Source organism: Microtus oregoni, unplaced genomic scaffold, assembly GCF_018167655.1.
Source record: "Microtus oregoni isolate MIOR12 unplaced genomic scaffold, Mior012 000000F_ref0000247, whole genome shotgun sequence".
NCBI lineage: Eukaryota > Metazoa > Chordata > Mammalia > Rodentia > Cricetidae > Microtus > Microtus oregoni.
Genome location: NW_024543059.1, coordinates 30,197,284 through 30,319,179, shown reverse-complemented (window position 1 = coordinate 30,319,179; position 121,896 = coordinate 30,197,284). Strand labels below are relative to the sequence as shown.

Sequence of the window (121,896 nt, the reverse complement as noted above, 5' to 3'; positions counted from 1 at the left end):
AGGCATAATTCTGCCAACCATTTCGCCAAGTGAGCCACTTAGGAAGGGCAACTCCAGCACAGGTGTTGCTTGTGGAAAAGATGATCTCTTTTGTAGCAATATAACCAAGATGTACACAAGAAAACTTGTATCAGCCACACTTAGGGTCCAGTCATGGCGGTCCAGCACTCTGGAGGCAGCGGCAGGCACATCTCTGAGTTCGAGGCCAGCCTAATTTTTTTGTCTTTTTTTTTTTTCTTTTGGAGACTAGGGCTTATACAGTAGCTCAGGCTGCCTTGAAACTGTGGAGATAGCCCAGGCTAGTCTTAAACTTGTAGCAATCCTGCTGTCTCTGTCTTATAAGGGCCTAGAATAACAAGATGTTAAAACTTTAAAAACATCCCATGATTACTGCCTGAACACTCACAAAATATAAGAATATGGAACATTATGAATTGGAAAAATGACTTGGGCATTTAAGGAGCCTGCAACATACTAAGTAGGCAAACCCACACAAGTACACACGCACGCATGTACACATACACACACGTACACATACACATGTACAGACACATGCGTGTAGACACCCAGACCACATTCATACACACGCGCATGCAAGCACACACATACACATGCATACGCGCGCGCACAGACACAGACACATACGGGGAGCATGCACACATACACACTCGCACACACGCACGCACGCTCACGTGCACACAGGAGTCCACTGTGTGATGCAGGCCAGATAATGAACATGAAAGTAGTTTAAAGATAATCATGATGATAGCTGACAGCTGAGGCAGAGCTGTGTCTGGGATGGTTAGGACAGTGGCAGAAAAAGCGCCACAAGCCAATTCTTTATTTTGGTTAAATTATAGTGCTGATCCCACACACTCTCGTTCAAATGAACCAACCAGTATTTTCATGATAAAAACTGCCCTTTGGAGGTATCTGCTGGCATCTTTATCAGTCAGTCATTGCTGCCAAATGAGACGTCATTTATTCTTTCTTATAGGTCTCAAGGTCAGTGGGGCAGTTTAGCGGCTGCGGGCCACCCTGCCCCGCCTGCAATTGTGAGTTAGCCAGGAGTCAGGGGCGTAGCTCTGTTCCTGATCTTGTCCTACATTGTTCCCTTCTGCCAACCAGTCCGGGCTTCTTATCAAGGTTCATTCTAAGATCTGCCATTTTTCTTCAGGCAACACCAGTCCTGTGCCGAGGCAAAATGAGGGAGAGAGGGATGCAGTCACTGTCAAATGTGTGCACACTCGGAGAGGTGAAGGTTAGAGCAGTTCTTCGTTAATCGACCGGATCAAAGTCCAACTAGCCTATCAGGACTCTCTGCCACATACTTCATCTCGAAATTACCTGAACAAGGAATTAAGCAAACTAAGTCCTCCTAGCGAGCTCTAAGACAGTCGGGTGAAGGTTGTCAAGTTCACAGCAGAGCAAAAGCTTTTAGGTTAGCTGTTCGGGCTCCCAAAGCATTAAAATAGCAAACAGGAAAACTACGTTTGCTGTTTCTCTGTTTCAATGAACATATAGTTAATTTTACAAGGATTCTTTCCCCACAACACCCCGGATTCTTGAGGTCAGTCACAACCGGGAGTAACAGATTCAAGAGACCTTCACACCTCTAGGCCTCAAAACTGAATTTCTTCCATCTGGAAGCAGCCGAGGAAAGCTTAGGAGTGCGTTTCCTGCGCATCCCGTGGAAAAGAACTCTGGTCTAAGTGTAGCAAAACGGGCTCTTACCAAATCACAAGCTTTACCAAACCACAAACCTTACCCAATCAACCACTCGCTCTTTCCCTGGAAATCTGCCTTCCTGGTCCCGCCCACTTGCGCCCTTTGCGGCCAAACCGACGCACTCAGGCCCAAAGGCCCCACGTGAACGCTCCTAGGAGATAGTATTTTAAATACGGTCACACAGGGCTCCGATTTTGATCAAAAGCCGTCTCGGAAGACAGAAGTCTCGGGCTCCACCTCGTTGCCCGAGCAGAGCGTAGCACCGGGGCCCGCCAGTCGGTTCCCGCCTCCGCGCGCGTCTGACGTCACTAAGCTGCGTCCCAGGGCTCGGCGGCGGCTGTGGTGCTGGCGGCGGTGCCGCCGAAGGCTGTCCGAGGTAGGCTGCTCTTGGTTCTCCCATGGAGGAGGCGGCGCTCGCTGCGGTTCCGGATGCACGGACTTCCTGCGGTACGACAGCGGAGGCGGTTGCCGTGTGCGCGCAGGAGCGAGCTGCCTGCTTGGGTGTGTGAGCGGGCACCCGGGTCGCCCGCCGGCCTGCGACAGCGCTGAGGTAGCTACTTCCTGTGAGCCAGCTCCGGGGCCGTCTGCGGGCGGAGAGAGGCCCCAGGGCCGACTTTGCTTTTGGCGTGTTGTGAGGTGGATGCAGCTTCCCCAGCGATCCGCAGTGAGGAAGTCCGTGGTGAGTCGGATTGCAGTTCAGTCCGGCGGAAGTCTGGCTGGAGCATGCTCGATAAGTTCTGTTAGGTTAGTTTGATTTGCCTTCAGGAGTTTTTAGAAGGTGGCTTCAGCTTGGTGACATATTGATTATGCTTGTTTTTAATTCCGTAGCACTTAATAGGGTCGATGGACCCTTTTCATGTTACAGAGATGCAATGTTGCGGGTTCATGCCGCTTTCGTTTCGTTTCGTTTCGTTTCTTTTTTTTTTTTTTGGTTTTTCGAGACAGGGTTTCTCGTTGGCTTTGGAGTTTCTTTACTATAATGTCAACAAGACATTTAGGACTATATCTTCAGTTCTGTTTCTTGAGATTCTGTATCGTATGCTCATTTCATACTTTAAAGTTAAAAGAGGAAGTCCGAGAGCAGAGGTCTTTACCTTCCAGTCAGCTGTGGTTTTTATAGTACGAGCTAAATGCAAAGCACATGGAGGCCAATAACCGTATTTTTAAAAGTATTTAGTAATTTTCAGTCCCTTTCATCTACCTTCATATTTTCTTCTTTCCAGGGTGGAACTACTTGGCCATGGTTAAGAACTTTAAATGGGAATAAAGAATAGCATTTCCAGGAAAATGAGAATGAACAGATCATCTCTGCTTTTAAAAAGAAAGACCGTATTAAGCTCACATGTAAGTCAAAACTTTAGTTTCTAACAGCGTTGCTAAGTCAGGTCGGAGATAAGGTTCTGTCGCATTCGTTTGGGTTTAAAATTATTAGCCGAGGAACTGGGGAGTTCGCTCCATTGGCAGAGTGTTTATCCATGATCGCCTTCCTAAAAAGCCCGGCGTCTAGCAGCACACACCTGTCCAGCGAGTCTTGTTGAATCAGTAAGCTCTGGGTCCATTGAGAGGTCCTGTCTGGGAAAATAAGGTGGGGATTGACCAAGGATACTATGTCTTCCACAGATGTGAACCCCTCCCCCCTTACACACACACACACACACACACACACACACGCTAGCATGCCCGCAAGAAAAACTAGAGCTAGATGTGACGTTAGAACTACTAAAAGTTTTAGAGGCATTGGATAATTGGGTATGGTGGCACAAGTCTAGTTCGAGCACTCAGGAGGCTGGTACAGGGGGATTTATTTCAAGATGAAAGCCGGCCTGGACTGGGTGGGGAGACTCTTCTGTCTTATTTAAAATGAAACAAAAATTCTTTCAAGTTTTAAGATGATATGTAGCAGTCCGGAGTAGTAGACCGCCTCTCCTGAGAGCCCACATTGTGAGATATGCTTTCACTATGGCTGTATGCCATTGCAAGTAGATGCTGTCTTGTAATATTGTGTCACGTAAGTGTTATTAGGGATAAGAAAAAGAGTTCCACTTGTTTTTGAAGATAAAAAATAATTTCCACATTGACTGAAAAGTACCCTTTCTTTTTCCCATAGAAACTATAGAAACCTTCACCTAAACGCTGAACTATTTTACCGATGTGTGTTGTGGTAGAAGAATTTCTCTGCAGAGTGACATAGTGATGATGTGGGGTAAATAAGAGAACTAGGTGAAAGGGTGCAAAGTGACAGGTGTGTGGAATAAGATGCTAATGCATGGCATGAAAGTTAGAGGTGATAAAGATTGTACTAGGTTTTAAAAGTCCCTGCTTGACAAATCAAAGAGTATTACACACGTCTGTATTGTAGAACTAAGCATATATTTGAGATTGCAATATGCCCAGCTATATATAACATTTTGTATATACTTAATTGTATTGATCTTGTGTAAATAAATTTGAAGTTAACCCTTGTATAAAGTTCTGTGATTGACTGTAGGTAAGAGTAACTTGTGGTCTGGCAAAATAAATGGATTGCAGGTGTGTTTGATGTCTGGCTTATAGGGGCTCTTACATGGTCTGACACCTAAGTTATTCTGTGGTATCCCACCTAACTCTGCTCACGTAGGCTCAACCCTAGTCTCTCTCTTTCCCCAGAGGACAGTGTATCTTCTTTTATGTCAGAGCTTTATTGTATTGCTGGTTTGTTCTTTTCCATCCCTTTCAAGTCTGCTCCTCAAGACCTCCTCCTCAGCCCTTTGGCCCCTTCAGTGTGCTTTATCTTTTCCTCAGTGCAGTGTCCTTCGTTGTTTCACCCTGCCCCCGCCTGGGAGGGACCGTTCCTGAAGACAAGAGCTCTGGTCTGTTTTTGTCATGACTGTACTCCCTGTTCGTAAATTCATTATGGACTCAGAACAGCTTTGCTTAAGTAAATGTTTTAGGGAAGCCAGTTCTTTTTTGAGAGCCACAGTGAAGGAGGTTACGATCTACAGAAGTCATATTGATAAAGGTTAGAAATCCAGAGTGGTACAGTCTGAAGACTAGGGAGTTCTTAAAACCTGGTAATTACTTTGGCTTCTGGAATTCAAGCAGTGCTTGCTTATAGGCATGCCTTTTGACTGAGCCCTTTGCAATGGAGGCAGGGTAAGTAAACAGAGAAGTAGGAGTAGGTTAGATTGACAGTACCCAGCCTTGGAGAGAACACAAGGCACGTGAAATACAGTATTAGGAAGTAAGGTATAAGAGTTGATGTGGGACACATGAAGGGTTACAGAACTAAGACTGATCAGTAGTGGGTGATCATCTGAAGATTTTTATTTATGTACTACATCCTAACTCCTAAGTTTTTTTCCTAAGCCAGAGAATAAGATTGGCAAGGATGTTTTCCACCCCAGTTGACAGCACTGTATGGTGTAAATTGGACTAGGGCCAGGAGAAATGGAAGTGCAGAGCAGATGGCAGACCTGTCTGTCCTCCAGGTAGGATACCTGTTTTGTCCACTTTGGATGGATGATGAGGACAGTGAGAGCATTGTCAGAGCAGCGGGAGGATAGCATGGGATAGAGAAGGTCACTGACACTTGGTTTCAGCTGTCAGTTCCCTGCTGTGACTAGGAGAGGTCTCCTGGGAACTAAGGATGGAATCTGAATGGAGGCCTGGTTCTCCTACCTGCTGCTGCATGACAAGCATTGTCATGTCTTGGCCTCACTCCTGGCCTCATCCACATATCTCCTCAAGCCCTTGTGGGAATGAAACAGGAAAGATTGCCAAGTTGAAAGCTGCGTATATAGTTGAGTTGGTGTAATTTTTAAGTTTGCTCATTTTGGTGATGGAGTTTCTCGTTTGTCATTTTGTAAAGGAAGTATCGGTATAGGCTTTTCTTATATATTACAATACATGAGAAATATACCATGCTTCCCACCCCCACTCCTTAAGATACGTATTCTCTGTGGTGTAGGTGAATGCAGATTGAATTTGTCAGCTTTCTCAAGGTGTATTTCACTTCAGACATACTTGTATTTAATGGAAGTTTGCATTTTAAGTTTGTAGAATCAGTTGTGAAAATCTTAAGTTTGTTAAAATCTACAGCAAGATGGAAATTACAAGTTTAAAATGTGCTTAAGAATCGAATCTAGCCTGGCGTGATGGTGCATGCCTTTAATCTTAGCCTTTGGGAGGCGGAGGTAGTGTGTGAGGTCAGTACTACTTTCAGTACAGCCACAGCTACATAGACTTTTTCTCAAATCAAAACAAGATTGGAGCTCACGGGCTAGGTGTGGTGGTGTACTACTTTAATCCCAGCTTTGGGAGGTAGAGGCAGGTGGAGTCCAAGGCCAGCCTGGTTTACAAATCTAGTTCCAGGCCAGCCGGGGCCATACATTGAGGCTTGTTTTCTGGAGAGTGATCCTTGAACATGGGAACCTTTGATCGACGGTTCCTGGGGCTTTTGAACTCGAGTGCCTGGTATATAATAACTGCTCAGTGTATTTGCTGAACAATCTTCCATGTAAATTTTAATTTCTCTATATGAATTTTTCAATAAGGATGTTTGAAAAGTTGATAAGCATATTGATAACCTAGATTTATGTATTGTTACATTTGATTTTCTTGTTCTTTTCCTAACAGCAGAGTTATATTATGGAATATCAGCTAAGGTTGGAAATCGTTAAAACAATTCAAAGCTAGAGTTTATAAAATTAACCCAAACTTGTTTGTATTACAGTCCAGTCTTTGCCGTAAGAAGAAGAACCATGATTAGGTTAGCCCTGAGTTTGTAATAGTATATGTGTTTCTGGTCATTGGCAGTAAATAAAGATTTTGGTGAGGACAGAAATGAAGCAAACATGTGAATTGTTCGAGGTGCTATGATCATTTTGTGAAAAGTCTCACTTCATCTCGTATCTTTTAGATCTGAAGACTGCACCATTCTGCCTCCAGCACAAGCAGCTTCTCTGTCTCGTGATCAATGTCACTCACAGGAACTTAAGGAGCAAACGAAATGAGCCTGGGGCGTGGAAAATATGACTTTTATATTGGTCTGGGATTGGCTATGACCTCCAGCATTTTCATTGGAGGGAGTTTCATTTTGAAAAAAAAAGGCCTTCTGCGACTTGCCAGAAAGGGCTCCATGAGAGCAGGTAAGTTATGTCCCGAGGCTATCAGAAGTGCATAAACGTTTACACATCCTGGTTCTTTGCATATAGAAGCATGCTTTGTGAGGATATCGGAACATTTGGACTGCTTGATATCAGAATATTTATTAGATAACCAGATGCCAGTTTTGTAATGAGAAATAAGTTGTCAAAAGTAATTGACTGTTAACTTGTATAGGTGCTGTCGATAGGAGAGAACCAGTGCCCAGTTAGTTTCCAGAGTTTAGATTTCATCATGTCTGCACGGCAGGGATAGGGTCTAGGGTAGAACCAGGCTTTTGTTGAGGACTGGGGTATTTTATACATGATAGTACAATTTCTGACTTCTGCCTCAGATGTTTTTCTTGGTGATTTCAAATTGCACGGAGGAGAAAATGGCCTTGTCCGCCTGGAGTCCTCTGCTTACTGACCTGAGTGGTGTGTAGGTGTTCCCCTTGAACTGCTGATGTGTTATGAGACTCTGGAGGATACTTGGTGTGAGCGAACCGTAGTTCAATCCATCGGTATCCACTGCCGTTCCCAGAATCGTGAGATAGTAATGCTTACCATACATCTGGGCTGTGCTGTATTTTAGAGCATATCAGGCCTCATGAGTAGACTACACCACTGTCAGCCACAGGGACCACTTTTCTTCCCATGCCAGATCTAATTCAGCAATGTTGAAACAACACAGAAGTCTCTTAGGACTTAATGGTCAAGGGAGAAAATAACAGTATCAGCATTTTTCTGTAGTCCTTCAGTCTTGGTTTTAAGGCATCTCCTGTTACTATTCCTAAAGTATGGCTTGTAAAATTGATTCGCTTTGTTTTTTTTTATGGACAGTGGCCAAAGTGCCAATTATTTCCTGACTTAGTTTGGTCAAGAGGAAAACCAAGGAAAAAGCAGATTGGCAGCCTACCTTACGAGGAGTTCTCAGTCTTCGTGTGACCCTAGTGCTCTCTCAAGTGGGTCTGCATACATCTAACTAGCGTTCCCCTTTGTAGACGAACTGCTTTGAAGTCGATCCACTTCTGTAAGCCCTTCCCTCCAGAGAGGTTCTTTTTCTAGTTCAGGTTCTCCTGGATTCACTCTGTAGCCCTTGAGACTTAAGTGCTGGGATTGCTGTGTGCACCACATTGCCCAGCTTTTTTACTTTTTGCTTGTTCATTTTTCTTATTTATCAAAGCTGCTTAGGTTTGTCCTTTAACTCAAGAGGTAACATTGTGAAGATGTCTTTTCTAAGATGATCATAATTACAAAGAAATCTCATAGTGAGACAATTTAAAATCTGTGATGACTTACTAGTTGCGGAGGTTTTGCAAGAGAATGATAATCTGCTAAAGAAATGAACTATCTCTTCATTCACAGGTCAAGGTGGCCATGCATATCTTAAAGAATGGTTGTGGTGGGCTGGACTGCTGTCAAGTATGTATAGAGAACATTTCAAGTAAACATTATAAATATATGCTAAAGTGTTTCATATTAGTACATTTTAGAGCTTAGAGCTTGCTTTTATGAGTTAAATTCAAAATAGACTTAAGCCTGTAAAAATAACTCAATACTTATTTATTTTGAATAAGAACTTAAGAAATACTAATTTGATTAAAATATTTTTTTTTTTTTTTTTTTTTTTTTTAGTTTTTCGAGACAGGGTTTCTCTGTGGCTTTGGAGCCTGTCCTGGAACTAGCTCTTGTAGACCAGGCTGGTCTCGAACTCACAGAGATCCGCCTGCCTCTGCCTCCCGAGTGCTGGGATTAAAGGCGTGCGCCACCATCGCCCGGCTTAAAATATTTTTGTATATGGCTTTGTCTTTAAAAACACAGGATAAGTAGGTTAAAGGTTTGTGTGTGCTGGGGGCGGGGGGGGGGGGGGGATAGAGCACTTCCCTAATATGTGAAACACCCGAGATTTGATTCCCCAGTGTTGCAAAAAAAGAAGAAAATAACTGGTAAATGGAAGCCAGAGGATCTTTTCCTTCTCCTTTATTAGCTCTCATTCTAAATTGGAAAGGGGGTGTCTATTTAATAAGACCGTTCGTGTTTATTTTGGTGAAGAGGATGGAAAGATGGCTCAGTGGTTGTTGCTCTAGTAGGGGACCTGAGCTCTATTCCCAGTACCCATATGGTGGTTCACAACCATCTGTAACTCCAGTCCCAGGGTATCCTGGACACTTTTCTGAGCTCCGTGGGCACCAAGCACGCCCATGGAAACACGCATACATATGTTCAGGTGAAACACTCAGACACAAAATTAGTCTTTGGAAGATGTGAACGAAATTGTCTGTAAGACACTGGAGACTAGAATATTCAGCAGGTGCTTTTCTGTTGATCATCTCTTGTATGCCAGACATTGTTCTTGATGCTAAAGAGTTAGTAAGAGTGGACAAAAGCACCCCCCCCACACACACACAGAAAATCATACAAGGAACTTACATTTAAAGTGGGCAGACAATAAGCAGGAATAATAGGTTAAACAGTGTGTGGGGGGATATGAACTGGAGAGCAAATAGACCGACTTTTAGGTGGGAAACCACGGAGGACAAACCTTACTGAAAAGATAGTATTTGGGTAGTAGACAAGTGAGAATGTGAGGGATCTGGCCATGTGAAAACAGGGCCTTTGAAACAAAGGGAATAAATAGTAACTGCAGACTTCACTGCGGCCTGCGACTGCCTGTGAATGCTGCAGCCCTCTCTGGGATGCCTCCAGTTAGTTGTTCTTACCTCCTGGGATTCACACTTTCGGGTAATCGTCTCTTAGATGGAATTAGTGCTGGCCCAGTACGATCACAGAATCCAGAAAGTCATGATGTATGACTTCTAAGGCCACATCATAAATGGAGTTGCAGCTCTCCCCTTCCTTCTTGGATTGTTTGTTTTGGGGAAGCCAGTTGCTGTGTTGTGAAGACATTCAATAGCTATCTTTAGAAAGATCCCTGAACAACAGCCAGTCATATCAGTGTGCCGCCTTGGAATATGGCTCTAGCCTTCAGAAACTGCAAGCCTTGGTTTACATCTGATACAAGTTCTTAAAAGATCCTGAAATTTCCCAAAGTCTGGGCCAACAAGCCATGTCAGTAAACTTCTTTTTCCAGCAGCATAATTAGAGTGATTTTTCTCTCTAACACTAGAGCATTAAAACCCCGGGAAGCTTTGAAGAAAGGTCAGCAGTAAGGAGTGTGAGCCAGGGGGCAGCAGGAGATAAGTTTAGAGAAACGAGGGCCTTCCTTAGCTCACAGAGAGGACTTTTACTCTATGTTGGATGGGAAGCCATTGGAGATCCTGAGCAGAAGGTGGGCTGTCATTCTCTGGCTGCTGTGTTGACGCTCAGGCCTACTGTGTAGACTGCGTTAGGATACTGGGGTTAAAGGAGGTAACAACTCGGACGGGGTCGTGCCAGGAAGTATAGTGAGAAGGGTTCTGTGTATGTTTTCAGTGTAGAACTGACAAGATGTATACATGTTCTCATCGATCAAAATGTATGGTGTAAATGAAGGACATTGAAGACAGTTGGCCACAGCGGTAGAAAGGACTGTTCTGATGCTAAAGAGATAGGAAGGACTTGAACAGACCAGGTAGGAGGAGATCAGGAGTTTGTCTGAGTGTATTAATGTTAAAAGTTTATATAAAACATTTAAACAGATATGTGAAATTGGCAATTACTTAGACAGGTCTGGACTTGTACCAGGTCATTCAGGCTGGTGACCCAAAAATTTGGAGTTGCTGTCTATGTAAAACCAAATACTACAGGAGGTCATTAGGAAATGAGACTATGTAGAAGTCCAAATATCAGATACTCAAAATATAGACTTAGATACATTTAGACCTCAGGAATAGAGGAGGAAAGAGACTGCCTCCCAGCACTCAGGAGGCAGGGGCAGGCAAATCTCTGAATTCGAGGCCAGCCTGGTCTACATACAAAGTGAGTTCCAGGACAGCCAGAGCTGTCTTGGAAAAAAAAAAAAATTAAAAAAACACCAACATTTTTGTTTTTAAACACAGGATCACAATATAGGAGGACTTAAATTACAAACACCACACCCCTGCCTCCTCCTTTTACACTGGTGTGTAACCAGAGAATAGACTCTGTTCAGGGAGAAAAGGGGTTGTCATCTTAGTTTCTGTCAGTGTGACACAAGCCAGAGTTGCTTGGGAAGAGGGAACCTCAGTTGAGGAACCACCTCCATCACACTGGCCTGTGGGCGTGCCTGTGGAGCCTTGTCGTAGTGATTTCTATGAGAGGACCTGCCCTGGGCAGCTAATCCGGGCTGTGTAAGAAAGCAAGCCCGTGAGGCTGGACAGAGATGGCTTTGGTTAAGAGGCGCTGTTACTCTTGCGGAAGACCACACAGTGGCTCACAGCTGTCTGTAACTAGTTCCAGGATATCTGATACCCTCTCTGGCCTCTGCAGGAACCATGCTTGCACAGGGCACACAGGCACACCTGCAGACAAGCACTCATGCACATAAAATAAAAAGAAAATTAAAGTATGAGGCCAGCCCCAGTTACATACTGAGAACTGGTCTCAAAAAAGCAATTAAAATAAGACAACTCAAAAAAGAAAAGAAAAAGCCGGGCGGTGGTGGCGCACGCCTTTAATCCCAGCACTCGGGAGGCAGAGGCAGGCGGATCTCTGTGAGTTCGAGGCCAGCCTGGTCTACAAGAGCTAGTTCCAGGACAGGAACCAAAAGCTACGGAGAAACCCTGTCTCGAAAAATAAAAAAAAAAAAAAAAAAAAAAAAAAAAAAAAAAAGAAAAGAAAAAAAAAAGGTATCTCCTCACCTCTACAGCAAAAGACAGCCAAGCAGAAAGCAGTATGGAAACATGTAGTAATCGTGCACTGGACAGATGGGTCAGCATTTTCACTGAAAACAAGTTACAAAGCTGAGAGAAAAGCCTCCTTGAAATGAATTGAAGAGCTGACGTGATAGTGGAGACCAGCCTTTGGTCCAGGATGTGATAGAAGCTCTCGAGGTGCCGCCTGGAGCAGCGGACTCAGCCTTCCCAATGCCCTGACCCTGTATATACACTTCCTCGTGCTGTGGCCCCCCAACCACAAAATTATTCTCGTTGCTACTTCAGAACTGTGATTTTGCTACCGTTATGAACTTATGTAAATAACTGACATGTGACCCCAAAGGGGTCATGACCCACGGACTAATAACTGCTGCCCTAGAGGAAGTAGGTAAGGAGATGGTGGTCTCTGAATCGTGCTAACAAGGGTCAGCCTTTGGTTGCCCGGAGTGTTCTGGCTGAACTCTGAAGGCTGTCTCCCTGTCTCCAATGTACTGAGTCACCACTTGACAACTTCTTGCTAGTCCCTGTGCACCTGGCAGGAAGCAGAAATTCTCTAGTGAAAACATGGCCTCAGGCCCTTCATGTCTCTGAGGTTGGTTTTTAGAAAGAAGGATCCAGTAAAACTTGAGATTTGCCTTTATATCTATCTGGGTTTTTTTTTAATTGTTTTTATTGAGGTATACATTTTTCTCCATTCCTCTCCTTTCCTCCCTTCTCTCCTTCTCCCCTCACTTGTGACCTCTATTTACCCAGGAGATCTTGTCTTTTTCTCCTTCCTTGTAGATCCATGTATATCTCTCTTAGGGTCCTCATTGTTATTTTTTTTTAAATATTTATTTATTTATTATGGACACACTAACACACTATTCTGTTTGCATATATGTCTGTAGGCCAGAAGAGGACACCAACCCTCATTACAGATGGTTGTGAGCCACCATGTGGTTGCTGGGAATCGAACTCGGGTCCTTTGGAAGAGCACACAATGCTCTTAACCACTGAGCCATCTCTCCAGCCCCCTAGGGTCCTCATTGTTGTCTAGGTTTTCTGGGGTTGTGAATTGTAGGCTGGTTTTTCTTTGCTTTTATGTCTTAAAGACACTTATGAGTGAGTACATATGATATTTGTCTTTCAGGGTCTGGGTTACCTCACTCAATATGATGTTTTCTAGATCCATCCATTTGCCTGCAAATCTCAAGATGTCATTATTTTTATTGCTATGTAGTACTCTGTTGTGTAAAAGTAGCTGCTTCTCTTAAATATATTTGGTATTCTAGTCTACAGATATCTTTATTACCTTTAAGCATAAATTACAATTTTTAGAATTAAAACTATAGATTTGTTTCTTGAGTCAGATACCAGATATTGGCAATTTACAGCACTAATACATACATGGGAAAAAATCAGGAAGTTATTGAACAATAGTTAATAATATGTAGGTAGCATGAAATGCAGTCACATGCAGTCTGACTGTATGCCTGTCTGAGCGGTGTTCTTGTCCATCTCTTCAGTGGGAGCTGGGGAAGTGGCCAACTTTGCTGCATATGCGTTCGCTCCAGCCACACTGGTGACTCCACTGGGCGCTCTCAGTGTCCTTGTAAGGTAAGCATCTCCATTTGACACGCAGACATGGTACGTCAGTCAGCAAAATAGTAGAGTGCTCTCTGATTATATGTCAGTGCACTGGAACAAACTGAGGACGTCTTAATACTTGGGAGCACTTTCATAGTTAGTGGGGCAAAATCACTTTATGTTTTGGCTTTTGTTCAGGACTAGCATGTTCGTGATTTCAGCTCTAGGAAATTCCAGGTGGCACTTGCCTCACCTTTACCATCCAGTGCACACACACTGGCAGGCAGGCTCCATCAGCGCCTGTGTAACGTCAGGTCTCAGGAGAGGTGGTGTTTCTACAGACTGGCCTGAGGTACTTTCTTTGAAGACCAACTTAAAACTTGTCCTGTTTTGTTATTGTAATGATTAGTCCAGATAGCTAAGCCTGTCTGAAATCTGAATTTTTATTATTATGTTGAAAGTTGAGAACTTTTTATTACTTTTTTAAATAAATTATATATAAAATGAAATTATTTTGGTTTTATCCTTAATTTTTCTTTTATTATGCTGTGATCTTTCTTATTTGTCCTGTACTTTCTTTTTAGGTTTTGGCAAAACTAAGTTATAAAAACTTGTAATTTATAGTCAAACTAATAATTAAATGTTCCGAGTCCACAGTTTCCTGACTCTGTATTATAGGCAAATCATACACAATTAAACCAGCACATAAGGGCTGGCAAGATGGCTTAGCAGGTAATAAAAAAGAAAAAACCAAAAAAAACCACGTGCTTCCAAGTTTGATGAGTTTGATACCCAGGACCCACACTGTGGAGAGAGCCTACTTGGACAAGTTGTCTTAGCGCCACACAGCAAGAGAGCCGGGGTGGAGGGGATAAATAAGTATAACTTTAAAAGGATTGAAGTTTGGTAAATTTGAAGCATTGGTTTGGATATTGATTTTTAATATGTAAATTATAGCTCTTTATGTTTCATGTGGAGTCTTACCGGATGGCAGGTGCAGTTTCAGTGTATGTGGAGCGGGCCATTTGTTGTGTTCGGTTCTAGGACAAAGGTTCTGATGCTCCTAGATGACATTTTGTGGCTAATACCAAAATGCCAGTCCAAGGAGAAGCCATAGAGACGGCCAGCCAGAAACTGTGATCAGTATACTGTGCTGGAAAGGCAAGGGGGAGGGGTGGTACAAGCTCCCAGTTCATACAAGGAGAGTGAGCCGGAGTCAAGCAGTCTCAGTCTGGTCAGGCGAGCTGGTTAAGAGGGGCCTTCTTACTGTGGCTGGAAGGGGTTGCTTTTGCTTGGGAGGCTGTTCAGACTTATCTGTGGTTTCTTTCTTTTTTTTTTTTTTTGATCAGACTTGCTCCTTCAATCTAAGGGGATTGCAGGAAGTAGTACTTAACAGAGCAAGGAGCCAGGTGCAAAGTAGGGGCAGAGGTCACATTTTTATCCGACTAGCTGGACGCTCATAAACCCAGGTGAAGAGTCCAGTGCTTTCTGCAGAGCCACCTTTAAGTCCTTGTTACAGTTTTCTGATGGAACGTACATTTTCCTTGTCTAAAAGCAGGAAGTATTTTGTTTGAGTTTAGTAATCTGCATTGCAAGTTTGTTGAATTTTAAAAGTGAGGGAAAAAAAGCTAATTTAACTGTTCAACCTCTCATTCTTCCTTTCAGTGCCATTCTGTCTTCATACTTCCTGAATGAAAGGCTTAATCTTCATGGGAAAATTGGGTGTTTGCTGAGTATTCTAGGCTCTACAGTGATGGTCATTCATGCCCCGAAGGAAGAGGAGATTGAGACCTTAAATGAAATGTCCCATAAGTTAGGTGATCCAGGTAAGAAAAGCTGCAGGTGTGTTCCTGAAAACATTTGAACTTGTTTCCCTGACTTTGGCGTCGTATATCGCTTTATACTGTTCTTACAGTAAAACTGTTGTTAACCATCATGGTGACTTCCTTCTTTCCCTCTTTATTTCCACCTGCTCTCACTTTACAGCCAGGCTGGCCAGTCCTGGGGTTTTAGGTGTGCGTCATTTACCCAGTTTTCTGGTATGGCTTGGAATTTGCCTCAGCTGATAGTTAATGCTGTGAAATTATCAGTTCCTCCTAGAACTCATGGTCTGGCTCTACTTCAAGCCTGCGTAGACTTTGAACCAGGTGTCCTGTTCTGGCTCCCGTTTATGCTCCTCCACAGTGGGTGTGAGTGTTCTCTGCTAGTAAGTCACATTCAGATGTGGAATCCGCCCTTCTGGGGGAGACGGAGACAGGGTCTCAGCTCTGGTTTGTCTGGAACTCTGTATACACCATGATGGTCTCAAACTCCCAGATACCCGCCTGCCTCTGCCTCCCAAGTGCTAGGGTTAAAGGCGTGTGCCACCACGTTCAGTGTTCAGTTTTCTCAGATTTGCTGCGTTCTTTGAGCTAGCCTATACTTTCTGACACTCAGAAATAGTTCTCATAAAATATTTCTCCTGCTGCCTTTCTTTCCTTGTTGCTGTCTGCTTTAAATATCCTTTATTTATGGAGTTTGAAGCAGAGTGGCTTTTCTTAGCCTTGGTTTGTCCCCCCCCCCCTTCTTTCTCTCTGTCACAAGGTCTCGCGTAGCCTAGGCCAGCTTCAGCGTTTGCTATAGCCAAAAATAATCATGAATTCCTAATGGTTCTGCCTCCACTTCCAGACTGATAGGGCTATTGGTATATGCTCCCATCCCCCACCTCCTTTCCATCTCAAAATGCAAAAGGTCATTTGCGTGCTCTCTGCAGTGGAGCTCGGATGCCTGAGAGCTGCCCAGCCCACGATTGTACTGCTGGCAGCTGTGCCGCACACCTCCGCACTCCACCAGGACCCCAGCAGTTCTGAGGTTCTCTTAATGACTATCCTTTCGACGGGCATACTCCTAACTCCTGATTTTTGCAGATGAACATGTTGAATAGCCAAGGGTACCTCCTGAACTTGAGTCTCCAGCGGCTTCTCCTTCCCTGTTGTCATGAGCATTCCCCTGCCTTGTGCTCCAGAATAGTTAAGTAGGCATAAGATACTACTTTAGAAGTGTTAGTGTTGTGTTTTTAAGTCTGTGAAGCATATTTTAGTCTTACACCATGTATTTAAAGTGGAACTGAGGTATAAAACTCAGGGTCCTGCACATGCTAGGCACGCACTCGGCCCCCAGGGCTCCAGTGTGGACTTTTGTTCTATCTGTTAGGTGTGATTTTGCTGGAGGAACAAGGGAAAGCTAATTTTTTCCTGGGTGAGAAGTCACCATCTGAGAATTGTTTCCTGGGTGAGAAGTTACCGTCTGAGAATTGTTTCCTTGGTGATATATGTTATTAGTAACTTACAAATTCCATAAAAGTACATTTCAAAATTAATTCGTCAAATAGGAGTCAGTTTTGTAGGGAAGTTAAGCCTGAGGATATAGTCCTGGGATATGTATACCTTTCCTATTGAGTTTGTTTTCTATGTGCATTCTGATTTAATAAAACTTTATTTTTTTGCTTCTTCTAGGTTTCGTGGTCTTTGCAACATTTGTGGTCATTGTGGCCTTGATATTCATCTTTGTGGTGGGACCTCGACACGGACAGACAAACATTCTTGTGTATATAACAATCTGCTCTGTGATTGGAGCATTTTCAGTCTCCTGTGTGAAGGGTTTGGGCATCGCCATCAAAGAGTTGTTGGCCGGCAAGCCTGTTCTGCAGCACCCACTGGCCTGGATCCTCCTGCTCAGCCTTGTGGTCTGTGTGAGCACACAGATTAATTATCTCAACCGGGCCCTGGACATTTTCAACACTTCCATTGTGACGCCGATATATTACGTGTTCTTTACAACTTCAGTTCTGACTTGTTCAGCTATTCTTTTTAAAGAGTGGCAAGATATGCCTGCTGATGATATCATTGGGACCTTGAGTGGCTTCTTCACAATCATCGTGGGGATATTTTTGTTGCATGCCTTTAAAGATGTCAGTTTCAGTCTAGCAAGTCTGCCTGTATCTTTTCGAAAAGATGAAAAGACAATGAATGGCAATCTTTCTAGTATGTATGAAGTTCTTAATAATGAAGACGACCCACCCTGTGGGATTGAACACACTAGTGAAAATATCTCCCGTAGAAATGGAAATCTGGCATCTTTTTAAGGATAAGATTGAAAAGTTAACCTATAATTCTGTTATAGTGATTTTTGAGTATCAGAATGTATCTGAAAAAAAATTGTCCTCAAATAATGTTCTCGGAAGACAATCTTTTTTAATTAGTTTTCACTAATTTGGATCAAGAAAATTACTTTTCTTATATTTCAAGAATGGTAGCTCACTAAAATGACCTCGGCACATGGCTGATTTCTAATAACACTGTATTGTTGTAAAAGCATTTCACGTTTTTACCCATTCTCCAGAGCTCCAATGCACCAATGATAACGTTAAGCCTATAAAGATGCTTTATCTTTTCATTGGTGATGAACATGAAAATGTACATTTGTGATCCCCATCCCATCAATCCCTCATAATACTAAGGCTTTTGGATTATAAATATGATTCGTCACCCACACATGGGGTTTCCACGCAAGTTTGCCAGCTTCCTGTGGAAAGCACCGCAATGCTGTCAAGTCAGCACTGCCTGCCTCCGCAGCCACCAGAGCTCCGTGTCGTGCTCACAGTGGACTGTAGTGTCCTTCAGCCCTCCTAACAACTCTGGGATGTTGACAAAGACTTGTGCGGTCTCTTCAATTTAGAAACCCGTGCTTGGCTAAAATGACAAGTTGGAACAAAGTCCTTATTCTGATTCCAGATGCTTAGATTTAAAATGTTTGTAAAATATGGTCTCTTTTATTTTATTTAAGAGTTTAAACCTTACACATTTTGGTTTTTTACAAGCTGTGAATAATGTTCATAGAAAAACGAGAACAAGTACAAAAAAGCTAGACCAATGTAAGGAGCACTCTCCAGCATCAGACGTGCCCACTTTTCCAGTCCTGTATTGGACAGACAGACAGAAAAACCGTGCTCCCCTCCAGGCTGTCCCCACTGACAGGAAGAACTGGAGTTTGGGCCTATGCTTTTTTCTATTCCTGCCCATAACTGCATAGTGGCTTAGTGCTGGTTTTGTGAAATCCTCTTTGGGGGGTGGGGGCGGGATAGCTTTGTTTCATTATTGATGTTTTGAGGAGCTCTTGCCTTCTTTCTCTGCTGCCACCCTGTCTAACTCCGTTTCGGCCATACTGGGTGTCAGTCACAAGACCCAGTATATTCTACACAAATGTTCTAACACTGAGCTACATTTCCAGCCTTTCTATGTAATTTCAGCCCCAGAGCTAATAGTTTTTCCCTCCACAGATATCCTGTATGTCTGTTTATGTACTGTATCTATGTATTATTTTGCACATGTAAAAAAGCCAATGTTCATTCCCTTGGGGATGAAGAGTTAGTTTCCTCATTGAGAATGAGTGTGTTGTACGTAAAATACTTTATACGTACATAATCTTGTACACAAGCATTTTATTTGGGCTGTCCCTTAGTAATATAGTCATTGACTTTCTTTGGGCTGTCACTTAGTAACACAGTCGTTGACTTTTACAATCCACACTTTCATAGGCTGAGTACAGATGCCATCACAACTTCATATCAAATATTTTAGGTAACTTTTTGATATCAGGCTTGTTAAAGATGTAACTCAGGTTTACAGTACAGCAGAATAGTACTTGTGTTTTATTTTCTATGTAAAATAAAGCTCAAAGCTTTTGGACTTTGGTGTTTCCCAGCCCAATGATGTTGTTACGTTCCTTGTTCCTTAAGTTGTCCTTGAACTCATGGGCTCCAGGGATCTTCATCCCTCAGCTCTGCAAGCAGCTGCTGGGATGTCAGTTCCCATCACTGTACCCAATTCTCGATTTCTATTCCAAAAGTAGAGCCAAACTGGGTTCTAGGTTTCCACTTGGCAGGTCCCATGGACCAACTCAAGCTGATTGAGATAGTTCCCCCCGCAATTGAGAAGCAATGTTTAGGGTTGTTAGGGACGGGCCAAATTCTTCCCAGTCCCTTTCTTGCAGTGTCCACTGTCCCATGCCAGCCCCCCACCCCCCAAACTGTTGGCCTTGAAAATGGGAGCACATACCTTAGTCCTGGTGTTCCTCTCTGTCCTGTGTGGACAACGCAGTTGCTGTTGCCTTCTGTCTCACTGATGGTCATTTCATCCCTGCCTAAACCCGGGGTAAAGGTAACCGTGTGCTGGTTGTTTCTGAACGACGTCATGACCTTGTTCTGCAGACACTGATCTGAACCCACACTGTGAAATGTCCTGCCACCCCAGTGAACGAACACAAACAGATTACATTAACTTTTATTTCTCTAATCTGTAAGTCATATCTTACAAATCAGACTGACATTACTGGATTTGGTGGAAGCAGAGGAAACAATTTCACTCTTTTGGCATAAAAGGGAGCAATGACTTAGAAAAGATTTCCTAAAAGACCGTCAGAAAAATCCCTAAACAAAGCAGCTACTCATTAAGTATAATAAAAATTGGTAGGGAAGTTTTAAAATACAGTTAGTTGGCGTTATGCCTCTTACAGGCTAATTCAATAGTTTATAACTAGCTACTGGAACATTCAACATAAAAATACCTGTTAAGACCATCATAGTAATGGCAACAACTGGCAACCAGTATTATACTTCCCAATTCCAAAGGCATATACAAGTTTTAGTTTAGAAAAATAAGTTTTATAAAGTTAAGCTTTCAGATCAAAAAGCACCCCCGGAAGTAGGTTCAAAATAGTCCCTAAAAATGTCAATATAATTAACATAAAGACAAACATGCCGTCAGTTACAGGATGCCGTGAGCTTAGCCCTTAGCTGCTGGCTAGGGACTGGTGGATGGGCGGCTGGAAGCAGCGGACGTGTTCCACAGGCGTGCTCTCCCCATCACCAGACTTCAAGTACTTGTCCAGGATAGTGATGATCTCATCGTTGAGAATCTGGAACTTTCGGATCCTCTCCACCATCTTCTTCAGTGGCTACAATCAGACCAGACGCTTAGATTTACTGCGCTTTACGATGCAAGGACTCTTCTACAGAAAAATACATGACCCTACCGTCTTCTAAATATCACTATTGGACTAACAAATAGATTTCCAATTTAAATCACCTCTTTGTAATTTTGATACTGTTACGTCTATACCTGTAAAACTTAAAGGCATGTTCATATATTCAGCACAAAGAACAGTGAGTTTGAGGCCAACCAGGGGGTACATGGAGAGTTCCAGGTCATGCTGGGCGACCCTTTTCTCCAAAGCCCAAAAACAAAGAAGAAGAACATTAACATGAAAAAAATATGTTTAGTATGTAAAGCCCTGTGAACTAATAAAATATGAGTTGTGTATTTCCAGTTCAGTAGTGCTATGGAGAAGATGCTTTGGCTGAATCTTCCTAAGTCTGGATAAAGTCACAGACACACAGAACTTGAAAGTATTGCTGGCTCTGCCCACACGGGATGAAGATGAGAAGGGTAGACCGTGATAAAGAGATAGCCTGGTCTATCCTTCACGAGAAGCTCTGATAACACCGGGTGGTAATGACGGGCAGTGAACAGCAAATCTTCAAAGACATTTAAATCAAGTGAAATGAAACACAAACTCGCAAGCAGGCCATGTTACACAGGAAATGATAATCTTAACTGGCCTTCAGAGATTCCAAGGCCTTCAGCTATCAGAATTAGATAATATACAATAGCAAGAGGGGAACATTCCAGTTTAAATATTCCTGCCAAGATTTCAACCAAATTGCAATGAGAAAAATGTTTAAAAGTAAAAACCCCAGGTTCCACTTCCCAAGGGTCACGATCCTGATCCACAGACTTGTAATTTCTGGGACTCCAATGAGAAAAAGCTCCATTTCCAGTATGTTCCATTAAAGTATGTCCTGATCCCTTGTGCAGCCCTTGTGGCTCCTGGCTTTATGTTATCAGTTTGTAATCCTATCCAAAGCATCCTGATGCAACTCTATGACGTCATTTACTGAAAAGAGGGGAAAATATTTCCTAACAACACAATCTCAGAGCTATCAAGGATCCCACTATCTGGGTGGGAGTCCCTAGAGGATATGGGTCTCCTCAGACTGTGGGCAGCTGTTTTGGGCAGTGTCTCTTGTTGACTTCCACTGACAAGCTGAAATTTGCTGTGTACCCGAGGTTTAACAAGATTTGTCTAGCAACCCTACTTTAGATGGAACTCTGGGACAGTTGTGGGGCTGACTTCAATTTTCTGTCCAGAATAAAAATCTTGAGTGTGCTGTGGCCATACTGTTGCAACAGAAAAAAAAAAAAAAGTAAAAACCCCAGCCAACTTAACCTGAAATGAGTTATTTCCACAAAAACAGGAAGAAAATACTCGGGCTGTATTCCAGACAGCCAAAGGAATGGCGGTACGGGAGCTAGCACAACCCTTCAGAAATGCCCACACAACCGCTGTGGATATTCTCTCGTCAGAAGAGCGCCTGGATCTGTCCAGGCAAACCCAATCCAGTCATCTGAGCGGAAAAGCAAAGGTGGGTGACCCCTGTGGCTTGAAACCGCTCTGTGGAAGCCATGTGAGGAAATGAGCTGACAGCGTTAAATTGAATTCAGCCCGTGACCCGAGGAGACGGGAAACACATTCATCCTTCAGGGCTGCCTGGGAAAACACATGCCATTTAGCTCTGTGCGGTGAAGCAGGGCAATCAGCTGAACCAGGCTGACATTTAAAAGTGAGCTAATCAATGGTTGGGTATTTCTGTCCTTAGGCCTGTACTGTTGACTAGTCCTGGGAGCGACGAAAAAAACTAATTCAAACAAGTAAGTCACATGGAAAGCAGAAGAAAAGTCTAGCAGGAATGTTCTAGAAGAGATGAAAGAAAGCATTTGAGAACATAATGGCTGACTTATTTTCTACAATTCAATCGTGGGGAACTTCATAAGACGACAGGGCACGTGATTTGGAAGCCAGAAGGCTAGAGCAACAATCTGAAACATAGTCTCTACGGTAAGATAAAAAGTAAATCTAATAAGAAAAAAGAAATAGAATCTATTTAAAAGTAAAAGCTTTCTGGATTTCTCTTTGTTTAAATTGCATTATGTTTAAATTCAAATTTTATGTTAGGATAAAAAAGTTCTTCCCCAAGACAAACGTATCAAAGAGTCTGTCCACGTACCACATTTTTGATAATCTCATCTTTGCCGTCATGTTTCTGGACTTTGAGAAGATGGTAGCAGAAATCCAGCACTGCAAAGCGGCGTTGCTGTCCGAGCAGTACAATGATCATGCAGCCAGCCCAGTGGAGCCCATCTCCAAAACACTGCCTGTGAGCACCAAGCAACCGACAGAATGAACAGAGAGGCAGACTCACGGGTCTGTCTCCAGAGAGCAAGGGCGGATGATATCAACTCCTTTGTCTACACAGATTCTCAGACAGGAGAATGATGAGGACAAGCAGTTTTCCAAGTTTTGATAAACGCTAGTTTGGTAGGTCACAGACCTATGAAGAATGACTGTATGAACCTGCTACCTAGAAACAGGAATGCCCAAATTTTGCCTCAGTTGCTCTGGGTTCAGATAATTCCAGTATACTTATTCCGAGTCCTCTTTTGGCATCAAGGAAGGGACCCCTTCTCATTGGCGCTGAACCAGTGTGGTGTCTGTGCATTTGCTAAAAGCTACAAAGCTTTTGACGATGGTAACATCAGTGCTGACTGCACGCATGCTCTTTCATCAGCCACCCCCTCCCCTGGAACTGCCCTGTCAGAGAGTCACAGAAGGCACACTTACTCCACTGTGAACTCGTGTGTCCCCACGGGAATGCAGTACACAAACTGCATGGCGCTCCACAGCCTGTGAAACTCCACACACTCATCCACATGCATGACCCCATTGCTGGGCAGAGGCCCACGCCAGATGGGATCATCCAGAAAGGTCCGGATCCGTGTCAGGATGACCTCAAACATGGATAGACCACAGCAAAGTCGCTCCTTGGTCAGTAAGTCTCCTTCTCTTGCGATTGCAATTTGCTGCAAAAAGTACACGGAATATTACAACCCATGATAGAGTATGGGAGGGCGAAAACCAAACTACCCTCAGGTCTGCTTTTGACAGATAGAAAATGCTAAGCAGGCAAAAAAGAGGGCTCGTGGAAGCAATCATCAATAAACGATTGCAATTATTGCACCAGTAAGTTATCAGCAACTAAGTATGTCCTAAAGATTAAAATAGCTGAGTCAAGAAGAATGAAGTACAACTATCCTTAACTACAAAGCAACTTTGGCTCCAGGTCATATGGCAATTTCCAAAGATATTTCTAGTTAACTACAAAACATGTACTGGCAGAAGCCAGCAACGCCACTAAATGTAGAGCCCTTCCCAACACCCCCCCCCCCAAAAAAAAATCAATGTGGTTCAGATGGCAGTGGTGCCAACAATAGGTTAAGTACGCCAGATCCAGGGTAAACTTTATTCTAGTACATTGCCTTTTATTACAACTTTTAAGGCAAAACCCTATTCAAAAAGCTTTGTTCAGGCAGGGGAGGCAGCTCTCTGCCTGGTCTACAGAGCGAGTTCCAGGACAGCCAGAGCTACACAGAGAAACCCTGCCTCAAAAAACAAAACAAAACAAACAAAAACAACAAAAAAGACTGTTTTGTTGTTGTTGTTCACGAAAGGGTAACCAATGACAACAGATAGCATCTTTTGCGGCTACCTTTGTTCCTAAGATAGGTGCTTAAGCCCTTTCTACATAACCATCTCGAATCCTCACAACCTTCCGGAGGGACCCTCCTCATTGCTTCCACCCTCTCCCCTAGTCTGATATGGATTTCCACCTTTTGTGCAGTACCTAGCAACCACAGCACGCCTTACCTGTGGGGTTCCCAGTCTTTCAATCAGTGGGACAAGATGCAGGGGCGCATACTTGGATTCTAGTCTTTTCATTTTGGCATCAACTCTCTCCCCCTCTGTGTTGGAAAATAATTTATTTGCTCTGTCCTTATGTAAGATGAAGGAATTGCAAAAGTTTACATTTAACAGAAACTTGAAGATTTAGTTAGCTCCACGGGTGTAAATTTCTCTTTAGAAAGAGTGTATCGTATTATATCAAAATATACAACATATTAAAATAGCTCATTTGCGACTTTAATTCAAGCTGATAAGATTTACTTGTGCAATGTATCCACTTGGAATCTGCTTTCAACTTGAACAAGTGTAATTTTTTTTCACGTAATTATCAGCCAACAGATTGGGGGAGCATGAAAGAGTTCATATTTAATATAATACGCAGTTTTCAAAACTCATGGGACATTATAAATGGGATCTAAAGCAGAAAAGGACAATGAACCTCTGCGCTCATCATGCCGCTACCCAACCTTTTATTATTATTTTATTTATTATGCCGTTCTTTTTTATTACCTCCACTTCCCGTTTCTGGGCTATTCTGAAACAAATCCCAGGCATCATTATAGTCATAAATACGTCAGCTAATGAATACACTCTCTACGGGGACGCCCTGGCTGTGACAGGTACCCACAACTGTGCACACTGGCCTTCTGCTCGGGCTGCACCGTGCAATGTGAACTCTGGCTTCGTGATGCAGACTCACCTTTCACATGGACGCGAGGCAAGATGTTCTGGAACGGGGCTGCATGCAACAGGTCACACACTTCTTCTAAAGACTAAAGCAGAGAAGAGAAAGTTATCCCAGGAAGGGGATCACATAGTGGAAAAGATTACAAAGGTCTGGTGCAGAGAACTTACACTTTTCCCATTTAGTATAAAAGAAATGACATAGTCTGTCCACAGAGTTCCCTTCCCTGGAATAGTGGTAATGCCCCCACAGGAAAAACACAGTTTTCTTTCTTTCTTTCTTTCCTTCTTTCTTTCTTTCTTTCTTTCTTTCTTTCTATCTGTCTGACATAGGGTTTCTCTATCTATCTATCATCTATCTATCTATCTATCTATCTATCTATCTATCTATCTGACACAGGGTTTCTCTGTGTAGCCCTGGCTGTCCTGGAACACACTCTGTAGACCAGCCTGACCTCGAACTCAGAGATCTTCCTGCCTCTAAGTGCTGGGATTAAAGGCATGTAGCACCACTGCCCATCCTTGAAAACCACTCTTGAAACAAAGAAACACATTATATTCTTGTTTCCCAAATGTCAGAAATCAATAAACAGGCATGAAAAAATGATGATATGGCCGGGCGGTGGTGGTGCACACTTTTAATCCCAGCACTTGGGAGGCAGAGGCAGGTGGATCTCTGTGAGTTTGAGGCCAGCCTGTTCTACAGAGAGAGTTCCAGGACAGCCAGGGCTACATAGAGAAACCCTGTCTCAAAAAACCGAAAAGAAAAAGCTATTCTGCAACATCAATATCCTTACCAAAGAGCTCCCAAAGAAACAATCCTTGGTCCCCAGCAGTGAGCAACCTTGACCACCGTGGGGGAAGGGGCTGAACTGGGAACTCACCAGGCTTTGCTCGATGAGCAGGCAGAAGAGGACAGCGTTGCCCACCTCCCGCAGGTTCTGGAAGCACACCGTCTTCAGCTCTGCATACTCCACAATGTCCTTCAGCTGGTGGTGGAAGAACTCCAGGATGCCTGTGGCAGCAGAGGCGAGTGTTGGGGTTTCAGGACCAGCACCAGCGCCGGTCCTTCTAATCAACATGGCTAACTTCAGCTAACCTGGGCAAAAGTGGACAGGCTACTAAGAGCCCAAGCTACCCTGAGAACAAAGTTGAATGTAACACACTTCAAACCACTTAAGACACAGGTCAGTCCTCGATGTCTTCTCAAGAATCCACCCTCCTGCCCACGTCAGGGAGTCCATGCCTCCTGTTCCTACCACCCCCCGCTCGTCAGTACTACCATCTAGCTACCCAGCGTAGTGAAGACCCTTTCACCCGGGTTATCCCTCAACAAGCATGAGCAAAACTTAATGATGGCAACTACTGATCTGTGTCCTACCGAGACTCAGCCGATCCAACGGCTTTCCCTTCGGCATTTAAATTTCCAGCTGTAGTTTTAGTGTCTTGACATTATATTTTATCTGCTTCCTATCAGTGAACTGAAACAGGACTCCTCTAAGGCAGGGCCAACTGTATCTGAGGGCTCAGCCACAGCAGCAGGCTGGCACCATGTGTGGGCTGAGGTCCATTCACAAGACGATAGACCGGAGGAGCACACGGGCGGCTGTATGATGCATACCTCTACTGGTGTGTGCTGTTTTCAGACAGCTAGATTATCGTGATCGAATGCACAGATTCCTCTCTTGATAATGGTATTACTAGGAAGTGAGGTAAGATGGATAGGGCCTGTTTAGAAGTGGGGGTCACTGGGAGCATGTCCATGGGGACTACCTTTTGCCTTGGACTCTTCTATATTCCCTTTCTCTGCTTCATTTGCCAGAAGGCAAAGAGTGTCTTCTTTAGTATGACCCTGCCACCGTGATGCTCTGCCTCAAAGCACCGAGCCAAGCTCTCTCATCTCCTGAGTTACTTTTCAGAGGTATTTGGTCACCGCGATACTAAAGTAACTAAGTGATGCCACCTTTGGAGAGAATGCTATCAGGTAAGAGACTGTAAAAGGCACTCTTGAGTGACAGCTTCTGAGAGTCCAGCTGAATCCTAAAGCAACGCTGACATCATTATGGGTATTTGGAGGTCCTCACACTGGTCTGGAGGTCGTGTAGGTTGACCCAGAAGTACACATCCAAGGACTTTGGGTGAAGTTCTTGCATCCTATGAGTCAGATAGGGCAGACTGTTTTCCAGACCAACAAGACTATCAAATGGCTAAGAGGCCAGGGAAAGGGAACAGGGAGCAGGGCTCAGTGGCCGCTTTGAATGCTTTTCCCCATTGAGGCTACTGGGGCAACAGGACCTTGCAGTCGCCACCCAGACGCAGAGGAAGCAAGATGAGAATGCCTCACTGAGAAAAGGTACCAAGCCACGTGGCTAAACATAGATAAGGATTAAGGGTTAATTTAAGTTGTAAGAGGTAGTTAGTAATAAGCCTGAGCTAATAGGCCAAACCATTTATAATTAATATAAGCCTCTGTGTGTTTCTTTGGGACTGAAGGCTTTAAGACTGGCTGGGACAGAAACTCTCGTCAACAGGACCTAGTAATTTCAATAACACAATATCAAAATCCTTGCTGACTGACAAGCTCCGTCCTTCAGCTTCCTTAACTGGAAACTTTAATCCCAAAGTCACTTCCTGTACACTTGCCTGCCGCCTACTCGTAAAGTGTATTTGTTTCTTCGACTCTAAACAGGCAAATTCCCCCTATCTGCCGGGAAGGACACATCTGATTCTTCTCCGTAGCTTCCAACTTGATTCCCTCCTCTCCAGGGCTGTACTCATGTGGGGTACTCCGGGCACCCTTGCTCACCAGGAGAGCCGTACTCATGGCGGGGAAGGCGGCAAATCTTGGGCATCACCTCCATCAGGGTCTTCACGTACTGCAGGATCGTGCCTTGCAGCTATAAGACACAAAGGGCTGTGTTAGCCGTCAGCATCCATCCTCACGGACGGCAGGGGTGACTCCTCCCTCAGTCCTGTGAGAAGCAGACAGTACAGCGGCACAGCCCTATATCCAGAAGAACCATCCTCTTTAGATAGGAAAAATGCTTGGAGCTAAGTCGAAGCACTTGTCTGTCAGAGACAGAGCCCAAACGGCAAGATGCCCCTGTTGGCTTTGTCTAACCCATGAAATCCATGCTACAGGAAAAGCACATCTGTAGAGAAACTCACCAGGCTCTTGACAACCTTCAGCAGCTCTTCCATGACCACCGCGATGCCCTGGTAGCCGAGCAGCCGGCAGATGACCTGGAAGTGAGGAGGCCCCACAAAGTTCCGGTAGCTGCCGTAAATGCTGGAGTAGGCTAGGTTCAGAGCCTGGGGAAGAGACAACAAAGCTTTCAACATAGTCCCCGCGAACTCATTCGGATGACCCCCAGGATCCAATGGCAGACAGTAGGAACTGACTTTCATGAGCTGTCTTCTTATCTCCGTGCACATGCCCCTTTGCTCCCCAAGATAAGCAACAACCCCAAATTCTAAACAAATATAATTTCTCAATGTAATTTTCTTCATGCATGTAACTGGCACTCTCCAATGTCTGAGGACCAGGAAGATGTCATACCAATATTTTGTCCTATCTAAAACAACCCCATGAGTCTTTCTTGTTATCGTCTGTGGTGGTCTGAGTGAGAACAGCCCCCAGAGGCTCAGGCTCATATCTGGATGTGTAGTCATGAGGGAGTGGCATTATTTGGGAAGGATTAGGAGGTGTGGCCTTGTTGGGGTTGATGTGTCACTGGGGGTGGGCTGTGAGGTTTCAAAAGCCCAGGCCCGGCCCAGTGTCTCTCTCAGCCTACAAAGCAGGGTGTAGTTCTTCGCTACTCCTCCAGCACCGTGCCCACCTGCTGCGTGCCCTGTCCTGATGATCTTGGACTAAGCCTCTGAAACAGTAAGCAAGTCCCCAATTAAATGTCCTTTAAAAGACTTGCCTGGGTCATGGTATCTCTTCACAGCAACAGAACAATGACTAAGACAATACCCTTTAAGTAATAGTTTTACTTTGTTGTATTTTTTTAATGTTGATGCTTTTTATTGTTTACTATTCATATTATCAGTGAACTGTGTTTATACACACACACACACACTTTTCTCCCTTGGTTTCATTTTATAGTCCAGTGTTCCCCCTTTTTAACCTCCTTCTACATTAATAACATTTTGGCTTTTTATTACTAGTTTTAAAGAAGCATTCTTATGGTTTCATAGTTATTTAATGTATTTCTTGGGGGCTGGAGAGATGGCTCAGTGGTTAAGAGCACTGGCTGCTCTTCCAGAGGTCCTGAGTTCAATTCCCATCAACCACATGGTGGTTCACAACCATCTGTAATGAGATCTGGTGCCCTCTTCTGACCTGCAGACAGAATACCAAGAATACTGTACACATAATAAATAAATAAATCTTTTAAAAAAAGGGAGTATTTCTTTTTATTTCATGTGCATTTGTGTCTTCTTACACATGTCTGTGTGAAGGTGTCAAATCCCCCGAAACTAGAGCTACAAGCAGTTATGAACTGGGAATTGAATCAGGTCCTCTGGAAGAGCAGTCAGTGCTGCTCTAGCCCATCTCTCCAGTCCATGGTTTTATAGTCTTATTTCTTTCTCATATACAACTAGTTTATTTTTTTTAATTTCTCATTATTGAGAAACGCTTTGTTTTTTACTTTTTTTAAAAAAAATTACTTTTCTCCATCTCATCTATGACATTGCTCTTTTCCTCTTCATTTTCCTCTTATTTAACCTGTTTCTCCTCTATTTATTCTCCTTTTCCTGCCTCTTTTATCTCATTCAGACTTTATAATACATTCTACAGCAGTTTTGCCATTTTTGTTTTGCAAGCATTGGTATTAACGGGCTGTAATAGACTTTAAGCATATCTCTATTCTTTATGGTTTGATGATGTTGTTGTTTTCTTCCTCCTGGGCAGTATGTGGAGTTGAACCTTCAAGAGTGGCTGCTGAACCGGAAGATCCTCAACTACAACAAGAAGATACACCCAAACCAACAGATAAAACAATCATAACACATAAACACAAGACACATGAAAAATCAAGGCTATGCGAATCAAAAGATCATAGTTCCCCAACTACGAATTCAAAGATACAGAAACAGATAGTATTCCAAATAAAGATTCCAAAAGTTTACTAGTAAAAAAGATGAAGGGGATAAATACTGGGGATAAATACTGCCTATAACTCCAGTTCTGGGAAATCTGCCATATTCTTTTGATCTCCACAGCAGGCGTGCATGTGGTACATATACATGCATTCAGACAAACAGTTATACATGCAAAAATATAAGTTACAAGAAAAACAAAGACAATGATGAATTCAATCTAGGTTGTAAAAAGAGCAACACAGAGGAAAATATAATGAACACAGTAGAGAAAACCTGTGATATGATAAAAAAAAAAAAAGTCAGTACCAAGGAAGGGAAATTCTGCAAGGAAACAGATTTTGAAAAGAAAATAGGAACACTGGAAACTAAAAACAAATAAAAACCCTTCAGAGGTCAGCATCAGCAATAGATAATCGAGCAGAAATACAATACAGGGATGAACACAAGGCTAACAAAACAATTCAAACATTGAAGTTAGAAAACAATTGTAATAAGCATGACCACAACATCTAAGAACTCTGAAATGTGATTCAAACGCCCCAACTAAGAACCTAGCAGACAGAAAGGGCTGAGAAAAGTACTAAAGGCATGAAGAATCTATTCGATGAAACAATGAACGGATTTTTTTTTTTTTTACCAAATCAAGAGAAATATAGGCATCTAAGCACATGAGGCATTGAGAACACTACAAACACATGGCCAGAGAAAAAGGTTTCCTTGACATATCACACACAAGATACTGCAGGTATAAAACAAAGAAACAAAGGCAATAAATGAAAAACACCAACTCACAAAGGTAAACCCATCAGCATCTCTCATCATCATCCATAAAAGTAAAAAATGAGCTGGGCACAGTGGTGGTGTATCTTTAATCCCAGCACTCAGGAGGCAGAGGCAGGTGGATCTCTGTAAGTTCAAGGCCAGCCTGGTCTACAGAGTTTTAGGGCAGGCTCCAAAACAAAATAAAAACAAAAACAAAAAAGTAAGAAACGATATGCTCCAAGCCCTGAAAATAACTGCCCAATCAGACGGCTACGTCCAGCAAAGCTGTCTTTTAAAACTGAGAACTAAATCATCTTGTAAGGCGGTTCATTGCCAAGCCAGCGCTGCTGGAGGCACTTAGAGAAACACTAAATACAGAGGGCAGAAAGAGACCAGCTCATCACAAAAGCACAGGAAAGAACAGATTTCACAAACAAAACAGATAAACGACCTAGAGCTAGAAAGGAATTGGTCACATCTAACAGGGAAGCACAAGCCTCTAATACATACAGGCAAGAAAAGAACTAACAATCCAGCCAACAGCAAAACTCGCCAACAAAATCACAGCAGGCAGGAAACACCTTCCAGTTATCTTCAATGTAAAGGGTTTCAACTTACCAAAGAAAAAACATAGACTGTTTAAATGGAGTAAGAAAGCTACATGTGACTCGCATTTGCCTTAAGAAGCACCTTTCACTCACGAGCCAAGACACAGAGTCAAAAAGACAGAAAACAATCCTTCATATGTAAACCTAAAACAAGCTGGTGCAGTTGTTCTATTAATGTGAACTTTAAAGCAAAATTTGTCAGAGGAGATAACAGAGGTCACTTACATATTAGAAAAAGGAACAGTTAATAAGACAGACACAAAGTTGTCAAAAACCTCAGGGCTTGAGCAACAGCTCAGGGGTTAAGAGTGACCACGGCTCTCGTAGAGGACCCAAGTTTGGTTCTCAGCATCTACGAGGCTCACATCCATCTGTAACTGAGGGGATCTGATGTTCTCTTCTGGCCTAAACAGGCATCAAGGACCCCACACGGTGGATACAGATAAACACAGGCAGAACACTCATGAACGTAAACCAAAGGGAATCCGTTCACTAAAGTCAGAAAGATCTAATATAACCGCAAGACCCGAGGGACAAATGACAAATTCAACCCCCCAAATCAGCAGAAGGCAAGAAAATAGAGGATAAAGGAAAAATACACAGAACCAACCAAACATTTGGTTCTTTGAAAAAGGAAGCAAGCAAACAAAGATTCACTAAACCCTAGCCAAACTACCTAAAGAAAGAGAATTCACAACTTAGTAAGATTAGAGCTGAAAAAGGGAGGTTACAATAGGTCCAAGTGTAACCCAGAGGATTTCGAGTGAATTATTGGAAAACTAATTTAAAATCACAATGACCATACTTTCTCACACATGGATCCCATAGTTAGGATTACATCTCCCTCTTCCTCCCTCTGTCTGTGTGTGTCTACGTCATGAGGGGGGAAACGGACTCTTCCTACCAAACTTCACTCTAAAAAAACGTTAAAAAAGTCATTTGGTGGAAATTAAAATTCCTCCAGAACCAGCGCTTCTTGGGATTAAACTATGCGCTCTAGGCGTACCAGGTGCTAAGAACTGCATTCTATTTACCAGTCAGGGCTCTCTGAATCAGCCAATCACGTAAGAATGTGAAGCTGTGCTCTAACCGCTCGGAGCGAGATGCAAGACCCTGTGCATTAGAAATAAAAACCCAGCCGGACCAAGCACGAGGCACCCTTCTAAAGAAGTAAAACTTTGCCTTACCCAAATACTTTAGAATGCATGCTTATTTCCTTGGATCCCAGACCCATTTCCAACACAGCTAGAAAGGAGATCTTACAGTGTGGGGCGGGGGAGGGGTGCCATGGGAACAGAGGGGGTGATCAGGCACTAGTCAGGCGGAGGACACGAGAGAGGGCAACAAACTAGAACCAAGTGTAAGGAATGACACACCTGTATGGAAACACAAGAACAAACTCTGCCACTTGTATGCTAAGTTCAAACAATCACCTTTAAAGGTAATTCTTTTTCTGGCTAGGTATTCCACTGAAGTTAGCGGTAATTCATTTTTGTCTTTCTGATTTTTCTACTTCTAACAAGGGAAATACAAAGAAAAAGTCCCTACTGGGAATCTAAAAGCTATATTTCCTCCGGAAGTCTAGCTAGCCAGTTAAAATATCACTAGGTTTATTCAGAGGTCTCAAGAATTAAAGGGAATAAGTTCCTGCCTCAGCTAACTTCTTGTCAGCTTGACACAGATAGTTACCTGGGAAGAGGAAGCTCACCTAAGAAGTGTGTTTAAGGGACATTTTCAGGATTAATGATTGATGAGGGAGAGCCCAGCCCATTGGCGACAGTACCACCTCTAGGTAACTGTTCTGACTTCTCTTCATGAGGGACTACAATCGTAAGCTGAAACAAACCCTTCCTTTATGATCTCAGTCAGGGGCTCCCACGGCAATCGAAGCCTGTCGTAACACAAACAGGAAACAACCTACCTTGGATCCATGCAGATACTGGGGCTGTGCATTGGGCTGTTTGTCTCGCTGAAATTCCTGAGAAAATGGCAATACTGTCCGAACAAATCTAAACGAGAAAGTTTCCAAGGGGAAAATAAGGAAAACAAAATTTAATAGCAATTCTTGAGCTTCTAGGGCTTCCGATTATGTACCTAAAATCTTTTCCCCAGTTAAACGATAACATCAAATACGATAGTCCTAGTGAATTAAAACCCCAAGAGCGAAGTATATATAAGTCCTCTAAAATATCACAGATAAATAATAGCAAACGCAACCTCATGAGCTAGAGCGGGAACATCAGTTGTCCTCCTTCCTAGAAACAGTCTTCAGGTTCACAAAGATTCTGGCCTCCTAGCATCCTGAGTCTAAAGCACTCCTTGACAACCGGTAACAAACACATCCTTGGCTTTGCTGCGTTCTAGAAACAGGGCGAGGACAGCGTGAGGTGTGACATCGCAGGTACTTAGAGCACTAGTCGTGAGCTAAGAAGCCAACTAAAGGATTTTTTTACACAATTCAATCAAAGGCCTGCATCTTGATAATGCATCTTCCAAGCAGAAACTTTCAAATTAAGGTTGAAACGTGGGGCTGGAGGTAAGATAGCTCAGCAGTCAAGAGCACCGGCTGCTCTTCCAGAGGTTGGCTTCGGTTCCCAGCAGCCATGTGGTGGCTCACGGTTGTCTGTAATTTCGGTTCCAAGGGACCCAATGCCCTCTTCTGATCTTACATGGATGAACTAGGCACACAGGTGGTCCCAACACATACATACAGGCAAATATACATATAAAAAATACATACACAGGTTTCCTAACTAAGTCTACGAACTTGGAGAACTCACACGATACTATATAATAAAAGAGAGAGAGAACTTTTCCATAGTTTGCACACAAAGCACGTGTGCCTGAGACTAGGAGCCTGCAAGGCCAAGGCTTTCACGGAGCGCAGTTGACAGGGCCAGATTCTTACCCATTGTCAGACCCTAGTAACTGTGGGCTGCAAAATCTTCTCAGTGAGTATTCAGAAGAAAGATACTTTTAAATTTATTTTTGCTTTTTGATATTTCAAAGCAGGGTTTCTCTGTGTAGCACTGGCTATTCTGGAACTCGCTTTGTAGACCAGGCTGGCCTCGATCTCACAGAGATCTGTCTGCCTCGCGCGCTGGGGTTAAAGGTGTGCGCCACCACCACCTGGCAGAAAAATACTTTCTGTGTGTATCTTTCAAAAGGATAGTGTATCACTATGCTGATGGATGCAGGTATCAGGAAAGTCCCACATGCTCTCAGGCACTGTTGTCCTCAGTCAAGGGCACTGTTAGGACAGGCTTAAGGAACCTTGCTTGAGGTAGTATGATCCTGGGGGTGGGGTTTTGATTATGCGAAGTCTCTCACAATCCCCCCTGTGCTCTGTCTCAAGCTTCAAGACGTGAGTCCTCAGCTTGTTGTTCCAGCTGCCAGGCCTGCCAGCTGGCACGCTCTCCTACTCTGATGGTGATGAACTCGACCCTCTGCAACTAGAAGACCTGATAAAACCTTTTTCCTTGAAGTCGCCTTGGTCATGGTGTCTTACCACAGCAAGAGAAGAGTAAGCAATGCGCCTGGCATACACGATACTCAACTTGCCCGTGTCTACGGATATCTACACACCTTCAGCTGCCTCTGTTTTTGTGCCTGTGTACACCTGTGTGAATACAGGGAGCCTCTGCAGGCCCCAGAGGGCACACATTTGTCCTAGGAAGAACATCCTATCAGGACGCTGCTCAGAAGAGGCACCCTTCCCCTAGGGTGCACGGCTGTTCACATTGTAGAGATAGATCCCATGTGTAGGACTGTCCCATACCACCAACCTCCACCTGTTTGCAATGAAGCCGGGGCAGGAGAGGGCAAAGGAGAGATAAATCTTAGCTCCAGTCACTGAAGGAGGACAAACATCAACAGGAGATACATCGTTTGTTAAAAAGGTTTCTTCCAGTGTCTACCTATAGCCTGATTTGCTTTCCCAAAGAATAAGCGGCTGGTCAGATTTCGACCAGGCAGGCCCTAACTGAGCTTGTCTAGTATGAAGATTGGCCATAAAACATGGGATGGACCAGAGAGTAGAATGCTTACTGCCATACCTGATCTACAGGACATGTTGGTGGGGAGAGAACATAGTCCTGTAAACTGTTCTCTGACCACCAGGAGCATGTCATGGAACACATGTACTTAAATACACTCCACAAATAAATACATGAATGCATAAAAACAGCAAAAAATTAAAATGTTCAAAATAATGTCATTAATGAAATATTAAATATGACACATAATACATGCATTTCTTTTTTTTTTCCTTCTCAAGACAGGTTTTCTCTGTGTAACAGTCCTGACTGTTTTGGAACTGGCTTGAGATGATTCTGGCCTTCAACTCAGAGATCCGCCTGCCTCTGCCTCTTGAGTGTTGGGATTAAAGGTGTGAGCCACCACTGCTCAGTTTATTCTATAATTCTAGTATGCAGTATGCATACATAATACAGTGTATTATATCTATGACCACACTGGCATTGCTATCTCTATGCTTCGTTTTATGAACTTACTTTCCCCTTCATTGTAGGTCACATTTTTTTCTGATATTGGGCATAGCTAATTCCGGAATGGATGCTCGACACTGTGGTATCTTCTTACTGGACAGTGGAGAAACTTGGGAGCAGCCACCTTCACCAGTCTTAGAAGTCAAATGGGCCAATCGTGGGACTCACTATCTTAAGGGCACACCCTGTTGCTGGTGGTCTTCTGGCAAAGAGACTACATTGGTCCTAAGGAAATTCCATCCTGCCGACCAACGTGGACATTAAATACTGTTCCTATCCACCGCTCTACCACCAAATTGGCTACTTTGTTCTCGTTAACGCAACAGAAATCGAGCGGGAAGGAAGGCATTTAACTGACCCACACTCTCACAGCCCACAGCATTTCAGACAGAAACACGAGAAGCAGAATTGCCCATCACATGCTGACATGGGGAGACGTAGAAGCGGTGGTGCAGTTCCTGCAGCCATTTCCAATGCACGTGAGACTGTGTCTACGCTCACAACTAAGCATGGAGGTGGAGCCTTGGCTCTCCTGCCTCAGGCTCCAGTCTCTCACCAGTCAATCTATTTCCAGATGCAAAGCCATGACTATCTGCCCACGTGCTGGTCCAAGGCTGTGAACGGAAGAAACAGGGAGGGCCCGAGAGTCCAGAACACAAGGGAAGGAGGAGGGAGAGAGTATACGGGGACATCTAAGGAAGTCATTGCCGAAGATCGGCTATTGTAGATGCATCTGTAGACAGGGCTGTGCAGGAAAGACTGTGAGGCTAAACATGCTTACCGGTTGGTGGAGCCATTATAGCAGTAGTTGGGCAAGAAGTCGTAGTTCAGCTCCCAGAAGACATGGAGGGTAATCCTTCCATAAGGCGCAGACACGTTGTGGTTGGCTTCCCGGAACATGGCGTCAAAGCTGTCCAGTGTGAGGTACTTGCTCATCAGCTTGTGTGTCATGCGATTGATTTCTAAGAGGCCATCCAGCTCCTACGGAAGCACAGGAACGGGAGGTGAGCACAGAGAGGGGCCACCCGGGGAGGAGGCCATTTGCCTGCAGTCTGAGATCGCCACCTGGACGTCTCACCTATGAAAGGTTGCACTGAGGTGGCTACCAACACGTGAGCCGAAACCAGAAATGGCTCCTCAACTTGACACCCGCCCCCCACTTCTACAGTCGCACACACTGTGCCCTGGTCTTTTCTGCTCTGTGGTCACCTGTACATATTCACCAGAGTCCTCAAGCCACCACCGACCTTCGGCAAAGGCAATCTGGACAAATCACTACCTAACACTCCTAATTCTCAATGGACCATCTAAGCCCGAGGCCCTGTCTCTGCCACAGGCACACAGTCCAGCTGGCACTGGCCACTTTGGGTCAGTTTTCCCAACTGATACGCTTATATAGACACTTCTTGATTTATAGTAGACATACACCCTGATAAAGCAATTGTAAGCAGACATATCAGTAGGTGGTGAGAGAATTTACAATACTTAACCTTTTGAATATTATTATTACTTAGGCCATTGTATCTTCAATATGCCAAAATGTTTACATTAGCGCCTAACTGGACAAAACCATCTAATACAATGCTTGATAATAAAATATATTCAAACACTTTCTTTTAATCTATCCAGGAGTTTAGATTTCAGTCCTGGTCCCCGATAGGTCTAATTTATTCAAGGTCATGATTATTCCCTTCTAAGATCATATAAATTACGAATACTAAGATATGATACTTGACACAGTCGAAGGCCAATGAGTTCTCATCTTTTGTTGTCTACACAAGAACGGACCTACTATTAGCTCAACTTTATCGACAGAGAGGAAAACAAATTAGTTCTAGTACTTACGACCACTGATGTCAAATCTTCACTTTCAAACCGCCCGATTGCCAATTCTAGAGATTTATACATGGCCGCTGAGACACGCTGCGTAATCAGACGATTGAGATCAATGGATCTTCCGAGCAGCTGGAGGAAGAGAGAGGGTGAGAGAGATCACGGTAAAGAATAAACACAGCCTGGCGGGATGGGTCAGTAGGGAGAGGCACCAATGGCCACACCTGGCATCTTGTTCAATCCCTGGAATCTAAATAATAGAAAGAAGGAAAAGGCTCATGCAGATTGTCCTCTGACCTCCACACAATGCCCTTCCCAAATACAAAGAGATATTTCTTTTTAAAAAGTAAACACAAAGGTCTTAGAAACAACAACAACAACAACAAAAACCCCAAATAAACATCAGCCATAAAACACCCAAGACAAAAATACAAAAAATTGTGTGTGTGTGCTCTCGAGGCAAATGGCTCCCTGTGAGTACAAGGTCAGTCTGGTCTATAGAGTAAGTTCCAGGGCAGACAGGGCTGTTACACAAAGAAACACAGACACACATGTGCACACACACACACCACACATAGACACAGCACAAGCCTATCTTTTTGTCTTTTTGTTTTCTCAAGTCAGGGTTCTTCAGTGCAGCCTTGGCTGTCCTGGAGTTCACTCTGTAGATCAGACTGGCCTCAAACTCAGAGAGATCCGCCTGCCTCTGCCTCCTGATGTGGCTCTCAGCTGTGACTTCATTGCCATGCCTACCACTGTGTTCCCCACTGTGATGGTTATCAGCTCTAACCCTCTGAAACTGTAAGCCCTAAATAAATGTTCTCTTCTCTATGTCGCCTTGGCTTCTTATCATAGCAATAGCAAAGCAATTAAGACATAATCTCAACAACAACAAAAAGACTAGCCTGGGAAACACAGTGGGGAGGGGAGAGGAAAAACAAAGCAAAACACCTTAATACTTTATTAGACCATTCATATGCCATGCTGCTTATAAAAGTCTAGCTGGGCCCGGCGGTGGTGGCGCACGCCTTTAATCCCAGCACGCGGGAGGCAGAGGCAGGCGGATCTCTTGAGTTCGAGGCCAGCCTGGTCTATAAGAGCTAGTTCCAGGACAGGAACCAAAAAGCTACGGAGAAACCCTGTCTCGAAAATCCAAAAAAAAAAAAAAAAAAAAAAAAAAGTCTAGCTGGCTCTAAAAAGCTGACTGCTTTCAAAACACACTTCAGTAGGATCAATGGCTCACCTGCACGTGTCTCTGCTTCAACAGCGTCTCGTAGCGGTTGGATGGCGGCAGGTGGATCGTGGCGCCCTGGTTTTTGCATTCTGATCGTAACCGTTTGTCGAGAAGCAAACTGGTGCAGGGGAGAGTATATTTGTCACACACTGGATTTATTCAACAAGACTATCGGATCAAATCAGGATTCTGCACGAGGACCGCACACTTACCTTCCTGCCATAACCTTGTAATATGCAAATATCTGGTCTGCCAGTTTGTAAACAAATTGGTCAAAACATAGATTCACCTGGCAAAAAAGCAAACAGTGTTAGAGTTCAACTCCTGCCACCAAGATCATATAACAACTCAAAAACAAACGCTTCTGCTTTCCTTCACTTATTTTGTGTTGTTTTCAGCAACAGTTGATTCATTACGTAGCTCATTCTAACTCTGATCCTCAAGGCTCAGGTTCCTGGATCCTGGGACTATAGGCATCACGTACACCATAGCTAGCTCCAAACCCTTGCTTCAATACAAGTTGAGGCTCTTATTAGAAAAGAAAAAGTATTGATGATCTTGTTGTCTAACATGGCACATAGAGTGTGTTGGGGTGACCACCATGCCGGCATCAAAAATTAGATTAGAACACCATTGAGGAAAAGCAGACATGGTAGCACCTTTCTGTCATAGCGCCAAAGAAGCTGAAGGAAGAGGATCAGAAGTTCAAGGTTGGGGGGATATGTTCAAAGCACACGATACACTTGAGAAAATTATCCTTGTGGAACTACCTCAACATGCAGTGTATACGCCAAAAAAACTGCTTACAAAAGAAGAAGGAGGAGAAGGAGGAGGAGGAGGAGGAGATTAAGAAATCAGGCAAGTGGTGGTGCACATCTGTAAACCCCGCACACAGAGCAGGGGCAGGCAGATCTCTGAGTTTTACGCCAGCCTGATTTACAGAGTTCAAGGAAGAATAAAAGTTCACTGCTAGCCGAAGCTACATAGGGATCTCCAGAGCAGTGTTATGGAAGTTATGGAAGTTATGGAAGACCCTATCTCCAAACGACAAACAACCCAACAAGAAGAAGCTTACAGGGAGAGAGCATAACACTCGTCCTCTCAAATTCAAAGGAACAGGAAAAAGTCCCCAAGCCATCTGCTCTCGGGGAGGTAATGCACACCATGGCTAAGTCATTGCACTTATGAATGTATTCGACACAGGCTGCCAAAGAAACACCCTGGGGCTGGAGAGATGGCTCAGAGGTTAAGAGCACTGCCTGCTCTTTCAAAGGTCCTGAGTTCAATTCCCAGCAACCACATGGTAGCTCACAACCATCTGTAATGAGGTCTGGTGCCCTCTTCTGGCCTGCAGGCATACACACAGAAAGAATATTGTATACATAATAAATAAATAAATATTAAAAAAAAAAACCACCCTGGATCCTAAGGCCTCACTTAAACACGGGCATCGCATCATTCTTCAGAACCATGAAGAGATCATGTGTGCTCTGAGAGGCAGGGAGGCGCAGGACCTGCAGACAGCACCAGGAGCGTGAGTCTGTGTCCATGCATCCTGCATTGCCTGGGCATCAGGACATCATCCCTGAAGAAACACTAAGATGTTGTTTGGGAGGAGGTGGAGCTGCCCGGATACAGGAAGTGATCTCTTGAGGTTAAGTCCTCTTACATCTTAAGCGAAAGAAAGAGACACAGCCACTCAGTTCCATGTGTGTACTAACCTAACAATTTCACCTGTGAGCACGCGCCCTTAAGAAATAACCCAATACAGTCAGGATTACTCATGTAATCCCAATACTGAGAAAACTGAGGCAGGAAGATTGTCATGAGTCTGTGGATAGCCTGGGCTATGGAGAGGAGTGTGTGTGTGTGTGTTGGGGGGCGGGGGGCACACAAGCATGCACCAGTCCAGTGTGAATAAAATAGTGTGCATACCAGGAAGTTCAGCGAAGTACTATTTTATTGCCTCTAAATTTTAAAAACCTAATGAAATTTAAAAGAAAGTGGGGGGTGGATCAATTGAACGGAGCATCCCGCCAAGCGACAGATACGGATGCAGAAATGGCTTATTGCGTAGTGGAAAAGCATACCCTTCCGGTGTACAATCAGAGAAAGTGAAGTCAGAGAAGCTCATATCGAAAAGCGCATTTCACCGCTTAACACTCTCTACATTTAGAGAGACTTTAGCTTTTAAATCCCCAAGATAAAGAGTAAAATTTAAGAGGTACCTAAAAAAAGCCACTAAGGCTTGCGGGTCCCTTACCTCCGCCTCGATTTCGTCATAGAGAAACTGCTTGTTGAACCTGGTGAGCGCGTAGTGGGCGCTGTCGTTGTACAGATCCAGGGAGTAGAGGACGTACCTGCAGAGGACGGACACCAGTCACTCCCCAGCCAGCGACGTGTGACCCTTGCAGCTGCCTAACGGGGGAAATTTAACTGCCATACAAAGAAACTGATTTCTCGCTTTTCACGGCAAATGGTATTCCTGTACAAAGTTGAACCTTAAGGGGTTACTGCACATCACTGGGTCAGAGAAAGCGAGGCACCTTTTCCTCTATGAAGGATACATAAAGACTACGCAGATGAAGGGCCTCCATGACTTCACCGTCCTCATGGAATGGTCTAAGTGTCTATTGGTGTCAGTGTTCGGTGTTTTTCTTTCCGTCTTAATCCTGAGTTAACACGTGCAGATGCAGGCGCACGGCGCGAAGGCTACTCACTCCATCATGGACGCCTCCTTGGTCTCGAGGATGTGGTCAGTCAGAATCCAGGGCATAGACATCTCAATGGGGAACTGGATCCTCCTGCCCATGGTCAGCTCCAGGAAGAACTCTCGGAACCACAGCTGGGAAAGGTCACAGCACTGCTGCAGGGTTTCTTGAGGGGTTCAAACGACACCAGGTTATCGTCCGCGGGCAGAAAATGACTCGTAGTCCAGAAGAAACGAGAGGGGTTTTACACAGGGATGTGGCTCCTCTATGCTTAGCTCCCAGCCATGCAGCATGGACGCAAGCAGGAAGGGGTCACCGGACACGTCATATGAGACACCAGACTAACATGAGTGTGGCTTCAGGACAGTGAGGACCCTACACCTTCAGGGCAGCCAGTGTCGTCCTGCCATCAGGGACCTCAGGCACCCTTCCTGGCAGGATTGGGGGACGGTGTCCTTTTGCAAAGGAGAAGTGAAAACAGGACCCCAGGTTTCATATCCCTCATCTGAAAACCGGAAATCCCAAATGCTCCAAAATCTCAGAATTCTTAGGTACGATGTGGTATCCCATACCGCTTCTCGTGCAATGGGAAGAAATCCAAACGTAGACACAGAGACTATGATAAGGTATGGCTGTGTCTAGTGAACGGGGTCACAGTCAGAGCTGGCTCGGATGCCGACCAATTAAAATGACTGTGACATCAGCATGCAACCTCGGGAACTGGAGGTAATGTGACCATGCAGTGTATGACTGTCCAAATCTTCAGACTGTGTGCGTAAGGTGCAAAAAAATAAACTATTTATACTCGGATCCTATACCCCAAATCTGTCATTACACAAGCATCTCTGGTCCCAACCATTTCAGATGAAGGATACTCAACCTGTATGTCCCTTTCTGTAGGACAAACACCAGTGTCTAGGATGGAAGATTAACATGCACATTCGGGAGAGGTTTAACCGATACAAAACTAGAAACAGATCTAAAACAATTGAGATTTGTTATGTTCTTGGAGCTCACAGTAACAGTATTATTCTTTACTCTACTGCCTGCAGCCCCGGGGCAAGGCACTGAGATCCCCTGCTCTAAGCAGAAGACCGTGAACTGTGTGATGAGGCCACAGGCAGACACAAAGGGTAGAAAGCACCCACCAGTGCCAGGTCAAAGTGGCGGGGTGTCACCAAAATGGTCACTTGTCTGTCTCCGAGCACTTCTGCTATCTGGGCAGTGGGGGCCAGAGGGGCCATTTCTTCTACTCGTCAATGCCTGGATCTCGATCCAGGGAAGAGATTACAGCTCCCTGTTTTCGTCACCCTGATTTTGTGTTCACTTGGCAAGGCCAACCAAAGCCCTGTGGTCCTTGTCCTGCTAACTTTAGGCCATGTCTTACAGAGGCCATGGCAGAGGCTGGGGATGGCAAGGGACCCAGGGGCTCTCTGGGATGTCTGGCCACCACCACAAAGGTGAGGACGTGGTACCATGTGGGTGCATGAAGAGATGGGCAGGAAGATGGTCAGGTAGGCAGAAGCGTCCCCGGGTGGTGTTAGCAGTGTTAGAGCATGCCAGGCCGGACTCTGGTCAGCACTGTCTCTTACCACTGAAATTTATCAAGTGTGTGTAGAAGAAGGACTCTCGATGGAACTTTTCTATGTCCAATATGGTGGGCCCCTCAAGGCTACTTCTCAAGGTTTTCTTGGCACCACTTTTGTCTGCAATGAGGGACTCTAGCATGGTTCTCACCATGTAAAGCTGTGTTATCCAAGGAGGTATTTGTAGGGGAAAAAATATAAACGGTACATTAGTCACAACAAACGGGAAAAATCTACACAAGAAGACCTGCTCCACTACACCTTGGCTGAATCCCATGCCCGCAATCAGCCTGCCAGAGAGAGGCTGTCCGGAGGGCCTGGGACTCCGCAGGGCCAAGACGCCGCCTTCCTGGGACGAACTCTGTGTAGAGGAGCAGCTCACCTCCGTGCCAAAAGCATCAACAAGAAAAAACGAAGGATGTCTTACCACCAAAGGTTAAGAGAGGTGGATAGGTGTACGACTGCCTCAGAAACGCGTTTACCACATGCAAGAGCCTTTCCATGCTCAGAGACTTGAGCTGCCTCTGCAGCTCGGCAGAGCTCAAGGACTCAGCCATAGTGCGCACCAGGAAGAGCTAGACACGGACAGACGGGGAAGGAGAAGCAGGAGAGAGCCGTTAGTTACACGAAGCACAGGTCTGGTGTGGTGGGGGAGGGGGAGGGGGAGGGGGACACAGGGACAGGCAAATGGATGGAAGAGCGGAGGGCGGTGTGTGCCTCACACGGTCCCCAAGAGTGGCCGAGAGCCTTGCTCCTGACCGGCAAGCGGTTACACACAGACCCAGCCGGTACCTTTCTACAGGAGTGATAGAGATACGAAGCCTCTAAGAGACGTGACAGGAGGGGACAGGTTCCAAAGCAGAGAGGAGCATCTAGAACCAAGTGAGTCAGTGAGAAGCCCCTTAAGGACGGCTTACATACACCGGAAGGAAAGGCAGCAAGGGCAGCTTTAGACCATGACATACGAGAGCGACATTTCAATTTTAGGAACACTCCATTTATAGATTTAACACGGAAATTACAGTCACACGTTTAAACATCGAGAGAGAAACACAGACGTGCGGGCATATGCCTGCAGTTCTGGGAGGCCGAAACATGAGAACGCTAACCCTGAGCGATACGGTGAGTACCAGGCTAACAAGGCCAGACCCTTTTCTGTAAAAATACTGAAGTGATGTGGGTGTGGCGGAGCACCCTATAACCCCAGCACTGAGGAGGTGGAGGTTAGGTATGATCAGAAGCTGGAGGCCAGCCTAGGTCGCGAGACCGTGTCTCCACAAAGCAAAAAGCAAACACGATATAAATATGGAAATGTAGGCATAAATTTCACAGACAGAAGTAGAAATAGCATCCTAGGACTTGTGCAGTTAAATGCAGAAACCAGATACCCCCAGGCATGTCTGAGTCAAGGTTTTAGATTCACTTGGGCAAGGTACAGAAGAAAAGCCTCAGGCAGAGCAGGATTTGCCTGCGCAGACAAATGCAGGCAAATCCACTATGTCAGTCCCGCCCCATCTGCACCGCCACCCCTGCCCCCAGCCCCGTTCTAGGACAAAGATAACGAGAACCTGTGTGCTGGAGGGTCCTACAGCACGCCGTGGCACCTTGATGTCAAAGCCACTCTTAGGGTCCTTCTCGCCCCGCAGAGCTGGGTCGTTGAAGGGTTCGTGCCCAGTCTCCCAGTCACACACAGTCTTCCTGATGGCCTGCAGAACACTAAACCGCCCATGAAGGCATCAGACGGGGATCTCTGCAATCACAGCATCACGTCACCCAACCACCAACACACAGAGGACGCCTCTGGCTGGCGTAACACGGTAAGAGTCTATTCATATGAAACTTATAACAACAACAAAAAAAGGGTTGCCTTCTTTAAAGTGATACTAGTCCCAAAAGATGTAGTTTACACCACTAAGCCCTTGGGGCTGTGAGGGAGGATGAGGGAGGCTGACCTCTGGATGACGTTCTTCTTCTTCTTGATGGCCTGTCTCAGCGGCTCTCTGAGGGTCACCTGGGAAAAGTCTTGCAGGGCAGCGTAGACAGTGTGCCTGATGGCGTGATTGAACACGCTCTCCATCCTGCCCATCAGCACCTGCAGGCCTTTGATCATGGCGATCACCTGTAAAGACACAGCTTTCAGTGGCTGAAGGGGGACAGGGGACAGTCCTTCACTGCCTGGGAAGTCTCCTTCTCACTCACACATCTTCCTTGGCTCCCGTCCTTGCCAGTGCCAGGCTACCCTGTCCCATCACCTTCTGCCCCACAGCAGAAGACTCCGTATGCTCTGTGCCTACCTGGAATTGACCTCACCTCATCCCACCACGAGTACCCTGAGGGCAGCAGTATCTGATTCAAGAACGCCCTTGTCCATCATGACCATCCCTGATGGGTTCAAATGCAGAAGTACACACTCAAAAGGCAAATATGAACGTGACCCAGAAAGGAAAAAGAAGTTACCAGAGTTTGTATACTAAATCCCACTTGTTGAATAATAATGGGACATGAACTTAATACATGTGGGAAGGGTCTAAAATTAAAAACAAAACAAAACAAAAAAAAAAACAAAGCCAACTGTTTAAATTTCTATGTAACAGTTCCATAGATGCTACATATTTCCATGAAGTCACATGAAGGGTTGCCATGTGTTTATGCTGGAGAACTATATGATGGATTTATATAATTGAAACGGAGGTGGGGGAGAAACTTTTACTTTAAAAAAGTGCATAGGGCAGGGCTGGAGAGATGGCTCAGCAGTTAAGAGCACTGGCTTCTTTTCCAGAGGACCTGGGCTCAATTCCCGGCAACCACATAGTGACAGCCAACCATCCATAACTCCAGTTCCAAGTCTAATGTCTTCTCATCCCCAGCTCCTCAGCTCCTGAGGTCTCCCTTTCCTCTCTAGCCCTGTGTCCCACGGATTACAAAGACCTTCTCTAGCCTTCCTTCCCCAACACATCCCAGTTGCCCAGCCTTCAACCCCAGCAGGCATTCTCTGTGAACACGCCAGCTGAATGGGCAAGAAAAATTGGTGAAACACAACCACCACAGGCTCCAAAACGCCAGGGGAAACAGAAGCCAAGGAACAAACCACCCAGTCAACAAATCCAGAAATCAACACCTAGACCACTCAATCAACAACAGCCAGGGTAACATGTCTCCAATAGAGCCACCCTACCACAGCAGGCATGTATATCCCAGCACACTGAAGCCCAAGAAATCGACCTTAAAACCAACAACGTGAAGGTGATAGAGGTCCTTAAAGAGGAAATGAACAGATCAGTTGGAAGAATAAACCCCCTAAAGGAAGTCGAGAAAACACAAACAGTGGAAGGAAACAAATAAAACTCTTCAAGACCTGAAAATGGAAATAGAAGCAATAGAGAAAACACAAATGGAGGGAAATCTGGAACTGAAAAATTACAGGAAGGCAAACAGGACCAACAGAGGCAAGAGCATAGTATGGAGAGCCGCTTGTTGGTTCCTGGCATAAGAGAGTAAAAGACATGGAAGAGAAATTCTCAGACATTGAAGACATGATAGAGGAAAGAGATACATTGGTCAAAGAAAATGTTAAACACTTTCAACAGAAATCATAGAAGAAAACTTTCCTAACCTAAAGAAGGACAGGCTTATAAGGATAGAGAAGCACAGAACACCAAGCAGATTGGAGCAGATAAGAAAGCGGCCCCCACACCACATAACAATCAAAACACTAAACATGCAGAACAAAGAAAGAATATTAACAGCTGCAAGAGAAAAAGATCAAGTAACATATAAAGGCAGACCTATCAGAATTATACCCGATTCTCAATCAAGACATTTTAAATAGTTATTTGGAAACATCAAAAGTATACCAGCTACAAGAGCCAATATCTAGAAATAAAACAGAAAATAATCTAGAATTTCCAGAGATATATGATAGAGAGAGAGGGTGAGTGAGTGAGAGAGAGAGAAAGAGAGAGAGAGACATGTACTATTAGAAGTTCATCAATTCTCCCTAAAATGACCTTGACATTTATATATATCCTGATGGGACATTCCAACATATTTCCCTGTGAGACATAAAAGGCTCACTGTAAGATGTATATGGTGGGCTGTCTTCGTGGGCAAAAGGGCTTTCCGTGCAGACCTGCTGACCTGAGTCCAACCCCAGAACACTGCAAAAATCAGAGCCTCGACACATATGTTGTGGTGCATTCATGCAGACATGTGTGCGTTCGCGCGCGCGCACACACACACACCCCAACCATAAAACTGAATTAAGAAATTTTATTCATTAGAAGAACCAGGAGAAAAAAAAGAACTTTAAAAAATAAGGAAGGAAGGAAGGAAGGAAGGAAGGAAGGAAGGAAGAAGGGAGGGAGTGAGGGAGGGAAGGAAGGGAGGGAGGGAGGGAAGGAAAGAGGGAGGTAGGGAGGGAGGGAAGGAAGGGAGGGAGGGAAGGAAAGAGGGAGGTAGGGAGGGAAGAAAGGAAGGAAAGAAGGAAGGAACGAAGAAGAGAAGGAAGGAAGGAAAGAGGGAGGAAGGCAGTTAGTTCAAGACTGTTGAGGACCATATAAGTGAGATAAAGAATTAGTAGCCATTATGAGTAGAAAACAACTGGAGTCTGCTTTATGCTCTTCTTGGGGGTAGAGACCAAATCCCAATTTATCTATCACCTGTCTTTCTACTTTCAAGAAACTATTGTCCACTGGCAAGCACTCACAGGGGGGCTGGCAACACCTACCCCTCACTGCCCCCCATCATCGCTAGGCACCAGCATGAGCAGTGCAGGGAACAGGAAGCAGGTGTCCTCACCTCCACCAGGGCAAACTTCTCCTCGGTGGTGTAGTTATAACGCGTGGCGCGCTCATACTCCTCAGCATTGTCCGGGCAGTCCTTGTTGGAGTACTTGTCGGTGGGGTGGACCAGCTTCCAGGAGTACTGTGGCAGTCAGAAAGAGGAAAGATATTCCACGCTGAAAACACTTGAGTTTGGACTGATGAGACCGTGGCTGAGGCCACCGAGAGGTGAGCCTTTAAACATACATACCGCTTTCTAAAAGTGTCCTTTACACACGCTCACACGTGTGCACGCACACATGCACGCGCACACTGCTTTCTAAGTGTCTCTTGCACACACACACACAAATGTACGCGCACACACACATTGCTTTCTAAAAGTGTCTCTTACATACACACACGCACATGCACACACATGCGTGCATACACAGACACACACTATTACCTCCAAAAAACAGCACTCAGTCATATAAGCCGGGCTTAAGAACTAACCCAGGCAAAAAGTTCAAGTTGTTGTATGCTGAGTAAAACTTCAGGCGATTTATTTGTATTTACAACAAAAGTATGCTTTTCAAATGACCATGCATGTGTCCAATTGCATGTTTATCTGACTAAAATAGACTTTTAAAAGGGAAAGACACATGCAAATTACAGTTATTTAAATCTTCATAGCTACCAGAAACATTTTACTAAACCTTAAAGATACTCATGGGTACAACTCCAAAGAGTCAAATGTTGGTCCAAACAGGAGACTGAGAGCTAGGGAGATGGTAAAGGCACTGGCTATCCAGCCTGATGATCCAAATTTGGTGACTGGCAAATAATCTTGCCATTGCAAGTTGTCCTATAAGGTGTGTGCCTTGGCACACCTCTTCCCCTGCCTCATATAAACAAACAGGCACAGAAAGAAAAGCAATGATCCTGTTGGCCAGCTTTCTGATTTATATCTCCAAAGATGAGGCCCTTCATGTGACACGGAGGAAAAGCACCCCTAACCAACCAGGAGTGGCTACACATGCAGCTGCTTGAACTTCCAAACACACGGAGAGCGCCGCCGTGCCTACCACTTCCATCACGTGCGCGCTCCACTGCGACAGAAGCTGCAGGCCCTGCAGAGCCAGGTCGAAGAGCTTCCGGTACTCAGCATCCGTCTTCTGGGCCTCCTGCCGGCCAGACCCGGTGACCACCTAGGGTACACAGGCAAAGGCATTCAGAGAACACCCGCCAAGCTTCCTTCCTTACTGCTGTGCAACACAGCTCTCTGGGTACGACATTCCCCTGGCCCCTCTCTCAGGGGACCTATGGATATTCATGAAGGCTGTGTAAAGAGGCCACTAGAGGCCCTGCTTGCCCCTTCAGGTGTGTGAGCAGTTAAAGGTTCGGTAGTACGTAACTATCTGCAAACCATCCATGTTCCTGCAAGTCGCCCCAGTTAAACTCACTAGTTCACGAACTAGACTCCGGTAGAACGGTTTCTTTGATTTGCCATTAACGCACTAATTGGGGTGAACAGACACTTGTTTCTTTCTCCTCGAAAAGCTCACGTAGCGTCCAAAAAACTTACTCTAGGAGTCTATTTCAAAGTCACATATGCAAAAACAAAAAAAAAAAAAGCAAAAATCCCACAAAGCGATCAGAGTCTTCTACATAGCTCAGACCGACTTGAACTCACTGCTGGTCTTTGCCTGCTTCTTCAGCGTTGAGGTAACAGGTCTGCACCATTTTCTGTTCTTGTTCTTGCTTTTGTTATTTGTTTTGATCGCACAGTGCTGGAGGTGGGCTTCACGTATACTGGACAAACACTAGTGCTGAGCTTTGAGCTCAGTCCCCTGAGCAGGCATTTGTACAAAAGACATGAACAGCTGCCTGATCAATACATGGAAAGATGTTCAACAACACTGGTCGGAGGACAGCCTAAATCCAAGCCCGCTGACACTAGGCTGAGCTCTGATCTATGTTGCCTCACAATGGTAGAGACTGGTTGTTCAGGCTGTGCCTCACCCTCATAAATCTCATTTTATAAGCAGCATTGGGCTCTACTTTTGAGCATTTGACACAGTAACAGGTTGATGCAGACATTTGGTAGGCATGGAAGTCTATAGAGCCCTGCCTTTACAAGGGACACACACATAAATCACTGATCCCTAAAAGTAAAAAAGGTGTCACCTTTATCGAAGTAAATGAAAACCATTTTAATATATAGGCAGATCAAAATCACAGAGGAAAAGCAGATGAGAACCTATCTGACCACACTAGACCGAGAAAAGAGCTTAACTCCCTCACCTAGATCCGATATGGAGGTGAATATAGATACCAAACTCCACCAGAGAAACAGTCTGCCTAGATGTCACCTGACTGCCAAGCATGTGTGTGCAGAGATGGACAGAAAGCCCAACTGTCCCAAGGGCTTCCGCTCAGCTTGGTCCCATAGATGACACAGTCGACTCATCCACCCATCCACTTATTTGGCTGTGGGAGCCCTCATGTGACTCAGTTTCCATCTGGAGTCATTCTGACTTAAAGAAGTCATCTGAGTTCAAGCTTGCCTACTCTGCTTTTTCCAGTAACCTTGAGGCCCATGGGTAATGTCTGTGTTAACCCATAGCAAGAGCATTTTTTTTGCCCAGATGAAAGAGTACATTATTCTATTAAGATCTGCGCTGGTAACCATCCGGAGAGATGGCTCAGCGATTCGCAGCCCCATCATGCTTCCTTCCCGAGGACCCAAGTTCGATTCCCGGCTTCTACACCGTGGCTCGCAGCCATCCGTCCTGAGCTCCTGCGCCCTCTTGTGGCGAATGGGAAAAAAGATTTTCTCTGGTGGCAGTCCTGGTTAGTGATTAGCAGCTGCTTGCTGCTAACTGAATTCTTGTGTGTGCCTAGACTTCAGCTTCCTCTCAAGGACAGCGCAGGAGGTGGTTTACTGCTCGTTGTTCTGCCTTTTGCCTGTAATTAGTATATATGCTGGCTGAGAAAAAAACTCTGGGCTGTTTAGTATTCACCTTTCAGTCCTCCCGGTCTAGCCTGTGTTTTCTCTCTCTCAGGTTCTTTTAATCTGCCATTTTCTATAACCTCGCGCCCCCTCCCAGGAATCCCCTGCTGATTCCTGCCAGGGCGCTCCAACATTTGGCCACCCAGAACTGCAACCTGGACCTTCCTGCCCTCTGCTGCTACATCCTCCTTGGTTCTGAACACTGCTTCTAAAGCTCAACCCAACCCTGAGGCTCACTCAGACCTGTGACCCAGCAGTGTAACTGGAGAAGTTCCTCCAGCTACCTCCCTCAGGGTTCATGCTGTGTGACTCACTTAGGTGAAATGATTCAACGACGCGCAGCCACAGAGACAAGCATTAGACTGTCAGCGAAAGGGGAGACCTACCGATGGGCGTGAGGTTTCTTTGGGATAATAAGAACGGTACGAAGGGACTTCATGATAGCTGCACAGCTCATCAGATATAACCATCTTCCAGTTATGGAATCTCAACCACTGAACTGTACTATAAGTTGAGTTATAGCACCATAAACCTCTCCCTAACTCAACTCCAGGCCTACACTTCCCAAACAGCACGTACTGAGGGACTAGGAGTTAAATGGATCACTGGGAGGCTGATAAAGGTACCCAGACAGAGAGCAAAGGTGGCACTCAGCCTGCTTTGCCCTTGCCTTCCTAACTCGAGATAAAGGCCTGGCAGTTGGGCCCCCTACAGGTGGACCAGGCCGACAAGTTCAAGGCTAGACCAGAACACATATTTTACCCAAAGTTGTGAGTGTATCATCTTCCTTTCCTTTGATGAAACTGACCAGCCTTAAACAGGAGAAGATTCCTTCTCCCCATTCCAACACACCAAGAACCCTCAAAATCTGCACCTCTTGAAGTAAAACCAACTTCAGAGTCCTCCTCTGCTTTGTAGGGAGTCTTCCCCCATGCCTTGTGGGTTTGTGTGTGTGTGTCGCCATCTTTAAAAAAAAAGTGTTTTCCATTGGCTGATTATGTCTGAGACATCCCTGATGCTAACCACTGTGCTTGATTTTCCCCTGCATTTAATTCTTTAACTGGCAGAGAAAATGAGGCCAATCCAGACGGGTAGAGGATTTTCCCCTGCACTGACCTTGAGGCCCCAGTTAGCTTCAGCCTGGGAACTGACTTCCCTTCTAAAGGCGACAAGGCCTGCAGATCAGAAACCCTCTCTGGTCTCCCTCTCCATCTGTTTCCATTGCTTCATCCTAGCCTGAGTTGTTCTTTGGGAAACCCTAACATGGTTCACTTTTCCCTCCCTCTTCTGCCCCTTCCCTTTCTCCCCTCCCTCCCTCTCCCCCATCCGGCTTTTCACTGGAGCTGACATGCAACGCTTATATATGTGTTATGCAAGTGTCTACCAGTCCCAGCCCTTCCAGTGCTTTCCTGATAAAAAGCTTTATTCCATACAGCCTAGCCGATACAGACAAGGCTAACCCACACTGTCTCATCAAGTATGAGGGTTTTGCTTTGTTTTTGAGTATTTCGGTTTAGGTTTAAGAGATCTTCCCCTATTTAGGTTTGGTCAATTTAAAGAAATGAATTTTAAAACACTGGCATCTAAAAACCAATTAACGTTAATATTTGAGTGCAAAAGAATAAAGCAAATCTCTGGGTGCCAATGTGGTTCTTGGCACAGCCTCATGGTGCAGTAGGTATGCACCTCACTGTTGTAGCGTGTGGCTCTGGTGCAGCCTACACGGTGAGGTAGACGTGTATCTCACTGTTGCTGTAGCGTGTATCTCTGGGTGCAGTGGGTGTGCACCCCACTGTTGTAGCGTGTGGCTCTGGGTGCAGCCTACACGGTGCGGCAGGTGTGCACCCCACTGTTGTAGCGTGTGGCTCTGGGTGCAGCCTACACGGTGCGGCAGGTGTGCACCCCACTGTTGTAGCATGTGACTCTGAGTGCAGCCTACACGGTGCGGTAGGCGTGTACCTCACTGTTGCTGTAGCGTGCCAGCTCAGAGATGAAGCGCATGTGGTCCTCCCGGATCTGGATCATCTGCTCACAGATGTTGTACTGCGGGCTGCTGCTTGAGGACGTACAGGTCCACCTGGGCATGGAGAGAAAGCCCTGCATGACCTAAGGCACCAGTGCAGTGCCTAGGACAGCACCGACTGCAGCGGAGGAAGACCCTGTGGTGCTAGGAGCATTCAATGACTGAAACTGCCTGAGGCCTACAAAACCCGAGGGATGTACTACATAGTTTTCACTCGTAGAGATCTCCTGTCCCCTGAGGAGAAATGTAATGTCTGAATCACAGCTAAGTGGTAAATAACAGTTGGGTAAGGGTATGAGCACTCAACAAATCCATGAGCCATATGGAATTTACAATAAATAAGACTGTGTGCATATAGCAAGTTGTAATGGTAAGCTACAGACCCTTCGCAGCTGAGCTTACTCTAGGCCTAGAGACCGAGTTCTTCAGGACCCATGGGCCATAGTGTTTCCGCCTTAGCCATTACAGTCATTATCTATGGTTTGTTTGTTATTTCTATTAAAAATCATTTAAGACCAGGCTCAGCTCCAGGGACCTTGCAAAAATAGGCCTGGATTGGTTTAACCCTCAGGAGACAATTTTGTAAACTCTGCTAATGTACATGCATATCCTGCTCCTCTCCAGGATTGGCTGATATCTGCTAACATACATGCATATCCCTGCTCCTCCCCAGGGTTGACTGACATCTGCTAACGTACATGCAAATCTCTGGTCCTCCCCAGGCTTGGCTGACAGGCATGCTTCACCATACTACTGAGTGTAGAAAACTATTTTCATATATTTATATTCTCAGTCAGCACTGTGTGGTAGAAATCTTTAGAATGACAAATATATTTTAAGGCTGAGCTGTCCAACATGCTAGTCACTGGACTCTGAACATTCAAAATGTGGCTTGCTTTAAGAAGGAAATTAAAATGTTTAGTGCTCTGATCAATGAATTTAAAAACAAAGAGGTATATCTGGCAAAGCGCTACCATATGGGGCACCGGTTTCCACACTTGTGAGAATGTCAGGTACTACTTTAGACATGGAAATGCACGCTCTGGAGGTGCCCAGAGGGCCCTGGAAGAAGTTCTAGCAGCCCGTCGAGTCTCTCCTTACCGGGACTTATTCTCTTCATAGTGAGCACTGGTCTTGATGTATCTCGCCAGTTCTATCTGCATATCTCCAAACAGGGGAACCACCTGCAGCTGCTGCAGTCACATAAGGAAAGGAAGAGAGCATCACAATGGACATCCCGTCACCAGATCAACAACAACGAGGGGAAACAGCTCACACTAACTTTTAGCTTGCGTTAAACATGGCTGCAAAGCATTCAGTACAGGAACATCTCCTCTGAAAAGATGAAAAACACGTAGAAAATATGCCGAAAGACAACCTACCTTGTTGTTCCAAACATTGCTGCATTGCTATAAATTAAAAACCAACATGTAAAAGTTGAAAATTTATAGCGAAACAAGTTAGAATTGACACTCATAAAAAAACATGTGTTAAGACCTCAAAGAAAAAACCCTGTCCTTAAAATTCTAGAGAGAACTCTCAATGGATGGAAGAATATATCATGTTCATGTATTAGAAGGCCTAATAGTTTATTGTGTTTGTATGGACTAATATGACTGTCCCATGGTATGGCTAAGGGGGAGATATTTATTGTGGATATATAGAGAAAGAACAGCCAGAAGCTTCTGGAGGGATCCAGAGCAGATAGAGAAAGTAGACTGAACCTTTTCCAGCAGACTGGGCCTTGAGTACCCTCCTTAACCAGCTCTCGTGGATGCACCTGCAGGGCTTAGCTGGGGCTCTCTGTGCCCGGGAGGTAAACAGCGGGGATAGAGAACAGAGAAAACACAGTGAGATGCAGGAGCACAGCAGAGAGAGAGAGAGAGAGAGAGAGAGAGAGAGAGAGAGAAAGAGAGAGAGCGAGAGAGAGAGAGAGAGAGAGAGAGAGAGAGGAAGAACATGAACATATCAAAGATAGCAGGGTTGAAAGGCAATGAGTAGCTGAGAGAGGGAAGCGGCCTCTCTGTGCCAGGGAGGTAAACAGAGGGGATGGAGAACGGAGAAAACAGTGAGATGCAGGAGCACAGCAGAGAGAGAGAGAGAGAGAGAGAGAGAGAGAGAGAGAGAGAGAGAGAAAGAGAGAGAAACACAGAGAAAGGAAGAGCATGAACATATCAAAGATAGCAGGGTTGTAAGGCAATGAGTAGCTGAGAGAGGGAAGTCCGGGAGCTGGAGGGCGGTTAGTGGAGGGGAGAAGGTGCTAGGAGCTAGGATGCTAGCATGGACTTTGAAATGAATAAGTAGTACTCGCGACACTGAGAGAGATAGGAGACCAGCGTGCTGGCACACTGACAGGCACCAACCACAGATCGGCCATTGTTCCTTTTGTCTTTCGGAATTTGGGGAAATGGGGTTTCCTCTGAATCTACAGTTCTCACTAAGTTTATTCTTTGTTGTTGTTGCTAGGGACAAAAACCCAGGACCATGTGTCTATTAAGCAAGCACTCACTCACTCACTCACTCACTACCAAGCTACACTTCTAGCCCAGACCTGTATTTATGGAACCCAAGTCAATATCTCAGTAGGAAAATATCTTGAAAAGTGAAGGCTGGCATCTAAGATTATCCTGAAGAATAAAGCTCGAGGAGAGTCTCTTCCGGATAAGCACATCTGGCAGAAGGCAGTAGCTAGGAAGTCAGTGTGGTGATTGCTCTGACTGAAACTGGCCCCACGGGAGTGGCATATTGGGGGTGTAGCCTTGCTGGGGTAGGTGTGGCCTTGTTGGAAAAGTGTGTCCCTGTGTGGGTAGGCTTTGCAGTCTCAAGCCAGACCTGGTGGCTCCTGTCCTTCCTGCTGCCTGCAGATCCAGATGTAGAACTCTCAGCTACCTCTCCAGCATCATGTCTGCCTGCGTGCCGTCATGCTTCCCGCCATGACGATAATGGGCTAAATCTCTGAACCATAAGCCAGCCCTAATGAAATGTTTCCTTTATAAGAGCTGATGTGAGGGCTGGAGAGAGGGCTCAGTGGTTAAGAGCACTGGCTGCTCTTCCAGAGGACCCAGGTTCAATTCCCAGCACCCACATGGCAGGTCACACCTGTCTGTCACTCCAGTTTCAGGGATCCTAATACCTTCACACAGATACACATGCAGGCAAAACACCAATGCACATAGAATACAAATAAATATAAATCATTCGAAAAGTAAAATAAAAATAAGGAGTTGCTGTGGTCATGGTGTCTCTTCACAGCAACAGAAACCCTAAGTAAGACAGCAGGTATGGCCCTTGCATCAAGGAAGAAGCCAGAATAGAGGACAGAGACCCAGGGCAGACACAGACTTATTTGTGTACGGAAGAGGTTGCAGAGGAACAGAGAAATAAATGTCTTTGTAACCAATAAGCAGGGTCACCTGAATAACCACAGTAGAAAAAAAATTCTAAGAATTTCAACCCTCATCTCCCACAGAAATAAACGCGGGGCCAATTCCAGAGAAGGATTCCAGATCTAGATGAGAAAGGAATCACAATGCTTCACAAAGGTAACCTAGCAGAAGATTCTTGGGATGCCTTCAGTGGGTATGAACGAAAAGACCGGCTTATCAAGAATACAAGGAAACCAAGAACTTCCGTTGACCAAAGGACACCATAAAGTAAGTGAAGAGGGGAGGGGTTGAGAACGAGGCTCTCATAGTCTAATGATGGAGCCAAATGCTTATTAGCAGGGACCCTGGGTTCAGTCCCCACCAGCGAAAGAAAAGAAAACAGAGCCATGACGAGGAGGCAGGCAAAGTTGGGAGGATGCCTAAGGGCGTAAAGTTTCAGCTCTGGAGGAGGACCCGCGGCTGACAACATTTAACAGTCTTACATGGCTTGACATTCACTATTAGAACATGGTTAAATGTTCTCTACATGAAAAGGTATGAACTCGATTTAGTCAGTACCCAATGAATATATGTATTACGACACCACGGTATACACCATAACACAAACAGTATCTATTTACCAACTGTATTTTAGAGCGGAGGGAAAAGCTGAACCATGGAAAGGAGGGTGTGTTATTGGGGGAGGGGGGGAGGGAATCCCTGCTGGTTTCACCGCACAGGGAACAAAGAAGCGAGAATGAAAAAAATGAACCGCCAGACGAGCCAGGGTCTGATGGAGAATAAACTCATAAACAAGGCTTATGGGTCCATTGCCTCGGACACAACGGATCCTACCGGGTGTGATAACCATAATCTTATTCTCCCTGAGAGAGCCACGGGATTTTTCTCACAACTCTCAGCAGCATGTCCATTTACTGGGCACAGAAGGATGACTGCCTCCTGTACTGTGTACTTCTGGTGAATGAGACATGCCTTTCCAGTTTGGCCTCTGCTCCGCGGAACGGTGAGGAGCTTAGAAGCCTGTTTTCCATCATTAGCTAGCTGACAGGGCAGCGAAGAAGCAATCAGCTAGACCCAATGTCTCTGTGCCTGGATTGCAAGCTACTCTCTACAGATGAGACACGAGGACAGAATTGCAGGTGTGTGGCTTATTAAATCAAGGTCTTTTAGACAGAGGGACCTGGAGTATTTGCTAGTTTCTCTAGCCAGGCCCAGCTGACTGGCAGCCACTCCCTACTGAATTCCTTAGCAAGTAACACTGCACAAAGTTGGGCGATGGTGGCACACGCCTTTAATCCCAGCACTCGGGAGGCAGAGGCAGGTGGATCTCTGTGAGTTCAAGGCCAGCCTGGTCTAGAAGAGCTAGTTCCAGGACGGGAACCAAAAAAAGCTACAGTGAACCCTGTCTCGAAAATCCAAAAAAAAAAAAAAAAAAAAAGCACAAACATCTAACCTCCGTTTATGCCGTACAATTCAAGACTCAGCTAATTAACTGTTTATGTTTTAGTCCTAAGATTGACATGTACGACAAGAACAATCAACCAAGTGAAGAGAGAATCTGCTTTATGCGGGAAAAGTTTCCCAGACAGCCAGGGCCACAGAAGACGGTCTGGCCTCACAGCCTTGAACAATAAAGTTACAGGCTTCCCGCCTTGGACTCTGGGGCTACGTATAGGATGAGAAAATGTATTCTTAGGCTTGGGACACTTTAATGCCAGCCCTTGCCAAAGAGTGCCGAACTGTCCAGCACTCTTCGCCCTGCCGAGGCGTTGCCTTGGTAAATGGCTCTGCACCCTATTGTTTACTGGAGGAATGCATTATGACCCTGAGAAACAGCTTCGTAACTTTTCCACTGCCTAAAGTTTGTTGCGAGATGGGGATACAAGCTGTGTGAACAGATGATTAAAAAGAATCGGGATGACAGAATTGAAACCAAAGGTTAGAAAGAATTAGAAGAAGAGAACCGGACCCGGAAAAGGACAGCAAGAACAGACAGAGCATGACCCTCAGATCGTGGATGTCTGAGTCTTTCTCCCTCAGACAGATAGAAACGTGTTTCCTAAAGACACTCGGATGAAGGTTTCCTAAAATCCTTGCTGCTCTGAGGCCTTCCTTGGGCGACCCTGGGTGCAGCGTTGGGAGCTGAACACCTAGGCTACAGCAAATACATGTAGGCAAATGACCCAAACACACCAGATGAGATGATAATAATAATAAACCAAATTACCACACACACCAGATGAAATAATAATAATAAACCAAATTGCCACACACACCAGATGAAATCATAATAATAAACCAAATTACCACACACCAGATGAGATGATAATAATAAACCAAATTACCACACACACCAGATGAAATAATAATAATAAACCAAATTGCCACACACACCAGATGAAATCATAATAATAAACCAAATTACCACACACCAGATGAGATGATAATAATAAACCAAATTACCACACACACCTGATAGATGAAATAATAATAAAAAACCAAATTACCCACACACACCAGACAGATGAAATAATAATAAACCAGAAGGAGGACAAGTAAATGACTTCGTGATACAACCCCAAATTCGGGGAAAACAGGGAAAAAAACCCTAACCCGAACCACCCAGACCACAAGAAATAAAAATCAGAGCAGAAATTAAGGAAACAGAACCAAGGAAAACAATACAAAGAATCAACAAATCTATGAGCTGTTGTGTAAGAAGATAAGATCACCAGCCACTCGGCCAACTAACCTAAAGAAAGGATGCGGAATAGGAAACAAAGAGGAGATCATTCCAGCAGACACCAGGGAAACTCAGCACACTCAGGGAATACTGAAAACACCTGGACTCCATTACACTGTATAAACCTCGAAGATAGGAATGAATTACCAGCGTCAGCCAAACTACCAAATGCAACCTGGAATTCCGTGACCTGCACGTCTTACGGACTGGCCTAACTGGGAAGCCGCAAGTACAGAAAAGCTGGCATTGGGGCCATGCACTCTGATCCAGGCAGCCACTAGCACCAGCATGCACGTTCAGTATATTTATTTCAAACATCTGGTCCAAGGAGGCAGGTTTATTGTAGACAGCGAAATGAGGAGGTGGGTTTCTGTGTCAGCTAAACAGAAGGCAAGAATACTATATACACCCGAGTAAGGAAGCAGGCATTTGATCCCAAGTGGTAGAAACGCGTACAAAAGGGACTCAGTAGTGCGTGTGTGTGTGTGTGTGGTGTGTATGCGCATGTGTGCACATGAGCAGTGTGTGCACACACGTGTGTGTGGTGTGTGTGTGCATGTGTGTGCGCGCACAATTAATGAAATAAATAAATAATTAAAGACATCATGAATTTGGGAGGGGCGGGGAGAATTTGGAAGAGGGGTAGAGGTGATGTACACGCAGTGCTCACGTGTATAGTCCTCAAAATATTAAATTAAAAACAAAAGCAAAAGCAAAAAAAAAAAAGCAAAAAACTAAATGTCACCACCAACAGCAGCAGGTAGAGAAAACTGAGATGTGCCCCAAAGAGACATCACATAGGTGAGCGTTGCTGTCCTTCTGGAGTAGAGCTCTCCCCACCTCGTCCATCTGCTCCCCGATATGCAAGGGTCTTATCCCATGACCTCCATGTCATAGTCCAGGCTAACTGGCTTGTGAGATTCTAGGTAATTTTATCTCCACTTTCCCATCTCACCGTAGGAGCGGTGGGGATTACAGCTGCACACCACCACACCTGGCTTCGCATGTGGGTTGTGGGACCTAACCCAGGTCATAGAGCTTATATAGAAGATGCATTTTAACTTGCCAAGCCCAGAATCATGGGTCTTATTTGAGCCCTCTGCATCAATATCCTCCTGGACCGAGGTGGGTACCAATGCGGTTACCAAGCAGCTCAGTCAGTCCCCAGCTTCTCTTTCCACCCAGGCATGCGAAGTTTCAAGCTTGGGTCTTAACCAACGCTGCTTGGATTATAAAGACCTAACTGCCTCCTGGAGGCTTACCGTCAACACCGATTGCCTGCATTAGAAAGATCAGACATTCTTGAGGCAAATCCGGGTTTATGAAGCCCTGTAGAATCTTTTGATGAATATTTGCTAAAGATGCCAGACATCTAGTTTTAGCCAGGCATTGGCTAAAAAAAGATGCGCTAACTCTCAGATTCCTCAAAGCTCCACAAACCACAGAAGGAAGTATCAAGTTTCTTAGAGGGGTCTTAGCAGAGCAGCCTGCTAAAGGTGCTATTGCTTTAGATCATAGCCTTTTCTGGTTTGCAAAATGATTAATCAAGCACTCTAAACCATACACAACCACACACCACTTAAAATTAAAAAAAAAAAATCAAGTAATGATCCAGTGTCTTAGCCAATCCTGGGGTGGATCTTGGGAATGGACAATATCTCAAGCTTATTCATATTGCACAATTAAGAGGCAGCTGTCACTGAAAAACTATCCAGAGCTGCGTGAATCAGGTGACTGACTTCCTAGATGCAATACTTTATATAAAAAATAATGTTCGTGGTAAGAAAAGAGAGTATCCAGGGAGTATACAACAAATGCCTATATCAACACTTCAGAAGAAATGAACTTTAAAATGTTAACAGTTAACGCAGAGCTTAAAAGAAAATCCAAATATACATTGCACATCTACAGTTTTTCATTAATGTTAGATTTCCAAACCATGATCTCCTGTTCCTACGTGCTACCTTGAACTCCGTCTCTGCAGGGTTTCTTCTGTAATTAAACCGGTTATAATTACATGGAAAATTCAGAGCAGCTGGCTACTCAGCTGCACTGAAATTGCCTAATAAGATGCTCTAGACGGAATGAGAGGAGAAGCAAAGGGACAGTGATGTACCTGTACTGAGTTATTATGACGCCTGGCAGTAAGAGACACCGGTCAAATGTACAGATGTACTTTGAAACCGAGCTCAAACATTGCTCTACGTGTTTATAGGCGTGACTGAACAACATATAGGCATAAACCTTTTTATTCCTGTATCTGTCAGATATATTTCATTCTATAGAATGGTTCTAACACAAAATAAGATGAAAATAAGCAAATCTTCTCCCCCCACACCCCAGGATCCCAGAAGCACTCTTTACAAACAGAGGGTTGGGCACGTGCAGTCAGATACAGAAGAGAAGAAACCGTACGATGCCATTTCTACACGATTCAACCCAGGCAAAACCAAGGCAAGGAGCAAGAAGAGAAAGCCTGGCTTTTAGAGGGGAGAAGAAGTTTCAAGACTCTCTCTTATCTTCCTGCATTCCGATAAACAACATAATCAGTCACAGATTCACTTGGCAAAAATTCAACGCAGATATCTATAAAAACATTGATCATCATGCTCAGAACTAAGCAAAAATCTGTCAAAAAAGCTCTTTATATATATATATATAATATATATATAAATTCACATGTTTATATCAATGTTTTTACATACAGACACACATATATGTATATGTACATGCAAACAAATGTAAAGCTCACCTTGAAGTATTTGTCTATTTTGGATAAGTTGATTCTTTTCTTGGCATCTAGTTTGTAGATGTTACTGACACTCCCATCCATCAGGTACAGACCAAATCCCATGACCTGAAAAGCCACAAAATGGTGCCATATAACACTTGGATCTATGAATTTACAGATGCACACTGCCAAGCTGCTAACTTTGAAATCACAAATCACTCTTCCTTGTAATGGTGCTAAGAAAGGGGCTATCCTTTGCACAGCCAAGAGTACTTAACACCCTAACCACTCAAAGGCCATTCGGTTGTTACCCAGCACACAGCAAGGGAGACAGTGTTTGTGGAGATGGGTATCCTTTTAAGGTTTCGTTGTGATTAATGCCTGCTATTCCCAGTCTGGTGCTTTGAATGTATTTTTTCCCCCTTATTCTTCTTCCCTGAAATCAGTTACAAGGAATAATTTGATTTCCAGGCTAGATGCTAAAAGACAAACCAGTGTTGACTAGCCTAACCCGAGTCCCAGGGATATTGTAGAATTGCACTATCCAATACACAGCCATGCCTAACTACAGAACTTAACTCTGTGCAAAACTAACAAATTCCATCCGGCAACAGCTGTGTGCATAGCCCCAGTATGCCCTGGGGACACGACTAGAGCTCCCGCATCAGCCAGCACAGTCACAGTCATGACGTTTCTACTGTCACAGCCGTCCCCATCATTGCGGGGAACTCTCCTGACAAGAGTGTGTCACCAGCTGGGGCAGCAGGTGTACTCAGCAGACAGTGCCTCAGATCAAGTGTGTGTTGAGGTGACCAGCAGACCAGAGGAAAAAGGATTTCCTAGTCAAGAGACCTGATCCACACACAGGAGAGCTTCAGCGTAAGGAAAAGCTGGCGAAGGATTCTAGACCAAGTACAGCCATGCTCTGTCCCCGAGAGAAAGGCTGCCACCCCACCCTCCCACACCCACACCCACGCACTTTGAGAAGCATGTGCTTTTCACTGGGTGTCAAGTACATTCTGTTCTCGTAGTAATCCACACAGAGATTCACGATGTCCGCCAGGAGCTCTTCATAGCCAGAAATGACCTCGAGCTGCTGCTGCAGAGACTGAAACACAAGGGGACACAGAAAGCTACTGCCCGCTCCAGCCGCTCGGGCAACACAGGCCGTCGGTGGTGCGCGGAGAACACATCCTTACTTGTGTGATCTTGTTGTGGTTGGCCAGGAACATGGACAAGTTCTGGGACTCCTGGATGGACTGTGGATCTGCCATTTTACGTAAAAACTGAGCAGCCCTAGGAGGAAAAGTCAATTCTAAAACATATCCACAAATCGATTTAAAGGTGAGGGGTTTGGGGGAGGGGGACCAGGAGTCCTCTCCTCTACCTGAAGTTATTAAAAAATATTTACAGAAATGTGTTGCAGACACTCATTATGGTTTCAGACTCCTGAAGCATCTCTGACCTTGACTCTAGGGCAGTGGTTCAAAACCTGTGGGTCGTGACCTCCTTGGGGGTCAAACAACCCTTTCACGGGGAGGGGTTGCACATCAGATATTCTGTGTATCAGGTATTTGCACTATGATTTAAAACAGTATCAACATGACAGTTATGAAGTAGCCATGACAATCGTTTTACGGCTGGGGGGTGGAGTTCATAACAACATGAGGAACTATATTAAGGAGTTGCATCATTAGGAAGGTTAAGAACCACTGCTCTGGGGAAACCTTTAGTCAACTCAGACGTATCTTATACAGCTTTTGTGCTTACTGCCCACAGGTATCTCTATTCTGGTGTCTCCTATATACAGGTAAATGCCTTCCTTTATGGGTCAAAGGACCCCTAGCCTCCCTGTCAGAGCAAGTCTAGCATATTCTGACTCCAAAATGCCCTGAAATGCATTGTTAAAGATCTTTCTAGAAACCCTCTCTGGGCCGCCACAAAGTGCCGTCTCAGCCCACCAGCATGGTAACAGCGCAGCGTTCTTGAACTGCCATCTATTCAGTTGCACAGTGTGTGGGAGACCAAAGGGCTTGTACAGGAAAGTCCCCGAAGGCACACAGTGAGTCTATGTAGGGAAAGAGCAAGGAGCCTTTCCATGTAACAGAACTGCCAACAGGGCCTCCCTACGCGACTCAGAATCTTAAATATTTAAGTTTACACAAGGAAGGGTCATATCCATACTGAATTCACTTCCTTCCTTCCTCACGGACTGAAATGATAATGTGTCTCCCTAGCTGCTGGCTGTGGCCATGTAACAGAGAGGCAGGCCGTGAGATACGATGCAAGGGACTGTCAGGAACTTGAACGTTTACTGCTAAGAAAGAGTACAATTTTTTAAATATTTCTTTGAAAGATTTTATTATTATGTATACAGTATTCTGTCTGCATGTCTGCCTGCTGGCTAGAAGAAAACACCAGATCTCATTACAGATGGTTGTGAGCCACCCTATGGTCGCTGGGAATTGAACTCAGGACCTCTGGGAGAGCAGCCAGTGCTCTTAATCTCTACGTCACCTCTCCAGCCCAAGGGTACAGGTTTATATTCTCCTTCCTCCCTATCCACCCTAATGTAAACAGTGGGCAGAACTCAAGCAGCCACGCTGTACTCTGAGCAACACGTGATGAATGCAGAACAGCCTCACTCCCTAATTAAAATATAAAAAAATTTAAAAATTAATAAAAAGTTTGAGTTGTGCAGTGGTGGTGCACATCTTTAATCCCAGCATTCGGGAGGAAGAGGCAGGCGGATCTCTGTGAGTTCGAGGCCAGCCTGGTCTACAAGAGGGAGTTCCAGGACAGCCAGGGCTACATAGAGAATCCGTCTCAAAAATACAAAACAAGACAAAAAACAAACAGACAAACAAATAAAACTTGTATGCAGTTTAAACAATAATAATAAATATGATAATAAATCATATCTTTCAATATGTTCATCTTATTGATCACAATAGATGCTAGGATAGGAGCTAAGGCAACCAAGGAAGGGCACTGTCTTCTATTTCAGTCAAGACTCATCACAATCATGTGGGTGATTTTTTTCCATTTTATTTAGAATATGAACCAAAAGCTACCATCCGGACACAAAAGAAACGGGGGTCAATGAGAGAGAGAGAGAGAGAGAGAGAGAGAGAAAACGAGCATAGAATAAAGGGTAAGTCCGCTTGTTCATCTTATTGTCAACTACTCGTGGAATCAGGTAAAACCCAAGCAGCTGGGCATGCTCGTGGAGGATTTTCTTGACTGATCATTTGCCATGGGAAGACCTACCCTAAATCCAGACTTGATGCATTTCGTCATAGCAACAACAACAAAACCTGTTTAGCACACTCCTGCTGGCCTTTCTATAGGCTGTAGGCTGGTGCTCTTAAAAACGGAAAGTTAGCACAGGGAAGAGCTGTCCAGAGGACTTGAGATGCTCAGTATGACCCTAGGATACCTCCCATGGGCCAACTTTGTATAACATCACGTCTGCAATGACGTGCAAGGGACGGCGAGGGGATGGAAACCCTGAGGACTGCAGCTAAGTATCCTTGGATGAAAAACACACTTTCCCTAGGATAAGATGCTCCCTGGGCCAATCCCGATGCACCGTGAACAGGGATAGATGTACATATTTATCATCTCACGGTTACTAAGCACTCAGATTTTCCCATAAACACCTGAGGCTCACCAGAAAGCCCCAGGCTGCTCAAGATGCATAAAACTACCAGAGACGACAGCTAAAGCCGTCGGCAACTCCTGCACCTTACTCTTGGTAGCATGAACTCACAGGCTCAAGACTGCTAAGTAGCTGCTCTCAACACAAGGGATGATTTTAGCACCCAGGAGACAGGCACCTGTTACTTGCAAGGCTGAGATGGGACCTCTCTGGGACCCCACCACACGCTGCGGGCCTGAGCTCACCTCTTATACGCAGAGTGGTCATTCTTCACGCTACACTTCATGTTCTTCAGCTCGTCCAACACGGCAAACATGTTGATGAATTTGCCCAAAGTGATCAAGTAGGCTTCGGACACAAAGTCCTTCCTCCTCTCCGCGTGACACAGGCGTCTCACTTCCCCACAGAAACGTTCGATGGCATTTCTCTGAGCACAGAAAGGGAAAGGCAGAAGAGCCCTCTCAGCCGCTGATCGGATCTCCGCTGGCGCTCCAAGGACAGCCCCTCACTTACTGTTCCTCACTACTAGGCTCTAGAACCACCTTCCTTCTCACAGAGAGACCCTTGTCTGAGCAACGTCCAGACCTTTGCTCTGTAGAAACCATTATTTATTTCGCAGTTCAGCAGCTGCGGCTCTCACTAAAGTAAAAGCTGATTATTCCTGCAAGACTACTAGGGCGGATCCCGCGGACTGAACTTGACGGAACCTAGAATCACCTGGAAGACGGGTTTCCGAGCATGCCTATGGGGAATCAATCGATCACCTTGATTATACAGAGATAGAAAGACCCACACACACCCCTGTGGGCGATGCCATTCCCTGGCTGAGGTCCTGGGCTGCAGAAGTGGAGAAAGAGACCGGGACACAGAATGAATTCTTAGCTCTGTGTCATAATAATGGAAGCGGCATGACCAAGTGGTTACAAAGCTTCTACTGTCTGGAAGTCCCTGCTATGATGGACGGAACCCTTGAACTTTGGGCTTAAATAAATCCTTTCTCCATTAAACTGGTTCTCTGGGATATTTTGTTTGAGCAACAAGAAAAGAACTACAGTCTCTGAGGAAAATGCTCCAATAAGCATCTATGATACTGACATTGACAGGTGAAAAGCAGAGGGGATTTTCTTTTTGCTAAGTTTTAAGATTAAGTAAAAATTCAAAGAAAACTACAGTTGGAAAAATTGTAGCCGGGTAGTAGTGGCACACACTTTTAATCCCAGCACTTGGGAGGCAGAGGCAGGACAATCTATGTGAGTTCAAGGCCAGCCTGGTCTACAGAGCAAGTTCCAGGACAGCCAAGGCTACACAGAGAAACCCTGTCTTAGAGGGGAAAAAATGTATGGGGGGCTGGAGAAATGGCTCAGTAGTTGGGAACACTGACTGCTTGCTCTTCCAGAGGCCCAGGGTTCAACTCCCAGCAACCATATAGCAGTCCCCAACTATTTGTAACTCCAGTTCCAAGGCCAACACCCCTAAAGACATACAAGTAGGCAAAACACATAAAAATGCACGTAAGATTAAAAATACATTAAAAAATCGTTTAGAGCCGGGCAGTGGTGGCGCACGCCTTTAATCCCAGCACTCGGGAGGCAGAGGCAGGTGGATCTCTGTGAGTTCGAGGCCAGCCTGGTCTAGAAGAGCTGGTTCCAGGACAGGAACCAAAAATCATTTAGATATTTCCAATAGGCCACTTTAGAATCAGCAAGTCTCGACCATGTGGCAACCCCCCCACCCCCGTAACTGAGGGGTCAAAGGAGGTCCAGGTAGGAAGTACCAGAAAGGCAAAAAAAAAAAAAAAAAGTTGAAAAAACTAGATATACACTGCCCTTGGAAGTGACGAAAGCAAGCTTTGTGCAGGTAAAATTTCACCCTAAGGAGCGGTGAGACACAAAAGAAGAATTTACTCAGAAGAGAGTTGAAGCCCCTCTGTCTGATGTGGTTGCTCTACTTTAGACTACACTGTCCCTATCCTTAGTATTAAACCCCCCTACTTATTTTACTGTTTTACCTGGAAGTACATAAAATTCATCAGTTTTGTGACCTCTGGTTCAAGGACTTCCACCGTCTTCTCATAAATCTCAACTCTATTAGGCTGTTCGTTGCACTTCACCTAAGCGCCGAGAGACAAAAGCCAAGTCATGTAACTGCACAAGGGGCACGAGGGGCAGGAGGGGCGTGGCCTCGCAGGGCTGGGGACGGGAATGGCTGGGAAGGGCGAGGCACCTGAGGGATGGCTCGAGAGCAGCTCCTCCAGGTGTAGAGCATGACAGCATACTCCTGGCCTTCCTCCAGCATCTCGTTCTGCAAAACACACGGGACGACGCACGTGTAAGTAGGGGAATGAACGCAAAAGGAGACATGAACGGCTGATGGCTCCGCCCACCCCTCGCAAGACACGGCAGACAACCACAACAGCCCCATCAAATATCCCTACAGCTTCAGCAGGCTGCAAAGGGCTCTGGATGACAACGTAAGCCACTTCTGAGGAGAGCCACCACTGAGGTGCATCCAACCCCACGCAGCCCTCAATAACCGCCTGGAAGGCAGACCTGAAGCTAGGGCAAGAATCCCTGATAGCAGCAGCCTCACAGTTTCTTTTCCAGGTCACACCAAGCTTCCCGGCTTAGGCAGGATCCAAAAGCAGAGCTGCTAGCCTGGGATATATGGGAGGAAAGACAGACTACTTCACACAGCACAAAAATCCAGGGACGGTACCCACGGGAAGAGAGCTATCATCATCATCTTATTTTTAAAGAATTCTACTTATTTATTAAGTGTACTGTGTTCTGCCTGCATGTACACGTGCAGGCCAGAAGAGGGCACCATATCTCATTCCAGATGGTTGTGAGCCACCATGTGGTTGCTGGGAAATGAACTCAGGACCTCTGGGAGAGCAGCCAGTGCTCTTAAACCACTAAGCCATCTCTCCAGCACCAAGCTACCATCATTTTTTAATAACAGCTTTGGTGTGCTGTCCCATTACTTCCTGATCATTTGCTTTGGTGAAAAGGTAAAAACCCATAGGTCTTTAAAATGTGACTAGAATTCTGGCAATGACTTAAGAGGCATCAAAAGAACTTGCTTTTCCCAGCCTGGTCTGCAGAGGGAGCTCCAGGGCAGTCAGGGCTACACAGAGAAACCCTGACTCAAACAAACAAACAAACAAGCAAACAAAAATACAACCTTTCATCTTATAACATCATTCCTACAAATATTTAGGAAGATGTCCATCACAGCATTCTTTATTACACAACAGGGGAAACTGAGTAAATGTACACAGAGAGTTAACGGTGGACATTTACAGAACGGGCTATACAGACACTGAAGGCATTTTTCTCTGGTGCATTTCCTGAGATAAAAATGTTCACAAGATCATTAAAATACATAATTACAATTACAGAATTCATTTAGAAAACCCAAGTCTCATATGAGTGTACACCTGACACATCAAAGTCCAGGCATGGAGAAACGGAGAGAGAAAGAGCACCAACCAAGGGAACCCTTGCAATGTTGGCAAAGACTTTCTCTGGGCTGGGCTGGAGAGGTGGCTCAGAGGTTAAGAGCACTGGCTGCTCTTCCAGAGGTCGTGAGTTCAATTCCCAGCAACCACATGGTGGCTCCCAACCATCTATAATGAGAAATGGTGCCCTCTTCTGGTTTGCAGGCATACATGCAGGCAGAACACTGTATATACGATAAATAAATCTTTATAAAAAACAAAACTATAGACTGTTTTTTATAATAAAAAGCAAGAACTTTCTTAAGACTGTAAGACATTTCCATCTCTTTTCCTCTACCTAGTCTTTCAGGAGAACATGTAGTTCGTGTGCTGCTTAAACGGGACACCTGCTAGACAGAAACAGAGAAATGGACGACATTACCTACCATGCTAGAGTGGACAGTCGCTTGTTCAATGTATCTTGCAATGCCCGTGACAAATGCATTTCTGTCTTCAAAGTTGGTGTTGAAGTTGGGCTGCAGGGGAGGGAAGCAGAACAAAGACGTCAGGCTGAGGTCAGAGTGGCCAGCCGTGTCCCATCTTCTCAGAGACCTACCTGATAGAGCAGGGAGGAAGGTGGAGGCTCAATGCAAGGCTGCTGGTCAGGCAGAGGCAGCTCCTCCAGGAGGTCCACGTTGGATAGCGCATCTTCTAGTGTCACTTGGGCAGCCATACTGTAACAGAACAAAGTACAGAGCCGGCTGTGAGGGAAGATGCGGTCTGGAATATACAGCAGGCCTTCTGACGGGACTTAGGTGGCTTCTGGTTTCCCCTCACCCCCTTCTTGCAAGGGCACTGAAGACACCCACAGAATGGGAGCATAGGGACCACAAGTCCCTGAGAGTCCTTTCCTTCCTCCAGGCTTATTGGGAAAGCTCTCCTGACCTCTATAGAGTATCCTGCGGCAGAAAATACCGGTTCCTACGGTTCCTACCACACTTGCCGTCTCCCTTTACCCTTTCCACATTGTCACTCCCATCCTAGCTGCTGGTGCTTAGGCCCCACAGAGGGTGTGTTAACCCCTCACATGGCTGGAATAGGGCAGCATCTCCTGCACAGTTATTCCAAATATGTGAGGACTAGAGAACTGCCCTTGGTCACCAGCAGTGTAGCTACAACTGGCTGGAATCGCAGGGACTGTACTAGAGCATCGGTGTGCTCGAGAGAAAAGCATCAACCCTGAAGATGGAACAGAGAGGCAGAGAAGTGCAGGCATAAAACACACATCCACGCCAGCTACAAGACGCAGTGGCAGCACACAGCCTGTCTCCCATCGAATGGCTTCTGACCCTAGCAGGATGGGCGGTGGGTTAGAAAGACAGTCCACCATCCTGGAGGGGAGACAGGAAGACTTGGGGTTGTGTTCCTAATGGAGCCACAGGACGGGTTATGTTCTAAGAAGGAAGTGACAGCAAACGAGGCCAAGGAAGAACTCAACGGAAGCCTCTGAACAAAATGGCAGCACGGATAATAAAGACCCATGGACCATAGCATGCTGCCTGTGCGCCTTCTCAAGGGTCAGAGTTCCATCCCAAGATGAAAAACTGGAAACAGAAGTTCCAGAGACCCAGCAAGTCCCGAGCCATGGCGGTGAGGGAGAGTCCACAAAGCTGCACCCAGTTTCCGTTCGAGTTATTCTGCACATAAAAAGCTAATCGCTAACCCAGATTGCTAACATAGACTGCTGTGACCTGAACCTGCAGAGTTTCGGCCCATACTTTGTGACCTAGGCCTTAGATCGTGAACTAAAAAACCTTGGCCATCCAGGACCGCTCTTGGGCGAACAGCCCCAATTGGCATACCAGAGACTGAATGACTGGGAACCGTGTGCACAGTGGCCAAGCCTGACCCCTCAGAGCTGTACGAAGACAAAAGCGGAGTCTACTCCCTCACACGGTACAAATCACACAGCAGGGAACGGCACACAAAGAAACTCAGTATAACCATACTAAGTGTTACCCCCAAGCGAAGAGCACCCCAGCCCACTGCCCTTCACCACGACCAGCACTCCAGCCGCTCAGCAGCCAGCTGCCATTGTCCAGTATGCTCGCTACACTACGGTTACCAATTCTGTCTGAAGATAATTGATTCGCTGCCTACCGATCCTCTCTGTTACTCTAGGGCCTGATAGCCACTCATTCTACTATAATATTGGGTCTATATAAATGGCAGTTATATAAATACGTGGTATGTACTTATTTATATTGGTGCCGAAGATCAAACGTAGGGTCTGCATATGGTTAAGTAGTATATTAGCACTAAGCAGTAGCCCATATAAATATGCAGTATTTATGGGATTATATAAGCTATATAAAATAACTATAACATTCAGGGAGTGTTAGATAATCAAACACACAGGCTTGACACAATTAAAGATGGACCCCATCGATCCATTGTCGTTAATTAAGGTAATTAAGGTTTTAGGAATTCAAAAACCATACTTGGAAACCAAACCAAAGTCAATGGGGATCTATAGGCTAAAAAGGATAGTCAAGGGCTGGAGAGATGGCCAGAGGTTAAGAGCACTGGCTGCTCTTCCAGAGGTCCTGAGTTCAACTCCCAGCAACTCTATGGTGGCTTACAACCATCTACAATGAGATGTGGTGTCCTCTTCTTTCCGGCATGTAGGCATACACAGAATAAACAAAGCTTTTTTTGGTTTTTCGAGACAGGGTTTCTCTGGGTAGCCTTGGAGCCTGTCATGGAACTCACGGGTTAAGGTCCTTATAAAACCATTCTTCAGACCATCTCTGCTAAGGCTGCCCATTTTCCCAAGTTGTACAACTCTTCCTCCTGTCTATCTCGTCTTTGGGAAATAGCCAAAATCCTAAGCAGGTTTTCGTTAACAGCGTGTTTATATACATCCATACGCCGACTCTAACCTAAAAGCCTTTCTTCATCTCCCTCTCCCTTCAACTGCCAAGATTTACAGCTTGCCTGCCCTGTTGCTCTTTCCCTGTAAGAAAATGGTCCTCAAGTGTCCTTCTCAGTCTACTTTTCAATTCTTTCACTGAGATTAAGAAGACACAAAAGGGAACTCTAACAGGGGAAAAGCAAGACTATATGGTGGTAAGATTTCCATAGTCTATGACAGAGTAGAAAAAAATGCTAGCTCTAACAGTCTACAAAGAGTTCACAGGCATGCACTTGGTAGTTTTTACAACCACTAAAAGAAGACTAATCAGTGTGAAAAACTATCAGACTTGTGATTTCGCTTGGTGGTAGACTGTTTCCCTTAAATGCACAATGCACAAAGTCCTGGGCTTACCACCCAGCATCATCACTGTCACCAACCCAAAAGAGACGGTGGGGGAGAGCGGAAATAACTATCAAATAGGCACAATTTGGGATAAATTAAAATGGAATACTACAAAATGTTCAAAGTCTAACAGGAGGCAGAAACAGGCCGACAGTGTAGCTTAGTACACTTAAAACCCTGAGCTCAACTCGGCACCAAAACGGACTAAGCAACCACACAAAGCCAAGAGAGTAAAGAACTACAGAATGAAAGAGAGGATGTAGCCAGATGTGGTGGGGCACACTTTTAATCCCATCATTCGAGAGGCACAGGGAGGTAGATCTCTGAGAGTCTGAGGTCAGCCTGGTCTCCCTAGTGAAGAACCAAGCCTGTGAAGGCTATCTAGAGAGACCCTGACATCATCCTCATCCTCACCCATCTCCACCCATCACAGTAACAACAACAAAGGCGAGATCTAAACCTAAACACATCAATAATTACGTAACTATAGATAATCTAAAAAACTACCAACATGATTATATGGATCTGCTAAGTGAACGTAGAACAGGAAGAAGAAAACCAGTAAGAACTAGTCAAATGGAAGTGGGGTGGCTCTGGGCACTAGCCTTCAGAAAAGGACATTACTGCGGCTAAACGGTTACTCTGCATTATAAAGGAAGGAGCAATAATACCCCAACGCCAGAATGATCCTAACTCTGTCTGCAGCTAGCCTAAACATTTCAAACTCCACAGCAAAAATGGGCAGAAGAACTGGGAAGAGAACCCAGAAAATGAACAACTCCAAACCAGAGATTGACGACAGCGGGGCTGTTAGTAGCAGGCTGGGCTGCAGCCTGTCTCCCTGGCAACACACCAATATCAAGAAAGGAGTAAATATCACAACCACTCCTCCTTAGAGTTGGAAACAACATGCATAGCCTCCCAGACGCCCGCCCCTCTTCAAAGCCGCAAGTGCCATTGGAAAAGGCGGAGGCCCATCAAGGAAAAGCTGTCTCTTCCTGGCAAAGAATGCATATTTCGCAGACTTTTTTTTTTCTTTTTAAAAATCTATTCTTACACGATTTGTTTTAAAGCCCATCAATGGCACACATCCGGATTAGCCCAGAAGCCCAATCTTTAATGCCTACAGACCCTGACTGCTAGGCCTGCCTGAAGCAGAACTTTCTGTTTCCACAATCTCCCATCTAGGAATACTGGCCATATTACTCCAGTCTGCAAGACTGCTCTGGGCATTCTCGTGCTCTCTGAATGACTCTTCCTCTCCGCCCCGCGCCCCCGCCCACTCTGAGCCATCAAGTATGTGATCTCAGGTCTCCAGGGCTGAGAGCTTGCTTGTCTGCTTTCCTGACCTTACTTACTTGAGAAAGTATAGCTTGCTCTCGGGCTCTGATGAGTCCCCTCCTCCCAGCAGCTGCTGAGACCTCCACTTTGCTTGACCTGTCTATTTTCCCCTAACTCTTAGAAATTGTCTCTCGTGTCCTTCCGAGAGAGAGCCCCAGCTTCCTTCTTCCATGGTCTTTAGATAGCAGAAAACGTGGCCCAGATTAAAGCTAAATCTTCCCTTCTCAAAGATCTGGATTAGAAGTGGGTCATACCACTTTGACTGATTTAATTAAGAAAAAACCCGTCATCGGTGTGCTCAGCTGCTTCGGTTTTAGTTTATTCCAGATGAAGTCAAGTTGACAAAAAAGAATTGCCATCACAACTCCACCCCTTGTCAGTCTGACAGACAATCACATCACATCCCCTTACGTCATGCTTCATTTCCAAATGAAATCAGTAACCAGGTCATAATTATCCCTAACATGATATAACTATCCCTTGTACAACGGCAAACACTTTAGAAATTTAGAATAGGTAGCAATGTCCCTTGAGGGATATTTTTCTGTATCTCAAACTTAAATGATAGCCACTGATAGTCTATTAACTGATGTTACATGATAAAGAAATCAAGAAAAGAAAACACAAGTAACTATACAAATACATTCTTAACAAAATCAATACTCACGTCAATTATAATCCTCTTTCTAAAAACTGGTCATGTGGTCTTGGCTGCTGTTTATAGTTCCCTTCCTTTACTACCCATTCCTTATTTCCTCTACTCTTGGCTGCTCTTGGCTCTTTTCCTGCAGAAATGACCCATAGTTTCACTCTTCAAGCATCTGTGCCCACTGTCGCCCTGCCTGGATTAGGATGTTGGAGTTTCCCATTGACTATAATCACAGGACATGGTAGCGTCAAGAGACGACCTAAAGGATCCCCTGCATTCCAGACAGAATCTTTCTTAAAGTCATTGTGGAAAAGCAATCCAATTTCCCCTTGGTAATCTGGATCAATCACCCCTCTGAACACTACTATTCCTTTCTTAGTCCGTTGGCCTGAAGGACATCAGAAGACCATTCTAGTTCAATGGGATGTTTGCTGTGGTTCCAGGCAGGAACACTCCCTCTTCTGGAAAGAAAACTTCTACACCAGCAGAACTTAAGATCACGCAACAGGATGCATCCCCAGTGGACCACTAGGGATCATAGTAAGTGGATCTATTCCCTTTTCCATCCCTTGATTCCTGGACACATGGATGCTGGCTATGGGAGAAACCATACCATACACTGGACCTAGATCCAAAGCAGGTCGCACTTCTCGAGAACCCCGTCCCCTCTCTCTAGTCTGTGGCCATATGATTGGTGCTGTTACTGTCTGTGTCTTCAATAAAACAGTAAAGGCCATGTTTTAACAGTGCAAGAAGGCGACCACCCGGAAGCCAACGTCAAAGGCCTGAAATGAAAACTCCACCCCTCCTGCTGCCTTGATCCCTGACCTGTAGCCTCCAGAAGCTGAGGAGGTGAGTTCCCACTGATCTGTGGTATCTGTAGGACCATCCTCAACAAACACACGCAGAGAAGCACCCAGGCAGGATCCAGATGCCCCTGGGCTGTCAGGTAGAAAAGAACATGCAATGGTATCTTGATAGTTAGGAAAATGCATGTTCCATCCAGAAAAGACATGCTGCCATATACAGCACACAACCACCTGCCCACGCGTGACCTGTAAGGCCTGGCGTTCCACTTGTCTAAGCTATGGTGCTTTTGCCTCCTGAGGCCCCGAAGTGACCCTGGAACAGCACACGCTTCTGCAGTTTAGATGATTAAGCGGTACCAAGGTACCGTTTCTTGGACTGCATTCTATCGGCAGCAGAATTCAATGTTCACCTTTGCTTCCAAATCCTACACCTCCTGAGTTACAAAACGACCTTACATGTGGAACTGGACCTGATGTCTTAAAAGTCATCACTTCTTTTATGTTACAAACCTGTTCTAAATATCTTTTCAAGAGATTTTCAGCGTTCATCACCAAGTATCCACGGCCTGGGAGATACCTGCTCTGCCAGACTAGATGGTAATTTTCATAGAGCAAGCTGCTACCATTCGGTGAGAGATCCAGTGCTATTTGAGTTTGGAGCCGCACACCGCATGTGAACTGCTTCACTGCCTGATGAAGGGACCGCAGGTGAGCATCAGAGGGCACCAGACACCAGGGTATCATGGGTAGAAAGGAGGCTGAGTTTCTCAGTGTGCCCACAGAAAGGAAAGTGTTTATCAGCTGGAGGTGTCACATGTTCTCAAATGCCACTCCCCTGGTGGGGTCAGCATTCTGATCATAGCCACTCCCCTGGTGGGGTCATCCCAGCATTCTGATCATAGCCACTCCCCTGGTGGGGTCATCCCAGCATTCTGATCATAGCCACTCCCCTGGTGGGGTCATCCCAGCATTCTGATCATAGCCACTCCCATGGTGGGGTCAGCATACTGATCATAGCCACTCCCCATGGTGGGGTCATCCCAGCATTCTGATCATAGCCACTCCCATGGTGGGGTCAGCATACTGATCATAGCCACTCCCCATGGTGGGGTCATCCCAGCATTCTGATCATAGCCACTCCCCATGGTGGGGTCATCCCAGCATTCTGATCATAGCCACTCCCATGGTGGGGTCAGCATTCTGATCATAGCCACTCCCGTGGTGGGGTCATCCCAGCATTCTGATAAGACAAGCAGAATGATGCTCTCAGAGGTCCCCAGCTCAACAAGAGCCCTGGGCATAGAGCAGCATAGTCACACACACAGACACACACACTGATTCAAGCTAGATAATGTGTGTCTGTTTAGGGCTGAGCAACTGGACTTGTGGGGTCAAAGCCAGAGTTAGCAGCCCAAAGTGGCCCAGTCCAGCCGCTCTCCTCTACCCTGGCCCCTCTTGTAGATAGTGCTGTAAACCAGGCAGGCCTGGGGGGTAAACAACAGCCAGGCCCTAAACAAGATGTCTCTAACCTATGAAACACATCCTCAGACAGTTCCGTTCAGCCCTGTCGCTGCATGCCATGCTCCGGCTCTCAAAACTCACCAGCTCAGTCCATCACCTCAGTACCCAAGAAAACAATGAAGCGACTTTTGCAAAACTTACTAATTAACTACATTTTTAAACAAAGAACACTGAATAATTAAACTCACATTTTTTACCAAATGATTATGACTTGATCATTTTCCCTGTATCTGGGCAACCTGAGGCAGACAGCTGAGAACACAGACGCTCTTGTGTTTAGACAAGCTGTCCTTCAACAACTCCAGGCTCACGAAAGGACTACTGAGGTTCAGCCTCGTGGCACAGACCTGTAGTGCAGGCTACGAAGGAGACTGCAGCAGTAGAAGCAAGAGTTCAAGCCCTGTCTGGGCTACGGAGTCATTCCAAAGCCAGCCTTGTTGTGTGACTCAACAAGACAGTCTCAAAAACTCCTGGGCCGAAACTGCACAAAAAGAGTGAAAATCAGAACAGCAAGACTGAGGTTCAACCTGTTTTCCGAGACAACGCTAGGAGACTAGAGGAAACTGTGAGCCCAGGTATATCCTCAGTCGGGACAGCAACCCCAGGAGAAAACCAAAGACATCATTTTTTAAGGGAGACTAGACAAGCACTGGAGACCATGTCAGGTCTTCGGGCATTTGAGGGCACTGGACATATGTGATGTGCTTGCATATACGCAGGCAAAATGCTCATACACATAAAATGAAAATACATCTTTTAAAAAGGCTATCTGGCCTGGATATCTGGCTCAGTGGTTAAAAGAACTGGCTGCTTGCTCCTCCGGAGGTCCTGAGTTCAATTCCCAGCAACCACACGGTGGCTCAATAGCATCTGTAATGAGATCTGGTGCCCTCTTCTGACTTAAAGTCGTTCATGCAAATGAAGCACTCGTAACTTTAAATAAATAAATGAATAAATAACTAAAAAGGCTATCTATGCACGTATGTGGGTCTGAGTATGGGGACAGGCTATGAGACTAGACAGAGACCACAGGAAGGGGAAAGAGGAAGGGAAAAGAGGTGCAAATGAGGAAGTAGGGAGGCCAACAGGACACAGCAGACACGGAGTCAGAGAGAAAACTACCGGGAAGTCAGGCAGAGAGATGGGGGGGCAGGGAGAAACGGAGAGGGAGATCAACAGATCCAATTAAGTTTGTACGCTCTGATGTAACCTGGTACTTCGTGAGAGAGTTTACAAAACAAACTAAGTAGTTTGCTTGCCTAACTATGGCACCCGAGCAAAGAGAAACGATGACGTTTCTGCCAACACAAACAAGGTATATCAGCTTATTTTTCTTCCTCTTTTACACGCAAACAACAGCCCTCCAGAAAGCAGAAATTCCAGTGTTTCTGTACACCCTGCTCACAGGCATCAGAAATCTCCTGTACGGTACGTCTTTCCGAGCTGCTCCGTTTCCTCCCATGTGCTACAATGGCTAAACCCCACACTAAATCAACTAAGCAAGGGCCGCTGGCTGCCACTTTTATCACAGAGGTAACTGCTATGCTATGCTAAAGTGGGCAAGATGCTTCTACCTAAAAACTATCCAAGCAAGTGTAGAGGCGCACGTCTTTAACCCCAGTACTCAGGAGGCAGAGGCAGGCAGATCTCTCTGAGTTCAAGTTCCAGGCCAGCCAGCACCATAAGAAGTCTCAAAACAATAAACGGAAAGCAAACAAGCAAGCAAACAAAGGAATTGGAAAAATGGCTCAGAGCACTTGCTGCCCTTGCAGAGGACCCAGGTTCAGTTCCCAGCACCCATACAAGAACTCACGATGACTACAACTTCAGACTCAGGATCTGACCTCCTCTGGCCTCAGCGGGCACCCCCCCACACACACACACATGCACGCACGCGTGCACAGATAACGCTCATATACATAAAACAAAAACAAACACGCCTTTAAAAAGCCAAACAACATACCCTAGCCCAGCTCTGCAAAAGGAGAAATTCCCTTTTAGTACACAAAAGTTCCACATTTCAAAATCAGCAACTCAAAACAAGCTCAAAAGAACAGTTTCAACAACAACAATTCAGTCTTCCAGGGTTCCCATCTAACACCACACAACACTGGCCCTCATCCTCGGCTGGCAGCCCCTCCAGCCCCTCCCACGACCCAGTAGTCTCTATGCTACCTGATACTCCTGCCCCATGCTCATGCCTGGTCACGAAGCAGTCTGGGTCACTCCAGAAGGCCATTCTTCCTTTTATGTTAACTGCGGAAAGCATCGTTCTGATCGCTTCCCTCTCTAGCCTGCATCTTCAATAGCTTTCTCTGCCACAGGCGTGCTGCCCAATCCATGTCCTATGGGATTCCGGCATGCTCACCACAGCAACAAATACAAATCTCCTTGTCTCTTTCTTTTCTTTCTTTCATTCATTCATTCATTCATTGTTGTGTGTGTGAAAGAGAGAAAGGGGGAGGGAGGGAGGCGATGTGGAAATCAGAAAACAAGAGAGACAGAGACAGAGAGAGACAGAGCGAGACAGACAGACAGACAGAAAGAGAGGGAGGAATGTGGAAATCAGAAAACAACTTTCCAGAGTGCGTTCGCAGCCCCCTTTGTTGAAGCTGTCTCTGCATTGCTAACAGGGCTCGCGGCCAGCTGAGTCTCCTGCCTCCACCTCTACCTTGCCTCCCATCTGCAAGGAGGATTGACTTGCTCACACCTAGCCCTGCTCCACATCTGGCTTTTGATACGGTTCCAGGGAACCCATCAGGCTTACAGAGCGAGCACTTTTACCCATGGAGCCATCTCCCGAGCCCTGCCTCTGTCTACTTTATAGACAAAAAAGTACTGTTAATGAAAAGAGAAAAAGCCAGGTGGTGGTGGCACACATCTTTAATCCCAGCACTTGGGAGGCAGAGGTAGGCCAGATCTCTGTGAGTTCAAGTCCACCCTGGTCTCCAAAGTTCCAGAACAGTCAAGGCTACAAAGAGAAAGCCTGTCTCGAAAAACCAAAAAAGCAGGGGTGGGAGGACAGGGGAGGGATGGGGGGTACACAACACGGGATGGGAGGGCATATATTCTATAAGATAGAGTGAATCCTCTTGTAACAAACAGTCCAGGGTAGTCTTTGGCTCCTCCACTGGTATACTTTTTTGTCCTGCCATGCCAGACCCTGCCATAGTGCAGTTCCAAAGCTGTGTCTCTACAGTTCCCATTGTGCCCAGTGATCTCAGAAAGAAAACACTAGCGAAACTCCAGCGCTGACCAATTTGACAGATGCCTGGGTCATTGGCACAAGTCTCCCTGTCGGGGCCTGGTCTTTCCTCCACAGTGTGAGATTCCCAGACACTGCATGAATTACTCACTACGGAATGTTTCCTTCTGATTGTGACATCCCTTTATCTATAACACAGCACACGGAAGAGACAAAAGAAGAAAATACATCCAACTCATCTTATTCTAACACATGGACCGTTCCTCCCACGGTTGTCTCTGATGCTTAGGAGGACAGCCATACCACATACAAGGAGCTGCCAGGGTCCAGAATAGACTGCTGGGTAGTCTTCAGGGAAAGAAACAAGCCGAGCCTAGAGGCATCAAGCAGACTGCTCCAGTCACCGGGCGAGCAATTCCTGCACCGGCATGGGTTCCCAAGGCTCCCTTTCACCCGCGGACCATCTCCATAACCTGCCTGTGGCAGCCTTGGCGCTCACACTCAGACACAAGGATAGTGCAGCTGCTCCCTCAGAAGGGCAGAGGTACACTCGTGTCCCCGGAACCTCCTGGAGAGCATAACAAATTACCCCCGGGGGCTCATCACTGCCGCTGGAAGTTACGACTTCCCCAGCTCTCTGCTTCTCGGAAGGAAAGGAACTGCCTGTGGCTGCCACCACTAACAGCCAGTGTGTATCACAAGCTCCTGAAAGACAGCTAAGGATTCCATTCTACACGCGATCAATACTCCCCGGTCCCCGCCTCCCTTTCTATCCTCACAGTTCCTACGAAGCAGCAAGCAAAACTCCAGGTTTTGCGACAGAGCAACTATTTGATTCGGGTCCTGGTTAACTTTCTGTCAACTCGACACAAGCTGGAGTCATCTGGAAAGAGGAACCTTAATTGAGAAGACGTCTCCATCAGATTGCCTGGAGGCAAGTTTGCCGGGCATTTTCTGAATTAATGACTAGTTGTGGAAGGGTACAGTCCCATGACTGGGTGTCATGCCTGGGCAGGTGGTCCTGAATGCTAGTGGATCTCTGTGAATTCAAGGCCAGCCTAGACTACAGAGTGAGTTCTAGGACAGCCAGGGTTACGTCTGTCTCAAAACTAAAAGAAAAGAAGGTAGGCTGAGCAAGCCATGGGGAGCAAGCATTCCTCTCTGGCTTTTGCCTCAGTTCCCGTTTCCATATTCCTTCCTACCTTGAGCTCTTGCCCTGACTGCCCCCAATGATAGAATGTAACAGGAGATGAAAGCCAAATTACCGTCCTCTTCCTCCCAAATTGCTTTTGCTTATGACGGTCAGCGTACGACTAGAAAGCAAACCAAAGAACTCATCTCCCTGAGGAGTCACACCACCTGTAGACGATCTTTCCTCTCGCCCTGTCCTTCCTCTTACCCAGAAGAGCAGAGTCTTATCAGACAGCCTAGCCTTTTAAGTCCTCAGCCAGCCTCTTTTCTCTAGGCACGGCCACAAGGAGTTTCGGTCCTCCATGGTCCTGGATGAGCACTCCCCCAGAGTCCCCTGAGATCATCAATAACCTGTCTGTGGCCCACTAAGAGGATCTGGCACACCCGCCTACTCCACACCCTATTCCCAAATCTCTACCGAGGTTCCTGCCCTCACACTGACTGGGTTGAAAATGTCCATCAGCCCCAATGTCTTCACCTTATAGGCAGTGAGATATTCCACAGACCGTCCAGAGCACAGAGGCCTGTATCCTTAGGTGTCAACGGTAGCTCACAAGAGACCATCCTGGAGATGGCACTCTACGGCTGCCATTGTGCACCTCGCTCGCCTCAACTATAGGACAGAGGAAGAGGGCTTTGCTGTGTTGTTGTGGTGGTTTAGGTCAATCATAATCCTAACCGCCCAGCTGGCTCCCTACCTGCCTTCACAATAACCGTGTCCAGATATTTAGCCATCTATCAGGACAAATGCGGAGAGGACCTCCTACACAAAGCTCATGCAGTCACCATCGCCATACCTGCACACAGAGGACTCCTAAGAAAGAGAACGCCCACGGGAAAGCCTCAGCTGTGGCCTGTATTTTCAGGCCATTTGTGACACAGCATGAGAAGGATTCTGAAGTCACGTGACTACCTTCGGAGCAGAAGGTGAATCCAGGTTAGGGGTACCCTCACGGCCAAGGCAGACACAGAACAGAGGCACACTTACGGCTTAGTAAGAGAAACAGTGTCTGGTGGAAGAAAACACCACAATGTGCCCGACAAGCGGCTAACACAGAGAACACAAGGGGCTCAAGCAATGCGACAACAGAAAAGCAAAGAATCCCATTCTCAAATAGACACAGGACATTTCAACAAGAGACAAATGGGCATCTCTCAAAAGACGCAACGCTAATTACTCCTCGAATCATCAGGGAAATATGAACTGGAACCACAATGAGGGACTCCCCTCTTCAGGATGGGAATGACCACTATTAGAAAAAGTGCTGGTGAGGATGAGAGAAGGGAGCATCCGGAGATGGAGGTGAGCTGGTACAGTCGCTGTGGGAAAGAACGGAGGTTCCTCAAAAAAAAAAAAAAACCAAAAACAGGTCTACTGTAAGAGCCAACAATTCCAATACTTGGTCTTTATCCAAGGAATTAAAACTACTTTGTCAAAAAAAAAAAAAAAAGAAAGAAAGAAAGAAAGAAAGGCAGCTAAACTCCTGCTCACAATAAGGGCCCTTTAATTTGCTTTTAATTTGCATTTCTCTTAGGCTCTGACTGAGCGCACTCCTATACAGCAGCCAGTTTTTGCTTCTCTTCCCCCACCCCGCTACCCCCTTCATGTCCAGCAGGCACGGGTTGCTTCTTCTTTGTTTTGAACCTTCTTCACTAATTCCTGAAGTCATTCACTAGACTTCCGCTTCAACAGAACTGCTGCAAACGTGTTTCCAGTCAAGCTATGCGCGCTTCCATTTTACTCACTTGTCGGAAACCTAACTTTTCTTTTGTTTCCTTGGAGGGGGTGGGAGTGGCAGGAGACTGAAGTGAGCAGCCACTGCGAGGTCTTAAGTTTTAGCAAGCCAGACTTGGCGGTCTTTCACTCTGGAGTTTCCTCTTTTACTTCTAAATTTACCAAGGAGTTGCCAGCCCCAGCCCCGGGAAAGAAGTGGTTTCTAATAGTCCAGGACTCAACAAACTGCTGATGTCACTACCAGAAGCCAAAAAAGAGAAAAAAAAATCAAACAATGTTTTAAATCAACGAGTAATCCCAGAGAATTAATGTAGAAATAGCATTTGTTCCGCATAAAGTTCAATAAACTGATGATGAGAATTTTCTAGGCAACTTTTCAATAAATGATGCTGGCCAAACTGGATAGCCACCTGCAGCAGAATGAGATCACGCCCTTGCCGTCACTCTGTATGAAAAGCCGTTCAAACCGGATCAAAAACCTTAATTTATAAGCCAGGCATGGTGGCATGACTTTAATCTCAGCACTTGAGAGGCAGAGGCAGGAGGATCTCTGTGAGTTCCAGGGCAGTCAGGGTAAAGAGAAAGAGAAACTCTGACTGGGGACGGTGTGTGTGTGTGTGTGTGTGTGTGTGTGTATGAGAGGGGAGGGGGTAAAGGATAGGGGAGTGGGAGATGAGTGTGGAACAGATGGAGGACCCACGGATGACAAAACAAAATCAGAACTACAAAATGCTTCAGCGTAAAAGTATAGCTTTAAGAATTAACAAGTGGGAAAAAATAAGAATTAACAAATAGTTTTTACAACAAATTAAAATGAGATTTGCACAAAAAAGAGATAAGAATAAACAGATAACCTATGGAACAGGTGAAAATAGTTGATAGCTACATGTCATTATTATCTAGAATGTATAATATATTTATACATTATCTAGAATATATATACGTTATCTTATGATGCTTTCTATCGCTGTAATACACACCATGATTAACACACCTTGGGAAGGAAAGAGTTTAAACAAGCTCACACTTTCAGGTACTGCACCACCACTGGAAGAGGTCAAGGCAGGAGTCACGGAAGGCAGGAACCTGGAGACACCAACTGACCATGGGAATTCTGCGTACTGGCTTGCTCTCTGTGGCTTACTCAGCCACCATTTTCTTCTATAGCCCAGAACGGCCAGAGATGGCCCCTCAGTGGACTAGGCCTTCATCAGTCAACAGTCAAGAAAACATCCCACAGACCAATACAGTGGAGGCAACTCTTCAACCAAGACTCCCTCTTCCCATACATGTTCAAGCATGATAGTCAACTCTTCAACCAAGACTCCCTCTTCCCATACATGTTCAAGCATGATAGTCAACTCTTCAACCAAAACTCTCTCTTCCTATACATGTTCAAGCATGATAGTCAACTCTTCAACCAAAACTCCCTCTTCCCATACATGTTCAAGCATGATAGTCAACTCTTCAACCAAGACTCCCTCTTCCCATACATGTTCAAGCATGATAGTCAACTCTTCAACCAAGACTCCCTCTTCCCATACATGTTCAAGCATGATGGTCAATGCTTCAACCAAGATTCCCTCTTCCCATACATGTTCAAGCATGATGGTCAATGCTTCAACCAAGACTCCCTCTTCCCATACATGTTCAAGCATGACGGTCAAGTCAGCAAAAATGAACTAGCCCAAATGTAAAAATTAAACACACACAGAAATCCTGCCTACTAATAAATGGACACATAAAATGAACATAGCTCTCAAAAGAAGTACAAATGATCAATAAATATTTTGAAGGAACTTAGCATCTTTGGTCATCAGAAGAATGCAAATTCAAGCTACTTTGAAACTCCATCTCATCCCAGTCAGAATGGCTACCCTCAAGGGGAAACAAAAATGAGGGGCCCCCCAGGATGACTCTGGATAAAAGCAAGGTGCTTCTGCAGAAAACCCGAATTCAGTTCTCAACACTCACGTCCAACAACTCACAACAAGCTGTAACTCGAACTCAGGGGGATGCAACACACTCTTCTGGCCTCTGTAGTAGGCACCTACACTCTGGTGCACATACCATAATTGAAAACAGACTAAACTTTAAAATACGATAACAAACGCCACTGGCTGAGGACGTAGGGGAAGGACCCTTATTTACAGCGGGTGGGAGGGTGACCTGATATATTGCCACTGCTCTACTCCATGTTCTACCAGAGATACTCGCACATCCATGTTGACTGCCATTCTTTTCACAGCATCCAGGGAATGGAACGAGCCCAGACATGGACAGAGTAAAACACAGTAAAAACATGGTAGAGACAATGGAATTTTATTCAATCATAAAGAAAAACAAAATGGTAAAATTTCCAGGAAAATGGAGCTGCAAATGCCTTGCTTGTCCTCTAAGGATTTCATACGATGTCTCTTTTACATTCGCCTCCAACCCTCCCCCCAAGTTCCACCCTCAACTTCTCGCCCCCCCCCCTTTCTTATTTTAATAACCCACTGACTCCAACTTGAGCTGCCCACAAATTCCTGGGTATGGGGCCGTCTACTGGAGCATGGTCAACAGAGCAGGAGCCACACCCTTAAAGCACAATGACTGCCCCCCTAGACACCACCAACTGTCCATAACTCTTCCGTTAGGGGTTGGGGCTTAGGAATCCCTCTCACCCTGTGTTAGAATGTTGACTCGCTTGTTCTTTTTTTTTTAATATTTTATTTATTTTTTATGTATACAACATTCTGCTTCCATGTATACCTGCAGGCCAGAAGAGGGCGCCAGATGTCATTACAGATGGTTGTGAGCCACCATGTGGTTGCTGGGAATTGAATTCAGGTCCTCTGGAAGAACAGTCAATGCTCCTAACCATTGAGCCATCTCTCCAGCCCGACTGGCCTGTTCTTATCCAGGCCTTGTGCAGGAAACCACAGCTACTGTGGACAAGTGAAAAGCCTGATATTAAGTGAGGCGACCCAGGCTCGGAAACAGAAATACCACATGATCTCTCCCAGTGGATAGCCTAGCTTCTAAAGATGGTATGTGTGTGTTTAAGTAAGAAGCCAGAAAAGTAGAAAGGGACCCATGAGACAGGACACAAGAAATGAAGGGGAGTCAGGTACGGTGGTGCACGCCTTTAACCCCATCCCTCAGGAGGCAGGGGCAGGCAGATCTCTGAGTTTGAGGCCTGTCTGATCTACTGAGTGAGTGCAAGGACGGCCAGGCCTACGTGGAGAAACCCTGTCTCAAGAAACAAACAAAACAAAAAGTGAAGGAGGGGACGCTGAGAGCAACAGAACACATGAGATAAGAAAGGGGAAGAGGGGGTAACTGGGGAGGAGGGGTGCAGCAAGAAGAGGGGGGGAAAGGAAGCGGGGAAAGGAAGCTACGACTCCTCATAGCTTGTGTGCACGAGCGTCGCCTGTTTCTGGGGAAGGGAAGTTAGGAGTGTCACTTCTTCCAGGACGAGCAACTCAGCTGCCCCCACAAAAAAAGGAACACGGATCCTATCTCTGTGGGAGGTGGCTGCTCTCTAAAACACAAGTCACTGAAGCACAACTAAAAACCCCTAAAAGACAGAAATGGGGTTTAAACTTGAAAGTCAGCAAAGCAAAACAGCAGGCCACTGATTCTTACCTCTACCTCAATCCGAAATGGCGATCCTGCCTCAAGGAATCTCAGAATGAGACTGAGAGCTGTCTCCTCCCGTTTTACAATCCTCTCTATTTCTGGGATTAAAGGTGTGCACCACTACTGCCTGGTTTCTATGGCAATTAGTGTGGCTACTGGGATTAAAGGTGTGTGTCATTGCTGCCTGGTCTGTAAGGCTGGCCAGTGTGGCTGTTTTCTGAGCCTCAGGTAAGCTTGATTTACTAAAATACAAATGAAATGCCACTACAATTCACCCCTGTGACAGCTATCTAGGGAGGTCACGGTCAAAGGCAAATTCTAGTCTGGACGTAGCTATGATGATATATTTAAAGAAGATAAATTTTAAGGTCAGTAAAGCAGGCTACCCTAATTTACACAGGTCTTGTCCAATGAGCCAGAGTTCTCAAGACAAAAGAACGCTGACACCCCCAAGAAAGAGGCAGTTGTGTTTCCAAATGGTCTTTGGTCTCAGACCGCATTATCAGCTCTTCCCTGAGGCACCAGCCAGCCTGTTTGCCTGCTCCGCAGAATTTGGCCTTGCAACTCCTTAAGATGGTTCTCACTGTCTCTGTCTGTCCGCCCCCACCCACACATACCCACACACATAAAACCTATCTGTTCTGTTTTTCAGGAGAATCCCTGCTAAAACACTGACTACCACCCCCACTTGTGTGATCAGAGCGAACAACAAAAGACAAAATCCTCTGAGTCTGGTGTGTGGGACAGAAATAAGGATGAATGTCGACAGCCTCTGAGATTCTCGTGTCCAAATGTGCTCACAGTCAAAAATCTCAGCAATCTTCAAAGGCAGGGACCCCAGTGAGCCAAGAGAAGCGGCTTTACAGCTCCCCGCTTTCGTAGAGACTGGTGCATGGTTTGTGGGTGATGACAAACAATGTTTTAAAATAGATGTGCCTAGGCTGAGTGGTAGTTTACTGGGGCAGGAGCACCAAGTATGGCCCTGGGTTTGCAATTCTGTGGCAGGACTGAAAGTTTAAGTCAGGGGCACACAGGAAGGGAGCCCTCCCTCCAGAGTCTAGAATGCCAGCACAATGGGCACAATTTGCTGTGAAGGTTATCAAAACAGAGACACTACCTCCTTTACACAGCAATGAACCAGGCTTAAGACCTGACTGTCTATCACCCTGGGCAAGAGTTCTAGATTCATTTCTGTTGCATCGTTTCCACGGCCAAGAGCAGAGGCAGAAGAAATGCATGGACCCTTGCTTGCTCTCGGCCAGCTTTCTTTATACTGTCCCCCGCCTAGGGAACGGTGCCACCCACAATAGGCCTTCCCCCATCAGCTCACAACCAAGACAGTCCTGCACAGATATGACCCAGCTTGAGCTAGACAACCTCTCGCTGAGCTGCCCTTCTCAGGGGATTCCGGGAGTCAAGCTGACAAGCTAACCAGCACAGGAGGGCCTCACTCCCGTCCTGGGCATTTCAGTGCAGATATCTGAACCCCCTACATCACTGTGATCTAGAGTTTTACCAATCAACTACCATCATGCCAGCTGCATAGAAGGAGCCACACTACGATGTCATTTGAATCCCTTAGTGAGCTTTTAAAGACAATAACTTCTGACGTCACCAAAGTCCTATACATGGCTATTGGAAGGACAATTAAGCATGCCTTTCTCTCTCTCTCTCTTTATTTTTTTATGATTTATTTAATTTTATGTGCATTGGTGTAAAGGTATCAGATCTCCTGGAACAGGAGTTACGGACAGTTGTGAGCTGCCATGTAGGTGCTGGGAATTGAACCTGGGAAGTGCTCTTAACCGCTGAGCTACCTCTCCAGCCCCTTATTTTTATTATTTTTTCGAGACAGGGTTTCACTGTAGCTTTGGAGTCTGTCCTGGAATTAAAGGCGTGTGCCACCACCGCCAAGGTCCATGCCTCTATCTCTTTCTTAGCTCTTGTACTGAATATCCAAATTAAAAATTTCTTTTAATAAATTACAGCCTTTGGTTCATATTGGCCAGGCTTGATATTTTGGCAAGGCTCTGGCTTTACTGATTCAAGATCCTCAGAATATTAGAGACTTCCTCAGGCTGCCAAGGACCGTGTGGAGTTGTGCCCTGTGTCCCCACTGACAATCCTTCAGACCAACTCTGCCTTCCCGGAGTGGCTCCAAGAAGACGTCGATATTCATGCCAACAGTCCTAGGCAGAACAAGGACTCACATTCAGAAATGGAACCCACTGCTTTCTGAATATCGGTTTTTCTTCTCTGTGGGGCAAAAATCCCTCCATGAGCTTGGGAAATGCCAAGGAGAGAGCTTGGCAGGTTCGGCCAGCAGAGTACTTGAGATGCGAATACAAATCATAGGCGTTGGGAGCTCAAGTTCAATGTCCACCCTTTCCGCTTCCACAGCCGGGCGTGGAGAAGCAACCCTAATCTAGATGGCTGGGGACCAACTAGGAAGATGAATGAGTTTCTGCTATGCTCACCATCCCGGCCCCGCCACCTACTCAGAAGCAGAAGCATAGCCTGGGGTCTTTGGGACCCACAGGCAGAGAAAAGCCTTTGGTGACAAAAATACCAACGTTGTGTTTTAATGTTCTGGAAGCCTTATAAAACCAGGCCAACACCTGTGTGACAAGGTTCCTTGTAGCCATCAGTTCTCCAGATAAAGAGAATAAACAGCAAAATGCTGAACTAAATCACTGTATGCACCCAACTTGCATTACGTGGGATGCTCAGATTGAAAGGCAGTGATATACACAATGGCTAACCACCCAAAACACAACAAAACAAACTCCACAGGAGCCAACAACATACAGTCCACGAGAAACGTGTTTTAAGTTTAAAGACACAAAGGAAAGAAAATGAAAGAACTGAAAAAAGGATACATCAAACAGGCACGATCGAGTAAGCCATTAATCCCAGAGCTCGGAAGGCAGAAGCAAGTGGGATCTCTAGGGAGTCAAGGCCAGCGTGGTCTACACAGTAGGTGCCAAGCCTGCCAAGGACACACAGAGAGACCCTGCCACAAAAACAGCAAAGGCACAACGAGCAAGCCAAGCCAAGAAAGTATGGAAGTAGCTGCCACTTGAATATACAGAAAAAGAGGCTTGAGGACAAAAAAAAAAAAAAGTTTCTGAAAGAAACACAGCCATACGTGGTGGCACTTGCTGGCCACCCCATCATTCAGAAGGCTGTGGCAAGGGGGTGGTTATGGGACTGAGGCCATAGCAATAATGGACACACATGCACCTTACAACACTGTCCACAATGCAGCTGCAGAAAACACTGTTAAGAGTTAGTTATTAAAGAATTCAACAAAGCTGCAGGATGTAAAACACGACCAAAAAAAATAGCATGCAGATAGTGACTACGGAACTGTCTGGCTCGTAAGGCACAAGCCAATCTAATAAATCTGCTTTTATGAGGTATCTAGAAGAACAGAGTCCTAATACGCCTCTCTGGCCATTGCTTGCTAAGTAAAACACATCAAAAACCATGACTTGGACAGACACCCAGTGAGAGGGCCTGGGAGGTCGGCCGGAGAGAAGGGGTGGCAGGCTGCTGTGACAGATTCCACAGATGCCTGAGGGACTGACACTGGAGGGCAGTATTTTCTACCCTTTTTTTTCTAATTTTTAAACTTGCAGGCTTAAGAATCTGACGGTCTGGCTTTTCGTGTGGTCTTGGAACTCCTACTTCATCGGACAGTTCTTCATCTGTGAAGCATAAATAATACCTTCTACACCTATTTCGGGGGACAGTGAGAATAATTAAATGTGAACTACTGAGAAGTCAGCAAACCACAGGACGCCTCCTTTTACGTAAAGAACTTTACAGGCAGACAGCCACGCCCACTCACTGCCCCTGCTGCTTGGGATGCTACAGCACAGTAAACAAGATCCCTAACTATTCACGACTTGCACCTCTGCAGGAAAAAAAGCAATAATGCCCCAAACAGGAAGCAGTAAGTGAGCAAAACAATTGCCCTTCCATGGTGGTGTGAGCAGGTACGGCCCCACAGGCTTCTCTACTGGAATGCCCTGTCATCTGGAAGTAGCACTATTTGAGGATCAGAAGGTGACTTCCTAATGCTAAGACCTTTAATACAGTTCCTCGTGTTATGGTGACCCCCCCCCCACCGCCAACCATAAAACTATCTTCATTGCTACTTCATAGCTGGAATTTTGCTACTGTTATGAATCATGATGTAAATATCTGATATTTCTGATGGTCTTAGGCAACCCCTGTAAAAGGGTCATTCAAAAACAAAAAGGGGTAGAGAGACCCACAGGTTGAGAACCACTGGACTGGAAGGATTAGGAGGCGTGGCCTTCTTGGAGGAAGTGCTTCACTAGGGTTGGGTTTAGAGGTTTCAAAAGCCCATGCCGACCCAATCTCTCTGCCTGGGAATCAGGATGTAGTTCTTGGCTACTGCTCCAGAGCCATGTTCCTGCCCTGATGATAACGGACCAAACTTCTGGGACTGTAAGCCAGCCCCCAATTAAATTCTTCCTAGAGTCGCCTCTGCCATGGTGTCTCTTCACAGAGACACACCAGTGACTAAGACGCTTTCTAAATGACAAATGTAAGCATGTACACAGGATAGAGACAGAAGTAGCACCTGCAGTGGAGATAATTTATTTTTAATAGTGATGATGATGCAAACCTTTTTTTAAAAGATTATTTATTTATTGCATTTACAGTGTTCTGCCTGCATGTATGCTTGCCCACCAGAGGAGGGGACCAGGTTTCATTATAGTTGGTTGGGAGCTACCAAGCTGTTGCTGGGAATCGAACTCAGAACCTTTGGAAGAGAAGCAGTGCTCTCAACCTCTGAGCCATCTCTCGAGCCCAGGATAAATGTTAAAATACTGGGAAGTGGTGGTGCACACCTTTAATCCCAGCACTTGGGCGGCAGAGGAAGGCGGGCGGATCTCTGTTGAGCTTGAGGCCAGCCTGGTCTATAAATTAAGTTCCAGGAGTACACAGGCCAACACTACACAGAGAAACCCTGTCTGGAAAAAAAAAAACCAACAACAACAACAATAAAAAAATAGATAGATAAATAAATAAATAAAGACTCAAAAAACAAAAAACCCACAGTGTGAGGGGCTGGAGAGCTGTCTCCGTGATTAAGAGCACTGGCCACTCTTCCAGAGGACCCAGGCTCAATTCCCAGCATCCACACGGCAGCTCATATTCGTGGAAACTCCTGTCCTAGGGGATCCAATTCCCTCTTCTGGCACCAAGTGCATACATGGTATACAGACATTCATGTTGGCAAAATACCCATACATATAAAAATAAGTAACTTTAAAAGGCAACATCACTGAGAGAAGACATAGAAGACCGATCAAACTCATTATAATACATCATCCACACTAAAGAAAAGTCAGTGCCCATGGCACTCCTAGTACCGTCATGTAATTAATATCCATACCTATTTCCATTCATGCAATTACACGTGATGCAATTGTGTAGATACACACCAGATCACATCAATGCCATGCAACAACACATGACTATATTATACAGTCAATAGAAGGTACGGTTGGACTCTTGGTATACAGCAACATTTAAGGATCGCCAAGACCGTCAAACAAATGAGCACAATTAAGGGAAAACGTGTAACACATGAAATATGATCTATGTTCTTAAAAAGTCCCATTTAAACAAATAAAGCTAAAGACATAGCGGAATGCCGCTTTCAGAACACATACAGCTCTATATGATCTGAAAATACTATTGGGGTGGAGTTTGTAAATTTCCTCACCTTTAAAAACTACTATTTCAGGCTAGGTTATACCTTATCTCTGTGATCTCAGAGACTGGGGGAGAGGCAGAGTGGTGTGCACACCTCCAACACCAGCATTCAGGAGGCAGAGGCAGGAGAATCAGGAGTTCAAGCCCCACGTGGACTTCATGACCCCTTCCTCTACCTACACACAAAAAGGCTAAGGTAGAAAGGACCGCATCATCAAACCCTTTCTCAAATGGGGAGGGGCTGGAGAAATGTGGAGAAATGACTCCTAAGTTAAGAGCTCTCCAAGAGGACACGGGTTCAGTTCCCAGCCCCCACAGGGCAGCTCCTAATAGCCTGGAACTCCCGTTCCAAGAGATCCAACGCCCTCTTTTGGCCTCCACAGGCTCCTCTATGAACGCAGTGCACACAAACCCATGCAGCCAGCAACAAATACGCACAAGTCAAATATGTAAATAGAGCTTTCTTTTTCTTTCTTTTTTTTTTTTTTTGTATTTTTTCGAGACAGGGTTTCTCTGTAGTTTCTGGTGCCTGTCCTAGAACTAGCTCTTGTAGACCAGGCTGGCCTCGAACTCACAGAGATCCGCCTGCCTCTGCCTCCCGAGTGCTGGGATTAAAGGCGTGCGCCACCACCACCCGGCTAAATAGAGCTTTCTTAAAAAGATGAAATAGAGATCGCATTTTAGTCTTTCCTCCAGATTGTATCCAGAACTACATATTTTTTTTTAACTTTTAAAGAAGCACTTGTTTATTATTTGTGTATGGGGAGGTGAGTGTGGGCACAAATCACTGTGTCCTTTTGGCTGTCAGGAAACAACTTGCAGGATTTGCTCCTCTCTTTCTACCATGGGTTGTGTGTGACTCAGGCGAGCAGCGAGCGTTCACATCCACCCAGCCATCTCGCCTTCCCAAGGCTCTACCCATCCAAAGCACAGACTTCACTTCTTTTAGACAGATTTGGGTAGGTTTTCTGTAACACAGTATTCCATACGCTATTGTGCGTTTTTACTTAATGGTGTTCAGTTGATAAAAGACCATGGGGGGCCTTAAATGTAGCAACTCCCCCTATTCCCCCCACCTCCATACTTTTTAATGATAGCACAGTATCATCTCAGATGCAGACTCAAAGACGAAGACAGCATGTTCTGGAGAAAGCAAGGCAGAACTATGAAAACATCCCTGGGGGCAATAGTTGATGGTAGGAAAAGGCTAACTACAAGGAGCACCGTAAGGAAGCGTGTGAGGTGACAGGAACTAGTTTTACATCCTAGTTACGGGAGCAGCCAACACTCCAAAGCATGGATTTTACTATACATAAAGTTAAAAACACACTTAGGTGCCAGGGAGACGCGCAGCCGATAACCATCCGCCACACAAATGCACAGGGGGTTCAGATCTCCAGAACACACGTAAACGCCAATGGGCACAGCAACCTCCCTGGAGCCCCAGTGCTTAGAAGGTGGAGCAGGGGATCTCCAGAGCAAGCTGGCTAGCGAGACTAGTTCAATCAGTGAACGCTGGGTTCAGTAGAGAGACCTTGTGTCAAAGAATAAGGTCGAAATCAATAAAGGGAAACTCCAAATCAGTCTTGAGCCTTTACACGCTCATGCAAACACATTCACACACCCGTGCACCCACGTACAAGGACACACATATCACATATACACACATGCAATGCTTAACAAAAACCTTAAATACACCCTTCCTCAAATACACAAATCCCTAGTGGATGTACTTTCTTAGAGGGGACTTTTCAACTGCACCATTTTGCCAATGTTCCTGCTCTTAGGGGAAGAAGGCAACAGAGAATCCCACAACAACCCTACTGAATTCTTATGATACACGCCTGCAGCGGCTTACATTTATTTAAAAACTGGATTAGTTCTTTCAGGCTCTGGGCCTGTAGATCCAGGCTTTTGATTAAGAACCACTAGCATCCTCGGGACCAGGGAAGTGCAGGTATTCGCGCGTTCCATCAGTTTGGTGTGCTTCGACTTCCAACCAATTGAACTTGGCCAGGGTCTAGGAGCAAATTCCCCAAGTTGGCAAGCACTGATCTCAGTTACCGTACCCGAGTATCACTGCTGCTTCCAACGAGAATCACTTAAGCAATCCTAGCAGACAACCGCGAGCAAAGTCACCGGGCTCGCCTTGTACCGTCCCACGTAGCTAACTCGGCGGACGATGCCCTGATGCTTCCCTCTGTCTACCCCCAGCCCTTAAACCCCAACTGCAAATCTCTTCCCTTTTTCTCAAACTCACAAAACGTTGCGAATTAAGCAGACGCATGAGGCTTAAAGTATAAAATTCGGTATGAACGTGCCGCGGCGCACCACGGCTTCTCAAAATCCAGTTTCCTTTAACAAAGCCCAAAATGCCCTTCTCTCCAAGAATCGGAGAACAATTGCCCGGGACTACAATCTCCTTCCTTTCCTCTGAGGGCAAGAACCATGGTGGACTCGGGTTTGTTTTCTCACTTTAGTACAACATTAGCGATCCGTCGGCTTCTTACTTTTCAACAGTAAAACACCGAACATTAACGCTGCCTTCTTCCTCTTTGGAGCTAAGCCTCGTGCCGGAAGCGAGAGGTCTGGGATCCCAGGATCCAGGGGTGAGTCCGGGCGGGGGCTCGGGGGTTCGGGACTTGGGGGGCTGAGCCTCCGGAGTTGCGCACCGCCAGGGGAATGGGCAATCAGCACTGGGGAGCCCGCGGCCCGGGGATTCTGGAATATGACTCCGGGGAGAGAGAGAGCGAGCCCTGGAGACGCCGAGCTGGGCCGGGAGTCCTCAGCTCGGGAGCCGGCGTGCAGTGACCCGGAGACTCCGGAGCCCAGGAGGCAATCCCGGGAGGCCGAGCGGTCCCCGAGGCTGCACCGAAGGCTCCTGCAGGCTCGCCCCACTGGGTTGGGAGGGAAGTGAGACCCCGCGGCCCGTCGACCGCTCTTACCTGGTCTGCGCCGCCTTCGCTCGTCCAGGGCGGGCCCGGGGAGCTCTCCTACCCCCAATGAGTCACTGGGGCGGGTCGGGAATGCACCAGGAAACACCCGGCCTCCTCCCCTTCCTCCGGGGCGGTGCTCCGCGGCTCGGCCTCTTCCTCCCGGCGCTCCTCCCTTCGCCCGCAGGCCGCTTTGGGTCCAGAGCCTCCGGTTCGGCCCTTTCGGCCCGGGTCGGTACCCTCCGCCCCCCACGAGCCTCCCGCGTCGGAGCCCCGCCTGCAGCTCAGCTCACCGCTGCAAAGGAAGCCGGGATTTGCGGGGTGGGCTCCACCCGTCGAGCGGGTGGGTTGATCTCCAGGCTGGGAGGGCTCCATCCTGCCAGGCTCACCAGCCTCAGAGTTATCCTTGATTTAGGGGAACCTCTGCTCAGGCTAAGGCCGCATGAGGAAAAGAATTCCACTTTATGAAGAGGCAGAATTGGGAATTCCACTAAACGTACATTTTAAAAGAAAGGTTCGTTCATTTTTATGTGTACGAATGTTTGGCTTGCCTGTATGTTTGTGCACCGCGTGAGTGCCTGGTGCAGGCCAAGGTCCGAAGAGAGTGTTGAATCCCTCTGGGACTGGAATTAGGGATGGGTGCGAGCCTGTGAGCCGATGCATGGCTTCTGCGAGTAGAACCTCGGTTTTCTGCAAGAACAACCGTGTTTAATTTTACTATAACTCGACCTCCGTGCTGGTGAGAAGCTTCAGTAAATGTCTTCCTCCGCATGCCCCCCAGATTGCCACTGTCTCCGGTTGAACTTCAGAAGAGACGCAGGAGGTACAAACATGGCATTGAAGGGGCACATGCATGCATAAAATGGTAGGAGCAAGGCTGGGAGAGTATGTCCATGCTACTTGATCCAGGTGAAAAATAACCCACCCTGGCCCCTCAAGTAACAGTGCTGCCATTTGAACTTGTGTTTGTCAGTGCCCAGGGGGCGGATGCAATGGCATTGACAAACACAAGTTCAGACACTGGATATAGCTGGCAAAAGAAAACCTGACTTGAACTTGTCCGTCTCCCGCCAAAAAAGTTAAGAGACAGGTTAAGTAACATACATCATAATGCTGAACTTAGCAGAATAATCGCTCCAAACTTTCTACCCTTCTTCACTCCCGACGACCCTCCTCCATACTGTCAAACCCCAATGGCAGGTTCTGCTGTAACCTAGGCTAGCCTTGAACTCGTGATCTTCCTGCGACTGCCCCTCCAGTGCCGAAATGACAGGCATGCACCACCAAGACCAACCCCTCACACCATCTTTTCTCCCCTCAGCTTAAAAGAAATAAATCTTTATTAAGTAACTTTTAATATCAGAATAAAATTCATGTAATTCTATTTATAGCAAATATATATTAGTGCTTTGACCACCTTAGGTGAACAGCCCTTTATTGTAAAATGTGTGATTTTAACCGTAGTTAAATGTCTATTTCTTAGAACTTCTCCATGTATACATAACATGATAAAATTAACAAAAACCAAACTATAATGATGATACAAATGTAATATGTTGATTCCTTGACTTATTATAGTGTATAGTACAACAAAATACAAAACACAGTCTTGATGACTATCCTCCACTTCTATAGGGCTGTAACCTAGAGATTAGGTTTCAATCCTGGCATTTAACTATTTAACTGTCCTAAAAGCAATTCACATTATATCATACGCCATCAAGACAACTTTTTATATTGCAAAAAACCATTTGTAAACTTTATTTGTTTTGCACTTTTATCTTTTCTCTTTTTCTTTTTTCTTTTCTTTTCTTTTTTTTTTGATTTTTTTTTTGAGACAAGGTTTCTCAGAAGCTATGGAACCTGTCCTGAAACTCACGCTGTAGACCAGGCTAGCCTTGAACTCACAGAGATCCTCCTGCCTCTGCCTCGCAAGTGCTGAGATCAAAGGTGTGCACCACCACCGTCCAGCCATTTGTAAACTTTTATATGAATTGGAACTCTTCAAGTGGAAACAAATTATAATTTATATATTTACCGTTGAATACACGTGAGATTTCAATTTTTGTCATGCCAAGAAAAAAAAGAAAGATCTTTTGTTGGGAGAACAGTGCTTCAAAGACTAGCTAGTAGGAAACCCACGGTATGCTTTGCTCTTTCAATACCAGCGGATATGAAAAGAAAAGTTGCATGCATCCACAGGTGAAATGTACAAGCATATTTTTTTTAAATTTATTTATTTATTAAAGATTTCTGTCTCTTCCCCGCCACCGCCTCACATTTCCCTCCCCCTCCCCCAATTAAGTCCCCCCCCCTCAGCCCAAAAAGCAATCAGGGTTCCCTGTCCTGTGGAAAGTCCAAGGAACCCCCACCTCCATCCAGGTCTAGTAAGTTGAGCATCCAAACTGCCTAGGCTCCCACAAAGCCAGTGCGTGCAGTAGGATCAGAAACCCATTGCCATTGTTCTTGAGTTCTCAGTAGTCCTCATTGTCCGCTATGTTCAGAGAGTCCAGTTTTATCCCAGGCTTTTCCAGACCCAGGCCAGCTGGTCTTGGTGAGTTCCCAGTAGAACATCCCCATTGTCTCAGTGTGTGGGTGCACCCCTCGTGGTTCTGAGTTCCTTGCTCGTGCTCTCTCTCCTTCTGCTCCTGATTTGGACCTTGAGATTTCAGTCCTGTGGTACAAGCATATTTTAAAGTGTTGAAGGAGCTGCGGGCTGTGTTCTGCCACCCGGCTCCTGGCCTCCTGGCTAGCTTATGCCCCGAAATAATTACATGGAAACTGTATTCTTTTAAACACTGCTTGGCCCATTATATCTAGCCTCTTCTCAGCTAACTCTCGCACCTGGACTAGCCCATCTCTAATAATGTGTGTAGCACCCCAAGGTGTGCTTACCGGGAAGATTCTAGCCTACGTCCATCCTGGGTGGGAGCTTCATCGCGTCTGCCCCAGAGAGCAGAGAGCTATCAAGTCTGTCTGAGGCGTCTTACCTCACTTCCTCTTCCTCCCAGCATTCTGTTCTGTTTACTCCACCCACCTATGTTCTAACCTATGAGGGCCAAGCAGTTTCTTTATTAATTAACCCGTGACCTTCCTCCATCATTAAAGAAAGCTTTGCTTGTGATTAAAAATAGATTTGGAATGATGTAAAGTGATTAGAGGTTGTCCCAGCTGCTTCCACGATTTGTGAGTCTATATTACTAAAAAATAAAAATATATTTACAATGCACAAGACAAATGTAGATGGAATATAAGGTATTGCACATTTTGATCTGTCAACATCCTCAATTTTCAGGCAAATTCCAAAGCTCATCCTGGAAAAACCCAGGTGGCCATTTCCACATTCACTAGGAGAGACAATGAACTCACAATCAAGACAATGATATTTCTGATTATATAAGCCTTGAGTAAATTCTCTGAGGGAGGACGGTCCGTGTAGCATCTTTTGTCCCATTATAACCAGTGATCCATAAATAGACATGAGCCCTGTTATTACCCACTAGTAATCAGAATGTCTTTAAAAAAATCAGTTGCCATCCTGCAGAATTAGGTGTGGTTGGTTGTTGCAATATAAAAACCAAACAAGCCTGCATTGTCAAGGCTGGAGGTGTTTAAAAGGACAGCCCTGGAAGTTAGTTATCTCTAATGTCAGGTGCCCTCCATCAACTCTTAATGTAGCTAGACTCTGAGACCCATTTCCACAATCTCAGACTGTACATTTAGCTTGTAGGTCACTGTCCTGGCATTTTTTGGTCACCTTGACACAAGCTAGGATCTTCTGATAAGAGGGAACCTTAATGATGAAATGCTTCCATCAGGCATGTCCATGGGGCATTTTCTTGATTAGCGATTGATGGGGGAGAGCCAAGTTCATTATGGGTGGTTTCACCCCGGGCTGGTGGTCCTGGACGCTCTAAGAAAGCAGGCTGAGCAAGACATAAAGAACAAGAGAGTAGGTTCAGTTATTCCAGTCTCTAGTTCAGTCCTGACTCCAGATTCCTACCTTCACTCCCATTAATGGACTATGGTATGAAAGCCAAGTAAACCCATTCCTCTTCCAAGTTGCTTTTGATCATGATGTTTTATAAGAAAATGGCAGGTAATGGTGGTGAACAACTTTAATCCAAGCACTCAAGAGGCAGAGGCAGGCAGATCTCTGTGAGTTCAAGGCCAGCCTGGTCTACAAGAGCTATCTTCTGGACTGTTACACAAAGAAACACTATCTCAGAAAAAAATATGAAGATATCACATAACCTATAGTCTTCACTTAGCCAAGTAGAATTCCAGTTCCAGCAATTCTACAAGGTATACAGGAGTCTGCAGGGTGGTATTAATAATTCAAATCAAACTAATAGACAAGAGACCACTGAGCTGTCAGGAGCAGCAAGAAGCCCTCAGTAAAGATGGAGTGGTTCATACAGAAACTAGAAATGACGGTTTATTGTAGACAGAGGCTGTACTTTAGTTTTCCGGCCGTCCAGACCTGAATGATGACACAGAAACTATATTAATTACAACACTGGCCAATGGCTCAAGCATATTCCTTGATAGCTCTTACATCTTAAATTAACCCATTTCTATTCATCTGTGTATCACCATGAGGCTGTGCTTTACCGGGAAGGTTCTAGCATCCTTCTCCTTCAGCAGCTACATGGTGTCTCCGTGACTCTGCCTTCTTCCTCTCTATACTCTGTCAATCCATTGGCCAAAGCAGCTTTATTCATCAACCAATAAATGCGACACACAGAAGGCCACCCCACATCAGTTTATTCTTCCAGAATGTTTGCTGCCTGAGACTGCCGGCCTACAGGGATCTGTGGAAGACTAGCCAACTGTTGTGTGGCAGACTTTTCCTGGGGAGGCACACGCAACACACATCTACTCTCCTTGGTTAGGCAGTCCACAGCAGGACAAAGTATCAACACTACCACAGTCCAACTTTGTGAGCCAAGGAATTTTATTGATGTCACTCACAGGAATACGGGTAACTAGTCATTATGGAAGCAGAAATGACTCAAAGACACCTGCACCAACAAAGCCCACCTCAGCGTCAGTGACTGCTCAGAAAAGTCGGGATCTAGAGTGCACTCCACAGCCAAGCGCCCAGTTCAACAGACTGGAGAGACGCCTTCCCATGTGACATAGTTGATTTCGACCTCTTCTAAGTAGCTCAGCTGTTTTCCACTTATTTCAGGAAGCTGGTGGTCTCTCGGAATCTTTGTAGCTCCGCTTGCCTGAGGATGACTCTCCATTAGCCTTTCTTGTTTTCTCTCGGGAGGGAGGGCCTACGGAATCTTGTCAGTTTCAGGGACTTCCTGGAGCTGTTTTGAGTTGTCTGCCTTCTGTTTTAGCAAGTTTCCCTGTAGGATGGAATGTTTCTATCTCGAAGTTAAACTGCTATACCACACCAGCAACTCCCCCTGGACTGTACAGAATAAACTCATCAAGGTTCCCAGGCACAGCAGTAGTAGGTATAGCCGTCAGTGTGCACAACCCAGCTGAGCCCAGCTCTTCTGTGCATATATCTGGGTGTCTGTCCTTCAGTCCCTCACCACCCCTAGTCTGTGTTCCAGACCCAAGCTGCATCAGTTGAGGCACGTAGATTTAGTGTTACTTCAGTCTTAGTCACGTGTCTGCCACTGTGAAGGGACACGATGACCAAGGCAACTTACACAAAGAGTTTATTAGGGGCTTGATTTCAGTTTCAGAGAGGTGGCCCACAGTGGGGAGCATGGCAGCAGGCAGGCGGATATGACATTGGAGCAGAAGCTTATAGCTTATCTGCAGGCATGGAACAGGGTGGGGGTGGGGTTATCCCCAGTGACACAGCTCCTCCAACAAGGCCACGCCTCCTAATCCTTCCCAAATGCTTCTACCACTTGGGGACCGAGCATTCAAATATATAAGCCTATGGGGCTGTGATTGCTGTTCTTGGTTGTCAACTTCAGCACGTCTGGAATTAGCTAAAACCAAATGGCCGGGCACACCTGTGAGGGAGTTTTTCTCAAGTAAATCGTTCGAAGTGGGAAGACTCTCTTCTCTTTTTCCTTGGTGTGTGATTTTAAACTCTGAAACTCTGTTATCTTTCCCTTTGTATTTTTGTGTTTTTTACACTTTGCACCCTGATCGTGCCATCTGCCCCCCCACCCCCACCCCCACCCCCCCCACCCTTGCAACCTCCCCCTCAAAGCGAAACAAACTTTTAAAGAAAAACCAAAACCCAAACCAACCAAACAAAGCAGAACAAGAAAGAAGAAAGAAAGTACAAAGGAATCTCAGTGGTGGGAGCTGTGGTGTGGCCCTGTGAGTCAGCCTTTACGCCCTACACTTTCATCTCCATGTGCAAGTGTGCCCTGCCCTGAGGTGTGAGGCTAAAGGAAGCAATAATACAAAGCTAAGATATTAATCCAGAAGGCAGGAAAGGAGCAGAACGTGCAGAGGTTGAGTAGAAACAAACGGAGCCGTTAGACTTAACTCCACCTATTTAGTAACCAAGTGGAAATGGTTAAATACTATAATGTAAAAATATTGTCATGTTGGATAAAAAGACATCATAATATATGTTGTTTAAAAGAGACATAACTTTAAAATATAAAGACACGGTGGGTGGTGGTGGCATGCACTTTTAATCCCAGCACTCAGGAGGTAGAGGCAGGAGGATCTGTGGGTTCAAGGTCAGCCTGGTCTACGAGAGCTAGTTCGAGAGCTAGTTCCGGGACAATTAGGACTATTAGAGAAACCCTGTCTCAAAAAACAAACAAACAAAAAGAGATAAAGACACAAAGCAGATGAAAAGATTTAAAGGTTGCAAAGTGATCTACGGTGCAGAAGTTAATCACCAGGCCCTCAGATTGTCTACGGTAGCTTTCCGTATGAAAATTCCCTAAAAGAATCGGGACTGCAAAGACGGACTGGCTGATAAGAGCATCAATAATACGCACCTATGTATCCGAACTTCAGCGACCTTGCAAGCCCAGAGCCAAATTATTTTGAGCCATCTTTAGTTCCCTTAGCAGCCTTCTTTCCCCTTCCTACTGTGTTGTCACCATTAGGCAGATCCTTTGGGATATGTTGCAGGAGGTCCTCCCACTCCTCCAGCCTATCACCGCTGAGGTACCAGCCCACTGGGGCGTGGTTTCTCTCCCTTTAAAAAAGCGGCCACTTCCCTCTTCTCTCTCTCTTCACTTCCTGCTCCGCCTGCGACTAGACTCCTTTCCTGGTTGCGAAGAGGGCTGTTGCCTGGGACAGTGATCTGTAAGTTTTTTCCCCTTTAAATAAATACCACCCTAATAATCATAACCCCGAATTGGTGTGGCATTGTTTGTGACATACGCCTTCATTTTGGCACCCAACGTTTGGTTTTAGAACCTCTCCTTTCCCCACTCGCAGCCGCGAGTTCGGCTTGGTGGCCCCAAGTTCGGCTTGGCGGCTGCGGGCTTGGCGGGTGCAAGTTCAGCTTGGCGGCCGCGGGCTTGGCGGGCTCTAGTTCGGCTTGGCGGGAGCCCTCCCCTTCCTCAGCCGCCAGCGGCCTTGGACTCCCCACGTGGATTTAAACTCCACAGGCCCGCGTAGTCTCTGGCCGCGTGGTTTGCTCTTTTCTGAGTCATTTTTAAATCTCCCTTGCAAGTACAGCTCTTAAGTGGCACGAACCAGAGCACGTGGTTGCTGAAAGCTGCAACCCCTCAGGGTGACTCTGTCACGTGGAGGCATAAGCGGCTTCCAGATTGCTCTTCTCTACCCCTGGATTCTGGGTTTCTGGTTCCGTCTCAGGAATTGATTTAATTACATTTATTTTGTTGAGAAACTTGAATTTTCCAGTTTTTAACATCTACTAAGGCACTGAAACAGGACCATGTTTTCACCGCGACTCTGCAACAGCGCCACCTGCTGGATAATAGGTAATATTGCAGTTTTTGTTTCTAACGCAAATTTTACTGCTTTGTTTTCACTAATACAATGGATTAGTAAATTTATATTTACTAATACAATGAATTACATCATACAAGGTTTATATGATTATGGGGATACCTTAATTTGCTTGTTACTAGCCTTCAGTTTTCTTTTCCATATTCTATCATTAAGGAAGAATATGGCACTCCTAAGAACGATTGAATCTTTACGTACTAATAATGAACAGAAGAATATGGCACTCCTAAGAATGATAGAATCTTTACGAACTAATAATGAACAACTAATTGACAGGATTAAAATTATTGAAAATCAGAGGTTATCTGAACAAGTGGATACTATGACAGACAAAATTGATTCCATATCCAAGGGTATTAGAAAGTTACCTGAAAGGGTTCAGGCTGTTGAATTTGACGTTCAGACTTTATCACAAAGTTTTAATAAGGTAACAGACAGGATGTACCTCCAAGATGGGAATCTACATGATATACAAGAAAAGTTTAAGGAGGACATGTTATCTTTGAAGGAAAAAATTAAAGCTTTGGAATCACAGGTGCAGAATGGGGACCAAAAAATTGATACCTCAGTGAAATCACTGGAAATATATACAGGTCAGGAGATTCAGGATTTAAGAGAGACAATGATAAAAAGATTTGAAAAGATTGGGGAAATTATTGCAGCTGGTGAACAGAGTAAGGAGGCACAAGGACAGGATACAAGGCCTCCACCAGCTATTAGAACTGGCTTACCCAGGGTTCTAGCGACATACCCTATACTTAATTCTGAAAAAGCATCAACTTCTAAAGGCTCAAAGGGAGTCAGAGAAGCTAGATGGACGCCAATAGCAATGAATGATCTGAAAGAAATTAAGCAAGCTGTTGTTAATTTTGGCTTGCACAATGCATATGTAAAGGAAATGATAAGGACTTGGGCTTCTAATGCTAGAGCTACTCCCCATGATTTCCATCAGTTAGTGTCTGCAGTTTTAGATAATGGACCTTCCTTGATGTTTGGAATTTATTTCAGAGAAGAATCCAAACATATGGAACAGCAAGGAAGAGCAAAAGGTATTGAGGTTTCCCAAGATCAAATTCTTGGTGCAGGAGAATATGCTGATCCACAGGTCCAAGCTCTTTATGACGATGAAGTACTGTGTCTATGTCACCAAGCAGCTTTAAATGCTTGGAATAGGATACAAGATCCAGCAAAAAGGGTTGAATCATATACCAGAATTAGGCAGGGACAGAGAGAACCCTTTATTGACTTTTTGCAAAGATTAATTAAGGCTCTGGACATAGGGGTAACAGACCCAGAAGCTAGACGAATACTTCTTGAATCTCTAGCTTTTGAGAATGCAAACATAGAATGCAAAAAGATAATTGGGCCTTTAAAGTCTAGATCAGCACCTATGGATGAATGGATTCAGCATACGATGAATGTTGAGACGTTTAGCTATAATGATGAATCTTGGGTAGGAGAAGCGATTTCCAAAGCAATGAGGAGACATCAAACTGCCAGGTGTTTTAATTGTGGTAAATTAGGACATTTGCAAAGGAATTGCAGGCAAAGAATTTCTAGGAATAATATCTCTTCTGGGAATGACAAAAATAGGAGACCTCGGCCTTCAGGTATATGTAGGAGATGCGGTAAAGGCAGGCATTGGTCCAACGAATGTAGGTCAACAACAGACAGACGGGGCAATCCGATATCATCGGGAAACTCCTTGGGGGGCCTCTCGCAGGCCCCCAAGCCAACAGTGTCCCAGTCATTCCCAGTCACAGTGGAGAACGTGCCTCACCAAGAAAATTAAAAGCTCCAATTTCTGCTGTAAAAAGTAATACTGGTCTAAATGAAGAATTACGTGTGGAGGATGAGTCAAAAAACCCAATAGGACAGAGTAAACGTATATTTTGGCAGACTTCTATTAATGATCAAAGACCAAAGCTAAGAGTCTGTATAAATGGCACTTTTATTGAAGGCTTATTAGACACAGGTGCGGATGTAAGTATCATTACCCCAGAATCTTGGCATCCGAATTGGCCTCTTCAAGAGGTAGATGTTCAATTCCTGGGAATTGGAACCCTATCTCGTGTAAAACAAAGCACAAGATGGGTTGAATGCATAGGGCCCGAAGGGCAAATAGGAAGACTAAGGCCATATATAGCCAATATTGCCATAAATTTATGGGGCCGTGACCTGCTACAGCAATGGAATACCCAGATTAACATTCCTGTATTTCCAGGAACTCATAATTCTGGGAAGGATATGATGAGGTATTATGGGAAAAGGTCACCAGCCATTCAGGCTGTACAAGAACATATAGCAAATACCAAACCTTTAGAGGTACCAACGGCCCTACCTTTAAAATGGCTAACTGAGAAGCCAATATGGACCAAACAATGGCCTCTAGCTGAAGATAAACTACAGGCATTGGAACAGCTGGTGCAAGAGCAACTAGATGCTCACCATATTGAAGAATCAACCAGCCCTTGGAATTCTCCTGTGTTTGTTGTAAAAAAGAAATCTGGTAAATGGAGAATGGTGACAGATCTAAGAGCTGTCAACAAAGTAATTCAACCTATGGGCCCACTACAATCTGGAATTCCTTTGCCTTCTCTGTTACCAAAAGGATGGCCTCTTATAGTTATTGATTTGAAAGATTGTTTTTTCACTATACCGTTACAAGAAAAGGATAGAGAAAAATTTGCCTTCACAGTGCCTACTTATAATAATTCTCAGCCTAATAGGAGATATCAGTGGACTGTCCTCCCACAGGGTATGCTCAATAGTCCTACACTGTGCCAATATTTTGTAAGTAAGCCATTGGAAATAATTCGTAAACAATTCCCCAAGTCCATCATTTATCATTACATGGATGACATCTTATTATCTGATTCAAATAAAGATACTTTAGAAAGGATGTTTGAAGAAGTAAAGAAAGTCTTGCCTAGGTGGGGATTACAAATTGCCCCTGAAAAGATTCAAAGAGGAAATTCTATTAATTACCTAGGTTACAGAATAGGGTTAGAGAAAATTAAAACGCAAAAGGCACAAATTAGGAGAGACCGGTTAAAGACTCTTAATGACTTCCAAAGATTGTTAGGAGACATTTCCAGTCTACGACCAGCTGTTGGGATAACACCTGATCTAATAGTTCATTTAAACAAAACCTTAGATGGTGATAAAGATTTGAATAGTCCAAGAGAACTGACAGCTGAAGCAGAAAAGGAACTGACAATGATTGAGGAAAAATTACAGGAGGCACATGTGGATAGGGTGAACCCAAATCTTAGCTGCATCCTAGTCATATTGCCTTCCAGAATTTCTCCTACAGGGATTCTAATGCAGAGGGAAGATATTATTTTAGAGTGGATATTTATACCTAATAAACCAAGTAAAAAATTAAAAACTTATGCGGAAAAAGTCTCTGAATTAATTATAAAAGGTAAGCTGAGACTTCGTCAACTAGCAGGTATAGACCCAGCAGAAATTATAGTGCCTTTTACTACTGAAGAAATAAAAAAGTTATGGGAAGACAATGAACCGTGGCAAAGAGCTTGTGCTAACTTTTTGGGAGAAATTAATAACAACTATCCCAAAAGTGATAGACTTAATCTCATAAAAAGAACTTCTTGGATTCTTCCTAGAATTGTACGTGATGCTCCAATAACTGGAGCCCGTACGTTCTATACTGATGCAAATAAATCAGGGAAAGCAGGTTACAAGTCAGATGAATGGAGTAAGGTGGAACAAAGCCCTTATAATTCTGTCCAGAAGGCAGAATTATATGCCATTCTTATGGTGCTAAGGGATTTTAAAGAACCTCTTAATATAGTTACAGATTCACAATATGCAGAAAGAGTTATCTTGCATATTGAAACCGCTGAATTTATACCAGATGACACAGAGTTGACTTCATTGTTTATCCAGGTACAAGACATAATCAGGAACAGGCTTTGTCCGATGTACATAACACACATCCGGTCCCATACAGGTCTGCCTGGTCCTCTAGCCCAAGGCAATGCTGAGATTGATCAATTATTGATTGGAAGTGTGTTGCAGGCCTCGGAATTTCATAAGAAGCATCATGTCAATAGTAAAGGCCTAAAGAAAGAATTTTCCATTACTTGGCAACAAGCTAAGGACATTATAAAGAGATGCCCTACTTGTTCTTTCTATAATCAAACACCGTTGCCTGCAGGGAGTAACCCAAAGGGTACTAAGAGAAATGAAATCTGGCAGATGGATGTGTTCCACTTTATGGAATTTGGTAAATTAAAATATGTACACCACACCATAGACACGTATTCAGGTTTTCAATGGGCTACTGCCCTGAGCTCAGAAAAGGCTGATTCAGTAATCACACATTTATTGGAAGTTATGGCCATCATGGGTATACCTGCGCAAATAAAGACAGATAATGGTCCAGCATATGTATCTAAGAAAATGAAACGCTTTTTTGATTATTATAATATAAAACACATTACAGGTATACCAAATAATCCTACAGGTCAGGCAGTTATAGAAAGATCAAATCGGACTATAAAGGATATGCTGAACAAACAGAAAGGGACTGAAAATACCCCCAGAAATAGGTTACATAATGCTTTATTAACCTTGAATTTTCTTAACGCTAATGAGAAAGGAACAACAGCAGCAGAAAGACATTGGATAATGGAAAAGTCTGCTGAACTAAATCAACCGATTTATTTCAAAGATGTGCTGACCTCTCAGTGGAAGCCAGGAGATGTGCTACGTTGGGGAAGGGGTTTTGCTCTTGTTTCCACAGGAGAAGAAAAATTGTGGATACCATCAAAATTAATAAAGTTTCGATTTGAAGAGGAGAAACCTCTTGGAAAGGAGAAATGACAACTCATCCACAACGATGATATTCATACAGGTGGTAAGAAAAACATATAGAATGGGGGCAGGGTTCTGTTCTTATCTCCACAGGAAAACACTCATCTTTGAGAAATTCAAGGGACCCTGGATGTTTGGATACTGACAAATGGAAAAATACCTGCCCAATAGGAAATATGAAGACAACTGAATGGATTGTGAAGAAGATGGGGCCCCATAACAACAACTCCACCTGGTTGATATGACGTCATGATACTGATAGCGCTACTACAAGACCTGCTTTTGGTACCAGCTGCACAAGACAGTTCCAACTTGGTTAGCTGAAATGGTGCACATCTTATACAACATTTTGGCCAGACCTGCACAAAATACTCAGAGACTATTGGCAATTTTAAAAGACATTGATCTTGAAATTTAACCATCATTTCACTTTCACAGGATCCCCCAGAAAGAACGTCGCCCCCATGACAGCTGGAAGTAATTCTAGAGGACGACGTCCCCTTTCCCAGTAAAACTTGCCCTTGGGTTTAGGGACATCATTTAGGGGTTGATTATAATTAGTATACGATTGAGGGTTGGGGGAGGAATTTTATACGCTCAGGGATCATTTTGAAAAAAAAAAAAAAAAGAGGGATGATGGGATAATAGATTTGTAATTGTGAGTTACTGTTTTTAGACAAATACATTGGTATAGATTCTTGTATATTGATACAAAGTTAAATTATATTGACTATTGTACGCATGCATGTTTCTACCTCTGTTTAAAACATTTTTTTATGTATTGACATATATTGTATTGATATATATATATTGTATATATTTACCATATTGCAGTGTACATTTCTACCTCTGATTAAGATACTTATATAATGATTGTGTATTGATATATATTTACCTACTGCAATGTATATTTGTACATTGTTTATATATGGAGGTCATTGTCCTCATTTGTTTCACAGTCGTTTATTGTCTTAGTCTTTAAGTTAGATAGATATTGAGAATTATATAGACTAATAGTCATCTAAGTTTGTCATTTATAATAGACTAATCAGGTTCTTTAGATATATAGAGATTATACTCAGTATAGATAGATAATCTTCAACTTCTTCAAAGAGCTGTAGAAAATGGCCTTTAATCTAACTCAGAGTTTTGTGGTAGTGAGACACAACTGCTCCTGGCAACACCACTCTATTCCCGAGAGAATGTTGAACACCAAAGACACTCCACCTGGAGCCTTTCTTTTTGGCAGAACTGGCGTTTGGGCAAAGAAATGCCCATACCTCAACAACTGACAAAGATACAGAGCATGCATCAATGGATAAAACAGGACTGTCATATCCTGCCAAGACAGGGTAAGATAGTTTTGAAAAGTTGCTTGCCTTAGAAAATGGTATGTCAGTTATGTTAGGCCTTAGCCAAAGTTGGTTGCTTCAACGCTGCTAATGTGACTTTGGGTGATTGCCCAGGTAGCTAGTTGTCTCTGTAATTTGTTGCATGTTTTGGAAGTTGTTCTACTGAACTTCCTAATTACCCAGGTAACATTATTTCCCTTCTCAGATCTTCGATGGGGTTGAAGACTATATAAATGTAGTTACTTTCTCTCATGACTTGGCCAAGTTATTTATTATACAAGACCTAAGCTAGTTAGAATAGGATATTTGTACTTATTGTATATAATTTCATAGTAGGTTTAGAACTCTCTTATTTAAACAAAAGGGGGAGGTGTTGCAGGAGGTCCTCCCACTCCTCCAGCCTATCACCGCTGAGGTACCAGCCCACTGGGGCGTGGTTTCTCTCCCTTTAAAAAAGCGGCCACTTCCCTCTTCTCTCTCTCTTCACTTCCTGCTCCGCCTGCGACTAGACTCCTTTCCTGGTTGCGAAGAGGGCTGTTGCCTGGGACAGTGATCTGTAAGTTTTTTCCCCTTTAAATAAATACCACCCTAATAATCATAACCCCGAATTGGTGTGGCATTGTTTGTGACTTACGCCTTCAGGGATAGACAAATAGACGCCTCGTTTCCGTAAGCAAGATGCTAACAGTGCCGTCGGACCAAACCTGAGACCTATAACTGACGTTTCTCCACCTTTCTGCAACTCATCTACATTTTGAAAAGTGTCTTGATGTATGGTTTCCTTTGTTCTATTGTTACAAAGCTTGGTGGGACTGTTCATGTGTTGGAACGTGCGTGGTCTTTGGAAAGAAACTGAATGTCAACGTTCCTCCGCTAGAGTCGCTCACATTTAGCTTCAGAGTAAACCGTTTCTTTGTAAGAGCTGTTCTTTCAACCACAGTATTCAAGTAGACTTCAAGGAAGACCATCAGAAGAAAAAAAAACCATCATTTGATCTAGGCCAATGGGTCAATTCACTGAGGGAAAAATGTTTAGTGTAGATAGACAAGTTTGAGATATTAGAAAATGGTAAACTCAACAACAGAAACAAATACATGCTTAGAACTTTGAGAGACTATTGTTGTTGTTACTGGTTTCCCTGGAACTCACTCTGTAGACCAGGCTGGTCTCACACTCACAGAGATCTGCCTGCTTCTGCCTCCCGGAAGCTGGGATCAAAGGTTTGCACCACCACTGCCCAGCTGAGAGACTATTATTTTTTCTAATTGATTTTATTGAGCTATACATTTTTCTTCACTCCCCTCCTTTTCTCTCCCCTCCTTTCTACCTTCTCCCATGATCCCCACCACTCCCAATTTACTCGGGAGATCTTGTCTTTTTCTACTTCCCATGTAGATTAGATCCATGTATGTCTCTCTTAGGGTCCTCTTTGTTGTCTAGGTTCTCTGGGATTGTGAATTGTTGGCTCGTTTTTTTTTGCTTTCTGAGACTATTATTTTAAGCCACCAAAATTCTGATGTGTTAAAGCAGTTACAGAAAGCTAGCAAACTAGCATCTTACTATATATTCTGCATCCCAGAGGTCCAACTCAATCTCTCAGGGTGATGCTTGCCTGTCAAGAGCGCTGATCCTTAAAATATGTTGCTTTGCTTTTTCCAGTTCCTATAGGCAGTTCACTTATCTCAACCCCTGCTTCCTTTGTCCATCAGCAATGCCAGGGTTTATTTTCTCCCTGATGCTGCTGCTGTCCTCAGAACTCTCTTTTTCGATCGCCCTGCCTTTAGGAACCCTATGACATCATCCCTTACGTCACTTCATCAAGGATAATGCACTGCGCTATACCCTCCTGTGCTGTTTCATCAGGATAGCAGGGGTGGATAAGCTATATGGGACACAGATTTATTTCTTATAGTTATGTAGGTCAGTGAGGCTAAAGGTGAGAGACAACGTCTGGGGAAAGCCTTGCTATAATGGAATCGTGGTAGACTACAGTTTCCATATACTTATAGAGGCTTGCTTTGTGTTCAGATACATAGCCCATTTTTGAAAAAGTTCCATGATCAGCTGAGAAGAAGGCGTATTGATTTGTGTTTGAGTGACATGTTCCAAGAATATCTGCCAGGTCCATTTGATTTATGTAAATATTAACTCCACCATTTCTTTTTTTTCCCGTTTATTTATTTATTAAAGATTTCTGTCTCTTCCCCGCCACTTCCTCCCATCTCCCTCCCCCTCCCCCAATCAAGTCCCCCTCCCTCGTCAGCCCATAGAGCAATCAGGGTTCCCTGACCTGTGGGAAGTCCAAGGACCACTCACCTCTGTCCAGGTCTAGTAAGGTGAACATCCAAACTGCCTAGGCTCCCACAAAGCCAGTACATGCAGTAGGATCAAAAATCCGCTGCCATTGTTCTTGAGCTCTCAGTAGTCCTCATTGTCCGCTATGTCAGCGAGTCCGGTTTTATCCCAGGTCTTTTCAGACCCAGGCCAGCTGGCCTTGGTGAGTTCCCGATAGAACATCCCCATTGTCTCAGTGTGTGGGTGCACCCCTCGCGGTCCTGAGTTCCATGCTCGTGCTCTCTCTCCTTCTGCTCCTGATTTGGACCTTGAGATTTCTGTCCTGTGCTCCAGTGTGGGTCTCTGTCTCTGTCTCCTTTCATCGCCTGATGAAGGTTAATATTCAGGAGGATGCCTATATGTTTTTCTTTGGGTTCTCCTTATTTAGCTTCTCTAGGATCACTAATTATAGGCTCAATGTCCTTTGTTTATGGCTAGAAACCAAATATGAGTGAGTACATCCCCTGTTCCTCTTTTTGGGTCTGGCTTACCTCACTCAGGGTAGTGTTTTCTATTTCCATCCATTTGTATGCAAAATTCAAGAAGTCCTTTTTTTTTACTGCTGAGTAGTACTCTAATATGTATACATTCCATACTTTCTTTATCCATTCTTCCATTGAAGGGCATCTAGGTTGTTTCCAAGTTCTGGCTATTACAAACAATGCTGCTATGAACATAGTAGAGCATATACTTTTGTTATATGATAAGGCCTCTCTTGGGTATATTCCCAAGAGTGGTATTGCTAACTCCACCATATCTTGATGGGGAATCTTCATCAGCCAATGATCTTTAAGAGGTGGAACCAGGTTAGGGCATGACCTTTTGGTTCCCCCGGAGAAAAATGCCAGCCCTCCCAGGGTGTGCGCTCTCTCTGTGGTTCCTGCGCAACACAGCTGAGCTTGGACTTCTCGTTCCTGTTTTGTGAGTTTGCCTCTCATAATAAAAAAACATAATTGGGAGCCGGGCGATGGTGGCGCACGCCTTTAATCCCAGCACTCGGGAGGCAGAGGCAGGCGGATCTCTGTGAGTTCGAGACCAGCCTGGTCTACAAGAGCTAGTTCCAGGACAGGCTCCAAAGCCACAGTGAAACCCTGTCTCGAAAAACCAAAAAAAAAAAAAAAAACATAATTGGTTTACCTTGGAGTTATCCTGGGATTCTTTGACCTGCATCAGACTCTGTTTAGGTTGTGTCTAGATGACCCGTTACTTGTGAAGGTCAAATGCAATTTTTGGCTCTATTAATATTCCTTTTATGAACTTGCATGCCCTTGTATTTGATGCATAAATAATTAGAATTGAAACAAATTAACAATCCTCTTGGGAGATTTTTTTCTTTAATGAGCTTGTAGTGTCCTTCCCTATCTCTTCTGGTTGTTTTTGGTTTGAAACCTGTTTTGTCAGATATGAAAATGACTGTACCTGCTTGCATTTTGGGTCCATTTCCTTGGAACACTTCTTTCCATACTTTATCCAGAGGTGATATCTATCCTTGATGGTGTATTTCTTGGATGCTCCACTGATTTTGGACTCTGTTTAATGAAGTTTTCATTTCCAAAATATTAATTTTATTTTTAATTATTTTTATAGTCTAAGTAAATTTATCTTTTGTCTTTCTTATTTCATTCAGCTAGTTTTCTAACTTTGAATTCACTTTGGAGTTTGTATTCTCTTTAATTTCATTAAGCAGTCTGATAATTATACTTTTGAATTTTCGGACTGGAATCTCATGCATCTCAGTCTTCGTGAGTTAGTTTTTTTGTGGATGGGTCATACTGCCTAGATTTTTTTTGTGTGTTTGCTATATCTGTGTATTGGGAAGTCATCTTAGTCCTTTGGTTAGAATTTTTTAATCGTCTATATTCTTTCAGTTTAAATATGTGCAGTGTTCAGGTGTGTCTGGTCTGCAGCATCACTGCTGTGCTGTAGCTCTGTATCTAAAACTCGATTGCGTGTGCTCAGTGAGTGAGTGCAATCCCCTACACTACTCAAGAGCAGACAGAACAATGATTAGCTGCAGAAGAAAGTACAATTGTTCCATCGGCTCACTATGCAAATATTTTGATGCTGGATAAAAAGTCGTCATTATAATTTCAATAACCATCAGGCGTATATACTACATCAGTCACCAGGAAGTCGTGCAGGGGAAGTAGGCTGAATAACAATGGGGCTATAACTACAGTGGGAGAAAAAAAATTAAGGAGGGGAAAGTAGACCGAAGGGGAAATTGGGATAACATTAAATACTATTACAGCTATGAAAGGTTATAGTGAAGAAGCAAGAGAGAAGGGTGTGGGGCTGAGAGACAGAAAGGAGGCAGGAAGGAGGGGAAGAGCATAGCGCACAGAGGAAAAAAATGACAGTGTACACAATAGAATTGGTACTGAAACATTGAGAAGGATCATAAGAGCTAATGAACAACTGAAAAAAAAAACAAAAACAAAAACAAAACTGTTGGAACGTGGTCCAAAAGTCATGTGTAGAAAATTCTGAGTGCTGTTGAGAACGCTCCGAGAAAACAAGACAAGAGTCTTGTGATCTCAGTTTCTTCTAAACACAGAATTGTTCTTGAAATGTGTTTTTGTGCTCTTCCTGGGTGTGGCAGACTACTAGACTTCGTACCTGGTCATGCAGAGGGCTGTTGTTTAGGACAGTGATCTGTAAGTTTTCCCCTTAAATAAATAACCCTTTTATTAATCATAATTCCAAACTGGCGTGGGATTGTTTTGTGACTTACATCTACACCTGGATTTAAAATCCACACCTCCAGGGCTCCACGGGCCTGGACAGTCTCTGCCCACCTGGTTTGTTCTGTCCTAAGTGGTTTTTAAATTCCCCATTGCAGCGCAGCACCCATGCAGCGCAAGTCAGAGCGCAAGTGGTTGCCTTAAGCTGCAACTCCTCGGGGCAACTCTGTCGCATGGCCGCTTATGCGGCTTCTGGGTTGCTGTTCTCTGCCCCTAGATTCTGGGTTTCTTGCTCTGTGTATGGAATTTATTTAATTACATTTACTTTATTGGGCAACTCATATTTTCCAGTCTTTAACAAATACTAAGGCGGACGCTGAAACAGGACCGGTTCTGTCATCTTTGCGTTGATTCTAGTCGCGACTTGGTAACAGCGCCACTTGCTGGATAGCAGGTAATATGGCAGTTTTCATTTCCAATGCAACTTTTACTGCTTTCTTTACTAATACAATGCGGAGCTTATATGACTATGGGGATACTTCATTAATGAGGAATATGGCACTCCTAGGAATGAAATAGTCGTTACAGACTAATAATGAACAGCTAGCTGACAGGATTAAAATAATCGAAAATCAGAGGTTATCTGAATAAGTGGATACTATGACAGACAGAATTAACTCTATATCTAACGTACTAGGAAGTTATCTGAGAGAATCCATACTGTTGAATTTGACATTCAAAAGTTATCCAAAAGTTTTGATAAAGTAGCAGACAGAATGTACCTCTAGGATGGCAATCTACACGATATTCAAGAAAAGTTCAGGGGCTGGAGAGATGGCTCAGAGGTTAAGAGCACTGGCTGCTCTTCCAGAGATCCTGAGTTCAATTCCCAGCAACCACATGGTGGCTCACAACCATCTGTAATGAGATCTGGCACCCTCTTCTGGCCTGCAGGCATACATGGAGGCAGAATGTCGTGTATAAATAGCAAATAAATAAATTTAAAAAAAAAAAGAAGAAAAGTCCAAGGAGGAGATGCTATTTTTAAAGAAGAACATTAAAACCTTGAAAATCACAGGTGCAGAATGAGGATCAGAGACTTGATGCCTCCATGAAATCACTATATATATATATGTTTATATATATATATGTTTATATATATATGTATATATATATATATATGTTTCTGTGACTGATGGATTAATGAATATACTTAGAAGGACTCCCCAAAAGGGGAAGACAGAATTATACCTTGTAGGCTGGAAAGGAAATATACCAAAACTCCCCCTAATAATCATAGCAAATAACCATTTAAATTATCATTGTTATGTGTTTTTATGGAAGTTATGTTGTGTAAATGGTTTGACCACTGAGAATTATTCCTTTTCTACCACTTCTCCCCTTTCTGGATGAGGGGTTCCTACTGGGGTTTGGGTCTGGGACAAAGCAACAAATGTGGGGAGGGGATGATTAGAAGGGGAGATCTCCGGGATCCACAGGAGATGGGAGGAAAAGAGCAGGGAAGGCTGCCAAGGGTGTTCTGCTGCTGAGTTCTAGATGAGACTGGGGGATTGGATCTGAGGAAAGGGGGAGAGAAGAGAGCATCTGCAGTCAGCCTACCTGGATTCCCAGCAGGTGTGGCCTATTGTTTAGCAGGAGGAGCCTGCTGGAGTTAGGGGTTGAAATACAGGGACCAGATGGGGGGTAGAGAGATTAGGAGGGGAAGGTGTATGGGATAGAGAGCAGCTGGTGTTCTGTAGCAGAACTAGGGACAAGGCTGGGGAATTAAATTTGAAGGAGAGGGGGGAGTGGTGAGGGTCTTCAGTTGACTTAACTCTTTTCCTCGTTTGCTTAGCGGCTATGTTCTCACTAAATGTCTGCTGGTATTGAAAGCTTGGGATCATAGAATGAGTTTGGGGAAGGAAAGTTGGGGGAGGAGAACTTTGTATTCTGTTGAAGATGGAGTCAGGGAAGGGAGACCACAGCAGGTTTCCTGCTACAGAGCTGGGGTGAGACTGGGTGGGGCCACTGGATCTCAGGAGCAACAGGTGAAGTGTGGTTCTACCTTCAGCATAGTTGTTGCCCTCAGAGAAGTGGCTCCTTCTGTTTCCATCAGTTACTGGATGAAGGTTCTATGGTGATATTTAGAATATTCATCAGTCTGACTACAGGGCAAGTCAAGATTAGGTCCCCTCTCCTCTATTGCTTAGGTCTTAGCTGGGGTCATCTTTGTGGATTCCTGGGAATTTCTCTAGAGCCAGGTTTCTTGCTAAACCTATAATGATTCCCTCAATCAAGATATCTCTTTCCTTGCTCTTATCTCTGTCCTGGAAATAATCAAACTGAGGGCTGAAATAAACAAAATAGAAACACAGAAGGCAACACAAAGAAACAGCTTGAGGGGCTGGAGAGATGGCTCAGAGGTTAAGAGCACTGACTGCTTTTCCAGAGGTCCTGAGTTCAATTCCCAGCAACCACATGGTGGCTCACAACCATCTATAATGAGACCTGGTGCCCCCTTCTGGCTTGCAGGCACACGTGGAAGGAATGCTATACACATAATATAATAAATAAATTAAAAAAAAAAAGAAACAGCTTGATATTGGCATAAAACGTTGACCAAAGGAATCAAATTGAAGATCCAGCTATTAACCCACTCACCTATGAATACCTGTTTTTTGACAAAGAAGCTAAAATTATACAATGGAAGAAAGAAAGCATCTTTAACAAATGGCGCTGGAAGGACCATACATACTAATCAGAGGGAAAATCAACCAAGATGGCATTTCAATTCTTAACATCTATGCCTCAATCACATGAGCACCCAAGTTTGTAAAAGAAACACTACTACAGCTTAAATTACATATTGGCCCTCACAAATTGATGCTGAGGGACGTTAATACTTCACTTTCACCAACAAACAGGTCATCCAGACAGAATCTAAATAAATGCTGGTGCTGACAGACACTATACACCAAAAGTACCTAATAAATATTTACAGAACATTTAAGAATATATATTCTTCTCTCCACCTCACTTTCTCCAAAATTGACAACATCCTCAAACACAGAACAAGTCTCAACAGATAAAGGAAACTCCCTGCGTCCTATCAGGCCATCACCAATTAAAGCTGGAGATCAGCATCAGAAACAATAGAAAGCCTACAAATGCACATAAACTGAACTCTCTACTGGATTGAAAATGAGTCAAGACAGAATTTGACGAAATGTAAAACACAGCATACCCAATGAGACAAAATAAAAGCAATGCTAAGAGAAAAGTGCCAATATAAAACAAAAAGGAGAACTCTCATGCTAACAACTTAACAGCACACTTGAAATCTCTAGAACAAAAAGAAGTAATTGCACCCAAGAAGAGTAGATGGAAAGAAATAATCAAACTCAGGACTGAAATCAATAAAATAGGAATAAAGAGAACAACACAAAGAATCAATGAAAAAAAAAGTTGGTTCTTTGAGAAAATCAAGAAGATATACAAACCCTTATGCAAACTAACTAAAAGATGGAGAGAGAATATCCAAATTAAGAAAATCAAAAATGAAAAAGGAATAACTACAATAGACAGTAAGAAAATCCAGAAAATCTTAAGAACATGCTTTAAAAACCCATGCTCTAATAAACTGGAAAATCTAAAATAAATGAATAGTTTTCTCAATAGGTACCACTTACCAAATTAAATCAAAAGTTCAGATAAACAATTCAAATGTATCTATAACTCCTAGTAAAATAGAAGCAGTCAATAAAAGTCTGGAAATAAAAGCCAGGACCAGACAATTTTAATAGAAAGAACATTGCCAAGCTCATTTTTATGAGGTCACGGTTATCTGATACCCAAATCACATAAAGCCTCAAGAAAGAAATTGAATTACAGGTCAGTTTACCTTAGGAGCATAGGTGCAAAACTACTCAATAAAATACTTGCAAGCTGAGTCCAAGAATATATCAAAAATATCATCCTTCATAATCAAGTTGGCTTCATCCCAGAAATTCAGGGATGATTCAATATATGAAATTCAGTAAATCACCAAAAGAGCAAACTAAAAGAAAAAATATGATAATCTCATTAGACACACAAAATGTTATTGCAAAATCCAACTCCCCTTTTATAGTAGAAGTCCCAGGGAGATTAAGGATACAAGGGACATACATAAACATAATAAAGGCAATTTATAGCAAGCCTATAGCCAGTATCAAATTTAACGGAGAGAAATGCAAAGCACTTTCACCAAAATTGGGAACAAGACAAGGATGACCACTTTTTCCATATCTGATCAATAGAGTCCTTGAAGCTCTAGGTAGAACAATAAGATAACTGAATGAGAACATCAAAGGGGCCGGGCGGTGGTGGCTCACGCCTTTAATCCCAGCACTCGGGAGGCAGAGGCAGGCGGATCTCTGTGAGTTCGAGACCAGCCTGGTCTAGAGAGCTAGTTCCAGGACAGACTCCAAAACCACAGAGAAACCCTGTCTCGGAAAACCAAAAAAAAAAAAAAAAAAAAGAGAGAGAGAGAGAGAGAACATCAAAGGGGGCACAAATTGGAAAGGAAGAAGTCAAAGTATCTTTCTTTGCAGAAGACATGATAAAATATGTAAGTGTTTCTAAAAATCCCACCAGGGATCTACTACACCTGATAATAAACACCTTCAGTGAAGTGGCTAGATACAAGATGAACACACACACACACACACACACAAAATCACTAGCCCTCCTATATACAAATGACAAATGGACTAAGAAAAAAAATAGGTAAATAGCACCTTTCACAATGGCCTGAAGTTATAGAAAATATTTTGATATAACTCTAACCAAGCAACTGAAAGGTTGTATGATAAGAATTTCAAGTCTCGGGCTGGAGAGATGGCTCAGTGGTTAAGAGCATTGCCTGCTCTTCCAAAGGTTCTGAGTTCAATTCCCGGCAACCACATGGTGGCTCACAACCATCTGTAATGAGGTCTGGTGCAGAGTATTGTATACATAATAAATAAATAAATATTTTATTAAAAAAGAATTTCAAGTCTTTGAAGAAAGGAAGTGGAGAAGGTATCAGAAGATGGAAAGATCTCCCATACTCATGGACCTGTAGGATTAACATAGTAAAAATGTCCATTTTTACAAAAAGCAATGTACAAACACAATACAATCCCCATAGAAATTCCAACACAATTCCTCTTTTTATTTTTCTCTCAGACGTTATATCTGGGCCACAGACTCCCCACCCCCTCTCCTCCCAGTGTTATGTCCCCGCAACCATCACATCCTTTTTCCCCTTGATGCAAGCCTCCTTTTTTCTCCACTGAAAGTGTAAGCCTCCCAGGGACATTCAAACATGACTTATCAAGTTATTATAAAACTAGGTACATCCCCTCATACCAAGGCTGGATGAGGCAACCCAACAGGAAGAAAGGGGTCCTAAAAGTAGGCAAAAAAGGTCAGAGACAATTCCTGCTCCCACGGTTAGTAGTATCACAGGAACCCCAAGGTGTACCAGCATAACATATATGCAGATGATGAAGGTCAGACCCATCAGACTCCCCAAATGTGAGCACAGTATCTGTGAGCCCCATGGGCCCTTTTGACCCCTTTGGCTTCTACAGTCCCTCCTAACTCTCTCTCTCAGCCCAGTGATTTGCTGTAGTTTTCCGTATCTGCTCCCATCAGTTGCTGGAAGAAACCTCTTTGATGACAATTATGCTATGCACCAATCTGTTACAGAAGATAGCCAGAGAGCTGGTTCAGGTCCTGTATTCTCCATTACTAGGAGTCTTCACCAGGGTCACCTTCATGGATTCCTGTAAGTTTCCTTTCCATTAAGTTTCCCCCTTGAGCCTGAAATGATCCCCAAATTCCAGTCACCTCTCCCAGTACTCTTTCCCTCCAATACCACACCACCGAATCCTTCCTGTTCCCATTACTATCTGCTCCAAGGTCCACCAGTGAAATCTATTTCCTCTTCCCATGGAAATTTATACATTCCCCCTTGAGCTCTCCTTGTTACCTCGCCTCTCTGGATCTGTGGAGTGTAGCATGATTTTCCTTTACTTTACAGCTAATATCCACTTATAAGTGAGTACACACCATGTTTGTCTTTCTGGGTCTGGGTTACCTCACTCAGGATGATGTTTTTCTAGTTCCATCTATTTGCCTGAAAATTGCATAATGTAATATCTTTTGTAAAAGTTGAGTAATATTTAATATTTTATTGTGTAAATATGCCTGTTTTTTTAATCCACTCTTCAGTTGAGGGATAACTAGGTTCTTTCCAGTTTCTGGCTATTACAATAAAGGTGATATGAACAGAGATTCACAATTGTCCTTGTGGCATGATGGAGCATCCTGGTTGAGCCAACACAATTCTTTACAGACCTTTAAGGAAAAATTCTCAACTTTATATGGAAAAACAAAAAACCTAGGATAGTTAAAACCATGCTGAACAGACAAAGAGCTTCTGGAGGTTTTACCATTCCTGATTTTAATGTGTACTATTGAACTATGTGATGAAAATCCAATGATACTGCAATAAAAACAGACATGTTGATCCATGGAATCAATTTGAAGACCCAGAAATAAATCAACACCTGATTTTTGATAAACAAGCTAGAAATACTTGATGGCAAAAAGACAGCATCTTGAACAAATGGCATCAGTCAAACTAGATATCTAAATATAGAAGAATGCAAACAGACACATATTTATCACCCTGCATAAAACTCAAGTCAAGTGGTTTAAAGACCTCAACATAAAACCAGATGCACTGAACCTGATAAATGTGGGGGAAAGCCTTGAACTCATTGGGACAGGAGAAGTCTTTCTGATGAGAACACCAATAGTGGAGACACTAAGATCAACAATCAATAAATGGGACCTTATGAAACTGAAAAAGCTCTGTATGACAAGACACTATCAGTAGAACAAGCAGCAGCCTAGAGAATGGGAAAGATTTTTACCAACTCTACTTCTGAGTTGGTAAATAATTAAAGAAATCAAGAAAATAGAAATCTAAATGTCTAATAATACAATTGAAAAATGGGGGTATAGTTCTAAACAGAAAATATTTCATTGAAAATTCAAATGGCTGACAAATACTTAAAGAAATTTTCAACATCATGGATCTGCAAATCAAAACCACTTGAGAGTCCATCTTACACCTGTCAGATTGGCTATGATCAATAATTAAAGTGACAGCTCATGATGGTGAGGATATAGAGCAAGGAGAACACTCACCCATTTCTGGTGGGGGTGCAGTGTGGTGGTTCCTCAGAAAGATGGGAATGGATCTACCTCAGGATCCAGGTATACCATTCCTGGGCATATACCCAAGGGATGTTTCATTCTACTACAAGAACACTTGATTAATTGTGTTCATCATGGCTTTATTCATAATAGCCAGAAACTGGAAATAACCTAGATGCCCCTCAACAGAAGAATGTAGTATAATTACACAGTGGAGTATTACTCAGCTGTTTAAAAAAATGACATCATGAAAACTTTTGGCAAGTGGAAGAAATGAAAAAATGACTTAAAAAATCATCCTGAGTGAAGTAATTCAAACTCAAAAATGTGGACTTATTATTATATTGCAATAAAAGTAAGAAATATATAGAAATGCATCATGATCTGGTTCCAGTCCATTCCTAAAATTAGAGACTTACTCAAACGTCTCTGGCCTCATTCTTACAAATAGTGTGCAATAAACATCTAAGTACAAGTGTTCCAGTGAGGTGTTAACTCTATGGTTAGTACCCAGATGTTAGGTAAC

At 44.6% G+C, this 121,896-nt stretch overlaps 2 protein-coding genes across 4 annotated transcripts; one reads left to right on the top strand and one right to left on the bottom strand.

Moving 5' to 3' along the window:
- Positions 1-2,030: 2,030 nt before the first annotated feature.
- Positions 2,031-19,394, top strand: Nipa2 (NIPA magnesium transporter 2). 3 transcript variants are annotated; one of them, XM_041658016.1, is made up of 7 exons: positions 2,031-2,278; positions 2,952-3,072; positions 6,626-6,854; positions 8,217-8,273; positions 13,153-13,243; positions 14,879-15,039; positions 16,708-19,394. In XM_041658016.1, exons 3-7 carry the CDS (start codon positions 6,716-6,718, stop codon positions 17,334-17,336), a joined length of 1,077 nt encoding a protein of 358 aa, XP_041513950.1. In that variant the 5' UTR covers positions 2,031-2,278; positions 2,952-3,072; positions 6,626-6,715; the 3' UTR covers positions 17,337-19,394. The 3 variants fall into 3 exon arrangements, with proteins under 3 accessions (XP_041513950.1, XP_041513943.1, XP_041513946.1); XM_041658009.1 differs by having other exon boundaries at positions 2,031-2,407; XM_041658012.1 differs by having other exon boundaries at positions 2,031-2,472.
- Positions 19,395-19,519: 125 nt separating this feature from the next.
- Positions 19,520-95,461, bottom strand: Cyfip1 (cytoplasmic FMR1 interacting protein 1). The gene is given in 32 exon segments (XM_041657998.1): positions 19,520-20,206; positions 22,377-22,524; positions 22,991-23,229; positions 24,074-24,168; positions 24,810-24,882; positions 25,678-25,808; positions 27,600-27,690; positions 27,962-28,105; positions 33,194-33,281; positions 36,559-36,758; positions 37,623-37,742; positions 38,854-38,962; positions 39,057-39,133; positions 41,108-41,204; positions 41,565-41,721; positions 43,148-43,550; positions 43,552-43,716; positions 44,710-44,857; positions 45,094-45,260; positions 47,939-48,064; positions 48,987-49,109; positions 52,874-52,991; positions 54,039-54,130; positions 61,819-61,923; positions 62,777-62,905; positions 62,997-63,093; positions 65,704-65,885; positions 67,467-67,568; positions 67,682-67,759; positions 69,344-69,433; positions 69,514-69,631; positions 94,994-95,461. Coding segments are annotated over 31 exon segments (4,176 nt in total). The 5' UTR covers position 69,631; positions 94,994-95,461; the 3' UTR covers positions 19,520-20,041.
- Positions 95,462-121,896: the final 26,435 nt, after the last annotated feature.

Coding starts and splice junctions, on each gene's coding strand:
- Nipa2 (XM_041658016.1), top strand. CDS start 6,716: ATGAGCCTGGGGCGTGGAAAATATGACTTTTATATTGGTCTGGGATTG. Junction 6,855..8,216: donor AAAGGGCTCCATGAGAGCAG/GTAAGTTATGTC, acceptor CTTCATTCACAG/GTCAAGGTGGCCATGCATAT. Junction 15,040..16,707: donor CCATAAGTTAGGTGATCCAG/GTAAGAAAAGCT, acceptor TGCTTCTTCTAG/GTTTCGTGGTCTTTGCAACA.